Source organism: Elaeis guineensis, chromosome 13 (assembly GCF_000442705.2).
Source record: "Elaeis guineensis isolate ETL-2024a chromosome 13, EG11, whole genome shotgun sequence".
Lineage (NCBI taxonomy): Eukaryota > Viridiplantae > Streptophyta > Magnoliopsida > Arecales > Arecaceae > Elaeis > Elaeis guineensis.
In genome coordinates, this window is record NC_026005.2 from 63915640 (window position 1) to 64040447 (window position 124808).

At 37.6% G+C, this 124808-nt stretch overlaps 6 protein-coding genes, 1 long non-coding RNA gene, 1 other non-coding gene and 1 pseudogene across 9 annotated transcripts; 6 read left to right on the plus strand and 3 right to left on the minus strand.

The window, feature by feature from the left end:
• Window positions 1–27979: 27979 nt before the first annotated feature.
• On the plus strand, window positions 27980–28640 carry LOC105060705 (uncharacterized). Its single transcript, XM_010944514.3, has one exon. The coding sequence runs from the start codon at window positions 28066–28068 to the stop codon at window positions 28486–28488; it is 423 nt and encodes a 140-aa protein (XP_010942816.1). The 5' UTR covers window positions 27980–28065; the 3' UTR covers window positions 28489–28640.
• Window positions 28641–31792: 3152 nt separating this feature from the next.
• On the plus strand, window positions 31793–32597 carry LOC105060706 (uncharacterized). Its single transcript, XM_010944515.2, has one exon. It carries the CDS (start codon window positions 31923–31925, stop codon window positions 32346–32348), a length of 426 nt encoding a protein of 141 aa, XP_010942817.1. The 5' UTR covers window positions 31793–31922; the 3' UTR covers window positions 32349–32597.
• A 12488-nt stretch (window positions 32598–45085) lies between these two features.
• On the plus strand, window positions 45086–55252 carry LOC105060707 (formin-like protein 8). The gene is made up of 4 exons (XM_010944516.4): window positions 45086–46527; window positions 46636–46835; window positions 53391–53632; window positions 54072–55252. Exons 1-4 carry the CDS (start codon window positions 45203–45205, stop codon window positions 54855–54857), a joined length of 2553 nt encoding a protein of 850 aa, XP_010942818.3. The 5' UTR covers window positions 45086–45202; the 3' UTR covers window positions 54858–55252.
• A 338-nt stretch (window positions 55253–55590) lies between these two features.
• LOC105060726 (uncharacterized) lies at window positions 55591–87934 on the minus strand (annotated as a pseudogene).
• A 3818-nt stretch (window positions 87935–91752) lies between these two features.
• On the plus strand, window positions 91753–100774 carry LOC105060708 (glucan endo-1,3-beta-glucosidase 4). Of its 2 annotated transcripts, none has more exons than XM_019845839.3 (4): window positions 91753–91989; window positions 92091–93158; window positions 95775–95851; window positions 100557–100774. In XM_019845839.3, exons 1-3 carry the CDS (start codon window positions 91938–91940, stop codon window positions 95804–95806), a joined length of 1152 nt encoding a protein of 383 aa, XP_019701398.1. In that variant the 5' UTR covers window positions 91753–91937; the 3' UTR covers window positions 95807–95851; window positions 100557–100774. The 2 variants fall into 2 exon arrangements, with proteins under 2 accessions (XP_019701398.1, XP_019701401.1); XM_019845842.3 differs by having other exon boundaries at window positions 91769–91989; window positions 92097–93158.
• On the minus strand, window positions 96308–96379 carry TRNAM-CAU (transfer RNA methionine (anticodon CAU)). Its single transcript has one exon. It is a non-coding gene; the product is annotated as a tRNA-Met (tRNA).
• A 5448-nt stretch (window positions 100775–106222) lies between the features above and the next one.
• LOC105060727 (uncharacterized) lies at window positions 106223–111234 on the plus strand. Its single transcript, XM_010944534.3, has 4 exons — window positions 106223–107072; window positions 107505–107768; window positions 107851–107942; window positions 110310–111234. Exons 1-4 carry the CDS (start codon window positions 106260–106262, stop codon window positions 111025–111027), a joined length of 1887 nt encoding a protein of 628 aa, XP_010942836.1. The 5' UTR covers window positions 106223–106259; the 3' UTR covers window positions 111028–111234.
• Window positions 111235–112487: 1253 nt separating this feature from the next.
• On the plus strand, window positions 112488–116348 carry LOC105060730 (pentatricopeptide repeat-containing protein At1g25360-like). Its single transcript, XM_010944535.4, has one exon. The coding sequence runs from the start codon at window positions 112634–112636 to the stop codon at window positions 115088–115090; it is 2457 nt and encodes an 818-aa protein (XP_010942837.1). The 5' UTR covers window positions 112488–112633; the 3' UTR covers window positions 115091–116348.
• A 2026-nt stretch (window positions 116349–118374) lies between these two features.
• LOC140853256 (uncharacterized) lies at window positions 118375–120269 on the minus strand. Its single transcript, XR_012136285.1, has 2 exons — window positions 119545–120269; window positions 118375–118697 (listed from the first exon to the last, which is right to left on the minus strand). It is a non-coding gene; the product is annotated as an uncharacterized lncRNA (long non-coding RNA).
• Between the last annotated feature and the right edge of the window lie 4539 nt (window positions 120270–124808).

The window sequence follows — 124808 nt, forward strand, 5'->3', positions numbered from 1 at the left end:
ATTTAGTTGAGCCATCTTCTTATCAATGTCATTACAATCCTTTTTAGGTTTGAGAGTAACATTGCCATCTATAATTGTTAAATGTATATCTTAAAAGTCAATTGTTAGCTAATGCATATTGTAATTTCAGGATAAAATATTGTACTTATAAATTTTATTCATAAAATGGGCAGTTTTTATACCAATCATGTTTTATATGTGTCCATGATTCATCCAAGAGATTAACAGATAATGATATATATTCTAAGAGTGTTGAAAATTTGAGACATATATTATTGATAGTAAATTTTTAAAATCTCTCGATCGAGGGATCTTTATAAAGGACGGTGATCAATCCGATTAAATTGGTACATGGATCATTTTTCTTTCGGACAGATGAATCTCGAGTTTGTAGTATGGAGATACTAAGGCAAGAATGTAGGTGGTTGTTAAAGAATAACTTGCACTAAGCATGACCAACATGAAAAATTACTTGAATGTCTACTCACTCATCAGTGGTTTACTCGTTGCTTTAGTGGTATGAGTGGTCCTTTGACCTATGGTGCCTTGACTATTCACAATGAGGCTACTATAGTTTGACTATACATATACTTGATCTCCTAGCCATTTGGATCCTTACGGTATTTGTTGACTACAGTAAGTTCAGATTCACTATTAGGAGTAGGATGCACATAAAAGGAATCTATCAATCTTGATAGAAAAAAAATCTTATGCATTTCACAAGACTGAGTTTAGGAAGTCTTCGATCGAAGTAAGTATGAATACTAAAAAAATTTTCATAAAAATTTATAAATGAACTCGAGTCGAGCCAATCTTACATATAACTGATGTTGGGGTTTGATGAGTTCTTCATGATCTCTGTTTAGTGGAACTCACGATAAAAGAACTGAATCATACAATAACTATATCTAAAAGTTCAGTAATTTTATTCTACTAGATTGTAAAACTCATCAAGCATCATCTTAATGATCGATGACCCTTGATGGATAGAGTTGGAATTGTTTCAATCTATTGAAAGAAGTTTCGATGATATTATGATAGAGATCACGGTATATCTTACTACCAGACAAAATAAAATCTATGGAGTGAGACACAATAGAGATCTTTGACTGATTAGATGGTTGAGTTGTAATTACGAATCATAATAGAATCTAATTATCAATGTGATCGATGATTAATTTAATATAAAAATTATAATAAATAAATTCACTAAGAGTTAGTGAGTTATAGGATGATTAATTAATAATTAGATTATAATTTGACTCAGTCTGATTGAGCGATGGGGTTATGATCAAGTCTAATTTGATTTATTTTAGATTTGATTAGATCAAGTCTAATTGGATTATGAGATAACCTAATTGTAAGAGAGATCAATTTCTGATTTGATTAAAATTTGAATGCAACTAATTTTTTAATTGGATTAAGATTTAATTAGGAGAGATTGGGTTTCTAGTTATACTGAGATTTTCTTCTCTTTGGGTGCAATCAATTTCTATATGATTAGGGATTAATTAAAGTACCAAGAGAGATCCCAGTTTGATCAGGACTCTCTTTCCCTTGTGTGCACCCCATAGCCATGCTATTTCCCTTTCTCACACACCCTTATTTTTGCATGAGAAAGCTCATGCCAAACCTCTCGTGCCCCCCCTTCTCCATGCCATATATGGATAAGGATGAATTCTAGTTTGAATTCAAGTCCTTATCTAATTAGGTTTGATCTAATCTCTCTCTTGGATGCCAAATAAAAAAAGAAAACCTGGGGCATGAGATCAGATCTGATTTTTATCATGAAAAATTTGAGTTGGGGCGTGGGATTTCTCTGGGATGTCTTCTCCTTGGCATGAGATTTTAGGAAGAAAAAAAGAGAAAAAGATTTTCCTCTTCATCTTCCTCCTCTTCTTCCTCCTATTCTTCTTCTTCTTTGAGAGGATTTGAGAGAAATGAAGAAGCATCTTCTTCAACCATTAGGAAGCGATCTCTGTGAAGAAGCTAGCACCCCAAAGAGATTAAGAAGCCTCTAATCAGATCAAGATCTCATATGGATATTTGTAGAGGTCGGATGATTGTGCGGTTCAAGAAACTCAAACATCCACAATCATTGACTGCAGTATATATCGACCCACGATATGGTATGGAGATCGGATCTCTTCTTCTCTTTCATTTTAAAGATCAGATTTCAGATGCATGATCTATGTTTATATGATAGATCCTAGTTAGATGGTTTGATAAATATGATCTTATGCATGATTAGATTAAAACTATTTTAATCTAGATTTTATTTCAACTGCTAAATCAAAAATTTTAAAACTACATGCATGTAACCACCCGTTTTCAACAATAATGATGGTGGATGTATGTGGTCTAATGAATATAATACTTCATAGATTATAATCAAGTACTTGTGTGAATATGCATAAACAAAGGTCAATGGTTTGTGGATTGCCCTTCAGCAAGGAAAACATTTAAAAGGATTGTCATCTGATCTTTTTCTCAAGATCTCACAAGATCAATAAATAAAAAAGTACCTACTCTGATACTACTTATTGTCCAGAGATATAATCCAAGAAGGAGGGTGAATTAGATTTTCAAAACTTTTTCTAACTTAAAATACATATGTGCACTACTTAATTAAATTAAATATAAATACAGTGAAAGCAATGAATGGGTGAGCAAATATATGAAGTAATAAAGTAAGTAAAAAAAAAATTAAAGCCATCTATATATGAACAATAAATTTTATAGTGGTTCGATGTCAAGCACAACACCTACATCCATTCCCTAAGCAACTCCTTGAAAATTTCAACTATAATCACCAAAATTATAGTCCAATTATCTTTACTGGGAGCATAATTAAACCCAATTGATTTTCATCAGGTGTACTAATCAAAATATTTTTTCAAACCTCTCCTAGGCTTGTACAAATTCAATTTCAAGCTTGGATAATCATATCCCTCAAGTTTCAATCTTAATTGAAACTTGTTACAAATAAAAATTTGAATACAAAATTTAACACAAACTCAAAACTTCTTAAAGAGCAAATAGAGAGCCATTGAAGCTCAATCTAAAGAGTTGGAAAACTCTTACAATAAATGTGCTTTTCTTTCTCTTGAGAAATACTTGAATGCATAAGAAGCAAGTGGTTGAAATTGAAGCTCTCTTCTTGATTTCTCACTTAATGCACAATCAAAATTTTTGAAGTTTACTAATGTTCTCTCTTGTTCTCTTTGATTCTTTTAGATTTTCTTATCTTAATCATGGCTTAGGCATCCATAAATTTTTGTTAATATATCTAAACATCGGTTTCTAACCGTTGGGAGTTATGAACTAGCCATTATAAGTATTATGTGCAATTCTACAGCTTCTAAAAAATTAATCATTAGAGTTGTCAACTATAGTAGAGTTGGCTATAGTAGATCTTGCGTTGACTTGAGCTTTCCTTGAGTTAGCTCGAGGTCTATTCATAGAAAACTATCTCTCTATCTTTTCTAAGAGAGTTGACTCAAGGCCTGTGCCAAAATTTGATATTGTGCCAAAGTCGACTCAAATCTTTCAGAGGTTGACTGAATCGACTCGAGACCTTCTTTACTTGAAATTTTCATAGCTTAACCCCTTTAACCTTGCTTCTTTGAGTCTTCAAGATGGAAGACTTGAGAAATCTTGAAATATGGCTCTTGCTTCCTAAAATCACTCCTCAAACATTTAACAACTCATTAGTATCAATCATATACTCAAAATATTTTGTTATTCATCAAAATCAATCTAAGGATCAACATTGGCCAACTTTACAGGCAAGCTTCGTCATTCGAGCCTTGGAGGCTAGGCTGGTAACATTGCGTGATTGTGTAAGGGTAGCGAGAAAAAGGAATCTCATACTGAGCATCGAAAAAGGATCACTAAGTATGGTCAAGCCTTGGCAGAGCTAGGGTGGAGCACCATCGAAGAAGCTCGAGAGAACCTCTAGAGATAGCTCGACAGCTCTTTTATCAGGAATGAGAGACTGAAGAGCACATGGAAGCTTCTCAATGGGAAGTCGCTGAACTGAAGAAGAGGGATCTTTTTTAATCCAAAGTTTCTCTTCCAGCTTCCTGCGAATGGGGAACACAATCTGGCATAGATGAGCTTAGTGAGAAAGGTGATCGCCTTCATAGAATTCAATTGGCTATCCAAGGAAAGACTGATCTTCAGCATGAGATCATCGATCTCAAAGAGGAGCTTCAAATTGTGAGGGATGAAGCTTCTACCGCCCGTGTCGATAGAGCCTGCACCCTTCTCCAAGTTATAAAGATGAAGGTATAGCTAATCAAGGCTAAGAGGGAGATCGACCATCTGGAAGAAGAGGTGGTCGACCTTCTAGAGAACTCTTAGATCCGACCCAGCCAGGTTAGCTTTGGAGATGAAGCTTGTCATCAAGCTAATGTTGACCTTACCATCATTGAGCGGGGACCTCTAAGACTGGGGACCAATGCTGCCCCGATCTCTAGAGATGTCACAATGAATAGATTTCTTGAAATAGAAAAGATAGAGAACTCGCTTGGTTCCTTCAAGCGATGCTTCAAAAGCTACAAGATGATCCTTTGTGGCCGCCTCTTAGAGATAGAGTCTGGGTTGGATTTTCTCATCCCTCAATTGGCTTCTCCTAAGAAAGTGGTGAAGGTTTGAGAGGATAGGAAGAACATGATTCAGGACCTAGCTGCCTCTCTTATGCCTTAATCCAATATATTTTTTTTAAAAAAAATAAAAGAGACTTTTCTTTCTTGCATTTCTTTGCATAAGCTTCCATTCCGACCCTTTAGTAGCATAGGATGCACAACTCTTTAGTGCCTCCTTTGTGCTGGTTCGAAATTCATACCAAGACAGTTTGCCCCCCAATCATGTGGGATGTCGTGCCCTATACTAACTCTTGCTATTAATCTCGCCTCCTGTGAATCTGGAGCTGGCGTCATCTGGCAATCCTAGGGAGCATTTATTGCTCCACTGATCAGCATAGCTTTCTCTCTGAAAGACTGTGTGACCTTCAATGCTGGAGTCACCGAAACCACTTTTTCGTTCAAAGGGGTGCTGGGATGCCTTTCTTTGAAAGATGGGATCTCTGGAGCTGTTGGGGTTGCGACACTTGGTGCATGACATTGGAGGTGAAGGGACACTTTCCTACTTGGATTTTCTATAAATAAAAGGAGCTATCGCTTACGATCAAGCCCACTCCCTCCAATTTTCTTACTTGTACAGGTGCCGGAGAAGATGGTACCATTGTCGCATTCTTCTATCAGGGGCACGATGGTCACAAGCATTTGCTACACTATGGAGGGATTCTCCCCTACCCTCTGGCTGGCTGCGGAGTGCCCAAAAAGGATGCACCTATAGACACTTCATCTTGGTGTGGGAGTTATTGAAAATAGGGATGGCAATTGGATCGGGTCGGATTATATACGGGTCAGATCAATGCAGGTCGGATCAAAAAATCATCAACCCAAATCTGACCTATTTATTAAATGGGTCAAAAATTTAAATCTAAATCCAACATATTTATTAAATAGATAATCCGATCCGACCCATTTAACCTATTTATAAATAAGTCAAATTAAGTTAAACAGCCCAAACAGATTAAACAGGTCGGATTAAATGAGTCAGAAATAGATTAAGTAGATTTTAAATAGGTTAAATAGACTTTAAATGGATTAAATAAGTTAAATAGGTCAGGTCAAATAAGTCAAAAATAGATTAAATAGATTTTAAACAGATTAAATAAATTATCTGACTTAATCCGATCTGAATATTAAATAGATTAAATGGGTAAAATGGATCAGATACTTAACACCTATATTCAATCCAAATATTAAACGAATTAAATGGGTTGACCTGTTTATGATCCAAATCCGTTTAGCCTAAATCTAAATATGTGTAGGATAGATCTACTACAAGAAATTAAACTATTAGAGATGACTATTAGCCGTTGCTAATAGTTAATTTGCCATCGCTAATACTATTAACGACAGCATCCCATTGCTAATTGGTGGTTGAAAAAATTTTAGTCGCTAATTATCATTATTAGCGATGAATTTATTAGATGTTACTAATAATTAATATTAGTGATGGCATTAGCAATGGCTAAATTCCGTCGCTATTTTTTTATTTTTAAATAAAATTTTTAAAAAAATTTAAAAATAATTAGCAATAGTTTTGTTGTCGCTAATGCCATTGTTAATAAATATTAGCGATAACTAAAGTCGTCGCTAATTCTATCGATAATATTTAATTCTATCACTAATAAACGGTTCGAGATTTAACCTTACATACAGCCCACCAATCTTTTTTACCTCTCTTCCTTGATGGAAAAGAAGTATAATACACTTAAGCAGCTTATTGGGCTAGCACATAGGGGTCATTGACATATACTTTTAATCCATGTTTGATTTCAATAAGCCCATGCCATAGATCAATCTTCATACAATTGTCGATTTCAAACCATCAGTACTTAAACAGATGATACTATTATCACCAAAGGGGTAGGTCAACTTGATCACTTCTTCGAAAATTCCATAGTAGTCACTCTCCGCCTCTACCCATCAGCTATCCTTTATACACACACCACTGTTCATCATACTTTTATGTTCTCTATATTGCTGCATGTGAAATTTGAAACCATTTACGTTACAGCCATTATAACTTATCACATACTTTGTTGGCCTATAACCTAATGGTCTTAGCTTCCTAGATATGGATTCGCTGCCTTGCATGACCTGCATATTATAAAAAAAATAAATTGAAAGAAATTAAATTAAATTAAATAACAATGGTTTCTTACCAGTTGATGAAATCAATTTGCAAAGTTCTGTGAGCATTGAGTAAAAATTTCTTCCTCACTTATCATCAAGTTGTCTCATCTTAGTATCTCATCATATTGCCTATATATGCATAAGATAAATACAGAATGATAAGTGATTAAAGAGTTGAGATTGTGATGGATACGTACTCAACATATAGGTCGACCTCCACATAGTTTAGCAAAATATGTCTCTGCCTATCGAAGTTCAGTATCAGTCAATATCTGACGAACCTTGTGCCCAAATTCACGAGCAGGATAGGCAAATATTGAGATCTTCACGTCTGATCCCTCACCACCATCATCATGTTGACCCACTTGAGTTAGCTTTGTCTGTACACTGGGGTTAAAGTAGTGTTGGTGGAAATTTAAAATTTTTTCTATTATATAAGCCTCCACAATAGAATCTTTGACTCAGATCTTATTTTTTACTTTCTTTTTGAGAATGTACATGCATCTTTCAGATGGATGCATTCATCTATACTGCACTGGTCCCCCGACCCTAGCTTTATATACCATATGGATCACGATGTGCTCCATAGAGTCGAAGAAGCTAGAAAAAAATAACTTCTCCAACTTACATATGATTTCTATACTACTAGCCTTAAGAATGGAGATGTGGTCGGTGGATAGTTCGATAGTACAAATATCTCTGAAAAAAAGGCTAAGCTCAATCAAAGAACTCCATATGGAGTTAGAAAGGAGATCACATCAAGCTAATGAAAGTAATCATTGCATGAAGATATGGCAATTATAGCTCTTTAGCCCATAGAATCTGTAATCTTTGACATTGACGCACTGAGCTAGATTACTTGCATAACTATCTGAGAATTTAAAACTTTTATACCATTCACAAACATCCTTCAACTGCTCCCTTGTAAAGGTATAAGATAATTTTGGCTTCAGAATTTTTCATGTGATACCTCAACCAGCTCTAACTGAGGACACTTGCATGCGTTCTTCATATATGCTCGAGCCTTGAGATTGTCCTTCGTCTTGCCCTTGACATCCATACCAGTGTGGAAAATATTATCGAATACATTCTTCTCAATATGTATAACATTAAGGTTATGACGGATCAAATTGGTAGACCCATACAGCATTTCTCAGAAGATACTTCGTCGCATCTAGTTTGAGTTCTATCGAACCTCCGAAGCTTCTTCTTGTCAAATAACATGTCAAACTAGACTTTGTCCAATTGGGATACTCTCTGAAACACTTCCATACCATTAAAGAGTGGGGATGCATAATTCTTCTCTATCTTATTCTTCCTAAAGCTGTCCCGTTGCTTTCGAAAAGGATGATGTTCGGGAAGAGATTGACGATAACAATCGAACCAGCAGGGCTTACGACCATGCTCAAGCAGAAATAATTTTATATTCTCCATGCAATAAAGACATACAAGCTTTCCATGAGTGATCCATCCTGACAGTATCCCATAAGCAGAAAAATTGCTAATGATCTACATCAATGTAGCTTTCATTATAAAATTCTGCTTCTTCGATGCATCAAAAGTATGTATGCCATCGAATCATAAGAATTTCAACTCATCAACAAGAGGCTTTAGATATATATCAATGCTTCAAGCAAGATGTTGTGATCTAAGAATGATTAATGTAAGAAAGATGTTATGTTCATTCATGCACATCCTAAATGAAAAATTGTATAGAGTAATAAAGACTGACCAACATGAATAAGGGGCCACTGCATGACTGAACGGTGTAAAGCCATCCGTAAATAAATCCAATCGGACATTACGTGATTTCTGAGCAAATAAAAGATGGCAAGCATCAAATTACTTTCATACCTCACTGTCCGACAGATGACTCATCATATCAGAGTACTTGTGAATCTCTTCTTTGTGCCATCTCATCTATCTAATAGTACTTTTGGACAAGTAGAGCCTCCGAAGCCTAGAAGTAAGTGGAAGGTATCAAAGAATCTTATATGATATATCCTTCTGATTTCTACCCTCTTATCTCAGTTTAAATCAGCTTTCACCATATACATCACATAAGCTCTTCAGTTGGTCTTTCTTGTAGAAAAGCATGCAACCATTATGGCATGCATCTATCTTCTCATATCCTATGTCTAACTCTTTCACTATTTTTTTTGAAGCATAGAAGCTCCCAACAAGCTTCTCATCCTTGGATAGTATCTTCTTTATTATTTCTACCATTCTATCATAATAATTAACCGTCATATTAAACTCGATCTTCAAATTCAACAACTCTGATACAACTGATTATATAGTATGCATTTTATATTCCGACTACAATGATTCATCAGCATCTTTCAACATACGGTAGAAATCGTCACTGTCAGCTTTTGGATCATCCTCCACATCTCAATTAAATTCAAGACTAGCTGCATCCATAACCATATCTATCATTTCATCTATCCCTGTCCTACTCGCTTCTAACCCTTGCAACTTTCTCCCACATCTCCCCATACTGGTACCAATGCTTGTAGTTGGACATAAATCCACTCCTATACAAATAGACAGTAATTGTATTCCTATCAAATATTTTTTTATTATCACTTCTATTACAAGATCAACGAGCCCATCCTTGATGTAAGAGCATTGTATTCTCAAAAGTAAAATCATAAAAGTACTCTACATCCTTCCTATATTTAGCAAAAATCATCCCATCGACTACTCGACGGTCCATTCAACTACAATCCATGACACACTATCTAAAAATTCTGTATATACATAAATACAAAGTAACTGCTAATTAATTATTTTACCATTCAAAATGGCTTGCATAGTAAATGCATCCTATCATCAACTAATAAGTATAAAAGGTCCTATCCCATTCAGAAAATATATTAATTTTATAGGTCAATTATAGTAATCAAATGATATATACAACAGGGGCCGAAAAAAATTTCAACAGCACTTTCCTTTAGTTCTCCCCACATGACTGAAGATATATAGAGAGAACTAAAGAAAAATGCTATCCAAAATTTATTTTGAATCTTCAGCATACAGTTTGATTACTGTAATGATCTATAGAATTACTTGCATTTTTCACACTGTCCATACTGGACAATCAATTGATCAATGTATATAATTTTTTCATCCATACAAAAATACATAAATATATGGATACAGTAAAATATGTATATTAATCAAAAGACAGATCTATGGTTCCATGCAATGCAAATTTTTTAAAAAAATTAATATCTAGTTAATTACTTAAATTAACACACAGTTATAAGATACCGTAGAATATGCACTCGGCCCTCGCACGAGGACTGGCTGCCCTAGACACCGGCTAGGATCCAAGGCCCGAGTGTGCAGGGCACACCCCGACCCTATGTTTGCAATGCTGCCCGACGCCTTCCATCAGCCTAAGTGTGCAGGGCGCACAAGGGCTGGATGCCTTGGACGCCAGCTAGAACCCGAGGTTCGAGCACGCAGGACACACCCCAGCTCTGCGTTCATAATTGCTGACCGGCACCTTTCCTTGACCTGAGTGCACAGGGCACACGGAGGCCAGATGTCTTAGACGCCAATTGGGACCCGAGGCCCGAGCACACAGCGCATGCCCTGGTTCCATGTTCGCAATGCTGACCAGCACCTTCTCTCAACCTGAGCATGCAGGGTGCGCGGGCTGGATGTCTTGGACGCCAGCTAGGAGCTGAGGCTCGAGCACGCAAGGCACGCCTTGATCTCATGTTTGCAATGCTACCCGATATCTTCCCTCGATTCGAGCGCTCTACATGTCGAGACCCAAGTCCCATACTTCTAATTAATTAATTAATTAAATATCTAATTAATTAATTAAAATAATATTTAATTAATTAATTTTTAATATATAATTATACTTAATTAACATAGTTTAAATAAAAAATTAACTTTTAGTGACTGTATTAGCTATCGCTAATGCCATCGTTAATACTCATAACAGCAAGTAGACAGCTCAATGACGGGACGTCGGCTCGGGGATGCGGCCATGGAGACGATGGTGCAAGGACAGGGCCACAGGGTTGGCTCGATGAGGCAAGGGCCGCAGGATCGGGGCCACGGGCTGGGGGTGGCGAGGTAGGTACTGCGGGGTCAGGCCAACGAGGCCAGAATAATGTATTGCCCAGCTATGCAACCCAAGAGAGGGGGTGAATTAAATTTTTAAAAATTTAAAAATTAACTTACAACTATGAAGATTTTATAATAATAAGCAGAATAAATGTGGAGAGTAAAATTTATGCAAGGTGTAGAAGCTGGATGCAAGAATGCAAGAAGATAAGAAAATTTAAAAGGAGAGCAAGTAAGCACAACACAAACAAGAAGATTTATAGTGGTTCGATGTCAACCTTGCACCTACGTCCACTCCCCAAGCTCCTACTTGAGAATTCAAATCCACTAAACCGTATTCAACCCGAATACAACGTCGGAACCTCTGACTCTAGCTATTTCAAGCTAGAACACTTCTTTTTCGGGTACAAACCAATCCAATACAATTCGATTCAAGGTTCGGATCAACCTTTTCACGTTTTGAAATTCTTCCAAAATAAAAAATCAACTCAAAAATAGAGTATAACAGTTAATCATACAGAAATACAGATGTAGCTATTTTAATGAGCAAATAAAATTTTAAATACACTTTACACAAAGAGAAGCAAGCTTTTCTGATTTCTCTCAAGGTGGTTGAAGACTTGAATAAGCTCTTGAAGGATTGGTAAACTTGAAATAAAAGCTTCTTTAACTTCAAGAGGGCTCTTGCTTAGGGTTAAAATGAATGCTTGAAGAATCTTTTCAAAACCTTATTGATTTCCTCCTTTAAGTGCCTTTTTATAACTTCAAATGATGGTGGAGAGTAATCTGGGCTGAAATAGAGCCGTTGGAGTACATTAAATGGATATTAAATGCAGCCAAAACGAGCTAAAAACTAGCTGTTGCGGAGTTTTTTCATCGCAGGGGTTGACTCATGCACAGGGGTCGACTCATGGGGTCGACTCATGTGGGGCAGAACAAAAATTGACAGTTCTGTATCTTTAGCTTGCACAGCAACAGAGGTCGACTCATAGGATCGACTCATGCATAGGGATCGACTCATGGGGTCGACTCAATTGGGTGTGCCAGCTAAAAATAACATGTCGTTCAGCTCCTTTTGACATGAGTCGACTCATGGGGTCGACTCAAATTTATAAACATGATTTTTTTTCAAAATACACATCCAAAAATATTAAAATTACCTCCAATAGATTACAAATCTTCTAATCTTGCTCTTGAGGCTTCCGAATCAGAACTTGATAAAATTATGATTTTGCTCCTGAAATATAATAAATCTTTTTTCAAGCCAAAATCATTAGTAACCTCCTCAAATGCTTTGTAATCATCAAAATCAATTCAAGAAGCAACAATCTCCCCTTTTTGATGATGACAAAATACTTGAGCAAAAGCATATATAAAGCATTGAATATGAATTTTAAATTTATGAAGATGCATCACTTCAATATCATAGCCAAGTATTTGAACGAAATGCATCATAAGCAGTTTGAAGATCAATTTAAAATTTGCTTATAAGTTCATTTGCTTTGAAAATTAGATAAAAAAGGAGCTGACGATTTTGGTTCTTTGATACATTTGCTTAACAATTTTGCTTATTACTAATTTCTTTATTGCTTATTGCTCATTTTTTTATTGCTTATTGCTCAAATTCGATTTTGATTCTCTACTCTTCCTTTTTGACAGCATCAATTAAGATTCTCTACTCCTCCTTTTAAGGGATCTTGAAAGGATAAATTTTCTTTACTTTCCCTTTTTGATGGCATCAATTAAGATCTCAAGAGATTTTAAGGATAGAGAAAAGAAAAGAAAGATGATAAAAAGGACATATTTTCTTCACTCCTCCTTTTTGATACCATATTTTACTTCTTTAGCCCCCTTCTTTGATTGCTTTCTCTACTCTCCCTCAACATAGCAAAACATAAAGGATATATCAACTTACTCATCTAGAAGATATTGCAATTCATAGTATTTCTCAGTACTAATATGAGTTATTTTTTATATCTCATAATTAAAATAATTCAATTTGATCACATTCATAGACATTCATTGTAAGTCAAAGCACATATATATATATATATATATATATATATATATATATATATATATATATATATATATATATATATATATATATATATATATATATATATATATATATATATATATATATATATATATATATATATATATATATATATATATATATATATATATATATTCAAAAGTGACTGAATACAAAAGGTATCCCAATACACCTGAGTTAACTCAAAATACAAAAGTCATGGATAGAAACTATCCAAGAGTTAATTAGTCAACAAATACAAAGCCCATAAGATAGATCCTAGACATAAAAGACTAACTAATCTAGATCTAATAAAGGACATGGCTAGAGGGATCAGAATCTGAAGAATCAGAGATAGGGTGAGGAGATGTAGGATCAAGTCCACGAGCATGACCTCGACCATGTCTGCCTCGGCCAGGGGTAGAAGTACCAGCACGAGTAGAGGGGTGAGAGGATCCTGAAGCTTGAGAAGCTACGGACTGTGCAATAAGGGAAAGTCTGATGGTGTCCAAAAGATCCAAGGTTCTCGATACAGACTGCATCAGAGCACTAAACTGAGTAGAAGTTTTCTCACTGGAGCCCCTGATCTCTCTCCTCAAGAAGTCAAAGCCACTCTCTAAAACTCTTCGAAGTCTAGCCGTCTCTGTAGATAGGTCTAAGACCTCTGTAATATCCTCATGCGGCTGGAGATGGGCTAAAGCTAATACTTGCCCCTGCAAGTCTAATACTCTGCCTATCAATCTCAAAATACATCCCTCAAGCTACTCAATGCGTATTGACTGATCAGTAAGCATCTGAAAAATAGTAAAAATGTGAGGGATCAGAATCTGGTCTGAGTCACCCTAGGATGTCGATCTCTGAGCAAAGACTAAAGTGGCAAACTGCTGAGATAGAATGGAGGCAACACGTTGGGACATCATCTCAATCTGATCATCTACTAGTCTGAACTCTGAAGAATGTGCCCTGCTCCCTGACTGTGGAACTGAAGCATGCCTCCTCACTCACTTTGAGGGACCAGCCTCGTGATTAGAAACAAACTGAATATCAGGAAATGCTCTGTGATCACAGAGAGGTGAAAATAGTCTCTCCTCCTCTGCTCTCTCCTCAGCTGGCTCCTCTGCCCTTTCCTCCACTCTCCACAACACCCTTTGTCCAACCATCATCAGTCTTAGAGAAACCCATGCGATGCAGTGTGTGGCGGTTGATGGTATCGGAATGAGATAGTCTAGCAACTACCTCCCCCTCAAAACTGATTCCGAACCTTCTAAAAACTAAGGTGAGTGCCATACCAAAAGAAAAGTGAGCCTTGGACCTGTTTAGGGTTTCCCTCATGGCCTCAAACATCAATGCTGGAAGGTTCAGGGGGGTTTGGGTGATCACATGGTACATAATGCAAATGTCTCTACCAGATAGAAGGTCATGTCTACCACTCCTAGGGACAAACAGTTTGGTTATCAAGTGATGTAACAGCCTCATCTCAACAAAAAAAAATTTTGCTTCCAATTTATTTAGACTTCCAGTATAGGTTCTCCCTAAGATAACATTAATTCCTTCTTCTTTAACAGAGAGCTCCATATTGGTATAGCCTTCACAAGACAAATGCAGTATCTGTCTCAAATATACTGGATTAAGAATAATATCAATACCTTTCATGGTAGATTTCGCTGTTCCATTGCTATAGCTCAAATTTAAGTAAAATTCTCTGACTAGATCGACATAAGTATTTTTCTTTAAAGAGCAGTAAAATTTTCATCCTTGATACTTAATCTTCGATCCAATAGTGAACCCTTCTTTTTCAAAAAAACTTGAAATCAATATTTTTTTCGGATTTCACTTTTCGATCAAAGAGAGGTACCTTACTTGGGCTGATTGAAGATTGAGTGAAAGTTGAAGCAGGACCTGGAGCAGGGATTATAGCAGGAGAGGGCTCGGTTGCTAATCTCTTTCTGTGCACATTGTCTTCCAACCCGCGAACGGATTTTCTTCTTTATGGTAGCTTCATTTTGGGAGCCATTAGGTCAAGAGAGACTTGAAAGGAGCTTAGGAGACTAAATGTGAGGTAGAGAGAAAAGAATTTTGAAAGAAAAAAGGTAAGGATTTGAGGAGTTAAATCACCGGTTTGGAGAAGAGGAGATGATTCTAGGACAAGCTCGAACCGCCCCAAATGAGGAAGGGAGAGGAGAGGAAGTTGATTCCTTAACGGGTGATTTGAGTAGTGAAAATTGATGGGAGGAGATATTTGAGAGAAATCTTTGGTTTGAGGGAGAAGAGATAGAGAGCTTTTGGTTTGGTGAGAGGAAGAAGACGAAGGGCTGAGTCGGCTCAAGAAAAAAATTTCAATAAGAAGAGAGCACCCGAAGGGTTTTGACAAAATTATAAGATTACCCTAGGGTCGACCCTGGGGGTCGACTCATGGCATAAAAAAATTCAAAAGAATGATGAGATAATTTCAAAAAAATTTGAAACTCTAAGAGAAGGATGTTTACCCAAGTATTGATCATGTGAATGATAGTTTTGAGCTTTTGAGCTCTTAAGAAAAAAGAGAATTGAGCTCAATAGATTTGGTTCAATGAATTTTTGGCATTAAGAATTTGAAATCAGAGAGATACTTAAGCTGATGGATCAAGGATTCCTAGTTCTCTCCTAATTTCATAAAATCTATCTTCACTTAAGGCCTTGGCAAAGATGTCAGCCAATTATTTTTCAGTACAAATATAATCAAGAATTATATCTTTATTTTGGACATATTTTCTTATGAAATGATACCTAATTTTAATATGTTTTGATCTATAATGCTGAATTAGATTTTTAGTTAGATTTATAGCACTAGTGTTATCACATATTATGGGAGTTTCATTGAGTTTAATGCCAAAGTCTTTAAGTTGTTGCTTAATCCACAAGATTTGAGCATAACAACTTCCGACTGTAATGTATTCAGCCTTGACCGTAGACAGTGCTACCGAGTTTTGCTTCTTGCTAAACCAAGAGTTAAGTTAACTCCAAAAAATTGGCAAGTTTCACTAGTACTTTTTCTATCTAATCTACATCCAGCAAAATCGGCATCTGAACATCCTATCAAGTTAATTGATGAGTCCTTAGAATACCGTAGTCCTAAAATTTGTGTACCATTTAAATATCTAAAGATTCTTTTAACTGCATTCAAGTGAGATTCTTTCGGATTTGATTGAAAGCAAGCACAAAGACAAACACTAAACATAATATCTGATCTACTAGCAGTAAAATACAATAGAGAACCAATCTTTTTCTATAAAATTTTAAGTCTATATTTTTACCTCCATCATCCTTATCAAGCTTACATGATAGGCTCATGGGTGTACCAATTGCTTTGGAGTTCTCCATTCCAAATTTTTTGAGTAGTTCTCTTGTCTACTTGCTTTGAGTGATAGAGATTTTTTTTTTTGTTTGTTTGATTTAGAGTTCGAGGAAGAATGTAAGTTCTCCCATCATGCTCATCTCGAACTCCCTCTGTATGAGCTTAGCAAAATCTTGATAAAGAGTTTTATTAGTAGATCCAAAAATAATGTCATCAACATATATTTGTATAACTAATATATTATTTTGATTTCTTTTAATGAAAAAAATTATGTCTACATTTTCTCTTGAAAAATCATTATTAAGCAGAAATTTGCTTAGCCTTTCATACCAAGCCCTAGGTGCTTGTTTCAAACCATATAATATTTTATTTAATTTAAAAATATGATTAAAAAAAGCATGATTTTCAAAATCTAAAGATTGTTCTACATAAACTTCTTTAGCAATATATCCATTTAGAAAAGCACTTTTGACATCCATTTGGAATAACTTAAAATTTATATAGCAAGCATATGCAAGTAGAAGTCTAATTGCTTCTAATCTAGCAACAGGTGCAAAGGTCTCATCAAAATCAATTTCTTCTTCTTGATTATAACCTTTTGCAATTAATCTCGCTTTATTTCTTATCACATTTTCATGTTCATCCAATTTATTCCTATATATCTATTTTGTGTCAATTATTGAATAATTTTTAGGTCTTGAAACTAAAGTCCATACATTATTTCTTTCAAATTGATTAAGTTCTTCTTGCATTGTATTTATCCAATTATAATCTTTTTCAGCTTCATCTATGATTTTAGGTTCAAGATGAGAGACAAAAGCAAAATAATTGAATGCATCTCTAAGTGAAGAGCGAGTTCTTACACCATGTGTAGGATCACCAATGTTAGTTCCTTGGGGTGATTATGATCATACCTCCATTCTTTGGGTAGATCATTTGTACCTAGAGGTTGTTCTTATTGTTCTTCACCTTTCTCATCCTGTTTGTCTTCATGTTCTTCATCATCTTGAATGGTTGAGTCTTTTAGAATGATCTCCTTCATCCCTTCTATAAGAGGATCTGCATCATCAATACCTTCATTCTTCCTTGAAGGAAGATCGTTAGTTTCATCAAAAATAACATGTATCGACTCCTCTACTATTAAAGTTCTTTTGTTGAAAACTCTAAAAGCTTTGCTAGAAGAGTAGTAACCAAGAAAAATTGCTTCATCGGATTTTGCATCAAATTTTTCTAGTCTTTCTTTACCATTGTTCAAAACAAAACATCGACAACCAAAAACATGAAAATATGTGATGTTTGATTTTCTTTCTTTCCAAAGCTCATAAGGAGTTTTTATTAAAATTGATCTAATTAAAGCACGGTTTAATATATAACATGCCGTGTTAATTGCTTCCACCCAAAAATATCTTGGAAGGTTGCTTTCACATAGCATGGTATGGACTATTTCTTCAAGAGTTCTATTTTTTCTTTCTACTACCCCATTTTGTTGGGGTGTCTTAGGTGCTAAAAAATTATGGTCCATACCTTTTTCATCACAAAACTTTTTAAAATATTAATTTTCAAATTTGGTTCCATGATCACTTCAAATATTTTGAATTAAAAAATCTTTTTCATTTGTGACTTTTCGATAAAATTTTAAGAAAATATAAAAAGTTTCATCCTTATGTGCTAAGAAGAAGACCCATGTAAAACGAGAGAAATCATCAATAATCACAAAATCATATCATTTTTCACCTAGACTAGTAGTTCTAGTGGGTCCAAATAAATCCATGTGTAATAGTTCTAATGGCCTAGAAGTTGAAACAATATTTTTAGATTTGAATGAGACTCATGTTTGTTTACCCATTTGGCATGTATCACAAATTCTATCATTTTCAAAATTCAATTTGGATAAGCCGATAATCAATTCCTTTTTAATAAGTTTTGAGAGTGAATGCATGCTAATATGTGCAAGCCTATGATGCCAAAGCCAACTAGTCTCATTAATCTTGGCATTCAAGGCTACTAGGCTTTGCATATTTATTTTGAAAAGATCATTCAAATCTACCATATAAACATTACCATGTCTATGCCCAACAAATTTAATGCCTTCATTAATAGGACTAGTTACAATGCAAACTGAAGATTCAAAAATGACTTTGTATCCTTTATCACAAAATTGACTGATGCTTAATAAATTATATTTTAAACCATCTACTAATAAAATATTTTCAATATACTTGGAGGGAGTGATACCAATGTTACCTATACCGATGATCTTTCCTTTGCCATTGTCTCCAAAGATGACCATCCCTCCATTTTTAGCATCAAGTGTGATAAATTAGGATTCATCACCAGTCATGTGTCTTGAGCACCCGCTATCAAGATACCATCTCCAGTTTGTTCCTTGGGATGCAAGACATACCTATACATAAGAATCAAATTTTGACTTTAGGTATCCAAATTTTCTTGGATCCTTTTTGGTTAGTCATAATGGTTTCTTTTGGAACCCATATTTTCTTTACATTGAAATTTTCAGATTTGTTGGAAAAATATGAATAGGATTTGTGTCCTACTTTACCATATTTAAAGTAAGTTATATTTGAAAACTTGTTGTATGATAAGTTTATAAAGATATTTTTCAGAAATTTTTATTTCTTTAAAGGGTTATATCCAAGACTGGCTTTATCATAAATGGCCTTTTGATTGTCAAGTATCATGTGAAGCTTATTTGAACTTAAAGTGAACTTCTCAACCATTGGTTTTAACTTAGCAATCTCAATTTTTAAGTTCAGATTTTTTTGAGACAGAATTGATTTTTCATTTGAAATACTCTCATTTTCTTTTAGTAAAGATTGATTCTTTGATTTTAATTCTTTGTTCTTTACTCCTAGCTTCTTTAGTTCATCAATTAGATCATAAAATGCTTCATGAAGTTCTTCAAAGGTAAAGTCAATAGAAATTTCAGTATTCATCTCATTTTTATGTGCCATAAAGCACAAGTTGGCTTGTTCATTTGAGTCTTCTTCTTCGGAGCTTAACTCATCACTTCCGCTCCATATAGCCATCATGGCCTTCTTCTTGTACTTCTTGGGACCCTTCTTCAGTTGTGGGCATTCAAACTTAAAGTGTCCCGATTTTTTACATTCATAACAAATAAGGGGTTACTCCTTATCCTTCTCTTTGCTGTGTTCTCCTTTTGTAGGTGGCCTCTTCCTCATTTCTTATCTTTTTTTCTTTAAAAACTTCTTAAACCTTCTAGTAATGAGGGCCATTTCTTCATCCTGCTCTTCATTTTCTATATCATCAGATTCTTCATCAGGTTAAGCAGTAGATTTGAGGGCAATTATCCTCATCTTTTTGACATCTTCTTCTTGGTGTTGTTTCATGCTTAGCTCATGTGTCATCAGCGATCCTAGAAGCTCCTCCAAGAGTAGGATATTCAGATCTTTGACTTTTTGGATTGCGGTCATTTTGGCCTCCCAAGTCCTTGGTAAAGATCTAAGAATCTTTCTCACGAGATCACTGTTAGAATAAGACTTACCAAGACTTTTTAGATCATTAATAATATCAGTAAAATATGTAAATATTTCAGTTATTGATTCATCATGCTCTATTTTAAAAAGTTCATATTTATGCACAAACATATTAATTTTTGATTCCTTCACTTGATTAGTTCCTTTATAAGTTACTTCTAATCTATCCTATATTTTCTTAGCTGACATGCATGTTGAAATACGATTAAATTTATTAGCATCTAGAGCATAATACAAAATATTCATGGCTTTAGTATTTAGTTGAGTCATTTTCTTATCAACCTCATCCCATTCTTTTTCGGGTTTGGTTGATTCTACACCATCAATTATTTTAGTGGATGTGTGTGGTCCATTTACTATGATACTCCACATATCATAGTCAAGTGTTTGAATAAAGATTTTCATCCAAGCTTTCCAATAGGTATAATTTGACCCATTGAAAAGTGAAGGTCGGTTTGTGGACTGCCCCTCGGCTAGTGAAGTACCAATTTGAGTTGCCATAGATTTTTAGCTCTTTGATGGTTAAATCAAAGTAGAGCTAGAGCACCAAGCTCTGATACCACTTGTTGCCCAGCTATGCAACCCAAGAGGGATGGTGAATTGAATTTTTAAAAATTTAAAAATTAACTTACAACTATGAGGATTTTATAACAATAAGCAGGATAAATGTGGAGAGTGAAATTTATGCAAGGTGTAGAAGCTGGATGCAAGAATGCAAGAAGATAAAAAAATTTAAAAGGAGAGCAAGTAAGCACAACACAAACAAGAAGATTTATAGTGGTTCGGTGCCAATCTTGCACCTACGTCCACTCCCCAAGCTTCTACTTGAAAATTCAAATCCACTAAACCGTATTCAATCTGAATACAACGTCGGAACCTCCGACTCTAGCTATTCTAAGCTAGAACACTTATTTTTTGGGTACAAGCCAATCCAATACAATTCGATTCAAGGTTCGGATCAACCTTCCATATTTTGGAACCCTTCCAAAATAAAAAATCAACTCAAAAATAGAGTATAACAGTTAATCACATGGAAATACAGATGTAGCTCCTTTAATGAGCAAATAAAGCTTTAAATATACTTTACACAAAGAGAAGCAAGCTTTTCTGATTTTTCTCAAGGTGGTTGAAGACTTGAATGAGCTCTTGAGGGATTGGTGAACTTGAAATAAAAGTTTCTTTAACTTCAAGAGGGCTCTTGTTTAGGGTTGAAATGAATGCTTGAAGAACTTTTTCAAAATCTTGTTGATTCTCTCCTTTAAGTGGCTTTTATAACTTCAAATGATGGTGAAGAGTAATCTGGACTGAAATAGAGCCGTTGAAGCACATTAAATGGATATTAAATACAGTCAAAATGAACTAAAAACTAGCCATTGCGGAGTTTTTCCATTGCAGGAGTCGACTCATAGGGTCGACTCATGCACAGGAGTCGACTCATAGGGTCGACTCATGTGGCGCAGAACAGAAATTGACAGTTTTGTATCTTTGACTTGCACAGCAATAGAGGTTGACTCATAGGGTCGACTCATGCACAGGAGTCGACTCATGGGGTCGACTCAATTGGGTGTGCCAGCTAAAAATAACGTGCTGTTCAGCTCCTTTTGACATGAGTCGACTCATTGGATCGACTCAAATTTATAAACATGATTTTCTTTCAAAATACACATCCAAAAATATTGAAATTGCCTCCAATAGATTACAAATCTTCTGCTCTTGCTCTTGAAGCTTCTGAATCAGAACTTGGTAAACTTATGATTTTGCCTCTGAAATACAATAAATCTTTTTCCAAGTCAAAATCATTAGTAACCCCCTCAAATGCTTTGTAATCATCAAAATCAATTCAAGGAGCAACACAATGGCTCAAGGATAGGACCACGAGGTCAGGTTGGTGGGGTGGGGCCGTGGGTTGGGGGCGGGGGGCAGGGGCTGCAGGGTCTGGCCGATGATGTCGAGGCCGACGAGGTTGGGGCAGTCGCAGGCATGGACGGATGAGGGCTCAAGGCCATGAGGTCGAGCCGGCGACATCGAGGCTGGTGGGGTCAAGGTAGCGACGTGCATGGAGGGATATGGGCTCATGGCCAAGGGATGCCGAAGAGATGGGGCGGGGAGGGACGCAGCAAGGAGGGAGGAAAGGGGGGTTGGGGGGGTTTGGGCACCAGCAAGAGGAGAATCGTGGGAAGGGGAGAGAATTCCCCCGTAAGGATAAATGAGATGAAGTATTAGCGATGATAAAGTGGCAGTCGCTAATGCCGTCGGTAAAAGTATTAGTGATGATACGTCTGTCGCTAATACTTTTATCAAAAAAATATTTTTTTATAATTTTTTAAATATTTTTTTTAAAATTATTAACGACAATAATTACAGTCGTCACTAATAACCATCGATAATTAATAAATTTAATTATAATTATAATCAAACAAAAATTTAAATTTTAAAATTTTAAATTTATTAGCAACGAATTTTGTCGTCACTAATAATCAGTTTTCTATCGATAATAATTTTTTTATTTTTTATGATAGTAGATTTCTTAGTCGCTATTTGCTGTCGGTAAAAAAGATTATTAGTGACAGCAAATTTGTCATTGCTAATACTCAATATTCTTGTATTGATCAAATACAGCTCAGATTGGTAGGTCGGATCATATTTTATCGATCCTAATTGAAAATCACCACTGTTCTGGCTATGGAACTATGGCTACTATCATTTTGAGAAAGCTACTGAGGTCTGAACAATATCCTTACGAGGCCTGTTGTTGAAGTTCCATCTCTCGACATTGGGTCCACCAGGAATGTGACAACATTCTCGATTGAATTGCATCAGTTTTTGGTCCAGGCTTGGATCAGGTGACTGCTTAGGGGGCTTTCTCATCGGGCATCCTAGAAAAGACTTCTTTCACCTTTCTAGGGGCAATCTTTCACTTCCAAGCAGCTTCCCCGGTCCCCCTGAAAGAAATATCAAGAAGATAGATGGATCCCAATAGTAAACCAACTCAAGGGAGCCATATCATTCTTGATATCCTTCTGCATGGTGCAGACGTCTTTCTTTGTCCCTCGATGTCTTCTTCTTATACTTAGAGGTCTTCATTTGTATTGTAACATGGCCATCAAGCCAAAACTTTTGTACTTGGGAATCATCAATAAAAAAAACTATTCTTTTTTAATCTTCTTTCATGCATTGCAATGTCTTGTGTGAATGTACTGAAATCCAGAGCTTTGCCTCCCCCCAATCTCAGCCTTGTTGCTTTGGTGATGGTCTTCCAAGGCCTTGCCACCTAGTGAAGGTGGGAGTCCACAAAGGTGTTGTTCTACCCCTCTAGAGTCTACAGACTCAAGCAGAAGGCCTCTTCAAAGCTCAATCATCCAAAACTTGATAGTTCTTGAACTAGAACTCAGTCTTGCTTCGAGCTTTGATGGATACGCATTCTAGAGTTGAAGCATGTCGGATCCTCCAGGATATGAAGAACATAGGAATAGTGACCTGACCTAAGGTACGGTAACTCACCTAGGACATTCTCAGGGTTTTCCACCTACTTGGGCATACTCCCCTTCTAAAGCTCGAAGCCTTCCACCTATGGAGGCATACCAATCAGCCGAGGCTTTGCGGGTATGGTGACACGGCCTGGGGCGTAAAGAACTCTCCTAAGGTTTTGATAGATATAACGGCCTGGCCTAGGTCATGGTAACTCACCTAGGACTTTTTCAAAATTTTTTGCCTATGTGGGCGTATATGCTTTCTCCCTGAAGCTCCGAGCCTTTTGTCTACAGGGTGTTTTAGTCAGCCAAGGCTTTATGGGCATGGCAACCCGACCTGAGGCATAAGGAGCTCTTCTAAGGCTTCAGTTGGCATGATGGTTTGGCCAAGGATATAGTAACTCAGCCATAACTTTCTCGAAGATTTCCACCTACATGGGCATACTCTCCTCTCAAGGTTCGGAGCCTCCCACCTACGGGGGTATACCAGATAGCTGAGGCTTTACAGGCATGGTGACTCAACCTAGGGCCTTGGAAGCTCTTTCAAGACTTTCTCCACAAGTATGGCAGCATGGCCTGGGGTGTGGTAGCTCATTCAAGATTTTTTTGGTCCAGTGCTTCAACCTTCTTTGGATAGAAAATGACTTCTCACATGTTTCGTCCCTCCATTGTGGCTAGGCCTGAGGTTTTACGTCTTCATACTGCATCACTTGACAACATTTCTTTTTCAAAAAAAGATTAAAGTTTTATTGTAGTATCGGCTTTACATGATGTACCTCACTGATAGTAAGGCCAAAGATTAATAGAAATCTAGCTACAATGGAGGGACATTCCATCCCACTACTCCAGATGATAGGTCCCAAAGCGCACTACCTCGATGATGCAGTAAGATCCTTTCTAGTTGGACGAAAACTTTTCTTGTTTGGTTGGCTAACTTACTTCGGCCCTCCTAAGCACTAGATCTTCAAATCGAAAGTGGTTCTCTTTCATTCTGAAGTTGTAGTAGCATGCAACGTGCTGCTAGTATGCCGCCATTCAGGCTCGCACCTTCTCTTTGAGTTTTAGCAAAATCACCATCCAATTTTATGTAAAACTTATAAAACTATATAAAAATAGTTTACTCTATGACATGTTAAAGTTAGGAAACAGGAAAAAAAGCCATATGAAGTCACATAAACTTTTCTTTTTCTTACCAAAGCCATATTCTTGAGATCTTAATCCGTTTAAAATCACATCGCTACTATTTCCTCTTGCGCTCTTTGCATAACTGCTCCATCTAAGAGTAATCTAGAACTATTAATTTGTTTTCTATAATGATTTTACAAATTATATGTTTCCATACTCAATACAAATTTTATATGCATGTTGGCTAATACCTAGAATATTAGGATTTGACGTCTAGAGATTCAGCCCATATTGAGTCCACAGCAAGGTTTGCAGCAAAAAATGGAGTCCAACGAGACCAACATCACCTGAAATGGAGCTCGAATGAAGGAGATACGAGCTTTTGAAATTGACACGAGACCCGAGGCGATGGAGGACAGTCGGAGGCCGGCGGCGGGCGGCAGCGGTGCGGCCGCAGGCGGCGGCGCACGGGATGCGCAACCCAAGCCCGCGGCCCAGGCGGGTGGGCGGCCCAGCCGGGCGCATGGGCGAGGGCCGGCCCAGGCCCAGGATCTTGGAAGATGGTGTCCTGGCCAGACTTTCACCCAACAAGTGGTATAAGAGCAAGGCGGTACAAAGATGCAGATTGCAGCGGTGGTGAGCAAGATTGAAGATGGAGAAGACAGGAACAATCAAGATGGAGATCAACAAGTTTGATGGTAAGAGCAATTTTTTCTTGTAGCAGGCAAGGGTGAAGGACGTGCTCATCCAACAGAGGTTGATCGATGCTCTCTTGTGCGATGAGAAGCCGACCACCATGGAGGTACGGGATTAAAAACGACTACAGATGCAGGCGATGAGTACCATCCGCATATACTTGACGGATGAGGTGGTGATCCATGTGCTGAACGAGACTTCTCCGACGGTGCTGTGGTCGAAGCTCGAGGAGTTGTACATGACAAAATCTCTCACCAACACTCTTTTCCTCTGGAGGCAGTTCTACCAACTGCGGATGACTGAAGGACAGAGCGTGCAGGAGCATCTAAGCCACTTCCAGAAGATCCTCACCGACCTCCTCAGCATTGGCGAGAATGTTGAGGAGAAGATCAGGATGCTGGTTTTGCTGGCGTCGCTTCTCCCTTCGTACGAGTCCTTGGTGACTGCTCTTCTAGTGGGGAAGAGCAACATTAAGATGGACGAGGTCACCACGGCGATACTCCAGAATGAGGTTCTCAGGAGGGAGAATCCAGCTTCGAGCTCAGGTGGCGGTAGCTCAGCTTTGGTGGCTTCTGGAGGAGCAGGAGGTGATAGATAGAGCGACAGGAGATCGCAACGGGGGCGGTCCAAGTCCAGGAGAGACTTGAGCAAAATCAGGTGTTACCGGTGTGAGGAGCTGGGGCATCTAGCCAGAGATTGCCCTCAACTTAAAAATCGGACGGTAGCTACTGTAGCGACGGCCGACAGTGATTCAGATGGAGATGTCCTGGAGATATCTGACGAGGTATCTACTTCTTCCCAGTAGTGGATATTAGATTCTGCATGCCCATATCATGTATGTTGCAGAGAGGAGCAGTTTGACTCCCTGGAGAACAGTGAGGGCACTGTATATCTGCCAGATGGATCGAGCTGTGCGATCAGAGGCATTGGGACGGTCAGCTGGAAGATACATGACGGTACAGTGAGGAGATTAGGGGAGATTCGATACATACCCGATTTCAGATGGAATCTTATCTCACTTAGCAGACTGGATTCGAGAGGCTACAGGACGGTAGCTGGTGAAGGAATCCTGAGGGTGCTACGCGATGATAGGATTGTACTGGAGGGGAAGAAGGGGAGCAGAGGATATTATTATCTGGTAGGGAGCCCAGTAGAGGTGGAGCTTCGGGAGCCAAGTGGAGCCCAGAGTGAGGTGGAGCTCTAGGAGGCGGATCGGGCACGAGACAGGAGACTCGGGAGGATGAGAAGCAACGTCGCAAGGTAAGATTCCTATTGCCGCAGGATGATGCCCCGAGCAAGTCTCAGGTCAGGAGGAGCACAGCATACAACAGAGATGGGATCGAGCAGCCTGGCTAGACTCCTATGTTTGCCCATCATGATCAGCAGGCGATTGCCCCAGGGCATTAGGGCGAGGAGATCCGGAAGCTCTCAGAGTTTGGAGGAGGCTGAATATCGAGTCGTGGTGAAGATTGTTAGGATTTGATGCCTAGAGATTCAACCCATATTGAGCCCACAGTGAGGTTCGCAGCGAAAAACGGAGTCCAATGAGACCAAGATCACCCAAAATGGAGCTCGGATGGAGAAGATACGAGCTTTTGAAGTCGACACGAGACCCGAGGCGGCGGAGGACAGCCAGCGGCCGGCGGCAGGTGGCAGCGGTGCGGCCGCAGGCAGCGGCGCACAGGACACACGACCCAGGCGCACGGGATGCGCAACCCAAGCCCGCGGCCTAAGCGGCCCAGCCGGGCGCGCGGCCCAAGCGGGCGCACGGCCCAGCCCTCGCGCAGGCCCGCACGCAAGCGCGGGCTGGCCCAAGCCAAGGCGCCCTGTCTGGGCCCTGTTCTCCGATCCACCGTGGACCGAGCGGTCCACTGATGGGTCTGTGGACCGCGTGGGCGTTCTCCACACATTTCTCGCGGTCCACGGTACTATTCTGTGGATCGGAGCGCGATCGGAGGGCCCAAGTAACTCTCGATCTTGATCCGACGGTCTGGGACGTGATTTGGTTGATTAAAGACTCCTAAACCTAATCTAAGTCATGTTTAACCTTTTTAAAAGGGCCTGTGACGCAGAGGAAATGTATGGTCTGATTTTTTGCAGAGAGCGTCGTGCCGAACCCGAAGAGAAGAGAGAGAGAGGCATGAGGCTGCTGTGAGAGAAAGAGCAGGGCTCCTGGACAGCGGACGCCAGGCACTTCAGGGATTCAAGGGGTCTTCCAAAAGAGAGAGAGCTTTTGAGAGGAAAACTTCTAGAGAGAGAGAATTGGGTGTACAAGGGTTGAGGGTAAGGTCTCTTCTTGTAAAATTTCTTTTTTATAGTGAAGTTTGCATGTCCCATAGAGGCGAGTCCTTTTGTGGCTGATCCACGTATTTTGATTGTTTTGTTTTGTTTCTTCTTTCTTCCTGCTGCATCGTGTGATACTGAAAGGATCTTGAGAGGTGGTGTCCTGACCAGACATCCACCCAACATAGAAGATATTGCACCCTAGCTCCAAAGTAATTTCATTATGATATCTCATTATTTCTCCTGTCTTCGACGCTAAGACTTCTTCTAGCCCTTTTTTAGGACCACCCTTGGTCCCAGTTGTGGCAATATGACCAAGTGGCATTAGGACTATATTAAAACCAGCCATCCCCATCCCATTCTGACCGTTTTCTTCACGTTCCTCTTGGCATTTAAAAACTCCTGTCATTGTCTTCTCTTTCCGACCTTCTTTCATCTGTAGAAAGACCTTCCAGCATGACTTGACTTTATCTTCAAATGATCAGGCTGAGCTCAAAATATTTGAACATTTACAATGGAGACCTTGACTTCCAGTTTGGTTATGAGGCTCATCACCCTAAAAACACCTTACAGGCTTAAACCAAATGCTATGCTTCATCTATTTATGCTCTCTACTCTCGCCAACTTTCAGCTCATCAGCCCTCAGCTTTCTAATCTTTCCAAACTACTTCTCTCCTCTTCCAATCCTTGACTTGTTTTCTAGAATTGTTCTCTTACTCAAAACACACACACAAAAGGTAAGATGGCATCCCAAACCATTGAGAACTACCGCAAGGGTGCTGAGATCTACCAAGGCAATGCCCTCTGCAAAAAGAAGTCCGTCCAACTTCTCGAAGAACTTGGCCTCCCAAAGGGTCTGTTCCCGCTCGACAACATGGAGGAGTTTGGGTACAACCATGCAGCTGGTTTCATATGGCTGATCCAGAAGAAGAAGAAGGAGCGCACGTTCAAGAAGATTAAGCAGACAGTATTATATGCCACTGAGGTGACGGCCTTCGTAGAACAACACAAGATGAAGAAGATCACCGGTGTGAAGACAAAAGAGCTACTGCTATGGCTCTCTATTGTCGAGATGTACATCGATGACCCCTCATCTGAGAAGGTCACTTTCAAGACTGGCACAGGACTGTCTGATAGCTTTCCGATGTCTGCCTTCGAGCTCTAGTAGGAGGGAAGCCGGGGGAGGGTGATTGGCCTATTCTTTTTCCGCATAAGGGTAGAGAATGGGAATTAGTTCTCACTGCCTGTGTTGCTAAAAGTTGATAATTTAGGTTTTGTTTTATGTTTTATATTTTACTTGATTATGCAATGATGTTGTTTGAAACAAGTGTTCTGCTAATGTCTTAATGTGAAATATGTTTCAATAAATTTAAGCAGTATGATTCAATTTTATACTTTCCAAGTTTGGAGTATAATGATCTTATCGATAAACTGCAGGTAAGCTCGTAGCTCTCCTAATACTTAAAACAGCAAAAATAAAAGTTTATTATGAATACGGTAGATCTACTCTCTACTAGACTCTAAGACATCTCAATCTTATCCATGAAGTGGTGTAAGCGCGGGACAATTCGCTTTGTTAATATACATATTGATCTTTGGTTTTCAACTAAGTTGTACAAATTTCACTCTTTTTTTCCTTCTTGGATGTGGTGCAGCAGCTTCTTCTTTTTCCGTTTCCTTTCTTACATTAATAGGGTATAAAAAGGGTGGTCAAACCTCAATAGCATAGGGTCTGTATCTCTCATGCGAAGGATAGATTCACATTCCTTCGCATTCCACTATTGGATCATACAACAACTGCTTCGAGATCTATATAGACAGATGAATGAAGGAGTTTGGAGTGCTTTGAGACCTATGCAAAAATATAATCCAATGATTGATGTCATGAAAGAAAATCAATAATTTTTTTATACCAAATATACAACCCGAAACCACCTCAATATCTTTTAAAGAAGCAATGTGCAAACCATAACATTAGAATAGCATTGGCAAACTACAAGCATTACTATAGTAGTCATGGATCCCATCGAAACTTCTAACAACTAACAAATCGGCCTACCCATTGACTTCTTATACTCCTCTGCAAGGATGGGAAGCTTCAAAGGTATTAGATTTGTCCAATGATGCTCCGAATATCATGCAGCAAAATGTTTTAGATAGGGCCAGTAAGTCGAGAGCTACAAGTCTGGCCAATCATGGTCATTGATCCCTGTTGACATAAATATTGCTGTGGTGAAATAAATATTGGCCCTTTACTATTCTGATGAGCGCTTGAATTAACTCGGAGGGCCAAACTTGGCCACTGAGGATGATCTCAGGTCCCCCATGCGTCCTCGCCCTTTGGGCACCATTAACAGGGTTGTTGTGGTTTCCCAACTAGTGGGTGCGACGTGCTAGCTAGTGAGAAAGTGAGGCTAGTCTCCTGACCTGAAGGATTCCAGGAAATGGAGCCATCGACAAATGAAGTTGGGCTCCTAGCACATCAATCAACTTTCTTGGACCATGTCAGCCTACTCACAATCATAAACAATTCAAGTTGTAAATATCGGAAAGTATATTTCTTACAATTAAGGTTTATCTAGCATGTTTGCTCAACGAGTAGATGTGCATCCACCCATACTCATTCAAAGTAGTCTAATCCTAGGAATCTGGAACCTAGACTTTGATAGCATTTTTATCATGCTCGAAATCCACCACTCAAGCCTAGCGTGTGACACAGCAACATATCCCCTGGGATGTAACTCTTAAAGCATATAAGGCCTATAGATCTAAATCAATTACTTGATAATAGTATATTAAAAATTAATAAAATAATTCATAAATAAGTGTCCAAATATAGAGTTCAGATATATCCTACATCAGGTGCAAAATCTAACTACCACTCCCTCCAAAATTCTAGATTGATCCCGTGAAGTAGGCATCTTGTGACTTTGGAAAAAGATAAAATGGTAGTATGGGATAACAACACCATGTAGATCCCCCTCAAAGAGCAAACAAGGTCAGCGCTGCTGACCAAGCCAGTCTAATCCAATTGGACCAGCCGATTCATCATAAGTGCCTCTTCTATTCGTTCCATGATCAATCTAAGACGATTGTAGGATTATTTATCTCCCTTATTAATTGCTTTTTTCTAATTTTAATATTTTTTATTTTTTTTATTTTCATTTAATGTGAATTTAGACTAATTATATGAAAGTATTGGATTAGATTTCTTTATAGTTGCTGTGCCTTGCACTACCTTTCTTACAATTTTCCTAGCTCTATCTCCTTTGATTCCGATTGTAGGAAGTCTAACTTTAAGTTATCTTCAGAGTTCAAACCACATTAAAATTAGCTCTCCAATGTTGACCGGTCTTCCATTTTTCCACTATTTTTGGTAATATGTGCATCCTCATCACTATTATAATCTCCTAATCCATCTCCTAACCAAGATCTGAACACCTTCCTATTGAGCAGGCTGGATCTCCAAATTGAGTTGGGTTGTGTCATGTGGATCAGATTAAATTGAGTTGCATGGAAATGTTAAGATAGGGAAACGATTTGGAATATTTTTGTTGAACAAATAATTAACAAATTGTGGCTTCAATGATTCCTAAGTTTCTGCGTTACACTCATACATAATTTAACAAGATCAAAGATATAATTATATATTTCTCTCGGAAAAGATATAAGTATACAAACATGTAAGTAATCTCCATAAAACATAAATGTTAGTCATTTATTTGTCTATGTAACAGACTAGGTATGGTTAGGGTTGGGGTCAAGTTGGATCCGTTTAAATCTCAATATCCTAACCTAATGCTACTTGACACCAGGCTGGAATTTTTGAGTCCAAACCCCTTCATAAAATCTGAACCCAACCCTACCCCATGAGGTTGGACAGATTCGGGTTTAGTCCAATCCAAATTATTTTGTTATTATTAATTAAATAATTATGTTTCTTTACATACTTAACATATAATTGCATATATAGGCTGGCAATTTCAAAATTATTAAGAGAAATTATTGCACATGTACATTAGCTTCATGGCAATTTTATTATGATCTCTTCATGGTTACCCCTGCATATCTTGCCATTTTTCCAATGGTTCGAATGCTTCAAGGCTTGTTCTAACCACATTTCTGGATCCCATTTGATTCCAGTTTCAGCAAGGCTGGTTATAGAGTCGTTGCAAAACTATATTCAAATTGGCCCTCACAAGTTGACTTTCTTTTGTTTCCTTTGCTATATAATAATATGGCACCGTCATCACCGTTATCTCCTAGGTGAAAAGGCCTTCCAACCATGACCCGTTCGAGTCAAAACCCATAGTTAAGCTCGTCCGCAACGACTACATCGGCCTATGAGATGCTGTCACCCTTCGTGAACGACCAGTTCAACAAAAAGAAATTTCAATTCTGTTGTTTCCTTTTGTTCTTCCAATCATTACAAGTTCAACACGCTCTCGGCCAAATGTTGTCCTCCCTCTATAAATTCTCCCTAGTCTCTCCAACCTATAATCCGTCAGCCTTAGCCTCTTCTCATAGTTAAGAGTCTACTCTTCTTTGCTCCTCTTCCAACCTCTTGCTTGTTTTCGAGTAATCACGTATACACCTAGGATGGCATCCCAAACCATTGAGAGCTACCATGAGGGTGCCGAGGTTCACCGTGGTGACGACCTCTGCAAGAAGAAGTCCATCCAACTCCTGGAAGAGCTCGGCCTCCCCAAGGGCTTGTTACCTCTTGAGAATGTGGAGGAGTTTGGCTACAACCGCACGGCTGGGTTCATGTGGCTGATCCAAAAAAAGAAGAAGGAGCATACGTTCAAGAAGATCAAGCAGACGGTGTCGTATGCCAGCGAGGTGACAGCCTTCGTGGAGCAGCGCAAGATGAAGAAGATAACTGGGGTGAAGACAAAGGAGCTGCTGCTGTGGCTCTCTGTTGTTGAGGTTTACATTGATGACCCCTCATCCGAGAAGATCACTTTCAAGACTGGAACTGGACTCTCTGACAGCTTCCCGGTGTCTGCCTTCGAGCTTGAATAGTGTGTGAGAGAGAAGTTGGTGGAGCGACTAGTACTAGTCCTCTTTTCTCTCGGTAATGGAAAATGGAAATTAGTTCTCGCTATCTGTTGCTTTTCTTGTTTTTGTTGATTTTTTCGGTTAGGATCAATCGCTATCTGTTGTTGAATTTGTCAAGGTTTTGGTTTAATTTTTATCTCTTGGGCAAAGTTGTTGTCTCAAAGAAGTGTTCCAGTTCGTGGTCTTAATACAAAATATATTTTTCAATATACCCAATGATTCATTTGTATGCATGGCGACAGATCATTTCTTTGGCGACGCAAACGGATCCTCTGCAACTTAAGATTAAGAATAAACCTTGATATAATGATGATTTCATAGGAGATCACTTGAATCAGGTTAATTGACCTTTTTCAGCGTTTTGGATAATTATTTGCTCCTTAGTTATTTGTACTCATAGTTTGGGGGTTTAAATGTCCTGCATAATGATGAAGAGTGTAGGATATTTAAAAATCTTAATCTACTCTTGTTTCTTAAGCATATGAGACCGCTGCAAATGAATGGTTCTCATGAGAAATTGATGTCCAAAATCTTAAAGAGTGATCCTTGATTGTTCCATCAACCAGAAAGACATTAATGAATAGCAAATGTGGAGCATAGCTCGAAAATACCTGAAATTTGGAAATATATCTGACAAATGATGCACAACGTATACCATGAATAAAATAAAGAAAGCATGAATTAAATACACAATATCAAAAAAGCCAAGCTTTAAGAATGTTTTAGCATCCTGATGTCACACTAATTTATGGAGAGGACACAACAGAATCCAAGTGGCAATGGAGAATCATCAATGATGTTGTTGCAGTGATGTTGTGGCCAAGAAAGAAGTGCATCAGAAAAAACCAACTAGGAATAAGTATGGACGGTCATGCTACCAATTAGACCAAGAATCTGATATGTAGATAGGCAATTGTGGTGGGAGCAAGAGGCATGCAAGAGAGCAATGTTTGGGGTTGCTAACTTAACTTTTTGGGATTGTTGATGCATTTTTTTTATTTTTTTGAAGATACGAAGGAGCTTAATGGCTCTAACATGTCACCTTCGGTCCAATATTGGCTGTAAAGATCCTCTATTGTGAGCATTCTCGACGGACTTCTATCTGATTTGAGATGGTGTGGTTTATTTCAATAGCAATATGAGGTAGTAAATGAAGAGACTTGAGGTCGCAAGCAGATTAGAGCAACAAACAATGCACTGACTTGGAGGGATGGAGCTAGTGTGAGGGGGAAAAAGATAGTTTGATTGCTTATGAAAGCTGGTATCCTTGACGACCATCTCAGCACTCACAAGATTTCAACCAAGGCAAGTAGTTCAAACGAAGCTTGAAGTTCATTGGAGGATCGAAATCATGACAAAAATGCATCACTAACCAAGAGAAATGGGAACACTCTGAAATATTCAACTTTTCTGAAGTGGATGGAGAAGCTTGCAGTTTCATATATAGCATGAGAGTACATAGCTCCTGGGCTGAGTGCTCATCCTTATTAGCAGACATAGTTACCAAAGAGTTAGAATCCACCTATACTCTGGAGGTAACGAGAAGTGGTGTTCTGAGCCCAACTAAGAAACATTTTTAGTTGATTTTAGTTGAATCAAGAGTCCTGAGCAATATAGATTTGGTGTTCAAGTGTTCAGCAGGTAGTACAGGTAGTCTAGGAGTTACTTTAGTAGCTCCATGTATGAGAGAAGCCATACCTCTCTGTATCAGTGATGGGTTTTATCTACTGTATGAATAAATTTCCTGCTTATTGTGTACTCCAGAAACCTGTGGGTGCCCTTGGCCCATTATCATACGGTTGGCCTCATTTATTGGTGCCTTGTGTTGTTGAATAACACTACTTGCTTGTTCCATCAAGTTGAATGTCCATGGGAAGCATAATTATGAATTGCATATGACTGATGATAATCTGCACCCGGAAATTGCAATTCAAGGAACAGAAGCATGGCGAGAGACTATTACAACACCTTCAAATGGGAATACATGGGTGAAAAGGAGTTTAGAATAGGTTACATGACACCATGTAGAGTGAAAAGAACAGAAAACCAGATCCAATGGTAAATAAAGAACGACGTCCCACCAACCAGATCCAATGATAAATAAAGAACGAGGTCCCAGTGGTGGGAGGAAGGAAAAGAAACGAACCCTCTCCTAGAGCTCCAGTTATGGAGTCATACTATCTCAGTCATTATCCTCAATTCTCATCCTCAGACATCCTTCTCGAATCAGCTGAAATATCGAAGTGATCTCTAGCAACAAACATCATTTGGATGTCCTGATAAAGAAGCGACGATTTCATCAGATTTAACCCCCGGACATCATACTCGGCCAAATACCGAGGACACCAATGTACCTTCATTAACCCCATTGCTAGACTGACGTCGATAACTCCGATCGATGACTCATCAAGACCGCCATGGAGAGTCAAGTCAAAATGATTTCATTGGCTTTCGTCCGAGCCCTTACTCGGACGCATACCAATCCTAAGATCGAGATCTTGCCAACCACACGAAATGAAATTCCATAACTGACACCAATGCAGACATATCCAAGCCGAGGCCTCGACTGTGTGCCGACTTCAAACTACCAATCTATTCAGCCACGTAGGCAACCAATTGAAATCTACCAATAAACTATCAGAACATGGCCACCATCCATGACTAACAACCATTCTCTATCATAGCGGTCTGACAAATCGTGGCCTAGTCAATGGTCTATTGGATTTAGATACAATGGCCTACGACTCCATCTCTTTATGAGGAGGCAACCGTAGGACCCTCGAGGTAAACTTGACTATAGAAAAAAAAATGCTATTTGCAGTCTCACCCTCTCCCTCTTTCTTTCCTACTGTTCATAAACTCCGACTAATTTAAATATTAAAAATTTTCTTTTCAAAACCTCCAATATTTATGAATTTCTCTTTCAAGTCTCTTTTTGCATCCTAATTTCTGGATCAGTATCCATCCTCAACCACATCCACTCCCACCAGAGCTTTGCGGCAACTCCTGAAACAAAAAAATGAGGTTGGTGGAACTGATCGCCAAGAACAAATGTCAGCAAGTGCAATCATTATAAAGAAGTCTAAGAAAAAAATAGCTGAATCTGAGAGGAAAAACAGCGTGGCCCCTAAAATATGTGCCCCAACAAGAGCACAACTAGAATATAGCCAGGAAGCTCCAATCTCAGATAAAAACGAATAAAAGAGTCGTTGGTGGCAGAGGTGTACATACTGTCATGTCCTCATATTGTCTTATCATGTATCTTTGGCCTTGGACCTCAGTACATGTATATATTAGTGGGACTGAAATGAGCATATCACATTATTGCACTTGAAAGGAGATGCATCAACTTCAGAGGTCCCAGGGAAAAGGCGAATATTTGTAAGTAAATCCATACAGCCAACCTAGAGAAAGCTTGTTGATTTAATTTTCCTCTCATCTGATTTAATTTTCCTCTCATTTATAAGGCTGGACAAATTCTATTTTAAGTTACTGGTATCAGAAAGAACTGCATTTATCTTTTTATAACTCAATTTAGACTTGCCCTCTTCAAGAGTTTCCTCTTTTGTACATTGAGTGCAAGCACTGGACGTCGTAAGAGAAATTAAGTGCCTCATTTTTTTGACGGGCCTATCTTGCATGTCAATAAGCTGCAGGTTTCAAACAACCTCAGCATTTAGTCCAGTACAATTTAAGTCTAGGATTTATTCTCTCAAAAATTTGACTCTAGGGTTCATACTCCAAGTCCTCCAAGTTGCGTGCAGATAGCCAATTTAAGACAGGCTGTCTGCCTTTCATCTTCTGGTGATAATTTAGCAAATTGTACATTACGGCATGGATTATTTAACATAACATTGCTGTTATGGAAGAGAATTTGAGATATAATTGATGGCAAGCATAATGATACCGAAGGATTTTATAGAGACACCGTACAATATTGAGATAAAGCTTGTGGTTTATGATTGTTGTCATGCACTAATCATAGTTTTAGTTTCTTTTCCTTCATCCTTTTTTTCACCACTTTGAGAGTGGCATGTTATCCCCACCATTTTATCGTTCAAATAGTACATTTTACAAGATTTTATATACCATTTCAATATGTGCATTCTTAGTGCTTGAATCTGGTTAGGTAGCCATTCAATCAACCCCCCTGAATTTATGAGCAATCATGGGTTCCATTATAGTTCATACTTTTCAATATTAGGTTGCAAAACTAAACAAAAGTCTATGTCAATAGGTTGAATCCATCTCCATATTGCTAGCTTAGCTCCATATCTATAAAATGCAGGACTTTGTGAAGCTCATATCTCTATCAATTTGTCAAAGGAGAAAGAAGAGCTGACACCCATCTGAAGCAGTTCCTGATCATGTAAGCAAATTTGTTATGGAAGCAGATATTGGATCAGTTCTACAAAATTCTACCACTGAAATGTATTTGCTCTACACATTCTTTTTTTTTTTTTTTTGCCAATTGAAATTGAGTTGACTATTACCAAGTGAGACTGGGGGGAATTTAAAATGAAGTCACAGAGTGTAAAATAAAAGTGTATATTTCTGATGCCTTGTAGCCTTACCAATTGAGTCCTAGTTTCATGGAGTAATGATGGGTAATATCAGTAGCTGAAGAGCCAGCGCAGGGGAGGATAAAAGCCCCTTCCTTGGAGGAGCTTTTTAAGGGTGCAATGATGCTGGTGGTTGTGGGGGACAAAGTATAGCCGAAAATGCTGCAAAAGGGATAAATGGGTCTGGTGGCAAGCCTTTACTTTGCCACGTTGGGTCTATTCTCGATCACTTCTTGGTGGAGCCCCTGAACCAGCTTTGCAACCTACTAGGTGGAACCTACTGGCTGAGTCCGTCTGTGGGCCTTTGCCAATTGCAACAGAGGGCTAGGCCCAAATGCTAAACTAAATAAGTAACATTAAATTATTAGGCAATTATTGTCCGTTTCCAAGTACGGCATAGAAGCACCGTGCTCAAGCAACAGATCGGGACTCTGACTATTTAAGATTCGGGAAGACCGAGGGTGCGTTTGGTTACATATTTTGATTTTTAATTTTTTTAAAAATATTTTTTATTTTTTATTTTTATTATTAAATAAAAATAAAAAATAAAAAATATGTTTGATAATTATGTTGCTATAAAGCAAAAAGCAACATTTGGATGGTAGATAAAGAGCTCAACGAGAAAGAAGGATTTGGGAAGAGAGGAAAAAAGAGGTTGGAAAGTGAAGAGCTCGACGGAGAAGAAGGATTCGGGTTCTTTACTTTTTGATTTGATGTTTTAGATTTGAAAAAATAAAAAATTAAGTTTTAAAAAATAAATTTTTTTACTTTACATATAAAATAATTATTTTAATTTTTATTTTTTAAAAATTAAAAAATAAAAAATATATTTTTTTAATGATTAATCAAATACATCTTAAATTAACAAATAATTCTTACAAATACCGGTATTTATGCTGTTCCAAATTTCTCTTTGGAGGGAACCCACCGCCCAAGCACTTGATCCTTCAAGTTCAGTATAATTGCTTGGGAATCCTACTTTTGTGGGTTGCTTGTGTTACTTGTTAGTGTAGCAAAATACTGTATCTTTCATCATAATAATTTTAAATTATATATTTGTTAATTAGGTTTTGATTTAGCTTGATCATTTGCAACGGAACTTAGTTGGTAATAATCTAGGATCTTATTCAAAAAAGATAACTGAAAGATATTATTTAGATTTTTTAATTTTATATAAATATTTAATATCTCCTAAATGAATAATTGATATGAGATTAAATATATATCTAGATAGATCCTCACATACTTTTTTTTTTAAAGCTATGACATCCTTATTCTAATAAGAATCCAAATCTATTCAAATCTATTTAAATCCAATCAAAAACATAATAATGAACTTATGGTCAATCCAAAACGATATGAGCTACGGTATCTCTCAAACCATATAAACTATGCACCTAATCTAATCTAATATCATTGGTCACTGTTTGAAGATATCGGCCTACTGCACTCAACGGACGTGCATACCTGCCATGTAGGTGCTATCGGTTCCCATTCCAACAAGAAGTATTATCCGCTCTAGCCCATGGGCTGCACACTTTGCCCTTTTGGGCCCAGGCTTATACCCAAAAAGTGCCTCTTGAAAGAAGGGTGATCTACGAATCAATATGAGACAGTAAACCTCTGGCTCATAGTCGATATGGGACTAAAGTCCCTCACTCCGTCTCAACAGTAGCCCCCCCAGTCAGAAGAGCACTGTCAATTGGGAAGGACCTGCACGGGCCACCAGTGTTTGAGGATATCAGCCCACCGCACTCATAAGGACAAATGCACCCACTATGTAGGCGCTACCGGTTCGTATCCTAGCAACAATTATTGTCTGCTCTGGCCCATGGGCCGCACAGCTTTGCCCCTTTGGGCCCCAGGCTTCAGCTTAAAAGGTGCCTCTTGAGGGAAGGGTGGTCTACAAATCAATATGAGCCAGTGAACCTCTGACTCATAGCCAATGTGGGACTAAAATCCCTCACTTCGCCTCAACAGTTCTCGTCATTATCCCCTCCTTGCAAGGTTTCTCCTTTACCCTTTCACTCTTCCCTTGAGTTTTTGTTTTGCTTCTCTTCCATGGCTGCTTCGGGTAGATAGTCTAGAGGCGAGAACGTGATGGGGGACCACAGTTCTCGGACTCCATCCGCTCGGAGGGAGATCGAGGATACTTCTCAGGATGATCCTGAAGATGTTTCTTCTAGACAGGGGCATCCCGATCATGAAGAATCGGATGATCAGCCGGCTCCTGAAAATCTTCTTGGGCCTCTCATTGAGAGGTTCGAGTTGTCGGAGGCAGCCATCTACCAACTAAGGGATTATTATCATATCCCTAATCGATATCGACTGATGGAGCCCAACGAAGAAGGTCGGGTCATCCACCCTCTAGATGGCTACATTACCGTCCATGAGGAGTTTCTTTGCTTGAGACTCCAATTTTCTCTTCACCTTTTCTTCGCCAACGCTTTGGACTTTTATGATGTGGTTCCTACTGAGCTTTCCCTCAATTCTTTTAAGATTTTATCTTCTTTTGTCGTCCTTTGTCATCTTCTTCGATTCGAGCTCCGAATCTCTCTTTTCGAGCTCTTTTTATGTTGAAAAAATATCCTCAGAAATGAGGATGGTGATTCTTCTGTCCTCAACCTAAATGTCAGTTTATTATTGGGATTCTTTCTTCCATCCACGGATGGAAGAATAAATTCTTTTATATAGCGGCCGACCACCCTTGGGGCTTCGACTGGCATTGGACCGCTCCTAATCTGTCTCCGAACAGAAATGACGTGGTCTTGGCTGAAGATCAGGAGCAGTATGACAAACTGTTCGACATCCTGATCCCTCTGAAGTGGGAGCTCCTGGGGGAATAAATGTTGTACGATGTCGGGATAAGCCCAACCAGCCACCTAGGTAATTTTTCTTGAAAATTTCTATGGTTTTCTTTCTTTCCAAGCTTGCTTTGTTAACTAATCTGCTTCTATTGTCACTTTGCAGGCACGAGGATTACGTTAGAATCTCTCCAACAAGCCATCAAAGGAAGAAGAAGATGGTGTCCGGGCCTGCGAGGTCCTTCTCGGCCATCGAAGAAGTTGAGAGAAGGATCTCCTCCCCGAGTGTCGAGGAGTATGCAGCCTCCATCGCTATCCTGACCACCATCGGAGCGATCTTCACCACCACCTTCTGCCGCTGACGTCACGGTCGCTGTCTCGAGACCCACAGCTGCCCCTATGGACGATGAGGTCATCATCATCGAGGCCCCACCAAGACCAACCACTATTGTTCAAGCATCGTCAGCCCAAGCCGGAGCTAGTGGAGACTGGGCTCCTAGTCGGGTGGGAGTCGGCAAGGGCAAGGCCTCTACTGACAAGGGGAAGGCCCCTGCCGACAAAGAGAAGATCAATTGAGATGAAGACAACTAACTGTGATGGAACCTAACCTCTAGAAACCCTGGGTTCGCTGTCGGACGGCAAGGTATCAGGGGACCGAAGGAAGAGGCAAGAGCTCTGGAATCAGAAGACGGCTTGAAGGTAGGGGGGACTCCTATTTATAGACCACCTCGATGGTCAAGATCGATGCAGAAAGCCGCACCTTGTGCAGAGATTTCGATATATGGCCACAATCTCAACCGACTACTTTTTCGACTTTTTAATGCACCATTGCTGAGATCGCACCACATCAGTCGGATCTGCATGATTACGAACCGAACCAATTGACAATCAACACGTGGAAGGCTCAGGTATGTTGACTCATTATTACTCTGCCGCTTGATCCTCTGCCATAATTATGGAGAATCACCTCGAGCTCTGCGGTATTTATTGCCGCACGACCTGCGACATGACAGCACCGCCACACATTCTATGAAGCGACAAAATGGCCGTTCATTTCATGAAGCAACAAAGTGGCCGGATGCATCTTTTGGAATGTCATTAAATTATAAGCCGATAAGAAAAGCAGCTCGGATTCGACAGAATATGCGACTAGGATCCATACGACGTCTAACTCCCTTCATCTAATTAAAATTATGCAATCAAACTCGAAAATTGAGAGGCAGGTGTTAGGGTAAATCCTCACCACCCAACCAACTAACCTATTTCCCCATCTCTCAGCTGACTAAGAAATAGCTACACCGACTAAGCTACTACGACACAATCTGACTTAGATCAGCGAACGCCGCCCAATCAGTTCTCCATCGACTTCTATCGACAATATCTAGCTAACTAAGGGCAGCAAACATAACCGAGTTGGCCCCAACTCGGTTCGACATACCACATACGACGAATGACAAACAGCACATAGCCGACTATTTACTCGATGTTCAGTTGACTATGCCAATTGATGATAGGGTGCCACCCTTCGACGAGCTCACTCTGCCGGCTCGTATGGTAAGGACCTCGGCTAACTAGCTAAGCACCAAACGTAGCCGCCACGCCATCCTAATAAGCCACATCGGGTCACGTCACTAAGACGCCATACCCTAACTAGCTGGCTACGCACTATGATTTAATGCTACGAATTCATTAATTGCGCTCATGGGATCATTTATTACACTCTATGCATGGTAGTGTCCACCGTCACGATCACGTGTGCGCCAAATAGAAAGTATGCCCACCATCAGAGCCATTTAAGGATGCCCACATGACACCGTGCGGCTAATAGAAAATGATTGATATGATCACTTATCCTCCCATCATCTACATTGCTCTCTCTATAAATAGAGTTAAGCAGGGATCCATCCAGATATGCAATACTGGCTCCACGCTGAGACTCTGCTTCTCCTTCCATTGAGTTTCATCTCTGACTTGAGTGTTAGAGGATTCTTATCGGAGCCACCTCTGATGGGACTTACTTTGCAGGTCTCATTTCCTCCGATGGTTCAGCATTCCACCAAAATCCAACCGTCCTAACGTCGTGCGAAGATCATTGCCAATGCATGCACCCAGCTCTCGTTCTCATCCTTGACCATTTTCTGTTGTATCCTCTTTCTGATGGATGAGTCTCTTTTTTGATTTTCTATCGTACAGTAACCGAATGCATCTGCTCGACTCTAGGCCAACTATTCTATCGGAGACAAGCCGCAACAATTATAATTCAGCATCTTATCTAAAAAGACAAGTTAGAAGATATGGTTCGAATTTTTAGATCATGTATAGGTACTCAATATCTTTGTGGCGAACAACTGATATACAATAAAATATATATCCGTATCGGTCATCACGGCTTTGATCCATCATTAGCAAAACCTTTGTTTTGTGAGCTCTAGTTCAGTCTACAAGGTATGGGTACGGATAGTAGATGGGCTTAGAACTTCTTCCGGTCTCAAAAAAAAAAAATAAAAAATAGAAATAGGTGTTTAATTATAAAGCAAGCTTAAGCTACTCGGAAGGGTTGACAACCCCACCAACAGTAACCATTACTTCGAACCATATGCTCCAAGGCTAAGATATGATGCACAGTAACGTCAAACACCAACTATTTGTGCAGACGCTCCAACAGTTTCAAACAGCAAAACACCAGCCCATGTGAAACCAAATCAGATGGAATCCGGACTTGTGGCTGAAAGAAGCTGACAAGATATAGAGGTCCATAGCCCATTCAGAACGGATAACGACCCAAGTGCACCTTCTAACACGACAAAATGCCATGCCCATATTCTGGAGACAAAAAAAGGTCCACACCACCGACACCTCCACACGTTTTTTCTCCATACCTTGGAAGCCAGTTTTCTTTAACCTCACCGGGCGTGGCTTTAGCATCAACATTATTATAATCTCATGTGATTTCTATTTCAAGACTTAAAAGAGGGGGTGACCCCACGTCTCAAGAAATCTCCAATGCAAGGAAAAGGATTGGCCCGTAATCTACGCCATATGAACAACCTGTCCTCCAGAAATTATATCTTAAATTGTATGCACTATAGAGCCATGCACACGGTTTGTCTATTTCTTATGGGTCTCATTCATCAAGTATTTATCTCAAAAAAAAATTTGCAAAAATTAGTTATAATTGGCTGCATACGTAATGACATGGTATGCATATAATTCCATATGCTCACCGTCCAAACGGTGGACCTCTCCATTGATTGAATTCGGATCGCCCTCATCTTTGTCCGCTTGCCACCTTTAACGTGGTCCGAAGAGCACCAGAACGAAAGGCGGCAGCGACCTCGGTGACAGTGGAGTGGCAAAGTAGCGAGTTTGGTATGTTATGAGCTCGGCTTTCTTCTACTTTTCACGTGATGGAGAGGGCTAAAAGAAAGAGATGCTTGACGTGCGAAATTAATAAATGTATAGACTCGCAAAAGCGTGCGGAAAGAAATGCCCTATTACTTGCGCTAAGGGACGCAAAAATAGACGTTTGGATCGGAGGAGCTGGGGTACTCACCTCAAAGCATCAAACATTTGATCAGCTCATTGTTTCCATACGCTGACCGTACGATCTAGATGCTTCTGTAAATGTTGGGTGGTGATTATTGAAGCATTTATTAACTGCATTAATGTTTTAAATGACAAGAACCGTAGCATTCTGGCCAAATTAATGAAACGGATGCAACTAAAGCAACTTAAAGATTAGAAGAGACTTTATCTCTGTTTATTTACGACTGGAAGTTAATTAGCCAAGTTGCTTATACAATATTTGTGTATATACGTGATCCGAGCAGTGGTTCGATGATTTTGCAGGAAATGTTAATTTATATTGCCAACGTGTCTTTTAAAATTTGGAAAAGAAAGCTTAATTAAGTGGCCTTCTATCAAAATTTGTAAAACTTTTACTTTGAAACATAAAAATTGATGAAATAAATATTATAATGACCTGACCATACTATCAGGAAATTTTCAAATCTCATGCTTTGCACCGATAGCTCCATTATACTAGGTTATTCCAACACTTTATCTAGATTGCGTTTGGTGCATCGTCAGATAATTTTAGAAGATAATGTAGATTATTTTTAAGATAGATTATTATCATTAAATTATCAATAATATTGATATTTGGTATGATAATAAAATTATCGATAATGTAAAATTAAAATTTTAAAATAACTCCAATAATTTTGTCCTGATACTCTTTTTTTTTTTGATAAGAAATAACAGGAGTGATGTGGATGTGGTAATGACATGAAAAAGTAACGGATCGAGAGATGTGGAAACCACAAGCAGTATGAGGGTGGGGAGGGGGCGGAAGCATTTGGAGCTGTGGGAGTGGTGGGGACGGACATAGAGGAGCCATGGAGGAGGTTGGTGGGATATAGGGACAGAGGAGCCGTAGGCAGACAAAGAGAGATAGAAGAACCATGGGTTGGGGGCGCACGTGGAGAGGGGGTTGGGAGGAAAGGAGAGGACTGGGCAATGGATTTTGTGTAATTTTTTTGAAAGATAATTTTATGCAAAATTTTTATTGCAAGATTGCCAAAGAAATGATAATTTAAATAGCCATACCTTCTCAAGACAATCCAAATTGTCTCATGAGAGACAATCTGGATTGCTAAGATAATCTGAATTATCATCCAAAAAGCATACCAAACGTAATAATATAGATTATCATATTAAATTACCAGCAATCTGAATAGATTGCCAGCTACCAAATGCAACCTTAAGTCACAGGTTTTTATCTCAACTAATATTTCTATTAATACCATACATGTTCCTATATGCTACATGATAAATCTTGGGCACTAAAATCTCAGCCAAAATTGATTTAGAAATTTCAAAAAATTGAGTGATAGTAAATAAACATATTGGCTAATATTTTTAATAATTTAATTTTTATATAAAAATCTAATTATTATATTTTTGAAGTTATTGCCTCAAGGTTCATAATTTTGGATTTGCCATAAAACCTTGATTATCTCTAAAATGATCATGATCTTTTTTTTTTTAAATAAAAATGTATATTTTTTTTTGGTAAACAAGACGAAAATATCAATTCTAAAACCACGTGAGGCACCCCTGTTCGTGCCATACAGCTAATGATCAATCTGGTAATGAGTGTGGCGATAGGAGGGAATGACAGGAAAGTTGAACCAAAGATCTCAAAAGAAAAAAATGGATTCTCCTGCCACGTGTCCTCCCGTGGGACAAGCACTCCGGCCCACGACATCGAATGTACGGATCAAATGGCGGCATTCTCTGACGTCAATTACCCCGCCGGTGAAAATCTCACATCTTGCCAGCCAAAGAAGTTTCCACTCTCTGTCTCTCCTTCTCTGACTCCCAACCCAGCCATGTCTCCACCCCCACGCCTCCCATTCTCTCTCTAATCTCTCGACCGAATCCCGAAGCCATGAGGCCGAGACCTCGGATCCAATTCTTGGCCTCACTCTTCCTCCTCTTCTCCACCGTCCGTTCCTCATCCAGCGACCAGGGAAGCCGCAGAGTCCTCCACGAGCCCCTCTTCCCCATCCAGTGGACCCCTCCCCCTCCCCCTCCCGAATTCTCCGACCCTCCCCCTGCCCCCTCCGGCCCCTTCTTCCCCGACTCCCCCGTCGCCGGCCAAACCCCGACTGCCGCCAATGTCTCCACCCCATCCCCGCCCTCCGTCGCCCACTCCACCGCCACCAAAAACATCGCCATCGTCATCTCCGCCTCCATCGCCGCGTTGGCGATCCTCTTCTGCTCCGGCTTCCTCCTCTACCGCCGCCGAATCAGACGCCCGCGGGATTCCTTCAAGCTAATGGCCGGCGAAGATGGCAGTGCCCGCCGGCTCAGAAACCCGGGCCATCCAGCCGCCCCCGCCGCTGCGTCGGAGTTTTTGTACCTCGGGACGATGGAGCCGGCGAGCCGGCGGGTGAGTGGCGAGCTGAATGGCTCGCCGTATCGGAAGCTGAGCTCGGAGCGGGTGGTGGAGGTGCACCACCCGAGCCCCGAGCTGCAGCCGCTGCCGCCGCTCGCCGGGCCGCCACCGCTGCCGCCGCCGCAGTCGCGGCGGGGGATGGTTCCTCCGCCGGTGGGGTCCTCCGACGATGAGACGTTCTACACGCCGCACCGGTCGGTGGCGTCGATGACTAGTGGGAGTCCGAGTTCTCCGGTGTCGCGGCGGAGCCTCCCAAGCGTCGGCAGCGGCGGGAAAGAGGTGATGGTGGTGACGGTGGACTCTGCTCCTCCCCGGTCCTGGAGAACTTCGCCAAGAAGGAAGCTTTCTGGTGGTTCGGCATCCGAAGTCAAACAAATGATACCACCAATTACACGACCACCACCGCCACCGACGCCACCTCCTCCTCCTCCCCAACCGCCACCGCCGCCGCCGCCGCCTCCTCCTCCGAAAACAGAAAAGATTGCCCCTCAGCCACCACCACGGCCGCCTCCACAAGCTGTGGGGAGAAACAAACCGTCTTCAGAGGCTCCTGCTGCGCCACAGCCAGCTGAACTATCTCAGAGGCGTCGGTTGTTGAAGCCTCTTCCACCCGAAGGTGCTCGGATTAACATACCGGTTCCTGTTTCCAAATTTAGCAATGGAGATGGCTGCTCTTCGTCACAGCCAGTTGATCGAACCGGGGACGATATGGAGGGTGACACGAAGCCAAGGTTGAAGCCTCTGCATTGGGACAGAGTTAGGGCGAGTTCGGATCGGCCCATGGTCTGGGACCAATTGAAATCAAGCACATTCCAGTAAAGACTACAACTTTCCCTTAACAATGCCATTTTTATGTTCTTTTATTGTTTTGTATGTAACCAAGTTCAATGGTCTCTGTTCTGTTTGTGTTTTCTTTTCGTCAGATTGAATGAGGATATGATTGAGACCCTCTTCGTAAATACTGCTACTACTCCGACCCCCAAAGACAATAACAGAAGACCAGTTCTTCCGCTCTTCAAGCAGGAGAACAGAGTGTTAGACCCAAAGAAGTCGCAGAACATAGCAATACTTCTGAGGGCATTGAATGTGACACGGGAGGAGGTATCTGAAGCGCTTTTAGATGGTGAGGCTCTGATTCTTCAATGTCCTGTTCATCTACTGCTATTCTTTGCTTTTCCGATTGTATTATTTTCTTCATAAAAATGAAATAGGTTAGAAGAATTTTATATCTAATCTTCCATGTTGATTAGTAATTGTTTTCTCTTCTTCACTGATAAATGGAGATAGGTTGTCCGATGTGTTTTATTTCAGAATTGTATCTTATGTTCACTGTCTTTGGTGGGAAGTTATTTTCATATCCAGGGGACTTGGAATATATTTGTTTGTCATATAGTTCCTTTGGCATAAAATATCACTTTTAGTACATTCAAGCTAGAGCTAGTAGTTGGCCATTGAAGAAGATTTCTAATGCATAAAGTTGGGCAGAATCCAGCAACAGTTAGAAACATGAAGGTCTCGGACAGCACTATAGTTGAAAAAGTTAGTCATTTGTTTTGTTTAATAAGATTAGGCAATTGGTCTGAGCAAGGATTTTCTGTTAATTCAATTGCTCCATTTGAGGAGAATGCAAAAAAGAACTTGTTCTCAAAGTCTAGACTCATGGATGAAAGCCAAAAGCTGCTTTTAATTTCAACCTAAATTTCCAGATGTTAATGTTTAAAGTTTAAACCACTTCAAACCATTTTCATATGGCGCATTTCCATTTGTGAGATATCATCAGTTCACTGTTCCCTAAAGATACTACAGTTCATCCTACAGTTTAAGAGTCTCTGGCCAGGTAAACAAGTCAGCTTCTTTCATAGATGTTTGAGGTTATAAATGATAGCTTTCCAAATACCCTCTTGACTAGCTTTAAAATTGTCTTTACAATCAATAGTTTGGTGCCCATGTTAATTCATAGAGGTTTAAGGGGATTAATGATAGCTTTGCAAATACCTTCTTGACTACCTTTAAAATTGTCTTTACAATCAGTAGATTGGTGCCAATGTTAATATTTTTGAAAGACCAGTGCCAACAATGAGATTGTTTCGCAAGAACATTTACTCTTTTTGTTTGCTCTCCCTCAATGGTTCTCCAAATTGCTCCATCAATTATTCTGAGTTTGGAAAGATATCAGAGTGCAGATGGATTTTTTTTCTGAATTTTACCCATAAAGGTTTTGCATATAATGAAGCTACACTTAAGAATTGCTTATCAGTACAAGTGGCACAATGATCTTTTAGAACATCATCAGCCAGAAACACTTTTCATGCTCTCATGTAGCATAACGTCTCCTTTTAGCAAGTCTGGAATACGATATCCTGTAATTTTGTAATGGATTTGCAGCATAATCTAGGTCAAAAGGAACTGATATAACCGTTAAATAATTTAATCATGTAACAAAGGAGATGAAAAAATTCAATGATTTCCCTATCAAAAGGGAATAAATTCGTTTGTTTAATTCTTTGAGCTGCTTATTACGTTTAGTTGATTACAACTTACTGTAATTTTCTAGGATAAGAAACACATTGTCAAAATGAAATAGAAACATAAACAGCAAACATGTTATGCTGATGGGTTTAAAATTTCTTTCAGTTGGCAATTGCTTAATTAGTGGCAAAGAAACACCTTTGTCCTTGGATTTGAGTCTGTACCCATCTCCAATTAAATTCTGAAGATATTATGAGCTGCTATGAAAAGGAAATAAGCTAGACAAAACTTGCATTTAATTCGAAGGGTTGTCTTGTACCTTCCACTCTTAGTTTGTCTCCTAGATAATTATTTTGAGTGAGAAAATTCTAGAAAGATGACAAATCATCTCTTTTTTGTTCTTACAGGGATGCCTGAGAATAATTTTGGCGATGGGTTGTGTATACAATGTCATTAAAGATGTAACGGATGTTCTGCAAGTGTCGGATGCCTTCTGAGCAGAGCTAGGGGTCTAGGTTTAGTCATCAAGGCATGATCCTTGATTGATGAAGAACATAAAGAGAAGAGCATGGCCACTGGTTCGAATTATATGCTAATAGTTCAAGCAATAGATTTCTTTTTTTAAAGACATCAAAATGGTCCAAATATGGTTTTAATCCTTCAGACTCCTGAATGCATGGAGTCATGATGCATACGAATCCATTAACCTTTAATGCATAAAGGTACTCTGGACCAAGAGTTAGTACTCATGCTGATTGCTGGCTACTATGGCATTCTAACATTCAGTGTCATGCTATGCCAGTCATATACCTGATAATATAGTAGGGATTTATACCATCCCAAGTAAATGCATGCCAGCTTGGCATTGACTGTGGGGATATGCACAATATAAAGGCACAAATCTCTGTATTTTGCTCATAACTCTATGGCATTTCTATGCAATTATATGATATGTACAATGTACCAATACGGTAACTTCCCCTCATTGGCACAGACCAATACAGACTGGTATCCGTAATGTATAGGTACATACTTTTGTGTTGTGCTTATTCTTGGCCAGCATGGTACAAACCAAGGTTCGCCATTTTGGTATCATATGCTGTACCTGTAAAATCCTATTATAGTATTAGTATGCAGTTCGGTACGGTACGATAGTGTCGGTATGGGGCTGTACGGTATATCAATATGATACGATACACTTTGTATCATCCAGTACAGAGTGGTATAGCAAACTATGGTACATACCATACAATATGGTCCGATAAAAAATAACATTAAATCTTTGGTTTGAACTAACCAACATATTGTGTACGTAGCCTAAGATGTGAATGGTACAAATCATTTCATTTAGGCACTACCTCTGTGCATATTGTACAATATAGTCCAATTTATGTTGCTATTTCAAACATTGCCATTTTTGTTCTGTGGCTAAATGATTTTTGGGCAATTAAGGTACATACCTTTTATGAATCATAGCATTCTTTTTTAACAATTCCACTTTCATTTTGACCCTTGTCTAGTCTCTATATCATCAAGATGATTTTATCATAAAGAGAAATACAATTGGATATTTCTATATTGTATTAGCATTCACACAATTTTTGATCCGCCATAAGTGTGAAAGAGGAAGGGGGCATAGAGATGTTGTATTATCAATATATTATAAATTTACATAATTGTTTGAGCTATGCATTGAAAACCCAAATGTCTTAATGATATGCACCTTCAAAAGAAGGTGATCTATGAAATCAAGCCTGAGCCAAGGTTTGACTTTTTGACTGCAATCTAGTTGAAACAAATCAACTAACTCAGCTTTGGTAAATTTAGGCTGCAACTAACTAGTTATGTTTTTGTAGGTTTCGACCACATTTTGCAAACTAACCAAAACTTGCTATGGATGCTACGTTTCTTCATTATATTGGTATATGGTGACATTACGAGTATCTCATTTTTAAGCATATTTGGATGATAAATTTATCCTTGGAGAAGTATTTCCTAAAATTAAGGTTTTCATCTCAACCAAGATCTCGGCCAAGATATTTATGCGTATCAATATCGAACAGTTACTAATACAAAATCTACAAAACATTGATATATATCATTTGAGCGGTATAGACCAATAGATCCTAAAATACTAGCTATTACAATATGAATACATTAGCTAATATTCAGTATTTGCTGTACCATCCGATATGGGGCATACCTTACCATACCAGTACGTCGTATCAGTCCTTACCACATACCCACATTGTAAAAGGATGGAACCCATACAAGTTTCGGTACCGAGATGGCAAACCTTGCCGATATTTCTAAACTCCATTAGATCATTTTAGGAGTTTCTTTCTTGTTCCAATTCCCCTTTGACCAAAGAAGCATGGATCAAGTAAGGAATATAGAGTCAGCAATCTCCATGATTTACTGTGAATAAAATGGATTAGTTGGATGTGATTGGACTTGATGGCAGTGTACTTAGCATAAAGCACAGAGGTTCTTGCAAAGAGGCCAATGACTTCCTCATGAGGACCACAAAAGAGCAGTCCTAGAAGCAAAGTTTGTGCCATCTCTCAGACCAGTTATTGGAAGGGCAACTTTTGATGACGAGCATATCTCTTTCATTACCTATTTCCTATGTCGTAACTAGTATGCTTCTCTGTGATGCCCGGCATCAGAACTGATTTCTGCCCCACCTTCAATGCTTTCTTTTCCAAATAGGGTCTTTAATCTTGCCCATGTTTGAAAAATCAATTGTATAATGGTATGTACTATGGTATATACCATGCCATATTGTCCCATCTTAGCAAAACATGTGGATAATGGGTGTACCATATTATGTATTGTATTGAAACATAACCCTTACGAACTTATATATCATATTTCAAGCCAAGCTTTGTTGTTTCAGTATCGGATCTTATACTGGTACCATACTAGTATAGTGTTGGTATGCCCAGTACTGGGGTTGGTTCCAGGTATACAAGACTCTCTAGGCCCTCATATCGAGTCTCAGTTTAGTGCTGGTATTGTTTGGTACATCTGGTATGGAATGGTATGTACTGGTATGATGAACCTTGTTTCAAACCTTGATCTCATTAAATGCCATCCTGAATGTGAACAATGGTTGCATATGCACTCGCCCATATATAATGGATTAGTTGGGTCTCATTGCTCTTTATGGTGGCACACTTAGCAGAAGGCATAGAGGTTCCTGCAAAAGGCCCATGAGATAGGTCTTTGCTTCCTCAAGGTGGGCAGCAAAAGTGGAGTCCTGAAAGCAAAGTATGCTCATGTTTTCCTCCATGTCCCAGACAAGTTGCTAGAAGGACACCTTCTGAACAAGGAACATATCTTCTGCATTGCCTCTATCATAGGTTAGAATTGGTGATGCTTCTTTATGGTGCCCATCATCAAAGCGGATTTCACCTGGCTTTCAATGCAATCTATTCCATGTGGGGTCTTTAATATTGTTTTAGATCTAAAAAACCAAATGTATAATGATATCTATTGTCTTGTATACCATGTCACGTTATCCCATCTCAGCAAATTGTTAGTAGATAATGGGTATACCATGTTATGTTATTGTACTACTACATAACCCTTACACATTTGTATAGTTTTGAACCTTGATCTCATAAAATGCCATCCTAGATGGGAATTGTGGTTTCTTACATATACAAAGAGAGAGAGTGGCAAAGATAGGAAGAATTTTTTAAGAAAAGAAAATGAAATCTAGTAACGCATTTTTATTTGTAAAATGGTCATTAATTATGTTTTTTTTTTTTTCAAGTCATGTGATATTAAAATGCTGTATATGAGGAAGCAAATGCACCCACATATATGGTCGATTGATTGTGCTGCATTGCTTATATGCAGTCAATATATACAGTCATACTGCATATAGGATGAGAAGGTAGTCCACTAAGCTTGATGCAATAGTATGTGTAGTCTGTTTGGCACTTTGGGGCCAGATGCAAACAAAAACTCTCATATGGGCCTATGCGGATGAAGTAGGTTCAAGTTGATAGTTAGACGGGCCTGATGTGGACATTAATTATATAGTTATGCCAATTATCTTATATATTAGATATTAAATGCTAAGCAGCGTCATAATTATTAGTTCTTATGATTATTTAGCAAAAAAATAGTATTAACGTTATTGTTGCTTTTGTTGTGTCTAATATATTTTATTTATTTTAAATAGTTAAAAATGGGAACAGTACATTCTCCTGCATATGCAGCATGCATAGTGCGTATGCACTATACAATCCCTTGACCTCTTGCATACTGCAGCTGCATCTTAAAATATCTGATATACTAATTTCTTATGGTTCAGAGATCCTAGATTTATCATGCTTATTTTTATTTTTTCCAAATCTAATATCCACCTTGACAAAATGATATTTCCTTCCATCTTAATACTGGTCACCATTGAGATAAATATAAGAACCAAGAGAAAGGTAGCTTTCTCTAGATATTAGGGACTTGTTTGGGTCTTTGAGAGATCTTTTAAAGCACAAAATGTGGTTCTTGCAGTAGATGAATACCTACTTGTGATTTATTTCATAGTTAGTTATAAGTTAGATGTTAGTATTTGATATAATGGTAATGCATTATCAAGTTCACATTCATATATAGTCTTATATTACTACGAAAGGAAAACCAACATGGGATCCATTGAAATGTCATCGTGAAGGACGTCTTGGAGATTTCTTATCCAATGGATGACTGAACCCTTAAATTCCCTTGAAAAACCAACCATCATAGTCGCCAACAACTATCAGCATGGTTTCATGGTACCTCACTCCTAAGGGCTTTCCCTTCCGGAGGTTCAGTGTTCAAATTCTAGGTATTGCTATGATAAAAAAAAAAACAGTAGTACTGAAAGAATTTTCCAGACACCGGCCAGTGGACAATAATGAAATTCAGGCAATTCTTAATCAAGGCTACATTGACGATTATCTAGTATTTGTTCTTCATGAAGATGATTCTCACATTGTAATGATCATCATTAGTATCTATTCTTGTAAATTATCTAGCATTACTGTTTTTAAAATTTAGACAAGGAGCAATAGACTACTACCTTTGTAAACAATGTTGGTCGTATCTCTGTTTGCAAACTGTTTGTCCTAGTGTGATATTCTGCAATTTTCATTTATAAATCACACAAGAATCCATATATCAGTGGTAGAGTAATTCTAATTGTTACCTCTTACAGGTAATCCTGAATGCTTAGGTGCTGAGCTTTTGGAGACTTTGGTCAAGATGGCTCCCACAAAGGAGGAAGAACTAAAACTCCGAGACTACAATGGTGACATATCAAAACTTGGTTCAGCAGAGCGCTTTCTAAAGGCGGTGCTAGATATACCTTTTGCCTTCAAAAGAGTTGATGCAATGCTATACAGGGCCAATTTTGAGACAGAAGTCCATTACCTGAGGAAATCTTTTGAAACTCTGGAGGTAAAAAAGAATTCCTTAATGCTGCACCATTCTTCCCCACTAGAGTGTGTTTACAAGTTAATTCGAGGTTAAAACATAGCAGGCAATATGACATAAAACCTCTTCCAATTAACTGTCCACATGTATAGTCTTGTTATCAACACTTATCACCTCTAATTAAAACTAGTAGATGGTGCATCATATACCTTAATGTATTTTGAGTGTAGGATAGCTATATGAACTACATCACATTGGACAGCATGAATCATGTTTAAGAAAACAGATCAAAATCTAATCATATTGCTAGTTCAGAGGTTTATAAGCAACAAGATCAGAGCTTTTCTGAATATAAATTTGTACACTTGCAATTGTAATCTTATTAGCTTTCTTCACAAAAGAAAAGAAGAAGGCATACTACTCCATGCATCAGTCAACTAAAATTTTCTCAAACATGCTTCAGGCAGCCTGTGAAGATCTAAAAAGCAGTAGGCTATTCTTAAAGCTCCTGGAAGCTGTATTGAGGACCGGAAACCGGATGAATGTGGGAACCAACCGAGGTGATGCAACAGCCTTTAAGCTTGATACTCTTCTAAAGCTTGCAGATGTGAAAGGGACAGATGGGAAGACAACACTACTCCATTTTGTTGTCCAAGAGATCATCCGGTCAGAAGGATCAGGTTCAGAACCAGCAGTGGAAAATCCTCCTAACAATGCCAGGGAGGAGCAATTCAAGAAACAAGGCTTGAAAGTGGTTGCTGGGCTGAGCAATGAGCTTGGGAATGTTAAGAAGGCAGCGGGGATGGACTCGGATGTGCTGAGCAGTTACGTCTCGAAGCTAGAGAAGGGGCTTGAGAAGATAAGGTCAGTCTTGCAGCTCGAGAGGTCATGCACCCAAGGTAAGAAGTTTTTTGAGACAATGAAGGTGTTTCTTAAGGAAGCAGAAGAGGAGATGGAACGGGTTAAGGCTGAGGAGAAGCGGGCGTTAGGCCTGGTAAAAGAGATTACTGAGTACTTCCATGGGGATGCAGCAAAGGAGGAAGCCCACCCTCTTAGGATATTCATGGTTGTGAGAGACTTCCTTTCAGTACTAGATAACGTCTGCAAGGAAGTGGGTCGAATGCATGAGAGGACAATGATGGGGTCTGCCCGATCTTTCCGCATCTCTGCAAATGCTTCTCTGCCGGTTCTTCATAGGTATGAAGCCCGGCGAGATGAAAATTCAGATGATGATAGTTCATCATCATAGAACAAATGAGGAATACAACTAGACCACACAAATCAAATTTTTGAAGAAGGTGGTTGCATGCCTTTGAAGAAGATGATTTAACTGGATGTGAGGAAAAACAAATCAAGTTTTTGAAATTGGCAGGTTCATATCTGTACAAAAGGAAAATAATAAGCAATTCCACGGTAGTGGAAGGCATACATTTGTTCATCACAGATCTGAGGTATAGCATAAGGGGAGAGTATCCAGGAAACATAAAATTTGCATGGAGAATAGGAAGCATGAGCAGTCTACCATGTAAAAGTTATAGTTACAATTTTTTTTTTTTCCTATTTCTTGTAATTCTTTTCTACTTGGTGTGTCCTGAAAAGGAAACTAAGAATGAACTGCCTGAGCTTTTTGAATTTGAGAGCTGACAGGTGTGGTGCAGATAGTTATCTGTAATACTTTGCTTCAAAATCTTTAATCTTGCAGTACCACATATTGGTGTTAAAAGAGAAGCTTATGAATCAGAATGGAGATCAAGGAAAAAAGCTAGTACATTTATAGGATCCTAGAGATTTCTTTGGTATTGACCAGCATTAAGTTTACAGAACATAAAACAAACCATAAGTAGTAAAAGTGGATCAAATGGATTGACTTGATATATTTGGTTCCTTGCATCTTGACTGATCTATGTTTGATCTAACTAGATTTCAGCTTGGCATTAATTGCCAAAGCAAGATTTTAACTCATACGGAGGCAGGTAGCTTTTCTAGGCAGTCCCCAACTGCCAATACAGAAATAAAGCATTTAGGCACATATACGAATATCCTTTTGTCTGTCAAGATTTTATAGAGGAGGCTTCAACAAACCATGGTTACTTTTTTTTTTTTTTTTGGATGAATTCGGAGGTTGAAAAATCAGTCACGAACCAATTTATTAATGCAGAATTAAAACCGAGTACACAGGAGGACTGCTAAAAAGACTGTGCCAAAGGGAGCAGAAAACGCAAGCAAAGGGTAACAGATACAGTGGCACGGGTATTACAGGTAATTTCTGAAAGAAACAGGCCCGAGCAGGGTTGCAGCCTGCCAACACGAAACAGAATCTGCAATTCAGGCATCTAAAAGGTTGTCTATTCCGCTGATCTTATAGAGAATGCTCCCAAATGCACCTATCCGAACCGAGCATGGACCAGTCAAAGAACAGTTGCAGAGCCTTACGCCCAACCGATTTCACTATGCCACTCTTGAGAAGGAATATCCTTGAGTTTCTCTCAAGCCAGCATGACCAAGAGACGGCGGCTATTAGCATTAGAACAGATTGTAGAGCATTTTTTCTGAAGTTTCTGAATCTTCAGTCCATGCAAAGGCCTTCAAAGGAGCTGTGGGAGGGCAGAACACCTAGCAAAAGGCAAATGGATTTCCAAATAGCATAGAAGAAGGGACAATCTGAGAACTGATGATCAACCAATTCAACTAAATGTTGACAGAGTACGCAACCACCCAGGTTACTTTTGTCCATCTACTAATAGAAGGTTTCATGCATTATCGTTGTCTGTTCTGTTCTAACAGAGGATGTGATAAAGAGAAAATAGCTCTTGTACTTTTCAAGAAGGAATCTAATAAAGAACAATGTTGTTTCATCTTTCATTCTAGTCATTTCACCCAAAAACCTCAGAAAACATTGCATGAAGATATTAGAGTAGCCATGCAATGTCAGGTGGCAACAGTCCTATATACACAAAACTACCACTCTCCGACATTCCATGCTAGTCTCCTGTTTAGCCTTCTAGCTCAAAAGCTGACACTAGAGATCAATAACTTAGGTGGTGTTTGGTATCATTGTGGTTTTTGATTTTTTATTTTTTTTTTAAAAAAATAATAAACATATTTGGTTGGGAGTAATGTTTTCCGATTAATGTAACATTAAAAAAAAAAAAAAAAAAAACATCCTACCTGTTTCCCTAAATGCTAAGAAGTGGTTTTAGGATTTTAGGGTTTTTTTTTTCGTGCTCAAGGGCATCCTTTCTTCTTCCTCTCAAATACCTCTCTTTTCTCCTCCTTCCCCACATTCTCTCTCTCACTCACGCTCTTCTCGGAGAACACAGATTGGATTGGAATAGGATCAGGAGGAGCACAGACACATTCTCTCTCTCTCTCGTTCTTTGCTTTTGCTTGAGTTGTAGTGGCTGTTCATCTTTCTTTCCTCTGCCATTCTTCTCGTCATCTCTATTACTTTGCATCTATCTTATTACTATCAAAAGCTGCTGCCGGTGTCAATCACCGATAGTCCATAGTCACTAACAGTGTTGCCGGTGCTAATCACCAATAGTCCATTCTCATGAAACTTCTATTTTTCTTATTCTTACATTATTATGGTTGTGGGTAGGATTAGTGACAAGCACCCACATTGTCTTCATCCATAAAAGAAAGGGGATATAGGAAACATATAATGCACAAATATGTTAAAAAAGCACTAGAGGACCCTTTGGTCCAAATATTTATGTTTATGTTAATTTGTGATAGGGTGTTACTGTATTATGTTTACTAAATCCAAAAATTTTGTGATATTGAATATTGATTGTTCAAACCTTTTGGGTTTTGCGACTCCTTACTACCTTCTTAGTTCTTACAAATCACTTGTGGCTCTCCTTCGTTTTCTTATCAATAGGTTGATTTTATTTTTATGTATAATTTGGATAGATGGCAACGGTAAGCCAAGAAGTTGATGATGATAAAGTCCTTGAAGTTAATGAAACTGGGGGAGTTTGGCCTAAACTTATTGAATTATTTTTCGGATGTTTAATGGAAGAGGAAGTTAAGAAAGAAAATAGACAAACGACCATTTTTTCTAAAAATGCATAGAAAACTATTAAAGAGGAGTTAAAAATGAAATTTGGAAAAGACTATATACATAACCAATTGAAAAATAAGTTTAATTCACTTCGGAGTAGATGAAAGGGTTTTATTAAGCTATTGAGTGAAACTGGAATTAGATACAATCCAACAACATTTCAAATTACAGCTATTGAAGAAGTGTGGAAGAAGTTGTATAAGGTATGCATTAACTTAATACTATATTCACTATATGTAATCTATTAGGTTTAGCTAGTTTACTATCTAAATCATTTTTTGTTATATTGTAGGTGCATAAGCAAGTAAGAAGATAAAGGATGCAAACATTATGATAAGTTGTGCACCATTTATGGTGATACTACTACAACTGGAGCTAATGCTCAGGCTTCTACCAAAAGTCCTTCCATTACTGAGGAATCAAATAATAATGATGAAGGATCTAAGAATTCAAATGAAGATGAAGTAGATACCGATACAAGTAAGAAAGCTAAGACTTCAATTGTTCAAGAACTAGTCATTGAAAAATGAGAGATCAAGTTCAATTTGCAATGGCTAATGCTTTGACTCTAATAGGGGAGAACTCTAAAAAGAAAATAGAGTTGTTGAAAAAAAGAATGAATAGTCCTACATCTTTTACTTCAAATAATGAAAGTGGAGATATTTCTGGATCTCAATCTAGGCAAGATAAAGAGAATATTGTTGCTTGTATGAATGCACTCAATGAGCTTGAAGGAATAGATGGAGTGTCTTATGCAAAAGCAACCAAATATACACATGATGATCCTTTATGGAGAAGTATGTTCCTTCACATCGGAAGAAAGAAAGAAGGATTGGGTGCTCAATATTTGAGAATGCAAACTTTTTAGTTTGAGAATGTCTTTCTTATTATCTTTTGTTGTGGAATTTTTAGACACTTTGTCTAATTGATCTTATGTCTAATGTTTTGAACACATTTATTGGGATCTTATGTATTGGATATTTTTGTTATAATCTTTCATGAGAATGTGAATTTTTGTTATTCTAATTATGTTTATTTTTATGATTATAAATTATTTTTTCTATTTTATTTGTTTATAGGTCTAATTTGAAGAGATTGAGATATGGATTTAGAAGAATTTTTATCAGATTCTGATAATGAAATTGAGCAATTGGTTACTATTTATGCTAGTGAAGAGTATAGTGAACTATGTAAGAAAACACCTCGACCACAAAGAATTTCAAAGTTAATGGGACATGAGTAGGTGGTTGAAGTATTAAATGGTCATCCCATGATATGCTATCAATTATTTCGAATGGAACCACCATGTTTTATCCAATTTGCGAGGAGTAAAAATGAAGAGGTAAGATAAAAGCTTCAAAATTTATTTCAATTCAAGAACTAGTGGTAATTTTTTTATTTATTATCACTCAAAATGAGCGACATCGAGTTATTGGAGATCAATTTCAACATTCTATCGAAACAACCTCCAAATATTTTAAGAGAGTTCTATATATCATCTGCTCACTTGCTAAGGATATCATTGTTCCTCCCTCATTTGATGAAACTCTTCCAAAAATAAGAAACAATCCAAAATACTATCCATTTTTCAAGGTATTTTTTTTTACTCACTCATTTATATTATATCAAATTACTATAATATAATAAAACTCAACCAATATTGTTATAATTTTTTTTCAAATGGTAGAAATGTGTAGGGGCTATTTATGGTACTCATATTTCTGCACGTGTTCCAGCTGATAAGCAAATTCCATATAGAGAAAAGAAGATTACAACCACTCAAAACATAATATGTGTATGTTCATTTGATATGCGATTTATATTTGTTATGACGATTGGGAAGGAACTGCAAATGATTCTAAATTTTTTTTAGAAACTGTAACTAATCCAGAAAATAATTTTTTGATGCCTGCTCAAGGAAAATATTATGCGATTGATTCTGGTTGCACCAACATGCCTGAATTTCTTACACCATATCGTGGAAAGCGTTATCACTTACATGATTATTGACAAGGATGGAATCCACAAGATCCCAAGGAAATATTTAACTATAGACATTCATCATTACATAATATCATTGAACGGTGTTTCGGTGTATTGAAAGCTCGTTTTGCTATTCTTGAAGCAATGCATGCATATGACTTAAAGAAACAAAAATATATAGCTCTTGCTTGTTGTGCTATTCGTAACTTTATTAGAATGTATTCACGTGGAGATCCTTTGTTAGAATGTATGAAAATGTTGAGCTCGAAGACAACCATAGGAATGATGGAGCAAGCACTTCTGATCGAGTTAGTGTTAATGTTAATCCAAGCCAACTTTATAAAATGGCTAATGTTCGAGATCGCATCGCAAAATAATTATGGGATAGTTATAATAGGCATTAATTTCATAGTTGTGCTTGTACATTCATATTTTTCTTGTATTTTTGTTGGATTCGATCACACTCATATTTTCTAGTATTTCATCGTTGAATTTAGATTCTAAACTGATGTATTTTTAATTTTTTACACTTTATAATTCAAGATGCATGTATTTCTATTTTATTCATTTTCCAAAAATAACAGTAATTGGTGTAGTTGGTTTTTAAACAAATTTGAAAAAACACATTACAAAAACACAGAAACAGTTTTTGGTTTTTTTAAAAATAGAAAACTAAAGACAGGAAATGGTACCAAATGTCACCTTAGAAGAATTGGTTAAAAATCAAAAGGAAACAAGATATGGATAATTTTAATCAAAATAACTTAACCAGCTCATAAGCTCATGCAGTCTAGATAATCAAATTGTCCAGAAACCACATGATCTTAAATATGTTGTGAAATTTATAATGAGACGAAGCGAGTAGAAAGAAACATACAAAGAATTAGAGGGAAGATGGAAGGGAAAAAAGATAGGAAGAATGTTTGGAAGGGAGAGGGTGCAGCATTCCTAAATTAAAGGTAATTTGGGATGTAGTTCCCAAAGTTTTCACTCAATACTGAAAGAACTTTATAGTTACACCTCGAGCTAAATATTGGAGATCGATTGTCACACATATAATCTAATCTTATCTGTTAAGTAAAATCCCGAAACCACATTTACCATTATCTTATCTGATACAAAGTTGAACCACTTGCTGTGATAGGAACAACTGAGGAAGCTTCACGTTGCTCTCCTAATCATCGATGTCGAGTAGACGTGCAAGGCAGGTGAGAAAGAGAGTAGAAGAGTATGTAGATGGGTCACAGATGAATTGAAGGAAATTTTAAGACACCTTTCCTTAAAAGCCAATAAGGGTGTTTTAGCAATTAATAAGACTAACCTAATTATATTTTTATAGAGATGCATGGGATTGATGTTCTTTAGACCAAAAGAGGGACTAAGTTGATATTCCAGGGACAATGAGGAAACATCATCAAAATCCCTTATAATTATTATCTAATCAAATCTCTCTTTGTCCTCGAGAGGATGCTACAGTTGCATGCTCATGAAATCTATCTCTATGATGCTTCAATTGTATTTTTACCTCATTTACCTTCCCAAGCTGTCGGTCTGGTAGGGTTCTTTAGAGTAAAATAATTTTGTTATAATGGCCATTTAGTCTCTGGCTTTCCGTTTTGTACGGATAACTTTGAAAAAACTAAAATAAAAACAAAAACAAAAACAAAAGCAACACCAACCACGCCCTTGGTCGTTTAGCAGCCAAATCAGTGTCGTTATATAATGGCCATTATTAGCCACTATAAGGGGAAATATAGTGAGTCATTACTTGACACTATTAGTCGTTATATGACGAGTCATATGACCACATAATAGTCATTATAACGGTCATAAATTTTAAAAATTGCAAGACCAAATAAAAGTAACACGCCTTCGCGTTCCTTTAGTTGGCGCTTTCTCACCCCACGGTGACATTTAGATAGAGCTATGTTCCTAAAGTGATCTCATCTCTTTTGTGAGAACAAAGGTTTTCAAGCAATATGCTGCATGGGTACCCAATTTAAATTTATAAATGTGCCCTCAAAATGAAATAAAAATAAAAATATTCTAAGCCTCCGAAATTCAATTTCTATTCTTCCTTAGCATTCAAATCTCCTTTCAATTCTGATCACAAATCAATGCTTCAAGGAATATGACCATTTCGATTCCTATCCCAATTCATTCTGATTTTAATTTCAATTACGAATCAAATATATCTTTAATATTTTTATGAATAATTTTAACCATCTCATTCATCTATATTACAACGTGAACTCTCTGAACCAGAGCTTATTCCACTTTAACCCATGCATCATGACAACACCTCGCATGAAAGGATCTGCCTTTATTCCACATCATTACCTCTATATAAATAAGATGCCTATCTCTTAACATGCTAGGAGCATTTTCTTTTTGCTTGCACGATGCTGATGCGGTCCTGCGTCGAATCTTGGGATCCAATGAAGAACAGAAGCACGCAGCCAGACCTTTTTGAAAGGTTTGAACCTAGCTAGGCAGGCTACATTACACAGTGGCAAGTACAGTATGCAATGCAGCACCCACTGCACCTGAGTATTGAGGTAAATGGGACGAAGGCTAGATGCACGTCACAATGACACTGAGCTGATGGCTATGTGTTTCAGATACGAGACTTGAGATAAAATTTTTATAATCAGATCGATCATGAAAGAAATTATGATCGAATTATCATCATCTATCACGTAAGGATGGATGGCCGCACGTGCGTAATACTAAAAAAAAGAAGAATAGATAAATCTAGAGATATTTGAACAGTTTAGATAAACACCATATAACCGTCTTTTTTTTATGGATGTCTCGATATATACACATGGTAGACGATGACGATCTGACTATAAATTTTTCATAATCGATCCGACTATAAAAATTTTTTTCTGATACTTGGCTAGAGTCAGCAATACCCAGCTTCCAACGTTAATTACCAAATCATTCGTGCCTGCTACCAGCATCATCTTGGCAAACCATTCAAACCAGCTGCTTCTTTTTGGCTATAAATGACCGCTGGACATAGCATTGAAACATCAAATATTTTACCACACATTCTTCCTGTGGAAGGGCTTGGAGATCAGTTGGCAAAGAGACAAACGTCAGATTTTTTATTTTAAATTTTGGCATGAAAATGTAACATCTGCACCACCAATTTCTTCTCTTATAAATACTATTGCATGATTGAATCCATTTAGGAGATTACGTTACTCATCACTTCTACAGTTGCCAATGAAAAAAAGTTAAAAAAAGGCATAAGGTACTTTGCACCGTTAGAGGCAACCTATGCTAAGCATGTCACACCCCAAATTCAACATCTGGATCGGATACATGATGGCTGCATACTTTTTAGAGCAAGCCCTAAAGAATATGCAAGGCTCAAAATAATTCATTACCACCTCAACATCCATAATATCTAATTTCAATCATAATTAGTAAAATTTATATAATTACAAATTAAATTCCTTCAATTCTCTGATGAGATATCAATGACACTCTATCTATACATCCCCCACTTGCAAATCCATATCATAGTCAACCATGAGCATTCTGTAACTCTGAGAAAAAAAAGAGAAATGAATGGGTGTGAGCTTTACAGCTCAATAAGAATTCCACATATCATACTAATATAATAATATAATCTGAAAATAAGGATAAGCAATAAAACATAAAATCTCATGTTTAATATTCAGAATACCGTAAACATCCATAAATTATATGTCTTGTCGAAAGAGATGCATCATCATATATTAACGGGTGAAATACTTTTATTCAGTATTAGTTTCATGTCTTGTCTTCTATTTCTCTTTCATAATCACATGATCTTTAACCTTTTTCTTTTTGACTTTGGACTAATCAAGACTATGCCTCAGTCTCTATCCGATCAAATTTTTACTCATAAGCCCTTCAAAGCTGTCCCAAGCATGAGCTCCTGGCCAGCTGTCCCACGTATAAAAACCCATAGGGGGTTGTCCCAGGCATAAGCTTCTGGTGAGCTGTCCCAGGCATGAGCTCCTGACCGGCTGATCTATATATAAGTCCGTGGGGGCTGTCTTAGACATAAGCTTCTGGCAGGCTGTTCCACATGACAAGACTAGTCTAAACCATATTTTTTTTTCTTTTTATGAAATTATAATGCTTTGACTTTATTAATCAATTTTAATTTACAGTGTACAAGGCCAATGGTAAAATAGCATATATATTGATGATCATGTATAAGGATTCTTATCTTTATCGATAACCGATTTAAATACAAAAATTGATGAGCTTCTCAATCCACGAATCCGAAATCAAGATATTTTGCTCGATATCTTTTTGTACAATAATTACATCTCTACATGATCAGAGTTAAACATAAAAATTATGTATAATTAAGGATAGAAAAATTATAAAAATATCCTAAAGTCACAAGTTTAGGATATCTTCTAGGATCAACTAATCGGTATTAATTACGTAGGTATCTAGACCCTCCACTGATCCATAAAATTTTTTAGAAAGAGAAAATCATGAAGAGAGATAAAATTTTAGAGAGAGAAAGTAGAGAGAGAAAGTGGAGAGAATCTTCGTATCCTTCAAAAGAGGCAATCATGATTGAAATCATCAGAGATCATATCAAGATGACTCAATATGGATTAACTATGATCAAATGCTATAAATTTTGAATAAGGGATGGGCTGGGATCCAACCTACTATACGAATTCAAAGTGATTTTAGGTTATCTTATTTTCATCTCAAGTTTATCCTAGAGTCTGTGATGCAGTTAGAGATAAAAAGAGAGAGTAAAAAGATCCTAGAGAGAGAAAGAGAGAGAGGAGAGAGAAAATCTTTTTCTCTCTCCTTTTTTTTCTTTTCCTTTTCTTTTCTTCTTCGTCTTCTTTCTTTTCTTCTTTCTTTCTTCTTCTTTGGCCAAACGGGAGAGGACCAGAGTGACATTGCTCGTGGTCTGATGGGCTGTGGTGGCACAGTCGGTGGTCCGACAGCGATGATCGATAGCGATGGAGCTAGAGATGGCCGGCAGCAAGGTTCGATCAGTGGAAATATTAGAAAAATCAAAAAAATAGGAGACCATCCGTTGTTCTTATATTTTATCCGATCATTAGCCGATCAGCGGCAGCCATGACCTTCGAAGAAGAAAGTTAAGAAGGTGGGGGTCATGACCCATGGGTACAGTAGCATAGGCGGCGGCGCTAGTGGCCGAAAAAGGGAGAAAGAGGACTCGTTCACAATAGAGAAAATAGGAGTTCTTCTTTTTGTGGATTTTTTGTCAAATTCGATGGCGACGGTAGCACCCAAAGCCATGAAAAGAAAGGAAAGAAGGAGAGGAAGAAGGGTCAGTGTTTATCTTGGGCTTCAGCAGTGTTGTCGGCTTCAATTTCCGACAAGCATGAGTACGAGAGGCCACAGCTTCAATGGGAGAAACCAAGGAGAAAGGAGAGAGAAAAAGGCCAGCAGTCATCGTGGGTTGCTTAGGAGGGGGAGAGGGAGTCTTATAAAGTAGAGGGGAAGCCAAATCTCCTATGGATTCGATTTCTCCTCTGATGATTTTGGGTGGAAGAAGACTCCCCGCGAGAGTCTTCTTCGTTTGCTTCCTCTCTTTTTTTTTTTCAAAAGTGGGCTTCAAAAATTTGGGCTTGGTCCAGGGCCCAAATGGGCTAGGTTATTACATTCTCTCCCTTTAAAATAATTTCATCCTCAAAATTAACTTTGCTTGATCAATAACTTTAAAAGAACATCAATTATGCCATCTTCGAACTTTTAATAGTCTGCCTTACATAGTACTTGTTTCACAAGATTTTGATATAACAAAATTAGGTGAGATCTCAAATTTATTTTTTTCATGTTGGTTTCTTAATTTTTTTTTTCAAACAAACAATAACATTTTGATTAGGTATTAAAATATCTAATTCTTTGTCCATTATATTGGTTGATTAACTCATTACCTTTAATAGAAACCAAAAATAGTCTAAATATCAAACACTCCTCATAATTACAGTTTTCTTTCTTTTTTTGACCTTCCAACAAATTTAACAATTGGACTTTCTTAAGAAAATCTCAACCTACTACATCAGTTCGAGTAATAATATTAAATCTCAAAAAATAATATCTGTGTCAAGACATTCTAGGTTTGAACTAACAAAAGAACTATCAAGCTGTCAACAATAAACTTGAGATGTCTAGGGTCTTTCTTGGCATTATCTACAATGAAATAACCTACTGATAAAAATTATCCGACTATGATCAGATTAAATCAAAATCTGTAGCATCCTTTCATTATCAATAAAATTCTTTCTTATTTACAACTAATATATTTTATAATATCTTTTGATTTAAAGGATTAATATTTCTAATCAATTTAAACCACCACGCTTTTGCTGTGTATTTTGATCTCAACTTGTCAAATTATATAAGTTTATTAAAGATAAGAATATCCTTGTATGTTAGATAAATCAAAGATAGATCTAATTTTTAAATTTTATATAAAATTTAGAGCAAAATTTTAAGTTTTTTTATCGTTACTATCCCTTGGGCATAGCACATCAAAATTAAATCTTGATCTATTTTTTTATATTTGAAATCATTGCATAAGCTTCATCACTCCTCAAGAATCCAATATGTCTAGAATTAATTAAAGTTAATCTTAAATTTATCTTACAATTATTTAGATAATTTCAAAATAAATCTTTCTTTTTCAAAGAATTAACTTTCACTCGAACAAACTAAAAGAACTCAAATCAACTTCTTTGTAAGTAGAATCAATTTGATTATTTCTTATAGAGCTCTCTTCATCACAATCCTTAATATTAATCGATCAATCCAGGCAAAATCTTATCCCTTATGTGTTAAGACTTATATAAGTTATTCAAAATTTAATACTAGCAAGATATCTTAGATCAGCTCAGAAATCTGAACTTTAACTTGAATAAGTAATACACTCTACTATCCTCAACAATCATAAAAAAAAATTAAAGAATCTAATCCAAAGATGGTAATATGAATTATTAAAGATTTCATCATAACATGTATATCATACTCTAACAAAACTAATTTTCTTATTCAATTTAACAATAATATCAGAATAACTTAGATCCACTTAGAAAAATAATCTTTTGACTTAAAATTTAATGTAACTTAAAAAATCAAGAAATCATATCCAAATATGATATTTTGAATAACCAAAGATTTTACCAAGATGTGTATCTCATATTTTCATAACAAAATCCAAGTATATTTTTCATCTAAATTTGAGTTTCATATATGATCATTTATAGGTTCAATGCTCAAAAATATTTCTCTCTCATATGATACAATTCCTTCTTAGATCATACCCTAATTAACTTTCTTTTAATAAGTTCAAAATTTATAATGCTCAGACAATTATCATCGAAATCAGAAAAATTATCATGATCTCCATCCATATAAGTTTGACATTCTAAAATCATCGAGTATACCCAACATAATATATCAGTACCCCCCACTTTCTTTCAGGATCAAGTCTTCTCATACTCAAGTCAACCTTACTAATTAAAATCTAAAATATAACTCATCAATTTTATTATGGACATCATATACCATTTATACATAAATTTTTTCATAGTATCTATTGATTCAAAGTTCAAATATTGAATCTTTTCTTTTATGTCTATCATATTCTTTATGATCACAATCAAAGTTCAAATATCACTAAAGCCACAATCCCGAATAATTATAACCTTAAGCTCAAGTACCACTTAAGTTATATTTCCTAGTGATCATAACCTAAACTCTAATAACATTCAATCACATTCTTAATGATCAAAACCTTAAACTCTGATATTATCTATCATACTCTATTGATCATAATCTAAAAATTTTAATATCGCTTATGTCATCATCTCTAATGATCTTAAACCTGAGCTTTGGTACCATTCTGTCATATCCTGATCACCTGTATCATAGTTTCCAAATGATCATAACCTAAGCTCTAAGCTCTGATACCATTCTGTCACACCTATTGATCATACACAAAGTTTTGATATCGCTTCACAGTCTCTAATGATCTTAAACCTAAGCTCTAATACCACTCTATCACTCCTCGAACCCAATATCCGGATCGGATACGTGATGGCCGTACACTTCTTAAAGCAAGCCCTAAAGAATATGCAAGACTCAAAATAATTCATTACCATCTCAACATCCATAATGTCTAATTTCAACCATAATTAGTAAAACTTATATGATTATAAATTAAATACCTTTAATCCTCTGATCAGGTATCAATGACACTCTATCTATGCATCCGTCTACTTACAAATCCATACCATAGCCAACCATGAGTATCCTGTAACTCTAAGAAGAGAAAAAAAATAGAGGAGTGTGAGCTTTACAGCTCAGTAAGATTCTCACATATCACACCAGTATAATAATATAATCTGAAAATAAGGATAAGTAATAAAATATAAAATCTCATGTTCAATATTCAAAATACTGTAAACATCTATAAATTATATGTCTTGTCGAAAGAGATGCATCATTATATGTTAATGGGTGAAATACTTTTATTCAGCATTAGTTTCATGTCTTATCTTCTATTTTTCTTTCATAATCATATAATTTTTAACTTTTTTCTTTCTAGTCTTAGACTAACCAAGACTATGCCTCAGTCTCTATCCGATCAAATTTTCACTCATAAGTCCTTCAAAACTGTCTCAAGCATGAGCTCCTAGCTGGCTGTCCCACGTATGAAAGTCTGTGGGGGGCTGTCCCAGGCATAAGCACCTAGCAGGCTGTCCCATGCATGAGCTCCTGACCGACTGATTCACGTATAAGCCTGTAGAGGCTGTCCCAAGTATAAGCTCCTAGCTGGCTATTCTACATGACAAGACTAGTCCAAACAATATCTTTTTTTTTCATAAAATTATAATGCTTTAACTTTATTAATCAATTTCAATTTGCAGTGTACAAGGCTATGGTAAAATAGCATATATATTGATGATCATATACAGAGATTCTTACCTTTATCTGTGATCGATTTAAATATAAAAATTGATGAGCTCTTCAATCTACGAATCCGAAATCAAGATGTTTTGCTCAATATCTTCTTGTACAACAATTACATCTCTGTATGATCAGGGTTAAATATAAAAATCATATATAGTTAAGAATAGAAAAATTATGAAAATATCTTAAAGTCACAGGTTTATGACATCTTCTAGGATCAATCAATCGATCTTGATTACATAGATATCTAGACCCTCCACTGATCCATAAAATTTTTTAGAAAGAGAAAATCATGAAGAGAGATAAAATTTTAGAGAGAGAAAGTAGAGAGAAAAAATAAAGAGAATCTTCGTATCCTCTAGAAGAGACAATCATGATTGAGATCATCAGAGATTATATCAAGGTGACTCAATATAAATTAACTATGATCAAATGCTATAAATTTTGAATAAGGGATGGGCTGGGATTCAACCTACTGTACGAATTTCGAAGTGATTTCAGATCATCTTACGTTCATCTTAAGTTTGTCCTAGGTCCATGATGCAGTTAGAAATAGAAAGAGAAAGAATAGAAAGACTCTAAAGAGAGAAGGAGAAAGAGAGGAGGGAGAAAATTCTTTTCTCTCTCTCTTTTTTTTCTTTTTCTTTTTCTGTTCCTTTTCTTTTCTTCTTCTTCTTTCTTTTTTTTTTCTTTCTTCTTCTTTGGCCAAACGGGAGAGGACCAGAGGGATGTTGCCCATGGTCCGACAGATTGCGGCGGCACGATCGATAGTCTGGCAGCAGTGCACGACGGCGATGGAGCTAGATATGACCGATGGCGAGGTTTGGCCAGCAAAAAAAATAGAAAAATCAAAAAAATAGGGGACCATCCCTTTTTCTTGTATTTTCTTCGATCGTTGGTTGATCACCGATGGCCATGACCTTCGGAAAAGAAAGTTAAGGAGGTGGGGGTCATGACCCATGGGTGCGGTACCATAGGCGGCAATACTGGTGGTCGAAAAAGGGAAGAAGAAAGCTCGTTCAAAATAGAGAAAATAGGGGTTTTTCTTTTTGTGGATTTTTTGATAAATTCGATGGCTGACGGCGACACCCAAAGCCACATGAAGAAAGGGAAGAAGGAGAGGAAAAAGGGTCGGTGTTTACCTCGGGCTTCAGCAGCGTTGTCGGCTCCAATTTCCGGCAAGCATGAGTATGGGAGGCCACAGCTTCAATGGAAGAAACCAAGGAGAAATGAGAGGGAGAAAAGCCGGTAGTCATCGTGGGTTGCTTAGGAGGGAGAGAGGGAGTCTTATAGAGTGGAGGGGAGACCTAATCCCCCCCAGGATTTGACTTCTTATCTGGTGATTTTGGGTGGAAGAAAACTATCAGCAGGAGTCTTCTTTGTTTGCTTCCTCTCTCTTTTTTTTTTTTTTTTCAAAAGTAGGTTTCAAAAATTTGGGCTTGATCCAGGACTCAAATGAGCTTGGTTATTACACAGCAGCATAAACAAATTGAAATAATACAATAACGCTGCATTCGCAAGTTCTTAATTTCTCATTGATGATTCTGTCTGTTTAACTAATTCAAAATTTTGAGATCACATAAGTTGCTTGGTTGTTAAATTAAGAAAGATCTGAATAGAAAGATGCAAGAAAGAGATGGAGAAATCATTAAGTGAAAATTTTCAGTTCCCTAATATCAGATATGTTTGTGTCTTGTACGAGGAAAAGGAAGTTTGGATTTTCACGTCACAACATAATATGAATTTTTAAAATCATTATCTTAATTTCAAAAAACATATAGAATCACAAAACGTCGTGACCTGCAGTACATCTGCACAAACCCTTAAAGGTACGATAGCCGAGCTTCAGTATGCAGCAAGAGCAGCATTTCACAAAATTCATGCACAGCCACACAACCCCCATCAGATCCAAAATTCTGCTGAGTCAAACCAAGTTCATCCACATTTATATAATGTTTTGTAGAACCAACAATATCCATTAAAGCCTACTTGACATTAATAAATGTGGGAACATTTCAGTCTTAATGCAGAAGAAGACAATCCAGTAATGTTATATCCAAAATACACACATAGATTAAGCATCACAATGTCCACTCACTTGGTAGAGAACCAATACTAAATAATAGGTGGAAGGATTGGTAGTTAATAAATATTAGAAATCACTCTCCAGTTGTCACTAACCAACTTTGCTCCTTGAATACTGTGATGCCCAGCCCATGTAACAATCCTAGCCCACCAAAGCCCAAATAAAAAAAAAAACAAAAAAGGAAGAAGACTCCTGAAGGGAGTCTTCTTCCTCCTCTCACCGGCTCCCAATCGGAGTCGGAAAGAGCCTCCCTCCGGCTCTATTTAAGGAGGAGAATCCTCCTCTCTCCCTCTCACCGAAGATTCGAGACCCAGTCGGCGGCAATCGCCGGAAAACCACCACGGAGCCCCATCCTTGTGCCGTCCATTTTGCTCATCGGAAAAGCCTCGCCGGCGTCGAAGGTGAGCCTCCTCCTCTTCCTCTCTTCTTCTCCTTTCTTCCCATGCTTGTGTGCACGATCGTCGGCGACTGGAGTCGCCGGATTTCTTTGAGAAAGGGAATCGATCCCTTTTGAATGTTTGGGTGCCGATGGTCACCGCCGGCCACCAGTTTAGCCCACCTCTTGCGCTGGGTCGCCCCTCCTCCTGCCGACGGCCATCCCATGCCGGTTGCACCGCCGGTCGGCCAGCCAACAGGGGATTGTGAGATCCTCTGTTTCGGCCCAAAGGAAGCCCGAGAAGAAGAAAAGAAAGAGAAGAAGAAGAAGGAAAAGAAAAGAAAAAGAAAAGAAAAAGAAAAAAAAAAAAAAAAGAAAAAAAAAAAAAGAAAAAAAAGAGAAGAAAAATATAATAATAATAATATAATAATAATAAATAGGATTTTCTCTCCTCTCTTTTCCGTGAAGAAAAAGAAAAAAAAGAAAGAAAGAAAAGAAGAAAGAGAAAATAAAATAAATTAATTAATAAATAATGATATAAATAATAAAATATGAGAAAGAGAGTTTCTCTCTCTTCCCTCTCTCCCTTCAGTCTGAACTAGTATTTTCTCTCTCTATAATTGGACTTTCTCTCTCTACTTTCTCTCTCTAAGTTATTTCTCTCTTTTAAGATTTTCTAGAATTTTGAGAAGAATGATGATGAATTTAAATGATCTTAGTGATGGATTTTTTTTTATCTGCGATCGCCGGACGGTACACCGACACCCACTTTGATCATATTAGGTATTTTTAAGATTCTATTTTTCATGATTTTATTGAATTATCCACATGATAATCTTAGCATGATTTGATCTGATCGATCGAATTTGTTGAATCATATCATCTGAGGAGTCCAAGATGAATTTTCGCTCTCTAAAATTTTTTCTCTTTAAAGCCATTTCTCTCTCTATCGATTTTTCTCTCTTAATTGATTTATCAATGAGAGTTTCTTTTAATATTTCTGATCTAATGAAGAATCCTGATCCATGATTGTCAGACAGCGTACTGGCACCCACCTTGATCAGACCATGAATCTTTAGATTTGATCATCCATGATTTCGATCTAGCCATGACTTGATTTGATCATGTTGATTTCACCAATTGAGATATTGGACCAATCATAATGTTGGATTGTGTCACCTGATCAATTCGAATTGTACCTCATGAATTCTCTCTCCTCTAATTGTCTCTCTCTACTTGATTTTATGAAATCGATGAAGAAACTTCGGTCCTATCATTTCGAATCCGATTTGATCTGATAGTCAAACTTTGGATCGTTTAGGATCTAATTAGATTTTGATTGGATAAAATTAGATGATCAGACCCAATCTAAACTGTTGAAATATGGTATTCGTATTCTTTCTAATTATTGAAATTAATTCTGTATAGGATTGTGGATGTTTGATCATGGGATATCGCGATATGATCTGCGAACAGAATTTTTAAAAAAAAAATTATATAATTATGTAGATTTATTGGAATGCGTTCGAGGTAAGTAATATTTCACTTTTTCTAGATTTATCGATAAATTATAATGTATTTTTCTGATATGATTTGAGAAATGATGCATGAATTGGATGAAATAATATTTTGTTATGAAAATATCTTATTTGAAATGTTATGATGAAGTATGATTGAATATATTGATTTTATGATGCATTATATTGATTGATTTCGATACTACATGATTATATATTTATTATCGAAATTAGAATATGAAATATGATTTATGAAGAATTCTGATATAAGAACAATATGAATTGACAACTTGACTATGTAAAGGACCCTGCCAATGGGGGCATATACGTTGGCAATTGATTTGTCCTAAGGGTTTACATCGCCAGCGAGATCAGCGACAAACTGCCAGAGAGACCAGCGGTTCCGAAGGACTTTGCTGCTAGATGATTCACAGCTTACCGCAAGAAGATACGTGGTGTTATGATTCTGCTACAGAAAAAATGTGGTCATAGCTCATGGTTGACGAAAAGAATTGAAGAACGAAAGAAATTGAAATCTCGAAAGAAACTTGAATTTTCGAAAAAAAATGAATTTGGCATGAATTATGTTGCATAATTGAAATTGATTTCGAATTGATGAACTCTATACGCTTATTTTCTATAAATGATTATTTACTTAAATGTCTGATGAAATCTGTTGAAAAGTGATCATTGCTTACTGGGCTGTCTAGCTCATTTCCTCCTATTTTACTATTTTTACAGATGTTGAGGAATTAAGATGATACAAGATATGAATGAAAGAGTGATCAGAAGCAGAATCTCCATATTTTTAATTTAGGTTGAAAGTCTTATTGAATTTGATGTAAGGCCTATGAATTATTGTTGAATTTATTAAGATATTAAAGAAGAAATTTAGATCGTTATGTTTTGGATTTAAATTATTGACTAATTATTCCACTGTTGTTTTAGGATAGCATGATAAGATGCCTTGTATGTTTATGGGAAGAGTTTTCTATGAGTATGCGGTGGTTGCCATGACCCTCGATTCACAATTTCGGATCAGGGGCGTAATGTGATTTAGTAGATTATTAATTTATTCATGAGCTAAACGAGGGTAATACTCCAATTCAGCATACTAAAAAACTGGAGGAAGGATTATTGGTTAATGAACAGTAAAAATCACCAATGAGTTGCCATTAACCATCTTGTTCCTATGATATTACTGGATTTAATAGATCATTCATTTATAAACCATGAATTAAACAAGGGTGTGGTTCTTCAAAACCTTCATTTCAGCCTTTATGTACACATTCAAACAGAAAGGGGGGGAATTTTGATAGGTGTGACAAATAAACAAGCAAGAGAATTTCAAACAGAAATAAGTTTATTCTATAGCAAGTCAACTCCTTGTGGAATGGAACTCTACCGATCTGAGGTTGAATGACTTCTAACAGGGATGCATTGCTAGATCAGCTCCATCCATGATATGTACAAACTATAAGGATTCAGGACCAAGCAGGAAGAACTGGGGAAAAAACTCAAGGCAACTAATTTATTTTGTGTGAACATGATTGACAGTTAAAGTAATTAATTACTTAATAATAAAAGCCTCTAGGAGTATGTTAAAAAACATAGACAAGGAGATATCCAATCCTAAGCATAAATAGTCACATCCTATTTACTGTATCACGGGATGTAGCACAAATAAAGAGAAATGAAACCTAACAAATTGCTAAATGAATTCCCAAAATCGGAAGCTTATGAAAGAATAGAATTAAAAAATTTAAAGAGAACTACTGAAACAAAGATTGCCAATGTCAAAATTTAAAAAAAAAACAATGAAAAGAAAAAAAAGGGAGAGAGATGCAATCATTACCAGCAATATCTCTTCTCTTTATTCGGACAAGGAATGGGCACCTCAACTTGTGTTGATTCAAAGGCATGAAAGCATTTCATCATTCACTTGATGATTTCTTGCAACAGAAAGTGGAAACTCACCAACAATCCAAAGGACCAAATGTCAATGAGGAAACAACTTTGGGATTATTCTTTAATCCATCTAGGCATGGTCTTAACCCAACATTGATAAAACAATCTAAGAGCTCAATCTCTGAGCAAAAAAAAAACCTAAAATAATTCAGAGCAACCAAACCAACCCCTCTGGTGATGCGGGACAATCCTAAAAAAAAAAAATCAATCCTAATAATCAAGCTCTCTTCTGTTCATCAACAACAAATTACGTCCGGCCAGGGGCTCATTATTTCCAAGACAGACAGTATAGTTGCCTATACTCTGCTCAGGAGGTGTAATTGATTGATACGAGACTAAAGCGAGATCAATCTAAATGATACAGACGAATGCCATTCGAGAGATCAGTAAACAATTAGTAATAGAAAATTTCATAAACAGATAGCAGAAATTAAACATGCTCACGAGTAAATGCAAAAAAAGAAATAAGAATGAAACGAGAGAAAATAAAACATTAAATCCGTGAGAAAATCCAAGAAGATGATAAGAATCCGGATCGTGGTAGTTAAAAAACTACTCTGATTAGGGCTCTTAATCTTTTAACCAAACAGATCCATCGATAAAGAACTAGGTCTTTACCAACATCGGATTAAAAAAAAATCAAAGATCAACTGTTAAGGAACGAAAGTCCTTAACAGTATATGATCTGTAGAATAAGAAATCACTCCTTCTCTCAGCACGACAGATGAAAATTCTGGAGGAGACAGATCTTCTCTTGACGGAATAGGCTTGCGTGGGTAGATGGTGGAGTCGATCAGAGTCGCAGGAACACTGAATCTTAAGTAGAAGGAATAGGATAGAAAGTGGGCCTCATACCCTCCCCTTGTGGGGCGATTTTGGGTCTCACACCCTCTCCCTCTCGGAGCGATTGACACAAGTATTTGGAGAGTTTGTAAAATCATTCATTATTTTTTCATGAAAGATACAAGGATTTATATAGGACTCTAAGGGTCCTGTTTGTTTAGGAATCTCTTATCTTTACAAGGAAGAAATCAACCCTCCACAAAAAAATAAAGCATTATAATCTACCATAGGAAAGAAATCAGCCTTCAACAAAATAAGTAAGTAGCCAAGAACTCTTAAGGAATTCTAAGAAAGAAATAGAACTCCATGTGGGTGCTTGATGTTAGACACAACTTGGCATGAGCATGGCACATGCTGGCATGCATATTTCTTCTCTTGGCATGTGGAGAGTGGTGGCTCCAAAGGTGACGTGGACAAATCCAAGTATGGCCTTAAATCATGTTGCCGATTTTTGATGGCTCTGGTGTCCGCACCAATTCTCCCGGGGTGGGAAAAATTCGACCCTGTCGAGTGTGGGTCGATTCTGCTCTGGTGATGCTCAAGTAGATCGGGATCAATGCATTGCAGCTCTTCTTGAGTGATCCAGGTATCTTCAGACTCCGATCGACCTCGCCATCTGACCAGATACCGCTGATAGCCTCGATTTCGGGTGGAAAGAATCTGCTCATCCAAAATTCTCTCAATCTGATCGTGTTTTGCTGACATTTTGGCTGGTGGACACTCAGGGATAGGTTCGCTCTCAAAGGTTGGTTCAGGCTCAAATGGCTCACTAGGTATCCGAGTTGGTTTTTTATAGGCAACAAGATCTGTAATGTTAAAAGTATAGCTAATTCCAAAATCAGAAGGTAGGTCCACAATATACGCAATTGATCTGATTTTCTTTATGATCTTAAACGGATCTGCTCCTCGGGCATGTAACTTCTTCACGGTTCCGGGAGAAAACCGTTCAGGCCTCAATCGAACCATCACATAGTCTCCCTCTGCAAACTTTTGAACACGTCGATGAGAATCTGCATTCTGTTTATAAACTTTATTACTCATACTAATTTTTTTACTGATCTCTTTATGCAGACTCTTGACATACTGTGCAAATGACTCTGCAGATTCGAAAATCCTAACATGTATGGGTAGTGGGATGAGGTTTATTGATTTTCTAGATTGATATCCATGAAAACTTCGCACGTCATGCACACTCTTGGGCACCGGCCACTCAACTATTGCTCTAATCTTTTCAGGATCAGCAGATACACCATTGGGGGTAACAACAAAACCTAAAAAGATGATATGGTCTGTCATAAAAGCGCACTTCTTAGGATTAGCATACAAGCTTTTTGTTTTAAGAACTTGACACACTCTTTGGAGGTGATCTAAATGGTCTTCTCTAGTTCGACTATAGATCAAAATGTCATCAAAATATACGACTACAAATACTCCTATAAATGGTCGTAGTACTTAGGTCATCAACCTCATGAAGGTACTAGGGGCATTAGATAATCCAAATGGCATCACCATCTACTCATATAAATCATTTTTTGTCTTGAAAGCAGTTTTTCACTCATCTCCCGGTCTAATCCTTACTTGATGGTAACCACTCTTAAGATCGATCTTAGAAAAGATAGTGGATCCGGCCATCATATCTAACATGTCATCTAACCTAGGGATGGAAAAGCGGTACTTAATGGTGATCTTGTTAATGGCACAGCTATCTATGCACATCCTCCATGTACTATCCTTCTTTGGAGTCAGTAGTGCAGGAACCGCGCAAGGACTCAAACTCTCCCTCACAAATCTTTTTTTTATCAGCTCTCCAACTTGTCTTTATAGCTCGGCATGCTCATTAGAGTTCAACCTATAGTGGGGCAAGTTGGGTAGGATAGATCCAGGAACTAAATCAATGGCATGTTGAATGTTTCTCATAGGCGGTAAGTAATCTGGAAGATTCTCAGGAAAGACATCATGAAACTCAGTAAGAAGGCTAGCTACTTCCTTAGGATAATCCACCTTAGAATCCTCACGAACTTCTCTAGCAACAAGCATCCAAACTGGTGATCCTTCACTCATGATCGTCTCTAATTTTTAGCACCTATCAGATTGAGGCTTTTCTTCTTAAGATTTTCTTTTGGTCCATCGCCTATCTTTCTATTAGTAGCCTTAGGTGGGGAAGGATTAATCGTGATCTTCTTACCCTGATGAGTAAAGCTACAGGAGTTGGTACGGCCATAAATCGTAACATCATTGTCGAATAGCCAATGCTGACCTAATATGATACTTCCGACTTCCATGGGTAAGACATCGCACCACACATGATCCTGATAGGAATGAAGCTGGATGGGCACACGGCATCTAAATTTGATGGAAATAGAGGAGGAATCAATCCAAGACACACGGTATGGACTGGGATGATCTACAGAAGTTAATCCTAATCGCTTAACCGTGTCGGTGGAGATGGCGTTGATACAGCTACCGCTATCAATGATCACCTTACAAATTTTATCGCCAAATTTTATGAAGGTATGAAAAATAGAGGTCCTATGCCAGTCTTCACTTTTCTTAGTTTGGACTAGGACATACCTAACAACTCCAAGCCTAAGGTCTGACTCAGGTGTGGCATAACCTAGGATGTCCTCAGTACTCTCAAATTGCTCGGCTAAATCTGGATCAGCTTCATAAACTTCCTCCTCAATATTTTCTAGAGTTTCTCCTTCTAATTCTTCTACGAATAATGATCGATTGGGGCATTGTGCAACAAAGTGACCGTAACCATGGCACTTGAAGCAATGAGATCGAGAACTACTTCCTTTTGATAACTCTCCTATAGCTCCTTTTCTTTTATCTTCTTTTCTCCTAATAGGATTTGTAAGTGGAGGTCCGTTACTAGGAGTTTGATTAATATTAGGTCTCGATCCAGAAGGGGTTACTCGGTTGGGTTCAGGACGACGGAGAGTCGAATATCTAGAAAATCTTTCAAAATCTAAGACAAGTTGATAAGCTTGTTCCAACGTGGTTACCTCTCGCAGAAAGAGCTCACGCTGAATATCCTCTCGTAATCCAGCTCTAAATCTAGATAAGGTAACAACTCTATCTTCGGCTACTCCACATCTCATGAGGTATTCATCAAATCTCGTGATATACTCGGTGACTGATCTATTCCCTTGAGTAAGCCTCTGCCATTGATCTAAAAGTCTTTGTTGGTAAGAGGTGGGAAGGTACTTCTCTCTGAGTTTTTTTTTCATCTCATCCCAGATTTCTATCGGATCTTGTCTTCTCTGATTGAGAAGACGCTCAACACTTTCTCAATAAAGTCGGGCTTGCCTCACCAATTTCATCCTAGCAAACCTAACTCTCCTTGCTTCAGACATTTCGTACCATCCAAAATAGTGGTCCATACCTGATTCTCAATCTAGGTACTCTCTCGGATCTAGACAACCATCAAAACTTGGAGCTTCGACTTTCACATTCCTAAGAATATGCTCATCTTGATCGAACTGGTTATGGTGCGGGCGTGCCCCTATAGGTCGATCAAGTTCTAGATTCCTACCTTTTTGTCCTATAGGTAGTCGGGGAGACTCAGGTTCAGGTTGTTTCTGCCTAGCTTCTTCTAATACCACTATTCTCTCATCCATGGCTTTCATAAAATTTTTCATGTCATCAAACTTTTCAGTCAGAGCATTAATGATGGTTGCTATATTGGGATCCATATTGGTGTTGGGTGGGGAAGTAGGATGTTGGTACCAGGTTCCTGATCTAGTGGTCATGCAACTCTAAGATGCAGAAATAAGGTGCAATAAAAATTAAAATGCTTGAAAGTAAAGTACGAAATTTAGAGTGCGAAAATTTAACTTGCGAAAATTTAAATTGCTGAATTTAAACTAAAGCCCTAATCAACCTGCTCTGATACCAAATTGATGCGGGACAATCCTAAAAAAAGAAAATCAATCCTAATAATCAAGCTCTCTTCTGTTCATCAACAACAAATCACGTCCGACCAGGGGCTCATTATTCCCAGGACAGACAGTATAGTTGCCTATACTCTGCTCAGGAGGCGTGATTAATTGATACGAGACTAAAGCGAGATCAATCTAAATGATACAGACGAATACCATTCGAGAGATCAGTAAACAATTAGTAATAAAAAATTTCATAAACAGATAGCAGAAATTAAACATGCTCATGAGTAAATGCAAAAAAAGAAATAAGAATGGAACGAGAGAAAATAAAACATTAAATCCGTGAGAAAATCCAAGAAGATGATAAGAATCCGGATCGTGATAGTTAAGAAACTACTCTGATTAGGGCTCTTAATTTTTTAACCAAACAGATCCATCGATAAAGAACTAGGTCTTTACCAACATCGGATTAAAAAAAAATCAAAGATCAACTGTTAAGAAACGAAGGTCCTTGACAGCATATGTTCTGTAGAATAAGAAATCACTCCTTCTCTCAGCACGACAGATAAAAATTCTGGAGGAGACAGATCTTCTCTTGATGAAATAGGCTTGCGTGGGTAGATGGTGGAGTCGATCAGAGTCGCAGGAATACTGAATCTTAAGTAGAAGGAATAGGATAGAAAGTGGGCCTCACACCCTCCCCTTGTGGAGCGATTTTGGGTCTCACACCCTCTCCCTCTCGGAGCGATTGACACAAGTATTTGTGGAGTTTGTAAAATCATTCATTATTTTTTCATGAAAGATACAATGATTTATATAGGACTCTAAGGGTCCTGTTTGTTTAGGAATCTCTTATCTTTACAAGGAAGAAATCAACCCTCCACAAAAAAGTAAAGCATTATAATCTACCATAGGAAAGAAATCAGCCTTCAACAAAATAAGTAAGTAGCCAAGAACTCTTAAGGAATTCTAAGGAAGAAATGGAACTCCATGTGGGTACTTGATGTTTGATACAACTTGGCATGAGCACGGCACATGCTGGCATGCATATTTCTTCTCTTGGCATGTGGAGAGTGGTGGCTCCAAAGGTGACGTGGACAAATCCAAGTATGGCCTTAAATCATATTGCCGATTTTTGATGACTCTGATGTCCGCACCATCTGAGGTCGGATAAGAAAATCTCAGAGACTAAAACAAAGCCTTTGCAAGCAGAATGCATGCATCTTTTGGACTAATAGAGTCCAAAAAAAAAAAAAAAGATTTGCTTGAAAAGTAAAATAAACATTTCTCCGTCATCTACACTTTGTTTTGAGCAACTCAAGATTTTGTGGTGTTTCTGCAAAGGTTGGCACATATTCGTAGTTCTTCAGAGATTTTGCCTAGATTTAGGTTTAGATAATACCTCCTCATGCAATCTTTAAGACTTTCTATAAGAATTTATTCCACCCTGCCCCATACTCTAACTTGAGAATCATTAGAACATGAATTATAGGTTTTATGAGAAAGTGGTATGGAATCCCACTGCATCTGGAAAGAAGGCAAAGTGCCATGCAGCTGTACATCCATCTGTTACTGGGCACAGTGAAATGTCACTATCCAGCTCGGGGAGAATATAACCATCCACATCAGATGTATCCTAAACAATCAACACTAAAGTGCTTGAATCTAATTGAATTGCAAAGACAACAATGAACTCTTGGAGTTTTTTGTATCAATTTATTAACAAGAGTCACTAAGTGAAATGATGTCCTAAAAAACAAACAAACTACAGACACAGAAAAGATGTTAAGAATAATATATAAAATTAATCAAACAGTTTGAATATTTGAAATCTTTCTCAAATAAACATGAGTAATTATATGTAAACATTTGCATATCATCTTCATATTCATACTCTGCTTCCAGGACAGCAGACCTAACTGCATCATTAGCTGTTATTGAGTCCCATACTGCAGAGTCAGGCACATCAATATTAGACTTCCTTGTACACCACCCATATGATGAAACAGAAGATGAAGACTCATTTTCATTTTTCACTGGCATCTTGATATCCGCTTTGGCAGGAGATACAGAATGATGAGCTGGAGATTCTAGCAGCACCCATTTCCCTTTATCACACCTGTTCACTGCTGCTGACTTTGGCTGTGGAATTTGCTCTAATGAAGTATCCAAAGACGAAAGATCTTCACTAAGAGTTCCTTCTAATATCCTTTGATTAACTTCTTCAGGGTCATGGTTAGAGACTTCAAGGCAAGCTGAAAGAAAACCTTTCCCATGATAAGGGAAAAGGTCTGTTATTTGACTAATTTTAGACTCAAGGATTGCAGCCTCTTCATCCATCTGTGCTTAAGCATTTTGCGAAGAGATGGGGATCTCAGGTTCTTTGTTCCAGGAATCTGTGGTAGGTGGTGTTGAAATTTGCGATATGTATTGAAATTGATCCCCATCCATAAAAATCCATCCTGTAAACATAGAAGAGAAGAAAGTTACAGGAAACTTTTAACATACCATAATCACACTGTAGACCCAATGTTAATATAAGCTTTTTAGAAATAATAACAGATAAGGAATAAAAAAAAGAAATAAGTTGAAAATTTTGTTCCATCCATTGTGTCGCCTTTACTTGAAATCTGTCCATAGAAATTTAAGTCGTCATAGATTAAACACTTTGCCCAACTTCTAAGCACTGTATTGTATATTTTCTATCAAGTGGATTCACAGAAGAATGCTTTATGAATTTCACTTCAGAATGAATTGCACACGTTTTATTTATTCCAAAGAAGAAATTAAGATGATATTCCACATTGACAAACTCAGGCTTGTAGAAAAAGCTTTGAACATACAGAATATCATGACAATTTATGATCCTAAATTACAAAAAGGTCCATGAATGGGATTTCTTCCAGCCAGAAATGCACTGAAAGCTGCTTTCCCCCCCACTTCTTATGACTCCACTTCCCATTGTTCTAAAAACTGAGTAATACAAGAACAAGGAAAGGGAGGTCATTAATGTGACACCCAACCATAAGCTAAGCTCGATATTCCAATCATAATGACAATTAAACTCTAAGTCATGCCCCTCTCATTCACCAATCTATTAAATCAAAGCTCTGATCATTTAAAAACAAGATCATACAAAAATCTCACAAGTTCCTCCGAAAAAATAAGCCCATGTAACTCTTGTCTCCACCAAACTCGAAGTTATAATCCTCGCTCTGCATATGTTAAGCATTCCAAAGCATCTGGACTCCAGAATGACACAAATTTCATCATGGTCAAGGTTTTTATTTAACATCACAAATATTCACCATGGGCATCTCCAAATGTCTGTGCCCACATATATTTACCATGGCTAATGCCAGTAAAATGACCCTATCTCAGATGTTGTCTTCAGAATGAAAAATACAGATCCTTTTTCCTTTTTTTGTAAGATTACTAGAGAACCAAGGCATCCCTAAATCAAGCTGTGTTAAAAAGCCCTGAAATTTAAGAACACATGTGTAAAAAGAAATTTACCATTATTGAAAAGGCTTTGAATAACGTCCAGTATCTTGAAGTCCTTTTCAAGATTCTGAAGAAAAGTTCCGGTAACATGTTTTCCAAAAGGATGCAAAACTTCTCCATTTATCTCTCTCAATGTTTGAACTAAAATATCTCCTCTTATGGCAGATCCTCAACTTTGGCCGGAAAAATCTTGGTAGCAGTTTGAAGGAGGCCATAATCAGAGAGTTGATTATTTAAATAGCAGAAGTCCAGCAATTTCCCACCAAACTTGACTATTCTCACTGACAACATTTTCAAACTGAGAACAATATCCTAAAGCATGCCACCAGATAATTTTTGTTTCATGTCAGGCATAGAACTAGAAACAAAATTAAATCCTTGATGTAAAGTTGGCAGCAAGGAATCATGTACTCTTGCCAGCGTACTCAGTAGCTCCTCATTTTCATAACTGCAAGCCCAATGGATTGCAAAAAGCTATGAAATATCGGGATCAACTGGATGTGCATGGGTACCATTAAGAACTACCAACCTACATGCCTAAACTTCAAATGGGACACAGAAGTACAAAGATGCGGGTTTGTGTGCATCAGCAAAAGCATCTAGTGTCACAATGCGTCATCTGTGAAGTCCATTACCTGAACACAAAATCAAATTCCTGCTCAAAACTCTGAAAGTGTAGAACAAGGAGATAATTTAAACCTGCTCAACTATTCTCAGAATGTAAAACTTGCCTCTAAAAAATCTATATAGAGTTGATCATATCCATGATCTTCGCATCCTCCAGAAGCAATTAGTGCCTTTAAAACATATGTAATCATAATAAAACAAAAAGTAAGAAATTGTATGGTTTGAAGTTACAGGCTCTGTTGTTAGAATTGTATGAGTCACGAGTCGGCTTTTATGATTCTAGATGAGTCAAGACTTCGTTGAGTTGAACTGCAATAGCACATTGAAAGTGGTAACTTTCTAGATCTTGTTGTCCGTTATTTTTAGAAGTTGAATAGTTCAAATTTTTGCAAATTCGGCTTTCAAAATACTTTGCAGAAAGAAATCAAATCAACGAAAGCCTTTTCAACTTCTATTTCTCTTTCTCTCTCCTCTATTCCCTGTTTCTTTGCCGTCGCACTCTCTCTCTCTCTCTCTTCCTCCTTTTTAAGGAAGCTTCGAAGCCCCTGTCTCGTCAACTTTTCTCTCTTCAACTGGGAGAGACGAGTGGACTGTGAAGTGTTAAATGGCAAAAGCTAAAGCACAAGCCACTTATTCGGTATTATACGAATCCTTATTTCTTCTAGTTGGTTTCCTTGATTTTTTTTTTTTTAACAGTTCTTATTTTTTAAACAAGGATTGACTAACAACTGTTACACACTTCACAGTATAATTGTATTTTTTTTTATTGAATAATGCCATCTAGGAGAAAAATCAAGGTTGTGAATTCAATTTGAAATCATTGCAAAAAATTTGGTGATAGTAAAAAAGGCAATAGAAATTAATTACATCTTGTATACAACTATTGTAAGAAGAGTTTTTGAAGAGGGATTAATAGAATAAAAAATTATTTTGCGAGTACACATAATAATGTTTTTCTTTGTGCTCAAGTTTTCGAAAAAATTCAAATTTTTTTTAAAAATTTGTTAGGGGAGAAAGAAATTGAGAAAAATTTTAGTAATGATATTGAGTGTTTTGAAGTAGATGAGGCAAATGCAAAAATAAGAAAGGGCACTATGAATTCATTTGTGATGAAAGAAAGGAGAAATGTACCTAAACAATGGACAATGAAAGAAATGGTTAAAAAGAAAACCAACGGTTAGGGATATTAATTTGTAGATTTTTATACAAACATGCATTAGCCTTCAATTTGGTCAAAAGTACTTTACTTGCTCAAATAATAAAATCTGTTGGTGAGTATAGGAGGGGATTGACACTCCTCTCTTATCATGAAGCTAGAGTTACTATCTTGAAGAAAGAGATTGAAAGTATTTATGAAATTTTGATGAAATATAAAGATGAGTGAAAAAAAAGGATATTCAATTATGTTTGATGGCTGGACTGATGGAAAAAGTCAATCTATTACTAATTTTTTTGTGAATAGTCTAAGTGAGACTATGTTTCTCAAATCGTTAGATACTTCTAATGTTAATAAGAATTTAAATAAGTTGTTTGAATTGCTTAACAGCTTAGTAGAAGAGATTGGAGAGAAAAATACAGTTCAAGTGGTAATAGATAGTACCTCTGCTTATGTTGGCATGGATAGACTTTTAGAGGAAAAGAGAAAGCATCTTTTTTGATCTCCATGTATAGCCCATTATTTAGATTTAATACTTAATGGCATTAGAAATATTTTGATTTTTTTTAATACACTTGGCAAGGCAAAACAAATTATAGTTTATATTTATGCAATACTTGGGTTTTTAGTTTGTTTAAAAAATATTCTAAGAATAAGAAATTGACAAGACCGGTGGTTACTAGATTTGCCACATCCTATCTCACTTCAAGAAATATATTAGATAGGAAGATTGGTTTAAGGGCTATATTTGCTTCAGAAGAATGGGCAAAAAGCACTTATGCATGTAAATTGGAAGCTAGAAAAATTCAAAAAATTATATTGAGTGATAAAAAATTTTGAAAAGCTACAAAATATTGTTTGAAGTGAATCCTCTACAAAATATTGTTTGAAGTGAATCCTTTCTTTGGTAAAAGTGTTGAGACTTACTAATGGAGATACAAAATTAGCTAAGGGTTATATTTATAAAGTAATGGATAGAGCAAAGGAATAAATTGGCAAAAATTTCAATAATATTAAAAAAAAGTATGATAGGATTTGGGAGATAATGAACATCCATCGTGATTTGCAACTCCATAAACCACCCCATGCAGAGCATATTATCTTAATCTCAAGTAAGTCATACTTAATTTTAAATTTTTATTATTTTATTAATAAATTTATTATTTTTAAATTTAATTTATTTTGACTTCTTAATTTTTATATTTTTAATATGATCCTAATTTTAATACCGATGCTGAAGTAAAAATTGAATCATTCAAGATAATTGAGAGGATGCATCTAGATGTTGAGACAAAAGTCATATTGATTCGCAACTTGACAAATTCAAGAAAGTCGAGGGTTTATTTGGGATAGACACGACGATATTAATAAGAAATTAAAAATAATTGAGTAATTATAATTTAAATTTTATGAATTTATTTTTATATGTATAATTCTTTATTTCTAACTTTATGAAATTATACTTTATAAGTTCATAGAATATATGAAATTTAATTTATCTTATTTTATTTATCTAGCTCTATGGTGGGAGAGTTTTGGAGAACAATGCAAAAAACTTCAAAGGCTAACAATTCGAGTACTAAGTTTTATTTGTAGTATCGTACTAGGTATGAAAGAAATTAAAGTACATTTGAACATATTCATTCCAAAAAAGAAATCATTTGGAGCAACAAAAATTGAATGCCTTAATGTTTGTCAAGTGTAATATTCAACTTAAGATGAGACAATAAAAAAAGACAAGTAAAAGAGGAGACAATAAAATCTGAATCATGAATTGCCAATGCTTTGACTGGAATTGTAACTAGAATTGTAAGATTCAATAACAAATGCTAATTCCTATCATTTTATTAAAAAAAATTTGAATTTCTTATTGAATCTTATGATTCAAGTTGCGATTCTAATCAAGGCATGGATGATTTATGATTCAGATTTTGTTGTCTCTCCTCTTGTCTTTTCTGTTGTCTCATCTCAAGTTGAATATTATACTTGACAAACACCAAGGCATTCAACCTTTATTGCTCCAAACGGCTTTTTTTTTGGAATGAATGTGCTCAAGTGTGCTCCAATTTCTTTCCCACCCGATGGTACTACAAGTAAAACTTAGTACTCAGATTACTAGCCTTTGAAGTTCTTTGCACTGTTCTTTAAAACTCTTCCACCATAGAGCTAGACAAATAAAATAAGATAAATTAAATTTCATATATTCTATAAACTTATAAAATATAATTCATAAAATTAAAAATAAAAAATATACAAATAAAAATGAATTCATAAAATTTAAATTATAATTATATGATTATTTTTTATTTCTTATCGATACTGCCATATCCATCCCACAAAAATCTTCAACTTTTTAAAATTTGTCAAATTGTGAATCAATGATGACTCTTATCTCAACATTTGGATACATCCTCTCAATTATCTTAAACAATCTAATTTTTTCTTCTGCATCGACATTAAAATTAGAATCATATTGAAACATAAAAATTAAGAAGTTAAAATAAAATAAAATTAAAAATAATAAATTTATTAATAAAATAATAAAAATTAAAAATTAAGTGTGGCTTACTTGAAATTTAGATAATATGCCATCGCATAGAGTGGTCTATGTAGTTTTAAATCTCAATGGTGTCAATTATCTCTCAAATCCTATCATATCTCTTTTCAAAATTATTGAAGTTTTTACCAATTTGTTTCTTAGCTCTATCCATTGCTTTATAAATATAACCCATAGCTGGTTTTGTATTTCCATCAAGAAATCTCAATACTTTTACTAAAGAAAAGACCCACTTCAAATAATATTCTGCATCTTTCCAAAATCTATTATCACTCAATATAATTTTTTGAACTTTTCTAGCTTCAAATTTACAAGCATGAGTACTTCTTATCCATTCGTCTAAAGTAAATATAGCCCTTAAAATATTTTTTCTATCTAATATGCTTCTCAAAGTGAGATAGGACTCAGCAAATCTAGTAAATGCCAGTTTTGTCAATTCTTTATTCTTAAAATATTTTCTAAACAAACTAAGAACCCAAATATGATGGTAAATATAAATTATAATTTGCCTTATCTTGCCAAGTATATTAAAAAAAAATTAGAATATTTTCAATATTATTAATTATTAAATCTAAACAATGCGCTATATATGGAGACCAAAAAGATGCTTTCTCTTCTCCTTTAAAAGTCTACCATGCCAACATAAGCCGAAGCACTATCTGTCACCACTTGAACTATATCTACCTTTCCAATCTTCTCTACTAAACTGTCAAGCATTTCAAACAACTTATTTGAATCCTTATTAACATCAAAGGTATCCAATGATTTGAGAAACATAATCCCACTTGGATTATTCACAAAAAAATTGGTAATAGACCAACTTTTTTTATCAGTCCAACCATCAGACATAATTGAATATCTCTTTTTTCACTCATCTTTATATTTCATCAAACTGTCGTTAACACTTTCAACCTCTCTCTTTAAGATAGTAACTCTAGCTTCATGATCAGAGGAGAGTGTCAATCCCCTCCCATACTCACTAGCAAATTTTGTCATTTGAACAAATAAAAGACTTTTGACCAAATTGAAGATCAATGCATGCCCGTATAAAAATCTATAAATATCCCTAACCATCGATTTCCTTTTTTAACCATTTCTTTCATTGTCCATTGTTTAGGTATATTTCTCCTTCCTTTCATCACAAATGAACTCATAGTGCCCTTCCTTATTTTTGTATTTGGCTTATCTACTTTAAAACACTCAACATCATTACTAAAATTTTTCTCAATTTTTTTTTCACCTAGCATCTTTTTAAAAAAATTTTGAATTTCTTTGAAAACTTGAGCACAAAGAGAAATATTATTATGTGCACCCACAAGATGATTTTTCATTCTATTAACCCCTCTCTAAAATATTTCTTACAATAATTATATACAAGATATAATCGAATTCCATCACCCACTTTACCATCATCAAATTTTTTGTAATGATCCTATGTTGGATCCACAACCTTGATTTTTCTCCTAGACGATATTATTCAATAAAAAAGAGAGTACACTTATACTATGAAGTGAAGTGTGTAACAGTTGTTAGCCAACCCCTGTTTAAAAAATAAAACTATTAAAAAAAAGAAAAGAAAAGAAATCAAGGAAACCCAATTATAGAAGAAATAGGGATCCAAGAGTACAGTTAAATGGCTTATGCTTCGGCCTTTACCATCTAATACTCCACAGTCTACTCATCTCTCTTAATCGAAGAGAGAGAGAGAAGTCGATGAAACAGAGACTTCGAAGCTTCCTTAAAAAGGAAAAAAAAGAGAGTGTGTGATGGTGAAAGAAACAGACTACCACCGCCTCCAAGCTTTCTTTTGGGGAAGAGGAATAAGGAAGAGAGATAGAGAGCAATGGGGAATTTGCATGAAAAGGAAGATATCTTTCTCTTATCATCGAAGCCTTTAAAGCTTGGAGAAACAGTCACACACATTAATAGAGAGAGAAATTAAAGAACATAGGAGAGAGAAGGAGAAATAGAAGTTGAAAAAATTTGAAATCGGTTTGATTTTCTTCTGTGAATCATTTTGAAAGTTGCATTTGTAAAAATATGAACTCTTCAACTTTCAAAAATAATGAGCAGCAAGATCTTGAAACTTACCATTTCCAACTCGAAGGTATTGGACGATTTGGCGATTCGCATGAGATTAATCAATTCTTTCATATTTTTGATGTGCCATTATAGTTCGACTCGATCAAATTTTGATACATCTCGAATCATAAGAGTCAACCCAAGTATCGCACGATTCTAACAACAGAGCCTGTAACTTCAAACCATACAATTTTTTGACTTTTTGTTTTATTATGGTTATAATGTTAGCTACATATATTTTAAAGGTACTAATTGCTTTTAGAGGATGTGAAGATCATGGATATGGTCAACTCTACAAAAGATTTTTCAGAGACAAGTTTTACTTTCTGAGAATAGTTGAGTCGGCTTAAATTATCTCCTTGTTTTACACTTTCAGGGTTTAAATTATAAATGGTTCTAACATTTATGTTAAAACTTGAACCATTTGTGGCCAACTTTGGTTAGGTTAGAACAGGCCATCATTTTCTTTTGGCGGGGAGAATCGGCCGTAGTTCAACAATCAATTGCATGCGTGATAGAGCTTGTAGGCCCCCCGTGACATTATTGCTGCAATCCTGCACACCATCGGATTCCCTTCTTTGTGTAGGTCTTAAGCGGCCAGGTATGACGGGGGCCCCAAAACAGCACAAACGGGGTAGTGAGTAGCTGCATCGGCCAACCGTTCATTATCATGCAATAAACGGTCGTTTGACCGTTAGATGGCAACTGGTTTGAGTCTGCTTCCCTCTCCCTTAACGTTCCTCCGTTCATACTTCACAGCTACACGTACACATACAAAAATTTATATCCATATATATCAAAAATATAAATATGAATATAGACTGCATGATTAAATTTTATGATCATAAATTAAAAATATTATAAAAAAAATTACTTATAAAATAAAATAAACTAATACCAAATTAATATGACCATTTATTATTTTTAAAAGTTCTTAAATATTATATTAAATTAAATAAGATTATAAATAAAATTGAATATTTGAATATGAATTAAATATTTATCTAAATAAATATTGATATAGAAAAAATATTAGTCGGATACTTAAGTGGGCTTGGATATAAAAATAAATCTCAATGAATATTATTCTGTCTCTTTTCATCCTCTCAGGGCTCATCCACGGCTCTTTATAATGTAAATCATGCGTTCTGAAGAATCAAAAGTCTCTTCTTTACTTTCAAGTCGAAAGAGTGTAAAGGATCTGATATGTGATGGCATAGTCCAATCAGAAACGTCTAACGTAGATGAAAATGGAGAAACCGTAAAAAATTATTAGTTAGAATTATTTTATTATATAAATTTTGGATTATTTAATAAAATATCATCACGTCATTAAAAAAGATTTAAAAAATCTGTGTCTTTTGTTTTTTTCTCTACTTCTGTGTACGTGAGGTGCGTTTTCTTAGTAAAAAGCCTGAGCGACGTGGAACGGCGGTCAGAAAGCGTAATCGGTGCGATGCGGACTTCCTGTGCCGGGCGTTCTCGTGAGCCCCTGCTTCCTGTCTCGGTGCCCGAGGACAAATTAGGATGCTGTCTTTATTTACCCCTTGCAAAGCCTGTTTCACTGGTATCTTCACTACGTCTGATTACCTGCAAAACTAGCTCTGTTGCTTTGTTTATAACTGCAATGCATGTCGTGTCTCGCAAACTAAATCATTTGATTGCACTTGGGGATGGTAGTTTGCGTGTTAAATGTGCTCCTTGTTCTCAGAAGACCATTAATACTCTTGAAAATGCCCATAATATTGCCAATTAAAGGCTAAATTCGTTTGTATACAATATTTTGTAGTTCTATTTCCGTTTAGATCTTTTCCAATTTGTGGTTTATGACCAATTATTTTAGCTCAAACTAATCAAGATATAGTCTATCACAAATTAGATAGTAAGATTTTCTGAAAAAACACTGTAGGATTCAGCTGAGCTTCTATTAACGAATTGCCACCCATTCTCCTATACATTTCCTTGATCTTTATGTAGCAATAAAGTATTGACATTATAAATAAGACATGGAGGAGCATTGGTCGGGATCTGACCATTCCATTCTAAAAAAACATGATTTTAGAACTTAGTTGACTGATGTATTCGTTGTGAGGAATGCAAGAGTGGTGCTTGAACATTTTTTTGTTATGCTTTTATTCAATTAGCTGCAGTTTCTGATAAATGATTGAGAAAAAAAATTATCAGCACCAGCACACCAATGCACCAGATTCTACCAAAATTTTTTAATTAAGCGTGTTTAGATGAGAACAGTAGAGAGATGGATCTATATATAAATATATATAGATGATCTATAGCCAACCAGTTTGTCTTAGTACACCAAGCTCTATGTAAATTTTTAAAAGCAGGGGCCAGTCATAATTTCAGCATTGGCCATGCAGCAATAGGCAAGGAACTCTTTTCCCGTCCTTTTGTTTTTGGCCGTGAGGGGCACACTTCCCACGCGTTTCGTCCTTGGCCTCAGAGGCACGCTTACCAATGCCTTATGAGGACTGAAGACAGCCTTAAAGCTCACCACCTTAGCCTCAGCCATGGCTTCCATTTCAAACCCTACTGATTCCACCTTTGACAAAAACCACCTCCTCTTTTCCTTATACACGCCCAACCACTCCCTCCTCTCTATCCCTCCCAAGGGTTTAAGCAGCGTTTATCCCTCCCCATCTCTCCCTTCCAATCCTCACAACAAGAATAAAAGAAGAAGATGGTGGGCTTCTTCCTTCTCATCTCCCTTCTCCCTCTCCTGGGTCTTACTGGTAAAACATGGACCCTATCTGGGTTTTTCTCCCTTTGTGTACTTCTTCGTTCTCTCTCTATCACTCCCTCTAGTGGCTGTTGAGTGGCTACTCTGTTTCAGTTGCAGGTCAAGAAGCCATTGAGCTGGTACACCTCCAAGAACCTAGCCAACTAAGCCTTCAGTTACTCCACCACACCCCAAGCAAGCCATCCATTGGAGTTACAGTGGGTGAAGTTGACCTCCCTGTGGTGTCTGCCAGTGTATTAGCAGCAGAAGGGTGGCTAAAAACCCATGTCTTGGCTCACTTCCCATCCACCAATATCACCACTATAGTGGTAGGAAAAGGAGTCCTTTGCAACAGAGGGCAGGAGCACCTCTGGGGCTTGGTCCTGCCCTCTGTGAAGAACCTTCACTACTCTCTTGTGAGATGGGGTATGGTGAAAGAGATCAAAGTCTCCGCTGCCTTCTCCTCTGATTGCTTGCACTCCCCTTCCTCTTACTCTATATTTCGAGGTGATATAGCTCATAACACACTCCAACCTTTGGCGAGCTTCCTCCAAGAGACTAGCTCAGCCTACACCATAGACCATTCTTCCAAAAGAACCAACTTGGTGTTCTCTGCTCACAGAGAGGCTTTGGAGAGGTTGGGTCTTTCCAGGCTTAGAGACATCAGAGTGGTGAGAAAGCTCTCTTCTTTGACTTCTCCTCTGTCCGCAGAGGTGGCGAAAACGTTGGGTCTTCAAGTCCCTTCTCATTTAGCTAAAGTCCCAAGGTACCCATCTGTCCAACTTGTGCCACCGCCTCCTGATGCCTCTTTTTCTTTTGCACCTGAGGCCTCGCCACCAGTGATCCCTGCCAACCCACCTGATTCGTTTCCGGTCCCTCCGCCGCCGTGCTTGGCGGCGCCGGCGGCCTCTGCGCCGGGGTCAGGGGAGGAGCAGAAGGGGGGCTTGTGGTGTGTGGCAAAGCCGACAGTGCCGGCGGAGACGCTGCAGGAGGCGATGGACTATGCTTGTGGGGATGGTGGTGCTGACTGTGAGGAGATCAGGCCAAATGGGAGCTGTTATTACCCTGATAATGTTGTGGCCCATGCTTCCTATGCTTTCAATAGTTACTGGCAGAAGACGAAGCTCAGTGGAGGTAGCTGCAACTTTGATGGAACCGCTGTACTTATCAACTCAGACCCAAGTATGCAATCCATTTTGTGTTTTCACAGTCTTTGCTTATGATTTTTCTTCACAATGCTGGTTTTTTCTTTTTAACTCTGCATTTAGATCTATAGTCTGATAAAGTAATGCTAGTGTTGTTCGTACTGGTTTTAGTGTAAAACTAGCAGTATCATATTGCTGTTGCCTTCTAGGTCTGCCATCATTAGTGATTTGAACTGGGATTTGTTTTTCAATGAATGTTCTTGGATTTTTGATCTTTTGACTGGTACAGGAAAAGAGATCATATAAATGAGATGTAGAATGGATTAATGATTCTTCTGGTTGAATTGCATATACAAAGCTAAGAAAATTTGGCATAAATCTTAAGCTTTCACAATTTCGCTTGTATGGGATTCTACATATCTAGAATCTAGGATAGCTATGGGACAGAAAATTTTCTCATTAGTTGCTTAGAAAAGGTCAATAGCTGATCATTGAGGCAACCAGCCTAACAATAATGAGATTTGTTTACAAAATTGAAGATTATGAGCAGTCATAACATAACATTGCAGCTAAATGTGTATTGACATGATTATATCATGTAGATGTTAAATTAAAGTGCATCACTATAGATGAAACCACTTTTACATCATTTTATATGCATATTTTGTTACTGCCACCTATGGATGATATGGATGGTTGGATTTCCTGCTACTTTCTTTAAATGGAGTCAAAATAGCACTTTATAGCATAATAAAAGTTGGGAGCATCATGAGTAGGAAATTAATTTATTAACTGATTCATCTCCATGGTCAAGTTCATCATCGTATCTTCTTCACTATGTCTACCAGATAATACTGCTGCCCCTCTAGATCTTCCCAGATCATACCGCTGCCGAAAATCTGACTCTTGAATGCAAAAAATTCGACTTTGTGTGATTTTATGCAAATATAGGAAGGATAAAAAGTGAATCCATTATTTTTATTTGAATGCCTCCCACTTGTCTCTTCATCTTCCTATTCTCCTCAACAAAATGGAGAAAGAGGAGGAAGAATGCATCTATCTCCATCCCTCTGTCTTTCTTTCACATTTCTCCCTGTGGCTTCCATTGGATATCAGAAGTTGTCCATTCCAAAATATCATCTGAATTCAGTTATGAAGCACAGTTGATTGGCATCAGGGTAACTTTGGAATATGGAAGATTGAAAAATCTTGATTTAGAATTAAGACATGCATTCTATGATGACTAATCACATATAGTATTTATCTTTTGGTTACATATCTACCTACATTTTATACATTTTCTTTTTCCCAGATTTTATTGACTGCATGTATCTTTTTTTTTTTTTTTAAGTTAGTTTTGGTAATTTTAGTTGCTTTTTAGATTGCAGGTTTCACATGTCTATGACATTTGTTCTCAGAAAAATGGAGAATACAATGCAACTCATATTCATTTTTAGTTTAACCAGCATCTATACCCTTTGCTAGTTTCAGTTCTTTAAGTATAAATTATAGATTTAAAGCGACAACCATTGATTTAGGAATTTAAGTTAGCAATATAATCCTACATATTTATAGCTGATAGAACTAGGGAACTATTTTAGATGATTTTCATTGTACAAAAGGACGACAAGCATGACTTCAATATTTTTAAGTATTCTACTGTTGATAGTTTGATAAAACTTTTGATCTGAATTAATTATTATCATTATTTTTTTGTTGCCTACTGCCCACCCCCTGGCCCCCACCCTGTACAAAGTTCTGGCTCTGCACTGATGCCACCTAACTGTTTATTTATTTGAATACAGAAACATTGATATGCTCTGAATCACAGGATCATGGAGAGTTCACTTATATTCATTTTGTTTGTGGCTTGGTGGCCGAACTTATGACTGGATGATATTAAGTGTGAAAATTTTGAATCTGTGATGATCTAACTTTTAAATTATTGCTGATAACAGTTACATAGTGAAATAATACTGTCGAGATGATGAGACCTTTGCTATTAAAATAATAACATTTTAACCTTTGTTGTTAGAATGATCATAACTTTGTTGTTAAAATAGTGAAATATTAAGTGAGAATATGACATTTCCACTAGCTGCCTCTTTTATTATCAGATCACATGGAGGCTTACTGATTTTAGACTCATAATGCCTCACATTCTAGAGGTTGCATGAGATGATCGAAATGAATTTGCTTGTTTACAGTAGTGAGAAGATTGTATTGTAAATTGTAATGATTCAAAAATATCATGAATTATAAATGAGAGTGGATCCTAAACTCTACATCATAGCCTTCATCCCACTGCGAGAGCATTTAATCTATTGTCATTGAGGAAATAACATAGCAAACTGGGCCAAGTGATTCTTTATCAATTTATGATCACGACAAAGACTTATTTTTAGGTTGTGTGACAAATTACTTGCTGTAGTTGGGCATGCGTAATTTTTCATTTTGCAATTTTGTGCTTTCACATTTAAAACTAGGTTGAAGTGGCCTTTAAATTATAGGATATACAGCTGTTTTATGAAAATTTCTGCATGTACAATCCTCAATTGTTTAATGTGAGAGAGTGGTTATTTAGATTGAATCTGTTTAAATACAGACTGCATTGTTTCTTGACGCTTTGAATATTATCCGTGATGGTTTGCAGGCTTTCTCCAGTGTCATTTCGAACTCAGTTGAGGAGGGATCAGTGATTGGGTGCTATATGGTTGCTGAAGAATCCAGGCAAGCTTTTTTCTTTTTGAAGGATCGCTCTAAGTTTCTGACAGCATTTGGTAAAAAATTTAGAATCTGACATCCCTTTTAATGACCAGAGGCCTGATAAAATTATGAAGGAGAACTAGTGCTTCACAATATAGCATCTCTTTCAAGTTCAATCCTGCTTTTAAGTAGTTATATGGATAGGGGTTGTAAACAGGTGGTGTGAAGGGTAAAACAAAACAAGAAGAAAAGGTTTGATTTTTCAAAAAAGGCAAAGGACCTCTTTAATGTCTCCAGGCTTGATAACATTTCTGAGGAGGATGAGTGCTTCGGAATATAGCATCTCTTTCAGGTTAATATTGTGGGACCTTTTAGGTAATTAAAGAATATGGGTTGTCAAACAAGTGATGCGAAGGTCTTAAAAAAAAACAAAAGGAAAAGTGTTTTAGAAAAAATGGAGTGTCAGGAAGCTACTCTGAATATCAGAGCCAGGTTTCGATCCTGGGACCTGTGGGTTATGGGCCCACCACGCTTCCGCTGCGCCACTCTGATGTTGTTGAGACTAGTGTTGTTTGCTTCTATATCATTAAAGGCTGTCAAACATGTCATGTAAAGGGGTAAAACAGAGAAAAAGAAAAAAAGAGGAAAGGTCTGCTTTTGAATAAAAGAATTTGAACTTCTAAATGCCCCGAAGCCTGATAGTGTTACTAAGATCTAGTGGTTGAGAATATAGCATCTCTTTTAGGTTTAATATAGTGGGACCTGCTTTTAAGTAGTTACTATAAGTATATGGGCTGTCAAACAGGTAAACGTGAAGGGTAATAGAAAAGCAATAGGAGGAAAAAGAAGCGATGGGAAGCTACTCTTAAAACAGAGGAAAAAAAAGAGAAAAGGTTTGACTTTGAATAGAAGAAATGGAACTTTTAAATGCCTCGAGGTCTGATAACATTACCAAGAACCAGTGGTTGAGAACATAGAATCTCTTTTAGGTTTAATATAGTGGGACCTGCTTTTAAGCTTTAAGTACTTACCATAAGAATATGGGTTGTCAAACAGATAAATATGAAAGGTAATAGAAAAGAAAAGATTGATGGGAAGCTACTCTCCTGGGACCTGTGGGTTATGGGCCCATCATGCTTCCACTGCACCACTTTGATGTTGCTGAAACTTATGTTATTTGTCTATATAGTATCCAAATCAAGTCTCAACTTCAAACAGAGAATTGGTTTTGGTCTGCGTCTACAGGTACAAGTGGATCAAGCAGCCAGAGATCTGACCAAAACCTGACATGATTTGGAACTAGCATAGACCCAATTCTTTATACAGTAAACAGATAAGAATAGGTCTGGTGAAATTGGCCTCTATCCAGTTGGACTCCAGCAAATAGTTCAAAAGCATATTTTAGAGCATTAAAATAACCCAACAGACATAAACAAAACAAGGATTGGGTGGAAGACAGTTTTTGGATGTGATATAGATAGGAACCTTAGTCAATTGAGCTATAGCCAAGACTTTGCACCCCTCCTAATGTTTTCCAAAGTGTTTGATTTGGGTTATTCTCGCATTTGAAATGTTGGTGGTACCCCCACCATTATATGCAGAAAAGACAGACTGAACTCTGAAATTACATTGTCTATTCATGCTTCCACTCATGGGGTGGAGGGGAATATGGACATGGAGATGGGAAGGTTGGCATCATTTGTCATGCTCCGAATCCAACATTCGGGTCGGATACGTGATGACCACACACTCTTTAGGACAAGTCCTAAAAAATATGTAAGGCCAAAAATAATTCATTATAATATCTCAATATCTATAAATAATAATGGTCTATTTTCATAACAATGAGCAAAATTTATACAATTACAAATTCAATTCCTTATATTATCTAACTGGATATCAATAACGCTCAATCTATTCATCCGCTCATCCGAAAATCCAAACCATAGCCAATCATGAGTATTCTGTAACTTTGAGAAGAAAAAAAGAAATAGAGGGATGTGAACTTTACAGCCCAGTAAGAATCCCACATGTCACACCATTATAATAATATAATTTAAAAATAGCAATAAACATAAAATCTCATATCAAATATCTAGAATAATACAAACATCCGTATAAACATATGTCAATTATCTATCTTGTCAAAAGAGATGTGTTATCATATATCATCAGTGAAAGCCTTTTATCCAGCATGAATTTCATGTCTTGTCATCTGTTTCTCTTATCACATATCCAGTTTTCTTAATCTTCTTTCTAGCTTTGGACTAATGAAGATCATGCCTCAATTTTTGGTATGACCCAAAATTTCACGCGTAAGTTCGTGGGGGCTATCTCAGACATGAGCTCCCGGCGGACTATCCTAGGCATAAGCTCCTGACAGGCTATCTTAGGCATAAGCTCTTAGAAGATGTTCCACATATGAAAGCCCATGGGGGCTATCCCAGGCATAAGCTCTTGGCGGACTGTCCCAAACATGAGCTCCTGGCTGGCTGATCCAAGTATAAATCCGTGAAGGCTGTCCCAGACATAAGCTCTTGGCAGGATGTTCCACATGACAAGGCTAGTCCAAATCATATCTTTTTTCATAAAATTATAATACGTTGACTTCATTAATCAATTTTAATTTGCAGTGTGATCAAAACAAATATATTATACCTATATAATCATGCCATCAATCACTGATACATACATATTGACATAACATACTCATGCTTAAAAATCATATAAGCAAATAATAGTGTCTCAAATATAACAAATTCATCAATCACAAATTCAACGATGCAAAATCAACAATACAAGGCCAACGATAAAATAGCATATATAATGATGATCATGTATAAGGATTCTTATCTCTATCTGTGATCGATCTAAATACAGAAATCGATGAGCTCCTCAATCTACGAATCCGAAATCAAGATATGTTACTCAATATCTTGTACAACAATTGCATCTCTACATGATTAGGATTAAACATAAAAATTATGTGCAATTAAGGACAGAAAAATTACAAAAATATCCTAAAGTCACAAGTTTAAGACATCTCCTAAGATCAACCAATATCTAGATTTGTCTAAGTATCGAAATCCTCTATTAATTCATAAGATTTCTAAAAAAAATCATGAAGAGAGATAAAATTTTAGAGAGAGAAAGTAGAGAGACAAATTAGAGAGAGAAAGTAAGATTTTTAGAGAGAGAAAGTAAGAACTCAACTCAGAGAACAGAGAGGGGAAGAGAGAGAAATTCTCTATCTCTTTTTCTTCTTTTTTTTCTTTTCTTTTCTTCTTTTTCTTTCTTTTCTTTTCCTTCTTCTCTTTCTTCCTCCTTCATTTAAACAGAACAAGGGACCGTGGTCTCCCTTTTTGTTTTTCAGACCGGAAGCCACATCCGACACGGTAGTGGTCGGCGACTGTCAAGGCTGTGACGACGCAGCCCAAGAAATCCAAACCGATGGTCAGCGGTGACCACCGGCGTCGGAAAAACCAAAAAGAAAGAGGGGCAGAAACAAACCAAAACAGGAGAGGGTTTTTCTCAAGAGAAATCCGATGATTGTCGGGTGGAATTAAGACTCTGATGGTTGGAGAATGTAGGGAAAAGATCAACCTAAATCTCTTAGGTTCTTACCTAGCTTTTTCGATGATTTTTAGGCTTAAATCTTGTGGCATGGTGACGGCTTCCGTGAGAGAAAACTCCGGTGGATCAGTAGCGAATTTTGTGAAGTCTAGCTTGAAATCGAAAGGGGGTGGAGGGGCTCTTAAATAAAGCTGGGGGCCTTGGAATCCGGCTCGAAGTCGGACTGTTTGGTGAAGTCGGGGAGAAGCGAGAGATGAGTCATGTTCGGACTCATCTCCCCCCTTTTCACCATGACTCCAGCTTTCCCTTTCTTTTTTTTTTTTTAAGGGATTTTGGGCTTCCAAAGTTTGGGCTTGGTCTAGGGCCCAAATGGGCTGGGTTATTACATCATTATAAATACATGGCAACCTACCATTCTTGTTTCATGTTACTTGTGTAAAAAGGGGATTTGCAATTGGATGGCTTTATAGTTGCTAAGTGAGTTGTATTGTGCATGAAGACTTAGATTTGAGATTTCTTTGGAATGCCCTTTTGAAGTTTACTGAAAATAAGAAAAAGAGAAAATATCTATGGATTTCACAAAGCTGCTGTTTTAGTGGATTTGAAAGAGAGGTTCTGCCACTTAAGCATAAACCTAGAATTTGGTGCATCGTTACTTTGAATGTCTGAGAAATTTCTATGCAAAAATCACTCACAATGTGATGTTGGTTGCCATCTGAAGTTGTACAGGACGGATTGCAAGGTTTAATCAGCAGGGAAATAATCACAACTCTGAATACAGATGATTGATCACTTCATGCGGAACTTGTCATCCCATTTTAAAAGCATCTAACATGTAATCCGGGAAGTGACATAACAAACTTGGAGAAATGATGTCATATCGGCTTTTGAATTAGATGAAGGGCCCAAGGCTCTATGTTTCAAAATGTACCATCTTTTTCTTTCTAGCTTTTATTCCAATATAGTATTTCAGGGTGCTGCATTGTAAGTAAATCATCATTTGTTGTATGCTTGTTAATTTTTACCATTCTTGCTATAAATTCAACTCTTTTAGTTACACCACCATGAGATTTGATAATATAAATTGGGTAATATGAAATGAATTCTTTGAATTACATTATTCAACTTATGCTGAGTGATTGCTGTTGTTTCGTAGGCTGCCCCCATTGATCTGAGCTCATTGTTAGGAGGTGATGGAAAGCTTTGGTGCTACTACTATGACTTATTCTGAGGTCATGTATGTCTGTCTTATGAATGTATCTAAGTAATTCAAACTCTTGTTTACGTATTTAGGCCTTGGAGCCCAGGTTGTGGTATTGGATGAATAGAGTTTAGAGCATATCAAAGACAATAGATTATCTTTCTATTTTGTTATCGGGTCTGCCTTCTAGCATCTCTGTGGAATACTGGTAGTTAAATGCAGAAAGCTGCTTGCATACGCACGATTTTTTAGTCTTCAATATATGTACACATATGATAATTTGAAAAACTGAAAAGGAAAAGTATAGGCTTTATAAGTTCCCGGGTGGAAGCCAATGCCATTGCACCAATCCAGTGGATGATTACAAGATAGTTGGCAGACCTTTTTCTCCCCTGCTTTTTTGATCTATTTAGGTGTCTCCAGAAAACAAAAGGAACAGGAGAGAAGAATCTTCTTGGGTGTATTCAAAAATCGAAGAGAATAAAACGCTGTAACACGGTCATATATAATGTTCATAAATAACTTAAATTAATATTGGAAATCCGAGAATCGATCAACATGTAGAATAATAGCAATAGATACGAACATGACAAACTCCTTAATAGACGGTAGACAGAAAAATATACAGGTGGCCGCTCAGTTCCTAGCGCTTCCGGCATAGGAGCATCTCACTACCACGTAGTCCGTGCGTCTTCTACGGTAATACAAATAGCTTTGTGAAGGGTTTTCTACCAGAGACAAGGAGAGAGATGTAGGGACTATGGTTCAGTATCAATGAATCACGAGAGACTGTCCATAGAGCTGTTGGTAATATAATCATAAACTTCCTTAAAATTAACCTTAGTAGACTTTTTCCAGCCCCAGTGGCCTCTTGGAAGGGGAATATTGACTAACTTCAAGGAAGGATGGGAATCTTGACAATAGAAGAGAGAATATGCTGAGAAAAAATTGCAGATAGTTTCTGGACGTCCCAGTTCTGCTCGGTGAACATATCAAAGATCTTAGCCTCGAAATCCTTCTACATTGTTGTTCATTTTGATTGGCAGTGGCATAGAATTTAAAAGTTCAGCCCCCTGCTCATCATACTTCATATTAAACTTTGTAGATTAACATGGGACGTTAGATTTGCGTCCTGGTTTAAAAATTATTTGGTAGCTTTGGTTTTCTAGCTCTCCTAGTCTGGGGTTTTTAAGATTGTCAGTCCCCCGGCTTATGCTGCTGCTGATAATTCTTCTCAGTCAGCTTCTGCTAAAGCTTCGTTCAACGTAAATCTGCCAGGCACCTGAGCACTTTAAGAATTTTCTTATAATTTCATGTCTCTTTTTTTCGCATTTTAGCATCAGTGGCTATCGAATGTGCACGACTGCTGCTCTTATAGTTTATTGGCATAAGATCTATTGGAAGCTGCAGCACTTGGAAGTTAATTTCAGTACTCTTTGTATGCTAAAGTTGAACTCTTCCTGACCTCTAAATGGAGGAATCATGCTTTTTCATATGAAGATACTACAGGATTAATTATTATGATTCGTTTGACTTGTAAATTTCTAACTAGTACCTTGGAGCTTCAGTTAAAAATTTATGTAGTTCAAGATATTTTCTATGCCAGCTCAGTTTGGTAAGTTGATGCAATCAGAATTGTGTTGTATAGTTGATGCCCCATTATCTTCATTGAAGCATTTACTTGAGTGATGAGACATCAATGCAGTTGACTTTTGAAAGCAGGTGGGGGTACCTTCCAGACTGCTTGGGTATGAAGCCAATACATGAAGCTATGGAGTTGATTGTTTTGGCGGACTCAATCACATATCAATTTTATGAAGATTTGAAGGAGGCAATCCTTTGTAATGGGACATGCTAACTAAGTGTTTTGCCTAAGGAATGTTATTACCTACAAGTTTTTTGATGAAAATGAGGTTAGTGAGACACTTGTCTCGTAAGTATATTATATTATATATAAAATAGTCAGTCCATTGGTACAGCGAGATGAAGCAGTGGCTGAGTTACATAATAGTGGTTGGCGAATTTGTGCTGAAAGATGGGGAAAACATGTGAGAACAAGTGAAGAATAGGATTAATGACTTAGCTGATAGAGGATTACTGTGAGAACTTGTACTGCTGTAAAAGAAAGCTTAGAGTGTAGCATGGCAATCTGAACATCTTCCGAGGTCTTTGTCCAGTTGCCAAGAAGGAAAACGATCTTATTCATCAGAGCATGCTGGCAAAGGGCTTCGTTTCGAAAAATCCTGTTGTTACGCTCTATCCAAATGCACCATAGTGCAATTGCAATTAAGGTGCAAGAAGATTTTCAAGCTTTGTTGGCAACATATTGTTCTTTCTAAAAGTGCCAAAAATCTTGAACTTCATCCGGGAGGTGGTTGGATTGGAAAAGTTGGTTCCATGTTGCCTTCGAATAGGGACATGAACCAAATAGATATTTAGAAGATTCGGAATAGCATCCACAAAGGCAGCATCTACTCAGACCTTGCATTCCTTTTTTTTGCAAAACTTTCCAAGTTAAAACCTGATTATTGTAGCTGAGCCAATTAAAAATTTTGCACTTCTTAAGTATTGGGAGATTTCAAATGATTTTGCCGAATTGAGAGATGACTCCACCATGGATAAGGAACCTGTAGCATTCTGAAACTGAGTACATAGTGGATGAACTTCAAATCCATTTTCTATGGTCTTCATTCTGTGTAAGCTGAATTTCCTTTATACAATTAAGAAAACTTTAGTATTCTGGAATACTGGTTGCAGGAAGAGGCCATTTGAAGTTAGATGACCAGTCAATTGGTGCCATGAACCCTGCCACACTCAATTTTTTCTTTTTTTTGCAAACCAGTAAAGAGTGGGGAACATAGAAATAAATGCTGCATCACCCAGCCAGGTTTCATGCCAAAATGAAATGTTTTTCCCATTTGCAATAACCTGCATGGAGATAGATTTCAAGAGCGGTAGTGTCTTTAATACACTTCTCCAAAATGGCGAAGCCATCGTATGGATATATCTGGATTCTATTGTTTGCAGGGTGTTGGAGTAGTAAATATTCATAATGAGCATCTTCCAAATCTTTTCTAAATCTGAATTTGAAAGGAGGAAATACCGCCATTTGAGGAGCAAGGCGGAGTTCGGAAGTTGTAGGTTAATGATACCTAGACCTCCCAGTATTTTTGGACGAGAGATCAGATCCCAAGGAGCCAGAAATTTGATACTGCTACATGTATTCTGATCACACCAAAGGAAGCACCTGCAAATTTGATTTATTTTCTTAATGATACATGCTGGAATGTGTAAAACAGGCATCCAAAAGATTGGAACTGCTCTCAATACAAAGTTTATAAGAACTAATCTATCCACAATAGTAAGGACATTTCTTTTCCAACCTGCTAACTTTCTTTCTATTTTGTCCACCAAAAATTGCCAGTCATTGGGTTTCAAAGTTCGATGGCTGAGTGGCAGTCCGAGATAATTTAATGGCAATTTATCTGCTTGACATCCCAATAGCCTGGTGAGCTTTGACACCTCTGCATTTGTGAGTCTAATTCCGATCAACTGGGTTTTGCTGTAATTAACTTTCAGACCGGTCAAGAGTTCAAAAGCATAAATTATAAACTTGAGATTATTGATGCATTTTTTACTAGGATAGCAAAAGATAGTTGTGTCGTCGGCATATTGGACACATACAATATTAGCAGTAGGATTTTACGGACCAATCCCAACAATTAATTTCTATTTGGCTGCTTGGTAGAGGATGGGAGGAAGTATGTCAGCAACTAAGATAAAGAGGTAAGGAGATAAAGGATTATCTTGTCAAGCTTCTCTTTATCAAAATCAATTACTAAATCTTCCATTGATCAATAGTGCTGCATGAGGATTACCTACAAGTTAGAGGAGTTTTTTAACTATTGTAGCCAATGACCCTCACAACTTTTTCCATTTGAAATGCAGGAAGTCTATATGGACTTGCGTGGCATCTACTCATGGTTAGTGTGATAAACAATCCACTATCTTGAATTTAGTTCATGGACTAGCAAATAGCTAGTGCAATATATGGGTACAGTTTTGCTGCATATCAAGCAACAAATTTTAATGATAGTTGAGCAGAAATAGACATCATTAATGCTAGCATCATTAATATTGGCATTTATATGGTGAATGGAAAATTCTATATATGGATTTTTATGTAAAAATTTCTTTCAATAATAAAGGTTTCATTAACATCGGCCCTGCGCAATGTATGGGTACGTTTTTTTCCTTAACAATATAATGAATTATAATATATAGAAGACTTCATAGCGAATTTTTATTTTACATTAAGCATTGAACTTTAATGGTAGCCAAACATATTTTGATTGATATCATTAATATCTATTATATATTAAGCAAAAACTTTAACAATGATTGAACATATAAATACCGGTGTACTTAATATCCGCGTCTACATAGCCCAAGGATGCTTAAACAAATCACTAGCCCCACGTTCTGTATGAGAGAATCCTTAATAAATTTGCCCCCATCATACATATATTTATAAGGGCCCCCTCAACTCGACCATGGGGACATTGACATCTCAAAGTGGCAAATAATCTTCCCGTGGGATGCGGCCAAGGGAATTTTGAACAGAAAACCAGGCTCCACAACCATCCATACTTATAGCACCATCAACTTGGTGTAGGTTGCAATCATTCAAAGGGAGGACCCAACCAAAGGGCATATCAGGAGTTGCAACGGATTGAGAACCTTTAAAGACTTGCATGTTTTTTACTTAATTTCCAGCAATGGAGGTTAATTAGAAGCCCTATATTTATCTGAATATTTGAAACAACCGTAAATACTAACCAATTCCTATATGCGTTGACCGAAGAAAATTATTGACCTGCATTTATTTATTTATAAATAATTAAATTTTGTGCTCCACACCCCCTCCCCTCCTCTCTCTCTCTCTCTCTCTGAATAAATTATAAAAACTCCTATGAGATCAGTGATAAATTACAAAAACCATAATTTTTTTCTTATTTAAAGATGATTAAATATATTAATTGAATGACAACATTACATTTTTTTTTTTAGCAAAGTATCAAACAAAAATACAAGTGGCTCTTCTACCAACCAAATCTTCGTGACGGAGAATTCATGCTTTGCTATATTATTGGCAGCTTCATTCCCTTCCCTTCTAATACGAGTAAATGTACACTCCTAAAATGGTTACTCAATATCTTAGTGTCTTACACCATCAAACCTCCAATTTAGAGTATGTTATTTAGGAGCTAAGCGATCTATTTTTCAGGCAAAATATATGAAGCTTTAGCAGCTTAGTAACTGAGCGTGATCCATTTGAGTCCATTAAACTTGGGTCCAACCCACCTTGTCATATCTCGCAACCAAGAGGATAATATGGTCATCGGCCTTTTTTCCCTGAACTCGCATCTCGCTTTTGCAAACCGTTTCTGACCGTTATAAAGTCCATCCTCCAACTTCCTTTTGAATCCACGCGCTTCCCGCCACCAAAACCGGACACATCCCCCGGGTTCTCGTTTTCCTCCCGCCATCCTCGCCAACCCTTTGAAGAAAAGGTCAATCCCCTCCACCTCCTCCTCTCCCCCCTCTCTCTCTCTCTCTTTCAATTCCCCTATCCCAAGGAGCAAGCATTGATCGCCCATGGCGTCCCTAAGCCCCAGAGTCCTTGAGAAGCTCCTCCAAGACATGGAACCCCCCATGGTCTCCGATGACAAGGCCTCCCCCTCGGCCCTCCTCCAAGTCACAGCCATTGTTCCTGCCCTCGCTGGTCTAGACCTCTCCCCTGACCATGGCTTCTACCTCAAGGTCTCTGACTCCTCCCACTCTGCCTACGTCTCCCTTCCTACAGAGCACATTGATCTCATCCTCTCCGACAGCCTCCAACTTGGCCAGTTCATCCAAGTCCGCCGCCTCAGACCTGCCTCCCCTGTCCCCATCCTCTGTGGCCTCCAGGTTCTCCCAGGTCGCCACCCTTTCCAGCAAGGCACCACCGACCTCCTCACCACTGACCCAGCTACTTGTTCAATCTTGGATCCTGGTGACCTTTTCACTCCAAGTTCCATCCCTCCTCTTCCACCGAATCCTCTGCCAGATAGGAAGAAGCAGGGGCGCTCGATGAGTGCTTCAAGAATGGGGGAGAGGAAGAGCGGTGAAATTGGCCCGCAGTCGAGGTCCATTCCCACTTCGCCGGAGAATGGAAGGGTGAAGAGGAGGGAGCTGGAGAGGAAAAGCTCCAATATTTTGAACGAGCTGAAGAAGATTAGTGTAATTTGTGTGGATGAGGATAGCTCTGATTCCGATGAATCGACACTCTCTTGCACCTCCTCGTCTTCATATTCTTCTTCATCTTGCGTTTTGAGGCCAAAAATGATGAGAAAGAGCTGGGAGGCCCCAAGAAAGAATAAAGAGAGGAGGCCTGCCCCAAGACCTCTATCCCAGAGTCGGAGTGCTAATGTGAGTTTGCCCTCTCTCTCAAAAATATTAGATGCCTTTCAGTCATGGCTTAAAATAATTCTTAGGATTTAATTTTTCTTTTACTGGGCTCTTTATTAGTGTTCAATTTTCCTCCTTTTTCATCTCAGAATGCTAACAAGTTTTCATATTCCTTTCCAATTGTTTGTTATCAGTATGACTTTGGTCACCAATCAATCATATGAAATATTTTGACTTTAGCTGCTCACATGATTGGTGCAATGGGACATGTGTTGATTTCAAATTTGTGCAAAAGCTGTCGGATATTCTTGGGATCATGGTTTCAATTAACTGATTCAATTTAGAGTAGTAATTCCATCTTTCTTTTGAAATGCTGTCTAAATTTGTTGTCTTAAGTTTAGGTCAGCCCATGCTGATTTGGATTTTTTGTTTTCTGTTCTCCTGCTCTGATAGGTTTCTCCTAATAGACCAATTTCATCTCATTCAAAGATATTCAGAGATGACAATTCAGATAACTTATTGACAAGTAAAAGAGATACTGAAAGAGCTTTTAAAGTACTATGTAGCACCATAAAGAAGAAGCCCGGCGTCTCGAGCAAATCTTGCATAGAAAGCTCATATGCCACAATTTCTTCCAGTCTATTCAATGATATAAAGTGGCCGGAAAGCACTGTCATATGGGCATCACTTCCATCAACCTTAGTGAAGCGTGGGAAGGTATTAGGACTACTATACAATTTGTTATAGGAAGAGCTCACTGTCTTGGTAGAAATGATCGTTCCAACAATTAGCTTTGCAGGACATCTTGAGGCAAAGAGATTTGGCACTGCATGCTGCTGTGGATGCATTGCAAGAGGCATGTGCTTCAGAACGACTGATACAATGCTTGAGGTAAGTTAACATTAGCCAATTTATTTTTTTGAGGGAAAAAAGTATTGGACAGGTACCGATCTGGTTTTTATTAATGAAAGAGATAGAAATACAAAAAGAGCTCATTTTATTGAGCTCAGCATCTGAAAGAGAACTACAACACTTAATCATGCAGGGATTAATTTTTCTGAATTTCTTTTCACCCGTCGCACTTTTCCGACTCCAATCATGCTACCAAACAAATCACCACCACCAGCACATCCCAACCCTTTTGCCACTCAGGATTAATGAAAGCTTCTGTCCATGAAGTCCCTTAATAAAGGCAGACTGAGAAGTATCAACAAGTTAAGGCAGCAAACTAATACCTTTGAAATCATCTTAACTATTCCATTCATCAATGGTTTAAGTCTAAAATCTTTCACCGATTCACTACGATCCTTATTGGGAATAATCAAGATTATCGATGAACACTCTAGCCTTACTAGATGAGTGCTACTCTTGTAGACCTATCAAAGAGCCTTGGGATATCATCCTTGATAACATTCCAATATCTCTGATGCTCCCGGAGCTTTTTTGAAGCTAATTGGAAAACTGCTTTCCTTGCTTCCTCTTTTGCAAAAGGCCTTTCTAGTTCCTCTAATAGCTCTTGCTGATAGGCATACAAAGTGTTCCAGTCAGCCCTCACTAATATAAAGATGCCATAAGCTCTTGCTCTAGGATGGATGTTATGGCAAGCACAAATATAAGGCACACACAGATTCGTACAATCACACAAAATAGAGAAGAGAAAGAAAAACAAACACAGGATTTACGTGGTTCGGCTGAAAAGCCTACGTCCACGGGCAAGACACGAGAGAAAAATTCCACTATGATGAAAAGAGAGATACAATCACTCAAGAACTCTCCAAACCCTAGCCGCACTTTGATTTCCCAAACCTCTCACAAAACTGCCGAGATTGGCAGAAAATACAATATTTATACTGGTCCGTACCGCGGGGGGCGTTGCCCCCCGCACCCCCCAATGAGGTCAGTGGTGGGCTTCGGGCATGGGCCTATCGGCCCATGCCCTCCGCTACCACCACAGACCTCCCAAAATATTTCATTCAGGTCGCAACGCGGGCTTTTCAGATTGGGTCATAGATCGAGCCCATAAAAGATATCCAAAATTCAAGCCACATTAACAATGGAACTAACCAGTACAGATGATTGTAGGATGAGATCCATGCTTGGATTTTACACGACTCATATTTCTTCATCTGGAATCAGTCTAATTCATATATTCTACTGCATTTCCTGTTCCAGAATGCCACATCTCTCCTGCCAGATATGTTGAGTCTGGTCCTTCTCTTGGACCATCAAGAACCAACCATGCTATAAATATGCCCACGGTAACTTCACCAATGTTAATCATCTATACATTTTGTCGATTTTGTATCTTATCATATTCACCAATAACAAGAAAACATTTTTAAAGCAAAATGGTAGGAGACCCACCTCTTCAATAAAAAAGACAACATGGATCCATCACCATTCATCAAGTAAAAGGGGAAAAACTGAGTATTGGAAAATTTTTCTTTGGTTCTAAGAAATAAGAACCCTTCAGAGACAAGGGCAGCCAGGCCTTTCTCAACAGACTAGTGTTCTTTCTGTTGGTTAGACAGCCATGGCTCACCCTGTTTCAATTCATGAAAGGTCAAGGAACAAACCAGGGCTCAGCCAAGTTCTGGGAAAAGCACAACCAATTTACATACAAAAAGTTAGAGCTTTCAATTGCACTGCCACAAGGATATCCCTGTTTCTGATAAATATAGTGGTGATATGCCTTCGACTAGTCTTACTTCATATGATCATAGCAATTCCTTTAGCTTTTCACCAAGAAAAAAATTAAAATAACATTGCTGGTTTCTGTATTATTTTCAGTTCAAACTTTGAAAACCCTTGACAGTTCTTACCTTGGTATTGTGCTGATTTGCTCTCTGATCTGCCTGCATTATCTTGCATCTGGTCTCATGCTTTTCTAACCATCAAATGCTGCCATAAAGATCAGCAGTTATTAATTAAGCATGGACTACCACGGCAATCTCAAAATGTTTATAGTCTCTCTAGAAAAAAAAAAAAAAAGAAAAAAGAAAAAAAAGAAAAGGAAGATGCTTATAATTTAACATATAGTTCATTCTCGACCTTTTGACTACATTTCATATCAACCAATTAGATAGTGAGGTACATAATAAATATGTGACACATGTAATATACTAGGAAGTCTACCCTACACCTATATTCAGTTGAGCCAAATAGATGGATATGTGCATATTTTGTCTGTGAAGCATGTAACATACTTTGTACTCCCCTATAACATGTTTTAATACTCTATATTTTTGCTCTTTCCAGCATGTATTCAGAATTACAGTCTGACAAGGAGGGTGATCCACAGTACATAGTCGATAGGTTCTTGAAATTTCATCAAGACCTTGCACAGACCAGACTGATCATTCAATCATTAACCAGATTGAGCTCAACAAAAACATGTTGTCATAACTCAGCCAGTTCCCCTTCTATCAAAGCAGCAGCCAAAGTGGTGTCAGAGAAAAAAAGATACGCTGTTTCATGGGTCAAGGCAGCTTTGGAGTCAGATCTTTCGCAATTTCCAACCGAAATAAAGGCATCGTCTGAACTAGCAGAGGATTCCATGACAGATGGAAAGCTTCCAAGTATCAAAAAGAGCAATGGTACTTTGCACAAGTGGAGCAATCTGTTCATGGCTGCTGAGTTGGCAAATATATTGCATTCTGAAAGCAATAGATGGTTCTTAAAATATATTGATAAGTTTCTAGATATTGTTGAGAGTGAGGCTGATTATGCTGCATGCGAGTCTCAAGTTGCTAGCTTACTTTGCCAGTTGAAAAGAGTTGATGACTGGTTAAACACAATTACAAGCAAAGAGAGGGCCTGGCCAAGTGATCGAAACAAAGATGGCACGTTGTCAGAGGAAGAAGATGCTGAAGCATGTGAAAGGGTGAGGAAGAAGATATACAGCATCCTTCTAAGGCATGTGGCAAATGTAGCCTTTGCTCTGGAAAGCATGACCACAACTGATGAGGACAAATAGCAGGGATAAACTAATTGAGTGTAAGGTGTCGAGGTCCAAGTAACAATAATTTTGGTGGAATTCGGCTACCTAGGTGTCTGCTAGTATCTTTTATGTACTTTACAAGCATTAAAGTTAACAGTGTTCACCTCAGACTAAATTCCTGCCTCTAAACTAAATTGTATAGTTTTGTTGGGAAGCCTTGAGTTCCAATAATATCAAGAATGAATGGTGTCAATTTGTGATCCTACGCTTATTTTCTCAGACATGAGTAACTAGCTATTGGTATACACTATTTGAAGTTATTTCTGGTAAATTTTGAATTCTCATGGAATTTTTTTATGCGGGTACATGCCAAATGCACACTCTCAATCTACCTGACTTCTATACACCAAGCCAGTGGTAAAATTCTGATCAGGAGCAGCTCAGCTCCCTTTATGTATTCCATTGCAGATAAAATAGCTTTTATCTAAAACCAAGGCAACACTAGGAAATTGTTTGAAGGATCATGGACAAGGCTTGACAATACTCGAAAATATTTGCATCCGAATGTTTACATGCAGGCAGGTTTCACTGATTTTTGGACCACTGGATGCCTTTTAACAAGGAGTTGAATTTTAATCTAATAACTTCCGGCAGGGTTTCCTCCAACCTTCCCATCAAAGAGAAAGAGGGGGGGGGGGAGAGAGAGAGAGAGAGAGGTGAACTCTAACAAACAGATCTGTAATCTCTCCATCTCTTCTTCGCTCTCTACTTCCTTTGGTTCCTTTCTTGTTCTTTTGTTATGGGAAGCACTACTTTTCTGAGACCAATGTAGATTATATGATCGGAAAGCCACCATCCAGAGTTGAACTCGAGCCTCTGCTCAATTCAAATGCTGAGAAAAGTGCTGCAAATCAGCAAACTGAAGCCCTATTGGCAATTCGTTCAGAATTTTCTGATCTTTTCATCATTCTTCTGATAAGCAATAATGTTCCAAAATATTAACTCTGAGATAAGCGTCATAGTGATCAGAATTGATCACCAAATTTTGAGCATCGTGGTGTCTTGAGCCATGCAGAAAAAACAGATAAAAATAATCCATATGCCTTCAATCTCCAAGAACAAAAAAGATAAGATTGCATGAATCATGATCTAACCAGTTTTTTTTTTTCATTTTTCCAATAAAAAGACGTAAGCATTGATCTAGTTGAGTTAGAATTTATGCATGAATTAAATCCAAAAGAACTCTGTAGTATTTGCCATCCACATCTTTTCAGCATGAAAGTCCAGGTAGTCTTATAAGAGAGTGCACCAAAGAATTTTTATCTCACATCTGTAAGTAATTAACCAAACACAGCAGTTATTTACAAAAATTATACGCATATTGACCATCCATCTGGAAACCATGCTTACATTTTTTAGAACTTCCTAGATTTTCTTAGCAACCAAAGTAGAGCCAGCAAACCCTGCTGCCTTTATATGAAGGTCGTCAAGTTGAACTAATGATGTTTCCATTTATAACCATCACAGTCGCACCTTCAAACTTCACCGTTCCAAGTTCCAACACCGCATATTTTCCTTCGAAGACAATTTTTGGCCCGGGACTGAATGAGCCCATTCGCGCGCGCGCGAAAGAGGAGAGGGAATGCCCCCTTCGCCTCCCTACACTCCCCTCCTCCCCCTCCAATCTTTCGACGTCGCCAAACTCGCCAACCGCTTCGCCGCCCACCTCCAGCTCCTCTCTGCCGTCCTCCCCAAAACCTCCGCCTCCCCCCCTGCCACCACAAGCCCCACCCCCCTCCTCCGCCGCCTCCGCGCCCTCCACGCCCACGTCCTTGCGTCCGGCTTCAAGCCCCGCGCCCACATCCTCAACCGCCTCATCGACCTCTACGCCAAGTCCGGCGACCTTCCGTCCGCCCGCTGCCTCTTCGATGCCGCCTCCCCTGCCCCCGCCGACGCCGTCGCCGCTACCTCCCTCGTCAACGCCTATGCCGCTTCCGGCCACCTCCCCCTCGCCCGCCGCCTCTTCGACCGCACTCCTCTCCCCGCCCGCGACACTGTCTTCTACAACGCCATGATCTCCAGCTACGCCCGCGCTGGCGACGGCCTGCCGGCTCTCGTCGTCTTCCGTGAGATGCTCCAGGATGGCTTCCGGCCGGACAACTACACCTTCACAGGAGTTCTCAGCGCCGCGGCCGCCATCATTGGTCTGGAACCCGCCCATTGCGGGCAGCTCCATTGCTCCGTGGTGAAGTCCGGCACGGAGCACGCCATCTCTGTTTCGAATGCCCTCATATCCCTGTACTTCAAGTGTGATTCCCCTGAGACAGCGGTACTTGCTCGGGAGGTGTTTGATAGAATGGTCGAAAGAGATGAGCTCACTTGGACCACAATGGTTGTCGGGTATGTCAGGCGAGGTGATATTGGTGAAGCTCGCCAAGTCTTTGATGACGTGGAAGGAAGGTTTAATGTCATTTGGAACGCAATGATTTCTGGGTATGTGCATTGCGGGCTTTTCTTGGAAGCATTGGAGATGTTTCGAAGGATGTATTCAATTGGCATCCCGCTTGATGAGTTCACTTACACGAGCGTGCTCAGTGCTTGTGAGAGCGCCGGGCTTTTCAATCATGGAAAAGCTGTTCATGCCCACATCATTCGTTCAGGGCCTGATTTCAATCCTGTGTCAGCATTACCTGTCGAGAATGTATTGATCACCCTGTACTCAAACGGCGGAAAGATAGATGTTGCAAAAAGAATTTTTGATGATATTGAAAGAAAAGATGCTGTTTCATGGAATGCCATCTTGACAGGGTATGTAAATTGCGGTCATATTGATGATGCACTTGCAATTTTTAATGCTATGCCTCATAGGCATGAATTGGCATGGCTGGTGATGATATCGGGTTTTGTACACAATGGGCTTGCTGAGGAAGGGCTGAAGTTGTTTAGTCGAATGAGGGCCGAGGGTGCCAAGCCTTGCGACTATATGTATGCAAGCACAATTGCTGCATGTGGTGAGCTCGGAGCATTGAAGCATGGACAGCAGATCCATGCACACCTCATCCAGTTTGGGTATCAATCAAGCAACTCAGCTGGAAATGCTCTTTTGACAATGTATGCAAAATGTGGGGCTGTGGAGGAAGCACATATCGTGTTCCTTGTGATGCCCAATGTGGACTCTATATCTTGGAATGCAATGATTGCAGCCCTTGGGCATCATGGACATGGGAGAGAGGCAATTGAGCTCTTTGAACAGATGATTGGGGAAGGTATATTTCCAGATCGCATCACTTTCCTTACGATCCTATCGGCCTGCAACCATGCAGGCTTGGTAGATGAAGGCTTTCGGTACTTTGAATCCATGAAAAATGATTATGGTATTATCCCAGGGGAAGATCATTATGCCCAGTTGATTGATTTACTAGGTAGAGCTGGACGTATTGGAGAAGCTTGGGATATGATTAAATCGATGCCTTCTGAGCCTGGTCCATCCATTTGGGAGGCTATTCTATCAGGCTGCAGAATTCATGGGGACATGGATCTTGGAATCCATGCAGCAGAGCAGCTATTTAAGATGATACCTCGACATGATGGAACATATGTCCTTTTATCCAACATCTATGCTGCCATCGGGCGATGGGGAGATGTTGCAAGGGTTAGGAAATTGATGAAAGATCGTGGGGTTAAGAAGGAGCCCGGATGCAGCTGGATTGAAGTTGCAAATAAGGTTCATGTGTTCCTTGTCAATGATGCAAGACACCCTGAGGTGCAGGAAGTGTACAAATTCCTTGAGATACTTGGAGTTAAGATGAGGAAGCTGGGATATGTCCCTGATACCAAGTTTGTTCTGCATGATGTTGAGTCTGAGAAAAAGGAATACGCATTATCTACTCACAGCGAGAAGTTGGCTGTCGGATATGGACTTCTAAAATTGCCTGCTGGGGCTACAGTTATAGTTCTTAAGAACTTGAGAATTTGTGGGGATTGCCACACTGCAATCATGCTCATGTCAAAGGCGGTTGATAGAGAGATTATTGTCAGAGACGTTAAGCGGTTCCACCATTTTAAGAATGGAGAGTGTTCATGCAGGAATTATTGGTAAAAAAACCAGTTTCATTTATACGAGTGGCATGCGCTCAAGATGGTGAGCTTCATATATAACACTCATACTGATGCCATCTCTCAAGCTGTTGGAATAATTTTTGAACACATTCCGACTGCGAAGAAGCTCCCAACTGAGGGTCAGCTTAATTTTAAACTTACAGGTTGGCCTTCTACAGATCTGTCAATCCCTTTGTTGTTGCATCAGTAAATAAGACTTTAGGATATGACAATTGATTAAATAATAATTTATCAGACACCTGAAACTTTTAAGAAAAAAGAAATATTGTGAGAAATGTTTTTTTAAAAGGCGATGGCTCTTTCGAGGGAAACTGAATTGTGAAACTTCAAGATTTTAAATATCAGGAGGATGGGGTGACATTGCACAGTCCCAAGCGTCAAAATGGGCACCATTCCATGTGTTAGAGCTGAATTGGGAAACAGATTGGGGAACGGACTAGATTTCCACCATCCTTAGTGTCAGAATGCGGGACATCCTATTCTGGATGGCTCTGTCCCATGGTAATTAAAACACTGCACAAGATAAATGTCTGTTCTTTACAGACTTGGCTGGAAGCCCTGAAGCAGATACACATGAAAGCTGTAACACTGGTGACAGTGAGATTGGTGATGTGCTGCTTCTGAATGGTCTGCACTCAGATTTCTCATATTCAATCACTCCTCACAGGAGAATACCTGAACAGCAAGAAAGTTGATAACTGCCTTCTTTTCTATATAATCTGCCTCGATGTGCATTGAGATGGTTCTGCCTATTTATGCAATAGGGCTGGTTAATTATTGGCATGCAGTCCATGTGAACAAACCAACTTGGTGCTGCTAAGTTAATATTCTTTGCTTCATTGGGGTCACAAATAGTTCCAATAGGTTATGCTATTGCTTGTGAGAGTGGCGGTCCCAGGGGGTATGACCAAAAAGTGCTAAATGGAGAGTGAAAATATTAGAAGATGGTTGCTGACTTGGCCTTGTCTAACTGCATAGCGAGCATTCAACTTGATGCTTGGATTTTATGAGGTCTGAAGCACTAATAGTACTGTTATTGTAAAGATCTGTGTCTTTGAACTCAAATTTCTCAGATTTTGATGACCAAACATGCTGCCTATCTCAATTGTATGGTACCTATTTGGAGCTGGGAAATTTCAATGTGTTCAGTATATATATATATATATATATAACAATATTATGTGAAGGAATATTGAAGTGTTGTCAACTCTGCTTCTCAAATAAGTTTTATTGTACCATCTGGAAAAAACATCTCTTCATATTAAATTATGTTATTAATGTATGGTATTATTATATTCTTACAATTAAAGTCTAACACCTCTTCATATTAAATTATATTATTAATATATGATATTATTATATTTTTATAATTAAAGTCTATTTATATAGATAGTTGAGAATATGAAGTGACTCTAAGAATTTGAATGAATATTATTTTATTATTTATATATAATTTTATTTTTCAATCTAATCATATCTAAAAAAAAATTATATTCGTATATCCGGCCCCTCGCAACGCGCAGATCTTCGACTAGTTTAGCATGTCTAATGTTAAGCATCATTGAAAGAGTAAGGGCTGAAGCTAAAGGATGGGAAATGGAAAATGAAGTGTATGTGCCCTCATAAAAGAAAAGAAAAGAAAAGAAAGAATATGTGCAAAATCACTAGGTGGTCTACAGATTTGAGGGCTGGAAATCTTAAAAATTGAATTTACATCAAGCAGAGTTGATTCATAGCTTCTTGCTTAATCTAGAGATGCAAGCGTTCTACAGGGAGATTTCTAATTTCTACCTATGGATCCTGGAATCGTGGGCAGCTGCAGTGTTATTGGTCCTTCTTGCTGCTGCTGATGCTGCTTGCTCCTGTCTCTCTTGAGCCAAGGGGTGTTCCAGAGAGGTGTTCTAGCTGTTAAGTGCATGAATTTTTTTTTTTTTTTTCTTGGTATAAGTTAAGTGCATGAATTGATGCGCTTGGCTGATGAAAGCTGAATTTAGGGGTGGAAAGGCTGCAAGAATAACCAAATGCTTGGGTAATGATTGCATATCCATTAATGTGGATAAATGCAGCCGGGAAGGCAGAAAGAATTTGGCTGATCTGGAATAGAAATTTGTATCAAATGAAAAAGATACAGAGATTTGCTCAGGGTTTATCTTCTAGCTGGTGGGACAAAAGAAATAGAGAAATTTCTTGCTTCTGCTTATGTTTCAAAGGCAAAGGCAGAAGTAACTGGGGCGGCTAATATGAAGGCATCCAGAACTCACAATTGGTAACCAGGGCCTTCAAGACTGAGATTCTTGAGTAAAAAATTTGCGGAAAACAGTTATCTGAGAGGTTTCTGCATGACTTTTGTAATGAAATCGTCATTTTTGTTTTGGAGGACCTTAAAGCCACTGGCCACTTGTGATCATGGAACAACCAGTCTCAAGGTTAACTGTAGGAATTTTAAGCTCATCTGATAGTTACTCATGACAACTACATATTTACAAATGGATGATGTTTGGCTGGTGATGGTGGTTTGTCTTTCTGATCTATTTAAGATATTATTTTACATGCATAAAAATTACAAATCACCAATCAAATTATCTTATTTGTCTGATTTCTTTTTTCCTAATTTAAGCCCTCTGATTTTACTTTTCCAAACTTCAGGTGAGTTCTTTTGATTCTTCTGAATTTTGGATCTTTTTGCCTCGCTTAATCACTCATGAAAACTAAGCATGCATGCATATGCACCATTACAACTTTGGATGATAAACAGGATCTTTTGCACTAATGCGCAGCAATACTCCTGATATATCTTTTGAAATTCTCTAAGCACATCATGTGTTTTATACGAAGGAGAGTAACCTTTCATTGACAGTGCTGCCAAAGACACCAATATCTTGCCAACAGATTACAACATCTCTAATCATCAAGGTCCTGAAGCATGTCCACAAGATAGGAAAGCAAAGGACCTCCAAACAGAGGGAGACAAACGACCTCATAAATTCATTGGTAGTACATAACCAACTATATTATTCTTAAATGCCAAGAACAGGACTAGCTGTCTTAAGAGCGCAACAAGTAATTTTACATGCACATCTCATGAAAAATATGAAAGAAAAGTTCATAATAGTCGTGTGCCTGCAAGTATAGAAGCACATAAATCAAAAAACTACAAACTGGTTTTGTCTTTGTTTTTCCTATTATTTGATTGGTAAAAGCCCACAAACTTTTGGCAGATCCAATGTATTCCTTCACCTGACAAACACAATCTCATACAGAGGATGGTTGTAAACTTGTAATCATTGGATTAAAGATTTTTATCATTCATATCAGTTGATAAATTGTCACGCCCCGAACCCAACACCCGGGTCGGATACGTGATGGCCGCACACTTCTTAGAGCAAGCCCTAAAGAATATGCAAGGCCAAAAATAAATATTACAACCTTAACATCCATAACAATTAATTTCAACAATAATTCATAAAATTTTGTATAATTACAATTAACATTCCTTCAATCCTCGGATCAAGTATCAACGGTACTCTATCTATGCATCCGCTCACTCACAAATCCATACCATAGCCAACCATGGACATCTTGTAACTCTGAGAAGAAAAGAAAGATGAAGGGGTGTGAGCTTTACAGCCCAGTAAGAATTCCCATATCACACTGATATAGTAATATAGTCTGAAAATAAGGATAAGCAATAAAATATAAAATCTCATGTTCAATGTCCAAAATAATGCAAACATTCATAAATTTTCTGTCTTGTCAAAATAGATGCATCATCATATGTTAACAGGTAAAATACTTTTGTTCAACAATTATTTCATATCTTATCTTTCATTTCTCCTTTCATAATCACATGATTTTTAACAGTTTCCTTCTGGCTCTGGACTATCCAAGTCTATACCTCAGTCATCATCCGGATCGAATCCATTTAAAAAGTCTTTCAAGACTGTCCCAGGATGAGCTCCTGGCCGGCTGTCCCACGTACCAAAGCTCGTGAGAGGCTGTCCCAGGCATAAGCTCCTGGCGGGCTGTCCCAGGCATGAGCTCCTGGCCGGCTGATCCACCTGTAAGCCAGTGAGGGCTGTCCCAGGCATAAGCTCCTGGCGGGCTGTCCCAGGCATAAGCTCCTGGCCGGCTGTTCCACATGACAAGGCTAGTCCATACCATATATCTCTTTCTTTTCATTTAATCATTATGTGTTGATTTCATCAATCAATTCTGTCTTGCATTATGATCAATTCAGATATGTCATATCCATATAATCATGCCATCAATCTCTGATACATATATATTGACATAACATACTCATGCTCAAAATCAAATAACAGTATCTCAGATATAATAAATTCATCGATCTCAAATCCGATAATGCAAAACCAACGATGCAAGACCAATAGTAAAATAGCATATATAATAGTGATCATGTACAGGGATTCTTACCTTTACCGGTGACTGATCCAAACACAGAAATCAATGTTCTTCTTTGATTTATGAATTTCTCTAACAAGATATTCCACTCGATATCATATGCAGACAATCATCTCTTCATAACCCTGATCAATATAAAAATCACATATATGGAGAAAATTACCGATAATCGATCTGATAACACAAATCTAGGATCTCTCTTAGGATTAACCAAAATTAGGATTTACCTAAGTATCTGGATCCTCCACTGATCCATAAGACTTCTAGAGAGAGAAAATCCATGAAGAGAGAGAAAATTTTAGAGAGAGAAAGTAGAGAGAGAAAGTGGAGAGAGAAACTTTCGTATCCTTCCGATGAGGCACTCATGATCGAGATCATCAGAGGTCCTATCAGGGTAACTAAATATGAATCAAGTGTTACAAATTTTGAATAGGATCGAACTGGGATCAGATCTACTACACGAATTTTGGAGCAACCTCAGATCATCTTATTTTCATCTTCAAGTTTATTCTAGGATTCATGATGCAATCAGAGAGAAAGAAAAGATCCTAGAGAGACAAAATTCGTAAAGAGAGAGAAAAGTCTAGAGAGAGAATCTAGAGAGAGAAAATATAGAGAGAGAAGGTAGAGAGAGGAGAGAGAAAAGAGAGAGAAAGAAGAGAGAAAGGAGAGAGAGGAAAATTCTCTCCTTCTTCTTCTTTTTTATTTTATTTTATTTTATTTTTATTTTTATTTTCTCTTTCTCTTTTTCCTTTTTTTTTTTTTCTTTTCTTTTTCTTTTTCCTTTTTCTTTTCTTTTTCTTTTTCCTTTTTCTTTTCTTTTTCTTTTCTTCTTCTTTCTTTCTTCTTTTCTTCCTTCTTCTTCTTTCCTTTTCCCGCGGCCTCCCTTGGCTGAAACAGGGGAGGACCGTGAGGTCCCCCCCTCGGTGGCTCGGGCTCCGGTGGCTTGGCCGGAGATCCGACAACGGCCGACGATGGGGTTCGGCCGGCGGCAAAGAGGAGGACGGCGGCAAAAACAAAGAAAAAAAATCAGAAAACAGGGGATCCGTCCCCTTTCTTCGTGATTTCCGGCCATTGGCCGATCGCCGGCGGTCGAAATTTTCAGAGAAGGAAGAGAGGGAGATGGGGGTTCGGTCTCGGGAATGGGACGCCGCAACCGGCGGCGCCGGTGGCCGGAAAAGAGAGGGAAGAGTTCGGCCGAAACAGAGCAAAAACAGGGTCATTTTATTCATGAATTTTCCGGCGATCCTGACGGCCGGCGAGGGTGCACGAAGCCGTGGAAAAGATGGGAAGGAAGAGAGGAAAGAGGAGAAGGGCTTACCTCCGACTCCGGTGAGGTCTCCGGCGAGTATTTGAGATGAACACGATGAGGACATCCGCGGCTTCAACGGAAAAATTCGAGAAAAATAAAAGAAAAATCCGGTGCTCGTCGTGACCAACCTTAGAGGGAAGGAGAGGGGGTTTTATAGGATGTAGGGGAGGTCGAATCCGCCTCGGATTCAACCTCTCCACCGGTGATTTGGGTGGAAGAAGACTCCCAGCGGGAGTCTTCTTCATCATTTTTTTTTTTTTTTTTTTTTTGTAATGTTTTGGGCTTTTTGGGCTGATTTGGGCCGGGGTGTTACATTCTCCCCCCCTTCAAATAATTTCGTCCTCGAAATTAAGTTATGTTGTTTGAGATATATTCTAAAGTATACATTCTTCATGTCATTCTCAAGCTTACAATAATGTCTTTTATTTCTCATGATTTTATTATAACAAAAATTATTTGAAATCTCAAACTCATCCTTTCTTATTGATTTCTCAACTTTTTGAAGAACTGTAGCATTTTGGACTTGTATTAATATACCACCGTTATTTGTCTAATATATTTCACTCAAAATTCATAATTATCTCAGACTACCCCTGATAAATAAAGATCAAACATCGAGCACTCTTTACAATCATCGATTTCTTTCTTCACTTGATTTTCCAACAAATTTTATATATAGACTCTCATCTTAAGAAAAATCTCAATCTTCTATATCAGTTCAAGTAACAATATTAGATTTTAAAAAAAAAAAAAATATAAGATCTATGTCAGGACATTCTAAGTTTGAACTAATATCAGAACTATCAAGCTATTAATAAACTTGAGATATCTAAACTTTCTTAGCATTATCTATAATGAAGCAACCTACTAACAAAAATTATCCGACTATGATCAGATAAAAAAATTATTCTTTATTAACAACTAATGCATTCCATAATATCTTCGGAATCAAAGAATTAATATTTCTAATCAATTTAACCCACCATGTTTTTGCTACGCACTCTGATTTTAATTTATCAAATTATATAATTATATCAAAGATAAAAATATCCTTATATGTTAGATCAATCCAGAATAGATCCAACCTTCAAATTTCAGATAAAGCTTAGGGCAAAATTTTAAGTTTCTTCATCTTTACTACCTTTGGGCATAGCATATAAAAATTAAATCTTGATCTACTTTCTATATTTGAAATTATTGTATAAGTTTCATCACTCTTCAAGAATCCAACATATCTAGAATCAATTGGAGTTAACCTTAGATTTACCTTACAATCATTTAGATATATATATATATTTTTTTCAAACCAATCTTTCTTTGTAAAAGAATTAACTCTAATTTGAACAAACTAGAAGAACTCAAGCTAACATCCTTGTAAGTAAAATCAACTTGATTATTTCTTATAGAGCTCTCTTCATTACAACCCTTAATATTAATTGATAAATCCATAAAAATCTTATCCCTTGTATAAGTCATTCAAAATTTAACACTAGCAAGATATCTTAGTTCAATTTAAAAAAAAATCCAAACTTTGACTTGAATAATTAATACACTTTACCATCTTCAACAATCACAAGAAAAATAAAAAAAAAATTCTAATCCAAAGATAGTAATATGAATTTATTAAAGGTTTCATCATAACCTGTATATCATACTCTGACACAATAAATTTTCTTCTTTAATTTAACAATAATATCAAAATACTTTTGAACCACTTAGAAGAGTAAGCTTTTGACTTGAAATTCAATGCAACTTGAAAGATCACGGAATCATATTCAGAATATGATATTTTGAGTAACCAAAAATTTTACCAAGATGTGTATCTCATATTCTCATAATAAAATTCAAGTATATTTTTCATTTAAAATTGAGTTTCATATATGATCCTCTTATAGATTCAATGTTCAAAAAATATTTCTCTCTCATATGATGAAATTTCTTCTTAGACCATACCCTAATTAACTTTCTTTTGATAAATCTAAAATTCATAATGCATCAGATAATTATCATCGAAATTAGAAAAAGTATCATGATCTTCAATCATATAAGTTTAACATTCCAAAATCATCGAGTATACTCAACATAACATATCAATACCTCCCGCTTCCTTCCATGGTCAACTCTTCTTATATTCAGACCACCCTACTAATTGAAATCCAAGATATAACTCGTCAATTCTATTATAGATATCATATGCCACTTATGCATAAATTTTATCTTAATATCTATTGATTCAAAATCTAATTACCGGATCGTTTGTTTTATGTCTATCATGTTCCTTATGATCATAACCTAAGTTTAAATATCACTAGAATTACAATTTTGAATAATTATAACCTTAAACTCAAATACCACTTAAATCATATTTTCTAGTGATCATAACCTAAACTCTAATATCATTCTATCATACCTTTAATGATCCAAATCTTAAACTCTGATATTATCAATCATACTTTAGTGATTATAATCCCAAAGTTTTGATATCACTTATATGACAATCCCTAGTGACCTTAAACTTGGCTCTAGTACTATTCTGTCATATCCTAATCACTTATATCATAATCCCTAATGATCCTAACCTATGCTCTGATACCATTCTGTCACGCCCCGAACCCAACACCCGGGTCGGATACGTGATGGCCGCACACTCCTTAGAGCAAGCCCTAAAGAATATGCAAGGCCAAAAATAAATATTACAACCTTAACATCCATAACAATTAATTTCAACAATAATTCATAAAATTTTGTATAATTACAATTAACATTCCTTCAATCCTCGGATCAAGTATCAACGGTACTCTATCTATGCATCCGCTCACTCACAAATCCATACCATAGCCAACCATGGACATCTTGTAACTCTGAGAAGAAAAGAAAGATGAAGGGGTGTGAGCTTTACAGCCCAGTAAGAATTCCCATATCACACTGATATAGTAATATAGTCTGAAAATAAGGATAAGCAATAAAATATAAAATCTCATGTTCAATGTCCAAAATAATGCAAACATTCATAAATTTTCTGTCTTGTCAAAATAGATGCATCATCATATGTTAACAGGTAAAATACTTTTGTTCAACAATTATTTCATATCTTATCTTTCATTTCTCCTTTCATAATCACATGATTTTTAACAGTTTCCTTCTGGCTCTGGACTATCCAAGTCTATACCTCAGTCATCATCCGGATCGAATCCATTTAAAAAGTCTTTCAAGACTGTCCCAGGATGAGCTCCTGGCCGGCTGTCCCACGTACCAAAGCTCGTGAGAGGCTGTCCCAGGCATAAGCTCCTGGCGGGCTGTCCCAGGCATGAGCTCCTGGCCGGCTGATCCACCTGTAAGCCAGTGAGGGCTGTCCCAGGCATAAGCTCCTGGCGGGCTGTCCCAGGCATAAGCTCCTGGCCGGCTGTTCCACATGACAAGGCTAGTCCATACCATATATCTCTTTCTTTTCATTTAATCATTATGTGTTGATTTCATCAATCAATTCTGTCTTGCATTATGATCAATTCAGATATGTCATATCCATATAATCATGCCATCAATCTCTGATACATATATATTGACATAACATACTCATGCTCAAAATCAAATAACAGTATCTCAGATATAATAAATTCATCGATCTCAAATCCGATAATGCAAAACCAACGATGCAAGACCAATAGTAAAATAGCATATATAATAGTGATCATGTACAGGGATTCTTACCTTTACCGGTGACTGATCCAAACACAGAAATCAATGTTCTTCTTTGATTTATGAATTTCTCTAACAAGATATTCCACTCGATATCATATGCAGACAATCATCTCTTCATAACCCTGATCAATATAAAAATCACATATATGGAGAAAATTACCGATAATCGATCTGATAACACAAATCTAGGATCTCTCTTAGGATTAACCAAAATTAGGATTTACCTAAGTATCTGGATCCTCCACTGATCCATAAGACTTCTAGA

What these genes read in the sequence shown, in the direction of transcription:
- LOC105060705 (XM_010944514.3), top strand. Translation starts at nt 28,066, where the DNA reads ATGGCATCCCAAACCATTGAGAACTACCGCAAGGGTGCTGAGATCTAC.
- LOC105060706 (XM_010944515.2), top strand. Translation starts at nt 31,923, where the DNA reads ATGGCATCCCAAACCATTGAGAGCTACCATGAGGGTGCCGAGGTTCAC.
- LOC105060707 (XM_010944516.4), top strand. Translation starts at nt 45,203, where the DNA reads ATGAGGCCGAGACCTCGGATCCAATTCTTGGCCTCACTCTTCCTCCTC. An exon ending in ATCTGAAGCGCTTTTAGATG is followed by an intron (nt 46,836 to 53,390) that starts GTGAGGCTCTGA and finishes TACCTCTTACAG; the next exon opens with GTAATCCTGAATGCTTAGGT. An exon ending in AATCTTTTGAAACTCTGGAG is followed by an intron (nt 53,633 to 54,071) that starts GTAAAAAAGAAT and finishes AACATGCTTCAG; the next exon opens with GCAGCCTGTGAAGATCTAAA.
- LOC105060708 (XM_019845839.3), top strand. Translation starts at nt 91,938, where the DNA reads ATGGTGGGCTTCTTCCTTCTCATCTCCCTTCTCCCTCTCCTGGGTCTT. An exon ending in CCCTCTCCTGGGTCTTACTG is followed by an intron (nt 91,990 to 92,090) that starts GTAAAACATGGA and finishes ACTCTGTTTCAG; the next exon opens with TTGCAGGTCAAGAAGCCATT. An exon ending in ACTTATCAACTCAGACCCAA is followed by an intron (nt 93,159 to 95,774) that starts GTATGCAATCCA and finishes GATGGTTTGCAG; the next exon opens with GCTTTCTCCAGTGTCATTTC.
- LOC105060727 (XM_010944534.3), top strand. Translation starts at nt 106,260, where the DNA reads ATGGCGTCCCTAAGCCCCAGAGTCCTTGAGAAGCTCCTCCAAGACATG. An exon ending in CCTTAGTGAAGCGTGGGAAG is followed by an intron (nt 107,769 to 107,850) that starts GTATTAGGACTA and finishes TTAGCTTTGCAG; the next exon opens with GACATCTTGAGGCAAAGAGA. An exon ending in CGACTGATACAATGCTTGAG is followed by an intron (nt 107,943 to 110,309) that starts GTAAGTTAACAT and finishes TGCTCTTTCCAG; the next exon opens with CATGTATTCAGAATTACAGT.
- LOC105060730 (XM_010944535.4), top strand. Translation starts at nt 112,634, where the DNA reads ATGCCCCCTTCGCCTCCCTACACTCCCCTCCTCCCCCTCCAATCTTTC.